Source organism: Vigna unguiculata, chromosome 8, assembly GCF_004118075.2.
Source record: "Vigna unguiculata cultivar IT97K-499-35 chromosome 8, ASM411807v1, whole genome shotgun sequence".
Classification (NCBI taxonomy): domain Eukaryota; kingdom Viridiplantae; phylum Streptophyta; class Magnoliopsida; order Fabales; family Fabaceae; genus Vigna; species Vigna unguiculata.
The window spans coordinates 38,130,618-38,256,810 of NC_040286.1; the positions used below are offsets into that span (position 1 = coordinate 38,130,618).

Sequence of the window (126,193 nt, forward strand, 5' to 3'; positions counted from 1 at the left end):
AAAAGTTGTCAAAGTGGAAAACAAAGCTTAAGTTCTAAAATAACTAGCTAGACTAAAAAATTTTCTCCCTTTTTCTGTATCGCCGTTAACAATTCTTTTCTTAACGGAACACACTTACCTGGAACGCTTTTCCAGGAAGACTTTCCATACTAGGACCATATTGCAAGTTCTTTATGTTAAAAGTTGTCAAAGTGGAAGGCAAAGCTTAAGTTCTAAAATAACTAGCTAGACTAAAAAATTTTCTACCATTTTCTGTACCGTCGTTAAGAATTCTATTCTTAACAGGACACGCTTACCTGGAACCCTTTCCAGGAAGACTTTCGATACTACCATATTGCAAGTTCTTTACGTTAAAAGTTGTCAAAGTGGAAGGCAAAGCTTAAGTTCTAAAATAACTAGCTAGACTAAAAAATTTTCTGTCCTTTTCTGTACCGCCGTTAAAAATTCTTTTCTTAACGAGACACGCTTACTTGGAACTCTTTCCAGGAAGACTTTCGATACTAGGACCAAATTGCAAGTTCTTTATGTTAAAAGTTGTCAAAGTGGAAGACAAAGCTTAAGTTCTAAAATAACTAGCTAGACTAAAAGATTTTTTGCCCTTTTTCTATACCGCCGTTAAGAATTATTTTCTTAACGGAACACGCTTACCTGGAACGCTTTTCCAGGAAGACTTTCGATACTAGGACCATATTGCAAGTTCTTTATATTAAAAGTTGTCAATGTGGAAGGCAAAGCTTAAGTTCTAAAATAACTAGCTAGACTAAGAAATTTTCTACCATTTTCTGTACCGCCGTTAAGAATTTTATTCTTAACAGGACACGCTTACCTGGAACCTTTTTCAGGAAGACTTTCGATACTAGGACCATATTGCAAGTTTTTTATGTTAAAAGTTGTCAATGTGGAAGGCAAAGCTTAAATTCTAAAAAAATTAAATTTGTTCTACATTTGGAGCACATGAAATTAAAATTATTTTAAAAAAATTTAGAACTGAAATCAAATCAAATTAACAAATATGAGGACCAAATTGAGATTCATACAATAATTTGACACGTGTCACCATATTAGATTGACATATGGCACACTACAAACTTGACACGTGGCATAAATATTTTTTAAAAAAATATAATTTTTAAAAAAAAAATAAAAATTTAAAAATAAATTTAAAAAAAATTCAAAAAATTCAAAAAGACGAGAAGCTGACACGTGTCACCTACTTAACAGTGTTAGTTCTCTACTAACGGAAAGGACCTAATCGATACTAATTTACAAAAATGAGGACCTAATTGAGACTGATAAAAATATGAGGACCAAATTGAGATTTTGCTACAAAAACGAGGACCAACGGAGTATTTTAACCTAAATTTAAACTATTTCATTTTTTTGTTTTATATTTAAATAATGAAATTTAAATTGTTACATTTTAATTTCTTAAATTTAAATATATTATTTTAATTATCATTTGATATCTATCTATATATGTATATAACAATGAAAGAGATTCTCTCTTTTGTCTTCACATTTTATAATATCAATTATATCCTTTACAATATCATTATTTATTAAATTTTTTAAAATTAATGGTTATATTTATTTATTTTCTATAAAACTGATTATCTTTTTCTTTTTTTTTATTTCTCAGCAATTAATTTTTTTATTCATTTCACTTTACTTTTAACATTTCACTTTATTTGTAATAAATATAAATTTATTTTATATATTAACTTAATAATGTTACACTATTATCACCTACTAAAATACTATCATTCATATTTAAAATATGCGTAGACTGCAATGATAGTGCACGTGTGTGTATGCTAGTATTAATAATATAACTAATTTCTTTTAAGTTAGTTGATATTGATTGATGTTATTTTTTTCTCAACGTTTTAAAATTATTTCTGTTAATTAGCATTGACAACGTATTTTATTGATTAGTGTTTGTTGAGATTGTTTTCAATTGATGTTTACATTGTTATTTAAGCTAAAATCAATTGATTTATTTCATCGCATTAGCTGAAATATTTTTCTATTACTATTAGACAAAAAAAATCACTGCACACATTGATAAAAAACAAATTTGATCTTGTAAAAAAAATTAATTTTACTTTTTTTACTTATCTTAATTTGATTTTTATTTTGAAAATTTTAATACAATTAAAGTCTTATCTATTTTTTAATGTTAATATTGTAGTAATAGTATTAGACAAAATTTCAAAAGTAAAAACTAAATTAAGACAAATAAAAAGATATATCAAATTAATATTTTTTTATAAAAATATAAATTGAAGACATAATTTAACCGAAAAACGACTACAACGTTGAAAAAAAAATCCACATTCGACAAAAATAACTTTTTCGACATTAGACAAAAAGTTTGCGAATGATATCGAACGAAAAATAATAATATTGGTCATGATTAACATTAGTTAGAAAATAATTACTACTATGGTAATTTGATAAAAGTTTTACATGTATTTAAATGTTATAATATACGTATAAACAATTAAATTTTAATTTACTTATTAAAATTAAATGTAAATACCTAAAAATACTAATGATTATAATTAAAATAATTTCACACAAGCATAATAGCTAAGTATTTCATTTCTTTGTATTTGAATTAAAATAAGAATGTTAAGAAAATTATTCATATTCTGTTAGATTAAAATTGAAAGTAGTTCTAGTGTCGTCACACAACTCCCCACCTATTTGCATATAAATTTTCACATTGTGTGACTCCTGCTGTCATATTTTGTTCCGTTAAGAGTGGTTCTAGTGTCGTCATCTTCAACTCAGAAAAAATCTAAATCCTAAATGATATCTACATCAACAACAACGATAGAATGAAGAAGCCCTACAACTCACCCACAAAACAATCAACCACAAACATTTCAATCACGTATGGTATTTGAACAAAAATGAATCATTGGCGATTGTGAGAGTGAAACAAAGAACAAAGTCAAAACGAACCACCACCCATCGCCGTTGAGAACCCAAACCTCAGACCTTACTTCTCTGTTCGATGACGTCGCGAGGCATTGCTTCTCTCTTCTCTCAAGTTGCAGTGCTCTCTTCAAAATGAGAAAACCATGGATTCTCTTTGTTGAACCTCTTCCCCATCTTCTTCCACACGTGTTTCAATTTTAAAAAAATAAAATAAAACAAATTTTTAAATAAGAAAATTGATTGACACGTCACTATGTCAAAAGTAAGTTCAAAATATATGTCTAAATATCATTTCCGAAAAAAAAAAAAGCCTATAGTTTCGCTAAAGCATTACTAAAAAAGGAAGTAGTTGATAGAAAAATTAACATATTATTCTTCTTTATACTCAAATTCATTCGAAGTATGATCAAAAGTTAGAATACGTTTGTAAGAAAAGCTTAATAAGGTTACACTTTTGTTTCAACAGAAGCCAAGTTGTAGACTTGCAAAAGAGAAGAACAGCACGTAGATTGCAAAGTTGGGAGAGCCTACATATGTCTTTTCTATTTAATTTATAGAAAATGATTTTTTGACTACTAAATTTTGACAACTTTCTCTTATAACCTTAGATGTCATCTTCTAATTGATTTCTATTTTTCCATTTTTTCATTCTCAATATTCTAAAACCACTTAAGAGATGACACCTCATGTTGTAAAAGAAAATTGTTAAAATTTAGTAGTCAAAATATCATTGTCCTTAATTTATAAGTCTATTTTCCTATAATTAACTATTGTTGATGAGAAAGAGATCAGTTAAAGTTAATTAAGTAGTTAAGAGTTAAACAAATATTCCAATATTAATACTTAACGTATGTGCAAGTTTTCAATATTTCATAATTAAAAAAATATGTAGGGAGTCTATTTTCAATATACTTTAACCAATAAATCTTTTCAAATGTTTTAATATTACTACTAATTAAAACTCGATGGCCTGTATGTTTAGGAAAATTATTCTTTGACACAAACATTTTGTTTTTACATTCATTTTGACATATAACACTTTAATAAAATATTATATTAATATAATAAAAATAAAAGTAAATGCAATATTATAATAAAATAATAATTTATAAGAAGTGTAAGTTGAATGTAAGAGAAAAATTTAGTGTCAAATATCAGCTACCATATTTTTAATATTTGGATGAAAAAGTAATTTAATATATTTAGTTGTCAAGTAAAACATTTGGGTGACCAATTTTTATTAGAGACTAAAATCAAGGTTTAAAAGTTAGAGAGACCAAACCTAAAATTTATTTTAATTGTTTTTTTTAATTCTATAATCATTGTTTAATTTTGTATTTAAAAATTATCTAATATTGTCCGCGTTAAATGATTTTAATGAATATATATTTCATTCAGTTGAATTTAAATAAATAAAATAATTGAGTGATTGAAAATGGTTATCCCTGCTTCTTACAACAAAATCAACATTTTATTCTTACAATCCATGTTCCTTTCCCCACTGCACCTCCATATTTGTTTTTCACAACTTATTTCAAGCCAACATGAACAAAATGGGAAACGAACTTTTTTATGTTTCTCCAAAATTTTGTAACGCCTCAATTTGTATTGTCCTCATAATAAAGCATTATCCAAATATAACTTTCAAGTATTTTTCTATATGGGAACCCACAAAATTACCAAAGTATCTCTAGTATCATTAAATATTTAATTAAAATATAGTCGAAAAAATTATGGAATATTTGTTTTCGATTATAATATTAACTTTGAACTAAATATAATTGTGAATTTTTCTGCAACGGAATCCATTTCAATTGAGAAAATTATTTTAAAGACTTTTTAAAAAATTATTTTGAGTATTTATTGTAGTAAGGTTGAGAATATGATGTATAAGCTTAATCAATATTTTCTAAAGATAAAATTATCTAACTCCCTTTAAACGTGATTCTCAAGAATATTCTAATAATGAAAACCATTCCGAGAAAATTGAACTTAGGGTTATTATCAGAATTGTTATGGGTATTTTGGTAATTTACATATCCTAACATTGTTTGAGAAAGACAATAGTCAATTATAGAACAATTTTACGTTGTTATCTAATTACAAATGACCGTCTATTTGAGTTTTAACATTATTAATATAAAAGTAGGCCAACTTATTTTGTGATGGAATGGTGTCAAACTATTACCAATGTATAGTACTTTTTCTCTATAAAATGTTCTCGGAATTATACCATATACACACACTATTGTAACTGAAGAACCTACCAATCATCAGAAATTAGCAGATGTTCCTCCGTGAACATGTCCAGATACATAAGCGATAAGCTTTTTCAATCCAAAAGTCAAAAGAAAAGATACTATTAATCCTTTTGTCAGAACACTTTTTCTGTTCATCGAACATGTGATCAGCGTAGTTAAAATCTAAGCTTTATCTAATTAGAGGCTCTGTTCTGATGAAGTGCAGAGGGCACCGTCATCTTCTAAATGACTGTATATCTCAACGGAGGACCAAACAAGCTCAATACCACCTGAAAAGAAGGGCAGGAAACGTTAGATGTTTCCTAATTAGTCACTGTACATATGCTACTCATTTAATCTTGTACTTGAACACATTTTACCTTTTAATCCTTATATTAAAAACTGTCTTAACTTTCATATATAATATTTTTAATCTTTATAAAAAAAATTAAAATTATAGGTGTAAGGATTAAAACGAATGATTTTTAAGTATAAAGATAAAAAAAGAATGTATATAATTATAAGAACTAAATGTGTGATAAATTTTACGCATATATATGTTTTTTGGGTACAGAAAGGTTTAGGGGGGAAGTTAGGCTATCCTAAGGTCAAAACATACCACAAGCCTCAGCCAGGGCTTACAGTGATGCTGAGTGCTAGCAGAGTGCCCAACAATGAGGATTGCTAGCAAGTAGTAATTGAACCAAAGCCGTAAAGGTAAAGTGCTCGATTACTACAGGCAACACTAATCCAAGTGGTGATTGTATGGATTAATGATAAAGCCAATTGTAAGGCATGTTGAACACATTGTGATATTGAATGCCAAGTGTGATCAAACGGAGTTAAATCTATTTCATGACGTCAATGAAAAGCTACAGTCATTTGTAGAGTAACACCCAAACACAAGACTTACTGGTAGAAACACAAGGCCGTGCAAGAAACCAATGATAACCAAGGCCAGGTACATCTGGAAGTAATACACCTGCGGAGAGAGACCCAAAAATTACTTCTAATGTTTTTTTATCAGAATATCAGGCATTGGAGCCAAGGGCGATATGCACATACCACAAAAATTTCAGATGTAGAGAAGCAAAGGACGATAACTCCGACTAATTTTGTAAGTGTGATTCCACTGCCAAACAAGGATAAATTACAGAAAGAAAAGCGTCAAACAAAATAATAGTGCAGACACGTCAATAATTCAACCATCATTCAAATGATTTTTGTAATTTAGTCATAAATTCTACATACCTGTACAAGTTCTCTGACAACAGAGTAAGAGTTATATCAAAAGTACAGAACTATATACTAACTCACAAACTTTTCATGAAGTTCAATGGATCAAAAGTTCGTTCATTGAACATGAAAGGAACGAATGACCACAAGCAATGTATTGAAATTGATAATAAGATATCACACACGAGTACAATAACTAAATGCACCTATTTATACCATCGAAAAGCCCAAGCATTAGTACTAGCCCACCTGCTAGCCGCTTAGCTTAGGTCTACTACTAATAACCCGAATTTCTTATAATGATCCCCCTCAAGCTGAAGCTTATTTTACAAGTTGATGCACAAATACAGTACGCACATGTGTATCTGGTAAAACCCAATAAAACAGTGAATTATTATTTGAATGTTCCCAAAACAAAGAGGTTTAGCAACACTCTCTTCCCATACAAGACCAGCCCAGGGTTCTGGTTTGTTCTCCCAAAAACCAGCCACCCCTCTCCAAGAAACCACCGTATCCCATATACCCCAGACCATCTCTCCTCCCCTCTTCACAGCCAGGTAAGCAATTCTGTTGCAACAGATTCGGTTGGCGTGTGTCTGTGGAGCCCAAGTAATAGGCTTCACTTTCTCCTCTCATACACCTTTTGGGCCTTCCTAATTTGCCCTTCTATTTCATTGTTTGTATCAACTCTCCTCCCTTAAAATTCACCTTGTCCTCAGGGTGGAGTTCAAGAAAGGCTTCCATCATTTTAGAGACCGATTCCCACGAATTTTCACACTCAGGCATATTCTTCTACTTCACCAACACTTCTAAAGATTGATCGTTTTCTCCACGCGCTGCGAACACCTTTTCTGGTTGGACTTGTAACTCCAATTCCTCCGTCACATATTCAGGTAAAGGTTGGATAACAACATCAGCTGTTAGGGTGGGCTTCAATAGAGATACGTGAAAAGACAGGGTGTACTCTGCTATCGTTGGTAATTTCAGCTTATAAGCCACTTCTCCCACCTTTTCAACAATTTCATACGAACCATAATACCTTGGACTAAGTTTCTGGTTAATTCTCTTAGCCAACTTCTTCAATTTATAAGGTTGTATCCTCAAATAAACCACATCTCTAACCTTATACTCCACCATTCTATTATGGGCCTACATCAGATGCTCTTTCAGCATGTCTAACATTTCATCTCTTTCCTTCATCATGAATGACACTTCATCTAGGGTTGTTGTTGTAACACCTCCTCTAATCACCGGAGGAGGATCTCGACCATACATGACTTTGAAAGGTATCATCTTCGTAGCCTCATGATAGTTGGTGTTATACCAATATTCAACCCAACTGAGCCATTTATGCCAATGTCTTTAGTATATGTCATACACCTCAAATGAGTCTCCAAGCATCGATTTACCACTCCTGTTTATCACTCCCGTTTACCCATCTGTACGTGGGTGATAAGCAGAATTGAATTTTAATTTAGTTTTAGCCATCTTAAATAACTTTGTCCAGAAGGAATACATAAATACTCTGTCCCTATCAAAAACTATGGATTCAGGAAATCCATGCAATTTCACCACCTCCTTCAAGAATAATTTTGCAACATCTTTGGCATTATAAGGGTGTGCAAAAGAAATAAAATGAGCATGTTTCGTGATAGGGCACTCCATTTCTAATTGTCGTAGAAATGTCATGGAAACAAAAGAGAATAGGTAGGTGGGAAAATTACAGTTGGTGGGATGTCAAAATATACAGGCTTTTATGTCTAAGGAAAACTATGATTTAGGTCAGGCCGTATCAAGGATGCTTCTTTTGATAAGGAAATTTTGGCTAAGAAGAGGGTCATGTTGTAGGAAAAAATGCTCCAGCTTAGCCCCCTGAGGTGCAAGCTAAACGTATGGGAGATGGTTTGGAAATTCCAGATTTGCATGCTAGAATTTCTTACATACCAACTTCTGCTTCAAAACACTCAACTGATTTTTTCTATGAAATTAACGAAAACTCAGTGTTGGATTTAGATTCATGGACTACCCTTGGAGTATTGGCAGCCTAAAGCTATTTTTACTATTGCTAGGGGTTTCAGAACTCCTCTATCTCTAGATGATTGCACTATGAATAAAACAAGAGGGTTTTATGCAAGAGTCTTGGTGGATGTAGATATGGCTAATGAATTACTGAACCAAATTTTGGTGGAAAGACCTGGGTTTGCTTTTGTTACTGACATTGAATATGAAAAGCTTTCTTCCTTTTGTTCGGTTTGTAAGTTGATAGGGTACTCCATTTCTGATTGTCGTAGAAATGTCATGGAAACAAAAGAGAAAAGGGAGGTGAGAAAATCACAGTTGGTGGGATCTCAAAATAGGCAGGTTGTCATGTCTACGGAAAACTCTGATTCAGGAGTAGCAAGGCTGTTTCTCATGGCCTGTTTTTTGTTCATGAGTGTTGGTTGGATTCCCCCATGAGTTTTTTGTATTTTTATTTTTGTTTTTAATGATATTTTCATGTCATGACAAATGATAGATGTTGTTAGATATTGTTTAGATATTGTTTGATATTATTAAGATATTGTTAGATAATATTAAACAATATCTTCTATTTGCTCTATTTATTTTCAGTTACTCTTTTTAATTGTACATCTCTTTATTATAAATAAATTATCCTATGTGTGATTTATACAGAAGGGAGATTAATCTCAAATCCTATTTTCTTTATTCTCAACAGATGTCCTTGGGAGTGTCAGCCTAGCTGAGATGCCAAGGATCAGATTGATGCCTAGCATGAGATTTTTGTTTAAAAAACACATAAATCTAAGCGCAGGATAGATGCCACTAGTGTAATACCATGTTAAAATTTTAAGCTTCCTTCTGATAACACAACACAGAGTAATTGATTCTGTTTTCTCTCTCTCTGTTTCCTTTCCTTACATTATATCAGATCTACTATCATGGATTCTGAAAATTCTTCTGCTACCCACAACTCTGAAACCACCACCATTACCTCCTCCTACCACCCTCAAACTTTCAACACACCTATCTCCCTCTGATATTGATACCAAAATGTTACAAAAAAATACAATAACCTAATGCATCTACTTATACTATTAATTAGCCAGGTCAATCACTAAGATATAATATAATATATAATGGGGGCATATCAGCTCAGGTTTGTTGTCATTTGTTATCATCACAACAAATTTTTACCATACAAGCATACATGAATGGTTAATAGATCCATATGTGATTTGTAGACAAAATTTGTCCTCAAGTATCAAACAACAGCAGTTATTACTAGATACTTTTGCTATACACATAGCTAGCTACACTCGTGTACAAGGATACATATATTACAATCCAAGGCATTTCCAAATGCAACAGTACATATAATCAACCTGAATACAGAAGCCCCCATGGTACACAATGCTGTCTTTGCTCGTTGGTTCCTATCTCCCAAGCTTACCTGTGAAAACATGTATACAAGATCAGAAAACGTGCATGGTCACCAATAGGCAGGTGGTTCAATTGCATAAAGTCTCTGAATTAATCAAACTATCAATATTCCCCTAGTGACAAAGCAGGTTGAATTTCACATGCTTTAGTAATCTTCATAACCTCTTTTCCGAACAATCAGGAAGTAAACAGATATCACTATTTCATTGAAAACCCTACAGAGGGAAGACCTGTGAATTTAAAAAAACAGAGGACCAGACTAACCGTAAAGGCATGGACTATATGCACACAAAATTCAACAGCAATTCCTATTGCCATAATAAGGTTTACAACAGACACTGCATTGAGTTGGATACCCAAAATTGCCATTACACCCTGCAGGAGTCACAAAGGTCGTTTGTTTGACTCTGTAACTAAAGAATTAAAAAGGATAGCAAAAGAAAGATGAAACAAAATTTGCAACAGTAAGATAAATGATACCATGAGGTCCAAAATTATCATGACAATAACAAGTAATACGATTGCTGAACTCCACAAGCTGCATTGAATAGAAAACACAAAAGAGATATACTTATACCTGTAGTGATGGAGAGAATACATTTGTAGTTTTAACTGTAAATATGCAAGACTTAGGTATACCTGGATGTGATGACCAAACAAACAACAAAAATAGCACCTGCGATATAACCTTAAGTTATTTAAAATGAATTTGATTAAGGAAACATAGACTTGATATGACATTTTCAGAAGTAATAGTTGAAGAATATATGTCAAGGAGAAAGGGGAAACAAAACATGGACAAAAGTGGGTAGGTAGACATGAATTAGATTTCACTTTCCAATTTTGGTCCAATCAGAAATGTTAAGACACATTCATATGACACATTTTCACACAAGTAATAATTGAAGAATATATGTCAGGGAGAAAGGGGAAACAAAACATGGACAAAAGTGGGTAGGTAGACATGAATTAGATTTTCAGTTTCCAACTTTGGTCCAATAAAAAATGTTAAGAGGACGGCATATAAGTATTACTCGAGGACATATAGTTTAAATCGCAATACTGAAATCTTTCATACGTAAAAAGCAACACACGTGCTATATATCCTTTCAAGAGGCAGAAATAAAGCGGTTTGGCATTGTTAAGATGACAAACTACTTCATCAAAGACCATATAGATAGAATTTAGAAGTTTGAAGCCAAGAACATGAGTATAAACCTTCTCAATAAAGGCAGAAATTTCAACATATAAAGTGCAAAGTGCAAACATAAAGGAAAAATGAAAGATCAAACCAGACCGTCCAGCTTACATAAGGTTGACACGTGACTATGTCATTCTGCATAGATATGCATTATTTAAATGGTTTTGGAACACCAACCTAGTGCTATGGTAATGTTGATCAGGGCTAGCTTCCATATTTCCAGGTATTGTTCAAAGAAGATATAAAACACTGAGTACGGAAAAATATCCATCTGCATGAGATAAACTTAGTCAACAAGAAGTGGAGATCCCCAAAAGAATAAAAAATGTTGCACACTGTACAGGTTTAGCCATTACAAAATGGTCCATAAGGATGAGAAAATGGAAACTAGATCCATAGTCATATGAAATGCTATTTTTCCAAACTTAATATAACCAAAAAGACATTCCAAGAAAAAGTGATGAGTTAACAATAGCAAAAAACATCAAAGGTCAAGAGAAAAAAGAACAATAATTCCAGGTAAAATATTAGATTGGTAAACGATAGAAATAACAACAACGACAACAACAACAACAACAACAACAACAATAATAATAATAATAATAATAATAAAAAGAATAACAATAACACTAAATCAGTCTTCGTTAGCATTAATATAATTTACCCTTCTCATGTCATTCAACTACAGTAATGTTCACTATTATTGAAAACTCATAATAGTCAACTGAATATAGTTTTTCTTCTATTACAAAATCATTTATGATTGTTGGCCTTTCTTGTCATCAAATTATTGGTCATTAGCGTCAATTTTAGTTCATGAATATTCGTTTTAAGAATATAATTAGATATTGTTTTTAGTCCTTATATCCTAAAAACATGTTTTTTTTTATTCTCTACATCTACATGCATAACTTTTTCATTGATGTCCTATGTTGATGTGACACTTTTGATGACTGATGTCAACATCTCTACTTCGGTCATTTTGCTAACATGACAGGTGATGACATCATCATGACTTATAATGTCATCACCATTAGGTTCAACGGAGGAATTTAACATCAAAAACCAAAAGTAAAAAACAAAAAAAGTTAAGAGGGATGAAAATCAAACAATAAAAGAATTAAGTCAAAATAGTTATAGAGTCAATCATATTCTTAAAACCCAAATGCTCATAAATGAGTCCTAATAAAAAAAAAATTACAAAGATAATAAAATATCGGAAGACCATATTACAAACTGTTTAGTATACTTTAAGCCTAACTCTACCCCACAAAACCGGCTTTTAAGGTGAGGTTTGCATCCATTGTCTTATCTCTAGTCGATGTGAGACGTCCAATACTCTCTCACGCCGAGGTATATACATCTCGAGCATGGAACTTGACATTAGTGGGTGGTCCGATAATGGTCAAATACCGGGTGAAACAACATGCCCAACAAACTTTTACTAGGATAAGTTCTAATAATGACTCTGATACCATGTTAAGAAGTGGACTTTAAACCTAACTTAACTACACAGAATCGACTTGTAAGGTGAAGTTTGCACCCGCTTATATACTCTAGATTTGGCCTTATCTTTAGTTAATATGAGACTTTCAACACAAACAATTCCTAGATCCTGAATACAAAAAAACAACTCAAGTAAAAATGAATAATGTCATTGCTGCTCACAAACCTTTAAAGAAGCAGAAATTCTTGCTGAAAAATCCCTTGCAGCTTGTATTGCATTAACATAGTCACCCTAACAAGATTTTCATTTGATCAAACACAGAAATGTGTGAAAAGTTTTTGCCAAAGCAAGGAAAATAAGATCATCATTTATCACTCTGCTTACTTGTCTATTAAGTGGTGTATGATAAGTTCGAAACTCAGAAGCTTGAATAACACCACTCTCATAACCTGAAAGCTCAGTTATAAGCAATATCTGTATATCAGATTTTAATGTTTAAGAATGATATAGCAAATACAAAGGGAACAGAATAAAAGGTTTGCTCTTTTAGAAAGGGGGAGTGAGTATTTTTTTAAACCATTCAGATCTACACTGTTGGTGTATGCTCCATGACCACCCTTTGCACAATCAGCTGATGGAAGTGCATCAAGAAACCAGGGAAGCTTCTCTGTGAACTGTGCCGTAGATGGACGATCATTAACCAAATCCGAGTGGCGGAAACACTAGGAATCAACCAGAAAGGTCAGTTGTTTTACCAATTCACCCTTTAGGTTTAAATTTGCAACTTTTGACCAATTATTATCCAATGTAATAAACAAGAAACTCAGGGGAGAAAGTATATTACCGTTGTGCAGTCATTGCACACTCCACCCAACCCACATGGTCCTTCATCTGGCAAACAGCAAGGTGGCTGAAAAATACAGATACTTACTATTACAAATAGAAAGATACACAAAGATATAACAAACAATATTTAATTAGTATAATCATTTAAACAATTAATTTAGAAACAAAAACAAAGCCGAAGAAATAATGGAACCACAATATCACAAAGCATATATACATTATGCATGAATATAAGTTCAAAATAATATATAGGAGAAAAGAGAAGTTGAACTCGCTGCATCCAAATTTTATCCAACATAAAAGAAGCACGTACCTGATCATCAGGTGGACAATAAGAGCCATTTGTGAATTTTCGACAGCAGCTAAAAGCTTCAGGTGACATCCATACAAGGAAATCATCAAGCCACGATGCAGCTGGTTTGGCTATGTAGCTTGATTTTGGCACTAATGAAGCTCTAGATATCTGCAATATTATAGAACCAAATGTACAGAATCCGTTCATATAGGCAAGAGTAGACTACATCACAAGGGTAGTTATGTACAAATTCTACAATTACAATTAACAGTCTATATATATATATATATATATATATATATATATATATATATATATATATATAAGTAAGTAGTAATCCTCCTTTTTAATAAGCTGAATATGAAATAAACTGTAATCACTCCCTTCAAATCTTTTACATTCATCAACTAGGTATCAGACTCTTGATCCAAAGGGGCCTTAACTGCAGCCTTCATTGCCACCTTGGCACCTTCATCATGCCCAGAAACTACGGCCATCAGCCAACAGTGCTGTTGCTGAAATATGTTTCCAGTGGGCTTTTCCAGCAAAGACCCCCTCAAAAAACCAGCTGATGCTGCTGCCCAGTACCCAAAGTTACAGCCCCATCAAATCTGCCAAACCCCTTCATATTTGCAAGTAGCTACACATACTAATTGTGTTCACCACATGCCACTGCCACCACAGAACAGGTCCTGGCCACTTTTTCTTATGTTTCAGGGGTTGATTTGTCCTAAACTCCCTCATTTACAGCTATTAGAAAGTCCTATCTTCTCATTCTTTTGGCTATGATTGCAGATCTGTTTTCACTTCTTTCCCCACCATGTCTGAAAAGACCATTTCTATTTAAGTTTGATATATATAAGGAAAGGGAGAGGGAGAAAGGAATTTTGTTGTGCAAAATGAATTCAAGCCAACTACAACTGAATTATATCACATTCTTATATCTCCAGATGGAAGTAATTGACAAACTATCGGTTGTAAGGATCTGTCTGAGTAACAATAAGTATCTGACAACTGTCAGTTGGTTAAATATGAATAAACTAATCTACTCATACAAAAAGGTGCAATAACAAGGAGTAAAATTATACTGCAATATTTATGACCATGACCATTGAATTACCTCATTTAAAAGAGAATTTGAATCACAGTGGCTAATGGAGCATAGCTGATTTGTGTGTTTGGATTCCAAACTGCGCACAATACTCACAGGAAATCAGTTCAAGAGTTCAAATAATGCACTTAAACGTACATCTAAGAGAATTTTCATGTGCCAGTACAGTGGAGGAAAATAATGATTTATATCATAATGTTCTTCCACTAATTCTATGTCCTATTTTATTCAACTGCATCTTGCATGCTTAATGCATCATTTCAGTTTGTAAATAATACAAACTTAGTTATCTTCTTAAAAGACAATTAATAACAGACAAGTACACTTAGAGCAATAAAATTAATCAACCTGTAGTTGTAATCCTTTACAACAAAATATAATGGTGGTCCAACTCTAAGGTACTCAGATATGTTACTGAAATAACCCTGAAAAGACCAAAAGAATGAACGTGAGTCTGGACAGTAAAAAATGGAACATGGGAAACAAATGAAAAACTAAACCTGAAGATAGGAATCTCGTGGAAGAGCAATCTGTTGCTCAAGACCAGGTTCAATCCTAGTGCTTAATGCCTGCCAAAATAAAATGAAATAAAAAAAAAAAAAAAACACAGAATGACAGTTCTCAAAAGGGTCTTAATGAAAGTTAATATTTTCCCATTTCCCAAGAAACTTACAATGCTTGCTAAGGTGAATCCAACAAAGATGGCTATGACCAAGATTTTAACTACCCGTAGTCCAAGAAATGGTGCATGAACCTCCTACAATCGCACAATAATAGAACATTTAATTTTAATCAGAAAAGTGAAAGGTACGTGATAAGTATCAAAATACCTGGGAAACACTCCCACAAAAGCTAGCTATTAAAAGGGGAGAATCAACCACTTAAATATTCAAATAATAACCTCATACTACTCGATGCGGGAATTAGACACCCCATAATACCCAAATCACTATTAGTAGGAAACAAGATGGGTATAAAGAAACAAGTGATTTTTTCTTGATTAACAAGAACTAATTCTCCTCGAAGGGCTTCCCCATCACAAAGGATATTTCCTTCCAAAGAAATCTTTTAATTCCTTGAATGCCCCTTCCATAGTCATTCTCCAAATTTATATGACCAATCCCCTCAAATGAACTGACTAATCCCAATAGAATAGTTATCCTAGTTATTGAATCATCGAATTCACAATTTGAATCAAGTAATTCAACTAGTCAGCAATTTGCATCATAAGTAACTCAACCTCTACATTCCAACCCTATTTGTCTGCATTGGAAGGTATCTCTTGAGTGGGTTCTTTATAGTAGTACTCGTCCTCCCAATTGATCCTGCTTCTGCACTCACTTCCCAGCATTTATATGATGTTGTAAACTCCCCCTACACCGTTCTTGATCTAGAAAAGGTGAGAACTGTATTTGTTGGTTACTTTGCTTCTAAAACTCCACTAAACTCACCAAAGCTTCAATCATGACTCATTTCAACCATTTGTTGATCTAGCGAGTTGAAACAGTTTGATAGGAATCCAAGATAAAAAAAATGATTTTATTTCCTCATTGCAACTAAGAATAATAAGGAAAAGTATTTCTCCTATAGTTTCCAGTTCAAAAAGGATTTATCTCACAAAATGCCTATTCCATCCTCATTCTCCCCTATTTATCTTGCTAACCCCTCAAACAAAGTACAAGATTACTGTATCTTAAGAAATTTCTACCTGTGATAATTAAATAGAATAAGAAAACAGCAAAACTGAATTCATAAAACATGGGTAATAAGATGAAATTTATTTAAGTTTACACATAATCAGCCCATGAACTAAGTATAACTTTACCTTCATATACCGCGTCAATAATCCATCTCTTTCCTGCCTGTTGCCTACACTTTCATAAGATATGCTTAGAACCATATATAAGCATGGAAAGAAAAAAGTGTGGCATGCAAAATACCAACAGAAGCTGAAAAGAGTTCATGATTATTCTTGAATGGAACTGCAAGATATGTAAACAATTATCGAGATCAATTTAAAGGTAAAAGTTTAATCCACGAGATTCACTACTTAAGAGTGTTTTGTAATCCTTAACAAGTTTGATGCTTCATTACATGAGGGCCCTTTCAAATTGAAGCGTTGACAAAGCACATAACAATCATGCCCCGTTCCATAATTAAATCTCACCAAGACTAAACCAGCAACAAAAGGATCAAATTTGTAACCATTACAAGAAGCCTTTGATATCATGTCGAGACCACTAGATGCAATAAGTTTATGGGTTAACCTATTAGTATTAGATAAATTAACAAGTGTGATTTGTAGGTCTAAATAAAACCCTCATTAGCACAAATGTTTTATTTAAATTGAGAGAAAGGAATCAGTACAATAAATAAAGGAGATCTGGTATCCTCTGATAACAAGCATATGATACAGGAATAAATAAAAAGTTCCTAATAATATAGTACATATATAATATACATATTTACGATTATAAAGGAGGATCAGCTCTTTATTTCTATAATTATAACAATGTTCCTGATTATAAAGTATAAACTCTTTATTTTCTATAATTATAACTGTACAAGATCAACTCCTATTGATAACATGATCATAAAGGATATACCATTTTGAAAACCATTCATACCCAAAAGCCTAAATTGTAAGATGCAAGCATAGCAGTAAACCAAAGTATTTGTGCCTGAACTTTATGCATGTACCTTCATTCTCCTCCACAGAGGACCGATTCAACTTTATGCATGGAAAACAGTCAATTCTGTTGTCCTTAGCTCTCACAAAGTCTAATGTAACCAAAGCTACAAAAGCGGTAATCTGCAGAAGGAAGTCCAGTAGAACCGCCAAAGCTATAGAAAAAAAAAAGTAGTAATCATTAGAGTTATGAAATCCTAAAATCACTTTTTAAAGTAGTTGCATTTTTTACCCTCCTTTATTTATGTATTGATGAAAATTTCCAGTTCAGTTTTCTGTTTGCCAAAAATAGAAGTTGAGAAGAGAAAATTCTTTAACCTGCAATCATAGAGAAAACACGGCATGCTGGCATAGAAACAAATGATCCTACAGCAAATGCCAAAATCTCTGATAAGCTTGCTAGAGTTATTGAAGGTCCAACTTCACCCAATGCATGGCTTATTTTTTCTTCAACTGGTAAATTTGAGGGTTGTCGCTTCACAGCATCTACGATTATACACATGTTATCAACACCAACCTGAACAAAAAATGAAAATCCAAAAGAAGTAAAATCTTACAAAACTTGCTGAAATGTAAGAACGTTGCAAAAGTTAATAACTTTCATTTACACAATGACCCAAATTTAGAGGAAGGGATCTGAATTAACTGAAGAAAATAGTAGTCAGCATATATCATATTTATATACATCCAAAGCATAAATTGTAAATACATCTATTTGTAAGATAATAACAATGAATTCAAGCAATTTCCTATGACAATATTGCTCGAAGGATGCATGAACTAAATATAAAACTTAATGTTTACTCTTCAACATTTTAATAATTATAATTAAAATTATACTAACATTACTCAATCACTCCTCTAAAGTTTTTGCATTGTAGTCATGCAACAAGCTGGTTCCAAACATAACTAACTCGAGGACCTCAAAGAATGATGGTCAAAATTTTAAGAGTTACTCACTAGAACAGGAATAAGTAACCAGGTGCAATTAGGGATAAATTTGTCAAATTTCAACTTAAAATAAATTGGCATTAAACAAAGTTGCCCAATAAATATATAATTTGTACTCCAAAAATTAAAATAGACGATGTGGAACTTCCCAATACCCTCCGTCCATAGATGCTTGTCAAATCAGGCAAGCCTACCAGGTTAGAGGACTCCAAAGATGAGCAATAGGCTCTGGTACTAAGACAAATTTCAACTTAAAACCAATAGGCTTATAGCAAATTGCTCAACAGATACATAAGTCACATCCAAAGGATTGAGGCAAGCCACATTGGAACTTCCCAACATGTCCCCCTCACAGATATTTGCCAAACTAGAAGACCCTACCAGCCAGAATAGACAATTACCAAGATGATTAATAGGATTTGGTACCAGGTCAAATTTCATTTTAAAACCAATAAACATTAAGCAAAGTAATTCATCAGATATAGAAGCTATACTCAAGAATTGAGGTAGGCAATGTGAAACTTCCCAACAAATTTCTTCTAGAAAGAATATTCTGCCTCACAAAATGAAAATCAACCTCAATGTGTTTTACTCTTTCATGAAACCTTGGATTTCAAACTACATGGAGAACTGCCTGATTACCACACGCAAACTTCAAGAATTGCTATCTACAAACTCATAACTCCTTAAGAACCTATTTTCGCAATACAAGTTCACACATTGCAACTGTTAATGCTTGATCCGGCTTTATATTTCCTAAGATATCATATTACCTCAAAAAATAATGCCCAATGGAGAACTTGGCGATCTATACGTGTAAACCTTATATTTTCATATAAACTTTATCCTCGTAGTCATAGAGTAACCATCTTCCTAGAGCAATTTTATGTATCTAATATCTGAACAATGACATTCTAGTATGGTCACATGGAGGATCAGAGAATTGACCAACACAATGCATTAAAAGATATACATGGCCTAGCTATTTAAAGAAAGTTCAGCTACCCAATCATTCTTCAATATTATTTCGGGTAAGGTAATGGCCTCCTCCATATTGACAAAAGCTTCCAAGGTTTACACTTTGTCGATGTCAACCTCCTCTAGAATATTCGGGCATATTCCCTCTAAGAAATAGAAATTCCATGTCCACATTGTGCAATTTCTATACCTCAAGAAAAGCTTGCCAAGATCCTTAATCTGAAAAGGCTTGACAAATTCTGGTTCAAGTTGTCAATAACATCCCAATCTTTCCTAACATCCCAATCTTTCCTGGCGATGACAATGTCGTGTTATTACTAGATTGAGGATGTCCAGACAGCAGATTATTTCATGAATGAGATAGATTATAAAAGCCACCTTGCTTGAAAACCTCAATATGCAATACGTAGCTCTACAGAGGTCTATCTAACTATGGTAACATAACTACAATTAGTAAAGCTAACTGTAAACCTAACAAATTGTAACTAATTGAGAGTTGGTTAGGCAGATCCTAAGTTAGTTATAAAGTTCCTAACTGAAATAAAAACAGTGGGCAGGTAGTGTATACTCCAATACACCTCCGGTACTTGTATCGACCAACAGTTTGGTATTGTTAAGAATGGAATGCGAAGAGTTGTCCTAGACAAAAATCCTACACAAAAAAGCCAAGATCTCATACACTCTTGATACCAAATTGAATATATTGAGAAAAGGACAACAAGAATTGTATTGTTGTATTACTGCATTACTGAATATTCAAAGATTACAAAAGATGCTAAGCTTTCAGTATACAAGGATTATATATAAACATCCTAGCAGCACACTACAGCCATGAAGTGACAGATGTTTCATTTATAAATATCATGATGACAGCTATAACTGCCTAGTCGGAGAATAACAGTCAACTAATAAAGCAGAAAATAAAGAAATTGGCGTCTGGATGTATTCTTTTTACAAGCATGGATATTATTGAATATAGTGAATATAGGTTTGAGATTAATCTCTCCTGTATAAAAAATACACATAGGGTATCATATTTATAATAAAGGAAATATGGGCTAAATCTAAAATACAAGTAAAGAAAAATAACAAAGAAACTGAAGATAAAAGATAGAGATATAAGATATATAACAATATATCTAACAGATACTATCCAATATGATTTTGGTACCCCCAACTTAATGTCAGTTTGGAGGCAACCAAACAGGCACTTCATGTCTCCTGCACTTAATCCAGTGAATGTGCACAATACTGATATAAGACAATATAATATCTCTGGTAATAATATATACAATACACTTGATAATGATAAAAACATAAAGACTTACTGCTAACACCAGAAAAGGTATAACTTCCATTATGATTAGTGTTGATTTTACTCCAATAGCACTGAAAAATCCAACTGATCCGAGGACAGAAAGCACAACAAGCAAAACCCCCAAAAGACCAAGCAATACCTGAATAACATAAAGTTGAAGAATGGAAGTATAAAATAATCAGAGTTTGAAGAAAGAAGATGAGAATATTTATATCAAGAATTAGCCAAGAATATTTATATCAAGAAGTACAATTTAGCACATATTGGCCCTTATGAATGTGCACAAACAATTCAATATCAGAATTATGCTAGAGGGACAATTGTAAGCTTCAAGAAAAGTATACCTTAGATGAGAGGAAGAAAGAAGATGGATGAGGTGTATCTCCCAAGGTCACCGATATATAAGCAAACATCACAATATAGCTCACCTAAAAATATGTTGGAGAAGAAATTTATTGTATGTTCAAATAAAGCATATAGATGAATCCACAATCAAACTACGCAGATCATTAGCTTACACACAACACAAATCATGTTTTTACATTCAGCAGAGAGAAACAAAAATTTCTTACAAGTATTGTTACTACATCTGCAGTGCTTTCTCTCTTTAATTCTTCCTCAATTGAACTTTCAGTCGAAAATGACAAGGTAAGATTGCTAGTTTGCACCAATGGCAGCAATTCCTCCTTCCAAATGTAAATTGGGTCAAAAAATGTGTAAGGACAAGGAAAGAGAAGAATAGACAAATATCCTACCTTGAAGCACGCTATATTCCGCAACATGAAAAAGCACACTTGCTCAAAAAATATGCAAAAACTACACATAAGTAGGTACCTAGAAAAGAAAAAACACTCGTGCCACTTTCCTTATTTCAAAAGTTGACAATGGAAGGATCAACATTATCTTTATAGCAATATATCGCCTACAATACAAAATAAGCTCAATCTATTTATTCATTTTTGAGACAATATTGATCTCTGGTAAAGTTTATTTAGGCATTGAAAAACTTCTTTAGAGCAATATTTACTGGAATTGTTGGGATTATAATCTGTCTTAATGCTAACTAGAAAGGTGAAAGTTGACATCAAGTTATGAACATCCACTATTGAACACATATTCTATGCTTTTAGACCTTATTTTCCTAAAAAGCTAAATAAATTAAGTTTTTAATAATTTATTTAGGAAAATAAATAATTGAGCATTCTGATGTGTTTTGTGAGTGTTTCCTTAGAGCCAAGTAATAAATTAAAGAATTTTGCCTAAGCTAGGCTTACTATTCCTTTAAGCAAGGAAAAACATAGACTTGCTAAAAGAAGGCTGCTTAAGTTAGGCCAACTACTCCTTCAATCTAGCAACTCACTTAAGCAAGGCCAATTGCTTGCTTATGCTTTTAGCTCACTTAAATTAGGCAAATTACTTGCTTAAGCTAAAAAGTCATTGAGGAAACATTTTATCATATTAAAGGCTTGCTCAAAAGAGATGTAGATTAGGGTCCAAAAAATTCTCTATAAATATCCCAGCAAACATGTGTTGACAGAAGTTTGGTGTTAGGAGAAAGATCTAGACACTTGGAAATAAATCTGAAAAACATTTCTCAAGTTTTTTGTGGGAAGAATGATGAGGTGAATAGGGTCATTTCCCTGTCATGATAGATAGTCATGCTATGCTGAGGATTCTGTGCATATAAGCTATACACAAGAATTAATAACTGCAATGAATATATTTTAGTAGTCATACCTTAGCTAATTGGATGAAAGCTTTTTCCCAAGCTATTGCCTTCCCATTCTCATCTCCAACTTTCATAATTGCATTATTCACAGGGTACGTGATAACAAATGCAGAAGCCTGGAATAGGATAATCATCATAGCAGAAAGTATTGGATAAAAAGGCATCTATACAAAATCCAAGATTCTTACCTCAGAATAATTGTTCCCGGAAAACCCTCCCAAGGCCACAGTTGGCTCAAGAGGAGCCTTAAATGCACTAAAGCATGTTTCTGTAGAAGTGTAATGCTGAGGATGACAATCATATAATTAGAGCCCACATATATCAGATACAGAGACAAATCACAACAACACTTTCAAGTCTTATTTCGTATAACCTACAAGAAGTAATTATGTATAGAAGAACCAAGGCAGCATTACACGTTCAATTGAATACATTTGACGTAAAAGGCTACACTACAAAGAAAAAAAAAATGAAAAAGCAGTAATCCATCCATACCTACACAAATACTTTAACTTGAATTAGTATACTTATTGGAATTTAGTGCCTCTTAAAACATTAATCCTTTTGCTTTAAAATTCTTATCTGCTCATAAAGTAAACTGCTTTAAATTAAAATCTTCTGAATAACAAGGGCAACTCATAATCAGATTATAGAAGTTTACCTGAAAACAGTACTCAGCATGTTCAACACCTCCATAGTCGTCATAATTGTCAGGGTCCATTTGAAAATACTAATGGAATAAAAATAATGACAAATAGGGAAATCAAATTAAGAATCCTAGGTAAGCCACACAAAAAAATAGTAAATTGCAATAGAACTGAATAGGAAAAGCCAGTTGGTTGTACAACTTACAGATAATAGAAGCCAAATAATTAATTATTTGCAATACACAATAAAAAGTACTACAGAAATAGTTTGGAAAGAAGTGGGTTAGACCTGCAAAATACTTTGAGTGGCACAATCTTCGCCTAAAGGCTTCAAGCAAATGTCACTCAGAGATACCAACGAACCAGAATAATTTGCTAGAATTCCATCAACCTGTTGGAATATTGAAACAATCAACGTATTTCTTTAATAAAAATGTCCCACCGAAAATAAAGTGGCTACATTTAAATTCTAGTAAGTGAAAAGAACTGAAATTTAAACACCTTTTCCTGTATTTGAAAAAGCAATTCAATATTTTCTTCTGTTATGATACTTGGAGGCTTGTCATGCTTGGATTCTGGGATTGTTGCTAATATGAGCTGAAATGTACACATTTTAAAATATGATTTACTACAGATAGAATAATCGTTGGAAATAAGAAAGAAATGTAATAAAAAAGTGAAGAGGAAACTATGGTTGATTTCATATTTAAAAAAACAATTACTTACTTAAAGGGTGAAATTAGAAAAAATTGTAGACACCAAAAGAGTAGTTAAAAAGGAAATCCCCTTTATTAATGTTATAAATTATAAATTATTGTTTACGTACACTATATATCTTATCATTTATTTGATATTTTCTTGAAACTAACATAAAACTAAGACTAAAACAGAAAACAAATCAAATTCAAACAGCTTTAAATGGAATTGGATTGGATTTAAATTTAAACTACACCAAATACATGATGAACTACAAAAACCAAAGCAATTGGTTTGGATTGGATATTTTATCTCTTCAAAAGTTCAAAACTTATCCAATTGAACCCGCAACCACTCTTACAAATGAGCAGACACGCTAGATAATACATTCACAATAAGAGGCAGCTTAATTTTGGTAACTAGATTGCATGCACCGAATTACAAGACCAAAAAGAAAAAGTAAAACAAATTATAAGCAAACCGAAACCTGTTCAATTCGATAGAATGGAGCAAGATGACTATCAAAAAAGTCTTTCTCTTCAGCTGCCTTACTCCCAGGACCAACCCATAACTGCAGCACAAAGAAGAAAGCAAGGCCAATACTCTTCAAGTTCAAGAAGAAAATAAGTTTCACGAGCATATATATTCATCTGAAACTTATCCGTAGCACCACTTTTTAAAACTTCTTACCTTTATATAGTGACTCTAGATTAAGCACTATAAAATATTTTGAAGTATGCTGAGGAGGAAGGACTAAAGAAAACCTATTCTTAAAGAGGCAGTGAGAGCAAGTAACACGTTCAGAAAATAAATGTCCTTCATCAATTAAAAGAACAAAAAAACAAGCACAAAATTTCAATGAAATATCACAAATTCTTAAAAATTCAGGAATTAAAGCCCAGATATTGACTGCTATGTTATCCATAAAGTGCAGGCAGAAAGAAAGGTTGTTTACATCACATCAACCTCTGGATGGTTTTTTTTTTTTTGTTTAGACCACTTTTTTGTTGTACTATAATCCTTTACAAAAATATTTTCCATCACATTATTTATCAGTAAAGGTTTGCAGAGTAAAACAATTTTAATTGGCTTAAGCTGTTATGCAAATGTGCTTAACAAAACAAACCAGAAACCAACACACCGGAATCTAATGGCAAGAATGCAACAATTAGAAGAAAGACGGTTATTTATGATACAGATGAATTACAGCAGAAAGATGATTCTACTGCTACTGACAATGTCCTACAGAAAGCTACTTAATTTCCTCCAAAATTACCTATTTAATAACTACCTACCCATCTTTCATTTCTCTCTCTGCCACCAAGTCATCCCCTCCAATTTCCCTTATATTACTCCTAGTTTAGACTCTCCGAATTTTATACCTATGCAAATTGCTGGACTATCTGCCTATTAGAACCCAAAATATGGTTTCAGGTCATAAACCTTAACATTTAACAATGTGTTCCAACAGGTCATCCAAACATGTATAGGGGGAGATTAGAAAATATCAAACCAAAATATTATTTGTCAGGCAGGAAATAGATAAACAATTTGTGCATATGGAAGTTACAGAAACAAATCCAAAATTGTAGACTGTATGCTACAGCTGTAAATATGGTACCTTCTCAGGCCGGGTCTCCACCTCAAAACGAAGCAGACCCAAACAAAGCAAAACAACAATTGCCAAAGAGGAACAAAGCACAATTGTGGGTTTTTTAGCAGCCCATCTTCCATATGTCCTGGATGCAAAACAAAACAAAGTTTATGTGATTATAAACCTAACAAGAACTACCAGAACCACTGACCTGTAAAAGCTAGATAGGCATCCTTGAACAAAAGAAAATTGCACCACATTCTGCCCTTGAGGATCTATCTGTTGCTCCTTTTATTTGCAAAGACAAAATCAACAATATCACAATGAGTAATGAGTAAAACTGCTCATTATAGAAGTGCAATAAATGATTTAACTCTTCACATGTAGAATTGGTGTGATTGTTATCAAAAACAATTCTTTACAAAACTCTTTGGATAACCACACAGTTTTCATTTTTCTTTCTCATATCAAGAGTCTTGGTGACTCTCTTTGTTAAATTGAAGATATTCAATCTCTTCTAAAGAACACTTTGATTCTATTCTTGGAGATCTTCCTCAAGATTCTATTACCATTAAAGAAGTTGAGGGTTTAATTCTTGCACAAGAATTCCTCATTATCTATGTTTCAATGTAAACCCAGTATGCTCTTGCATGAATTGATATCTAGACTGTTAAAGTATAAAAATCATTCTTTTCACTTCAATTAACAAATAGCTTTTACAACAGTTGGTTTCCGCAATAATAATAACAACAATTAAAATCTTCATTTCGAATTCCAAAATGGATGGGCCAATACCAAACAAGCTTTTGCACATACCTCTGCGTGATGATTTCCATCCTTTGGGAGGTGAGAAAAACTACTCCCTTCATCAACCCTGTCATTCAACAACGGTTCCACGCTAGATTCAGGTCTCCCCCTTCCTCTTCTCCTCTGCAGTAATGCCCACCCAAACAACACAAAAACCAATACAATGTACAAGATGGCCAATGAAAAATCCACACACCTGACCTGTAGGTATCATTATACAAAAACCAATTTCACAACATGCATCAAAGATAAACGACAGCTTTTCAGTAGACAACTAAATGTTGCACAAGATCAGTGAGGCAATAATTTGGAGAGAAAGAAAAGGCAGAACTTATTCAGTCATAAAGCAAGTGAAAATTAATCATAGAAAAGGTTATGCATCTACTGTTTCAACCTTTAAAGACCCAATTCTAATGGTGCAGGGATCTTTGCTGGGTGGAGAAGGTTCAGGATCCGCGCAAACAGATGAAGAAGGACAATCACCACAAGAGCAACCCAGTGAAGTGTCATTACATGAATATACAGATGCATTCATAGGTTTCATTGGAGATGGATCAAAAGTGGCTGTCTTAAAAAGTATAGAATAAGGAGAACCAGGAAATCCAGGAGGAACTTTCTGACCAAGAAATTCAAACCACTCTGGCAATGATAATCAGACACAATACACATTAGCAGAAGAAGAGCAAGTATAATACATTCCCAAATTGAGATAAAGGGAAAAGGAAATATTCAATGGTAACAAAAAAACAAAAATATCAGAAGCAGCAACAAAGTGCCAAAATATGAATAAGAAAAAAATGTCCACATCTACATGGGAGGATGTTTTGTGTGTTGGCTAAACCTGTATAACTCCAGTCTACCATGGTACTACAGACATGGCAAAAATATGTCTACATCTACATAGGATGATCTTTTGTGTATCTTTTTCATGGCTAAACCTGTATAACGGCAGTCTAACTCAGTACAACAGACATGGCAAAAATATGTCCACAACTAGATAGGATGATCCTTTGCTAACATAACTTCGATTTCCAATTTTCCCATTTATTGATGTGCAAAACTAAAGATCCATTCCCAAATTAAAGACACATTCACAATTAACATACGAATACAAGATGGGGGAGTTGTTCTAATTAGGACGGTAATACCACTTCATAACAGAGTTCATAAATTCCCTAAAATAAATCTCCCTATATTTTAATGGATCACCTTCAAAATTGCTAGCTCCAGCTCCAACAAAATCTATGGCCCTTGTATTCATTGTCCCAAACTTTACATCCTTACATGACTCATATAGACCTTCGCCAAAAGTTTCAGTTACATAGAAATCAATGCCATCCACAGTCATATTACCATTAACCTGAAATGAACACAGGATGGTCGATATCAATTTATAGTTTAGTGTAATTACAAGACTAAACCACAAAAAAAATCTATTACTATATAATATAACAAAATGTTGAGTCAAAAGAAAATATTTTGTCAGGTTAAAAGAAGATATAGTAACCCCAAATCCTGAATGACCCTGTTAGAGCACAAATTCTTGGCAAGGAAAGACTTCCCACTTCCCTCCCTTCTTGAAGTCTTCTATATTTTCCAAGGTGAGGTTTCTCATCGAATTGTCATGATGAATGACCTCCACTACAAGAGCTGTCATGTTCTTTGAAAAGGCTTCCAAACTGAGATCTCAAACCCTGGGAATACAACACTCAACTCAAAAGGGAAGGAGGAATGTTGTTGCTCTCATTGTAAGAAATTTGGTTAGACCAATGAGACTTGCTTCAAGTCACTTGGAAAGGAGAAAGTTCTAATTCATTTGGCAGAACTAAAAGGTACCCTCTTCAATTGAAAAAGGAATGTGTGCACTAGGTGTTGAAATTGAACCTCTAAAACTCACGGATTTTATCAGTAACCCATCTTCTAGTACTTGCTCTCTAACAATGATTGGTGAGAATCTCAATTCCTATTTTATTGTTTCTGAAATTGTATGTAAGGAATCTGTTGGCAAAAGCAAATACAAGTCTAAATGCTGAAGCAAGATTTTGATGATGATAAAAGAAGCTTGAAAGCCATCTGGAAGTCAATATGAAGAACATGCGTTGTTATGTTTAAAACTATTTTGTAAAGTATAATTAGAATAGTTAGAATCAATATGCAAAAAGCAAATTCTGGTATTTCTCGAAAAATCAAAGTGATAATCGATTATCACTTAGGATAATCGATTATCCTGAGCTGAGTTAATTTTTTCAGGAAAACACTGGAATAATCGATTATCACCTCTGATAATCGATTATCTGTTCAAAAATTTGTTTTTCAGAAAACACACTGCAATAATCGATTATCATTATCCTGGTCAGTTGGACGCGACTGTTCAGTTTTTGACCTAATTTCTGGAACCTCTATTTAAGGAACATCATAGTTACTTCTCACTTACCTTTTTGAGAAACTAGAGTGCCAGTGTTGTGACTGCAAAGAAAGTTCTCTGAGTGTTCTCAAAAGAAGCTTTGAAAAACTTAGTGTGGGTAGAGCGATAACTTTTTCTGAGAGGTGTTCTAGGAGATTGAGTGCTGCTGCTGTTACTAGGAAAGCTAAGGTCAAGGTTTTCTGTGTGATTCAGAGAAAGGTGTTCATCTCTTGTGTGTTCAAGAGAGGTGTTTTCTTTCCTTACTCTTTTTACTATCTGATTGTAAATCTGTTATTTGTTAGTGATTTAGTTAAATCTCGTTTTTGAGAGATTAATAACTGGACGTAGGGTTTTTTGATCCGAACCAGTATAAATACTTGTGTTCAATCTTCTTCTCTATCTCTTTATTTCATCTGTTATTGTGTTTAAAGAAATTAATATTTGATTTAATCGATAAATTTTGGAAAAATTTTAAAGTATTAATTTTATTACTTAAAACCAATTCACCCCCCTCTTGGTTTTTGTCCAAACGCTTAAACATTCCGCTGCGCGATACCAACAATTGGTATCAGAGCTTGCTTTGATAGTTATTCAAATTTTTTCAAAAATGGTGGGACAAAATCAAACTTTTGCTGAGAGTGCATCTATCAACAGACCTCCTTTATTTACTGGTGAAAATTATCCTTTCTGGAAAGTTAGGATGCAAATTTTTCTAGAATCTGTTGATAGAGGTATTTGGGATGTTGTGTTAAATGATCCATTTGTTCCTGTTGATATTGTAAATGATGTGCAGGAACCAAAGTCATTCTCGCAATGGACAACAGACGAAAATAGACGAGCCCAGTATGATGTAAAAGCTAGAAATATAATTTTATCTACTTTAACCCTAGATGAGTTTTACAGGATCTCAGTCTGCACCAGTGCACAAGATATGTGGGAAATATTGCGTGTGACCCATGAAGGAACAGACGATGTGAAAAGGGCACGCAAGAACTCCTTGATCCAAGAATACGAAATGTTTCGGATGCAACAAGGAGAAACTATCTACGATGTGCAGAAACGATTCACACACATCGTCAATCATCTCAGAGGTCTAGGTAAAACTTTTGACACTGGTGAATTAAATATAAAAAATCTTAAATCCTTGAACAGGACTTGGCAGCCGAAGGTGACAACCATCACGGAGTCACAAAATCTTGCAACAATGACGATGGCGGCCCTATTTGAAAAGCTGAGAGTGCATGAACTTGAACTGGGTACACTAAATGAAGAAGAAGATATTGGAAGAAAGAAGAACATTGCCTTCAAAACTGAAGTGGTTAAAGGCAAAATGCAAAAGGAATAAATTTCATCTGCTTCAAGGAGTTTTCCGCAATTTTGTTTGCCTCAGTGGTGTTATGAGATTGTTCATCAGAGACATTTACACCTTTGTACTCACAAATACGAGAGATTAGCAAGGAATACGAGAGTGGATATTGAGGCAATCTCTTGGCTTTGAGCATTGTGTCAAGAATGATGTTTGGCCAATGGATAGGAATGTGATTGAGCATAACATAGATGATCATGAGATCTGCTTCACTGCACTATTCGTGATTTGTACCACGTGGACATAAAATCCAGACAATAAGATAGTGAAGTAGACGCTCATCAACTTTGAGAGGTCCTGCTAGCAATTGTCGGCCTATTTCTTGATCTGGTCTTCGCATAAAGGATCTATAGGCGAATATTCTGTTGAATCGTTCAATGCCAGCAGTGAGGATTGAAGATGTGCCATCATGAACGAGAAATTGAGCAACATTTTCCCAAATATCATCATCCAGAATGATGTCGAAGCCTTTCACTTTTGTAAACCCACTCCATCTCTGAATTTGTAGTTGAAGTAGAAGGCTCGTACCAAATCGGGATAGTAGGTGCCTTGCATCTCTGTGAAGAATTTGACCCCTTGTTCAGCAAGAAAAGCAGGAATTGTGAAACATCAATTGACAAACCATTGAGATTTGATGAATTTCGGAGTGATAAGGGGCATGTCTTTCCACAATATGATGAATTCAGATCTTCTATCTTCATTTGAAATCCAACCTTCAATGGAGGCAGTCCTAGGTGCAGTTGAGGGTTGAGGAGCACGAGATGCAGTTCTTCTGCGGGTAGGAATCTTCCTACAAGAAGGTTCAGCCATTGTTGAAGTGAAGGAGAAGGAAACTTTGAGAGTTTTTTTTTTTTTTTGAGAAAATGAGTTTCTTTGAAGGTGAGAAAAGAGTGTACTAGCGACCAAAATGGCTGATATTTGATAATCGATTATTACATGTCGTTGGACCAAATAATTTCAAAAACTAGCCGTTGTAACGGCTAGATTTGCATTAAAATACATGTATATGGTCGTTGGAGACATTCCTCTATAAATATCAGCCATTTTGGTCGCTGGTACACTCTTTTCTCATCTTCAAAGAAACTCTCATTTTCTCAAAAAAAAAAAATCTCAAAGCTTCCTTCTCCTTCACTTCAACAATGGCTGAACCTTCTCGTAGGAAGATTCCTACCCGCAGAAGAACTGCATCTCGTGCTCCTCAACCCTCAACTGCACCTAGGACTGCCTCCATTGAAGGTTGGATTTCAGATGAAGATAGAAGATCTGAATTCATCACATTGTGGAAAGACAAGCCCCATCTCACTCCGAAATTCATCAAATCTCAATGGTTTGTCAATCGACGTTTCACAATTCCTGCTTTTCTTGCTGAACAAGGGGTCAAATTCTTCACAGAGATGCAAGGCACCTACTATCCCGATTTGGTACGAGCCTTCTACTTCAACTACAAATTCAGAGATGGAGTGGGTTTTACAAAAGTGAAAGGCTTCGACATCATTCTGGATGATGATATTTGGGAAAATGTTGCTCAATTTCCCATTCATGATGGCACATCTTCAATCCTCACTACTGGCATTGAACGATTCAACAGAATATTCGCCTATAGATCCTTTATGCGAAGACCGGATCAAGAAATAGGCCGACAATTGCTAGCAGGACCTCTCAAAGTTGATGAGCGGCTACTTCACTATCTTATTGTCTGGATTTTATGTCCACGTGGTACAAATCACGCACAGTGCAGTGAAGCAGATCTCATAATCATCTATTCTATGTTCAATCACATTCCTATCCATTGGCCAAGGATCATTCTTGACACAATGCTCAAAGCCAAGAGATTGCCTTAATATCCACTCCCGTATTCCTTGCTAATCTCTCGTATTTGTGAGTACAAAGGTGTAAATGTCTCTGATGAACAATCTCATAACACCACTGAGGCAAACAAAATTGCGGAAAACTCCTTGAAGCAGATGAAATTTATTCCTTTTGGGAATACTTACATTCACAAGGATGATATGCCTCCCTCAGACCATGAAGAAGAAGAAAATCCTCCCACTGCTCCTATTCCCCCTGTTGACACAAATATTGGAGCATCCAGTGGTGTTGGTGGCTCATCCTCTTCTTTAGAGGATCACATTTTAAACCTAAACCAAAGACTTGAAGAATTCTTTCTCCTCTCCACTCACCGACATGAAGAAGTCACTGGCATAATTAGAAGACTGGATTCTAGGATTTCTAATTTAGAACATTTTAAAGAAGTCACTGGCTTAATTCTAGGACTAAATTCACCCCCCTCTTGGTTTTTGTCCAAACGCTTAAACATTCCGCTGCGCGATACCAACAGAATCTTGGGCTTTAGATTCTTGTATGCAAATAAAATAATTTGGTTGGGTGGTATTATTACTAAAGCATGTTCATGAAATATTTGTTTCTCTCTTCTTTAAAAAATAAATAGCAAAAGTCTTAGCCCATTAGGTGAGATCCGCTAAATGGATCACACAATGCTATTCAGTTTGATTAAAGACCAAATCTTCATTGATATCATTGACCACTAGATCCCTTCCTCTAAATGACTTCCTCCAATGTCTTTAGCCTCCCTTCTCCCCATTATAAAACCATGCAATCCACTCTCCTCACTAATGTCTCCTATGGTCTTATTTCTTGTGCCCAAACCATTTGTTCCCAATTAAAAGATAAAAATATAACAACGTTGTACCTTATGCAAACAAGAAAGTTTTGGGTTAGTAAAAAGAAGGAAAATCACACCAGCAATACAATGGCAAATTATTGCGGTATTCAAAAATCATACACCTTTTTGTACATACCTAAAGACCAGCACAACCACGAAAGTGCACAAGTTAACATACTAGTTATTTATAAAACATTCTCGTAACCAAAAAAGTGCCATCCGAAAATATAAAATATCAAGAAAACAGTGTTACTGCAAAACAAGTTCGGAAAAGGAAAGCCTGACCTCTAAAATAGAAGTCACATTGATGAATAAACTCTGATTAGGAGAGCAAGAAAGTTCACAAAAAAGATTTAGGAAATTCCTCAAGCATGATGGACAGCCCACTAAAATTGGTACCGCCTGCAATATACAATACATTTATGTTACTGCATTATAAACACAAACAAAATTCAGATAAGGGTTGCTTGGTGAATATATCACGTCAGCGAGATGATTAATGAGAGTAGTAAGAGAATATTAATAAAGTAATTAGACATAAACTGTGCACATCCTCCCTCGTCTCCTCTATATTATCCCTGCATATTAGATAAGATTTTAAGATAAGCTGGACTAAATAAATAAAAGAAGCAATTTATCATAAGCGGAAAGAGCAGTTTCCGACACGAACAGGCGATATCACAACCTCATATTTAGCCAAGAGCAAGCTAACGTAACCGGCCACAGCCAAAATCACTAAGCACATGCATCTCTTGTATTTCACATTTAACCAAGAAAACGAGTTACACACATAAAACCAGAGGCTGCGATAGCAGAGAAAGATAACTTGCCTGTTGAACTTGGACTCTTAGTGTGTCAAACTGATCCGCCGTACAGCAAACATTTCCCGTAATAGTGGGACACAAACTTTGAATTTTGGCAGACAGCAGGTCGTCAGGCTGGAGTTAGAAACCAAAGCAGCAGAAAGCGGTTAAATCAAAGAATGGTGAAGGTGGTGGGGCATGGGCATCATCAAGAAGTAAATAACAGATGAACGAATTACCTTGACTGAAGGAGAACCATAGGGACAGTTGAGAGCCTTCCCATCACTGCGTTGACCGCATATATCATACATTGCGCAGTATTCTTCAGAATGTTTAGCCCTAAGAGAAATTAAATGATTATTACAAATTACTGGTTTGGAAAATGTGAAGATCATCTCCAAAAGTATATTTAGTCATACCTATACGTTTCATGCTGTGACGCTGCAGAGAGCGAAGGCGAAGATAGCAAGAATACCTACGTAGTTATGGCAGCGTGGTCAAAGTTCAAGTCAACGAAGCGATCGATGAAATAGAGAGAAATAAATTCTTGCCTGTAACAGAAAAGCAACGGAGAAGATGATATCCATTGTCGTTCAGTGGAGATTGCAAAGAAAGGTAACGCAGAAGAATATCACTCGATGATCCTCCCACTACTCAGTAATACTCACGCGCGGGACACGAGTCCTGCGTGCCTTCGTTTCTTAATGTCTTCTTTCTTGCCTCTTCCTCTAAACGGAACCTACAAGGCCAGTTATTCTATGTGGGCCCTTTTTTTCCACCAATATCTTTCTCAACAAAAATCGTCTTGTATTCTTTCTTTACAACTTCTTTTTTAACGTATTTTAATTTATTTTATTTATTACAGAATTATACAATAAATTTCGAATCATATATTTAAATATTTTTTTATATAAAAGTAAATTATCGCTAAACTCAATATAAAAAAGTTTAAAAGTTAAATTTGTTTCATTTTATTTACAATTGATTATAAATCCAAAAGCAATTTTTTATGCTGTGGAAAACAAAAACATAAAGAAGAATTTTTAACATAAGATTAATTATATAAAAGTTATCTAAAATCCAAAACTCAGTGTTTCAATGCATCACTAAACACAGTGTATTAATATTATTTTCTCCTTACTTTTCTTGTTTCTCAGTTTATTTCCTCCCTTTATCTAAAACTTGGGTGACATTTCTGTGGTATGTTCTGACTTCAATATAAAAAGAATTTCTTGAAGATATATAGGCATGTTAGAATATAATCAAGATATTATTTCTTGAATCTTTCTAAAATTTGTTACTTCTTTGAATTAAATAATGAATTTCTTGTAATTATTCTTTTAGTTGCAATCGAAACAGTATTCAAATACGAGAAAAAAAAAAAAAAAAAACTATGACTCGTACCTTGAGACGAAAACATAAGCAAATCATAACAAACCAAAATAAAATGTTGAAGTTTTACGTGGATGGTTACAGACAAACGCAAAAATTATAAATTCGACATGGTTAAGTATAATAGTTAAGTGTACTTAAAGAAAGTAAGTGTCAATTAGATTATTCTTGTTGGTGCGGGTTCTGCCTCCTCTCTTTGGTGAATAAGAACGTTGGAAGTTTCTTTAGGAGTTGGATGCAGTAGATAGAACATTGGCTTGAACAATTTGTTGTTCTTGAAAACGATGTTTCTGAAAACATTCTTCTTGGGCTAAAAGCAAAGCTTCTATCTCTTCAACAATGATCGATTCTGGAAGTAACAGCAATGATGAAACTATCATAATTTTCGCTGAGCCCATCAAGAATAGTGTCAGTGTGATCATCGGAAGAGAAAAGAAATATTGAAGGTATGTGTGGGAGAAAAGAAGAACGATCTTGAGTGGGTGTAGAATTGCCATTACCAGCGGTAAAAAAGATGAGGAAGAGGTAGGTCATGATGCCAAAAAAAAAATGACTCTGATACATATATGAATATAGAGAAAGAGAAGAAAAGGAGAGAAGCTGTAAGGCATGACTGATAACACCGTAAATGAGATATATATATAGAGAGAGAGAACAGATACCAGATAACAGTCAAGTTGTAGTAACTTTCAAGACAATTAATTGCCAACTAATACTATCCTTCAAAAAATTTCAATTAATACTATTGATTTTGCAATAGTTGAATTGAAACCATAAATTTGATACAAGAAAAGAAAATAAAGGGTTAATAATAAATGTAAAGATTTATATTTGTTACTAACTCGTGGTTTCCTTCCGTCACAAGTTTTGTTAATTAATACATATTAATTAAATCAACCATACCAAACCTTATTGAATAAAAATGTTGTGCATAGCTGACGCAATTAAAAAATATAATCTTAGATCATTATGAATAAAAGTTTGTTTTACAATAATTGCTCTACCAGATTCATAATTATTTTTAATTAGTTAATAGTTTAAATTTTGTACACTAATAATGTATAAAACATTAACTTTTAAAAACCTTCTAACAGTATCTCTTAAAAATTTACATTTTTTCAACTAGAAAACTACTATATGCATTACTTCTTCAACTAGAAAAGACTAGTCATCTGTTTAAACAATGATAGACATTGGAATCAAGAAAGACTAGTCAATTTTAATGCAGCCACTATTCTGATACTGTTGTCATGGACCTTGCCATCTGTTTAAACAGAACACAAACGATGATTTACACTTTACAGTACTAATATATGTTTGGTTTACCCGTACAAATCTCTGAGCCAAGAAATACATTAAAAATGAACAAGTGGCAAACTCTTGAATGGAGACAAAACAACACAACCAAAGGGATTAGTTTTCTCAAGAGAAACTAGTAACTACCGTCTTTAAGTGGAGAACGATGGTGCACAGCCTGGTGGGCTTGACGAGTATGATTAGATCGTAATTTAGGCTCCACAGGCTTTTCATTGGCAGCTTGAATTCGCTCCAAACTCTCCAAAACCTCCTTCATTGATGGCCGTTGTTTGGGTTCAGATGCAAGACATTTCAAAGAAAGCTGAGCTATACGGAATGCAGCTTTCGATGGAAACTTTCCTTCCAATCGAGAATCCATAATGCCCTTCAACTTTCTTCTGTCATGCAGGTATGGTTTCACCCACTCTGTTAGATTATGTTGCCCACTTGGACGGTTCGAATCAAGTGCTCGTAGCCCTGTTAGTATTTCCACCAAAACAACTCCAAACCCGTATACATCACTTTTCACATATAGATGCCCTGTATCATAAACAACAATTTCAAGAATCAATTTAAATTTTTAGCCCAATACGGTTGCATCAATAACATCAGACTACACAAAGAGTTTTGGAAAGAGAAAAAATGAAGTTTTACTTAATATGCACTAATATTAGAACAGAGTTATATTACCTGTGGCTACATATTCAGGAGCTGCATAACCGTATGTGCCCATCACCCTTGTTGTCACGTGAGATTGACTAGCTGAAGGACCCAACTTTGCCAAGCCAAAATCAGATATCTTCGCGTTATAAGACTGTAGCATGACAGAAACTAATTAAGTTGTGCACCCAATGGTACATACCGAACTAAAACGATTTCTGAAGAAAAAAAGGTGAAAAGCATTGATTGTGTCAATATGTGGTAACATGGGAGCAGTAAATATATGCGTGTGTTTAGACCAAGATCTCAGTAAATACTTTCTTAAATATACTTCTCTGGTAAATACTTTCTTAAATACACTTCTCTGGTAAATACTTTCTTAAATACACTTCTCTGGTAAATAATTGTAAGAAAGAAAAACAAGAAAAAAAAATTAAATAAACTTCTACACAAGCTAAAATCAGTTGATGTACAAGTTAAAAAGTAAACGTTTAAAGAAGCTAGAAGAGAGCTTCTACGAGTTGATTTATGCATGTGGTAAATTTAACTTACGGAATAATTAATTTTCAATTATATAAGCTTATTTTGCTAAGATTTGTCAGGGTGTTGCGAAGCTCACCCCATCAAGCAAGATATTTGAGGCTTTGAAATCTCTGTAAATTACTTTCTCGGATGTATGCAAGAATGCAAGACCACGAGCTGCTCCAATTGCTATCTTAAGCCTGATGTCCCAAGGAAGTGGTTGAACGGCAGAACCTCCTACAATTAAAATAATGTAGCTTTTAGCTGTAAAATATGCATTTATTTTTCCATTTTATTTCATACTTGAACTGATAAAATATACTTGCCAAGACAGTGGTATCTAATTAAGCACTCACTTCCAAATAGATGATTTTCCAAACTTCCTTTTTGCATGAACTCATACACCAGAAGAAGTTCCGTCTCCTCCAAACAGTATCCCAACAGTTTAACAAGATTAGGATGGGAAAGACGACCAAGAAAGTTTACTTCGGACTGCACCAAATGAATAAACCATTAGTCAATGATTAAATAGTTTGATGAAACAAGTAACAGAACAAGAGATTAATGCACCTATACGAATTTGAGATCTTAGACTTTTGTTTCGTAAAGCAGGTAATTGTCAAATAAGTAAGAAACAGTGTGCTGATTCTGCTACAATTAGCCTTTATCATAAAAGGGAAGGAAAATTGCATGGAATGATTCAGTTATTGTTTAATTAGCCTTAACATTTTTTTTTATTCTAGTTCCAAATACAGAGCATGTGTTTGCTTAAAATCTTTTGGGGCAAGCAGAAGATGCATAAAATTTCATAGAAATTACATAAGATAAATGATATGTCAGAGAAAGCAGGAGGAGAAAAGTAAAAGGCGTTTGGTACAGTTATCCACATCACATGAAGAATTACCCGCCACTCTTCAATTCCTTGTAAGCTTTCAGAGTTGAGTTTTTTGACGGCAATGACTGTTCCGCTTCCACCCTTTGACGCGCCCTTCTCTTCAAGCCAACCCTTGAAGACTTTTCCAAAACCTCCCTCTCCAAGAACCGTATCAGCCCTGAAATTCCTAGTTGCAGCTTTCAAGTCGGCAAAGGAGAAAATCCTCAAATTAGAGGTGGGTAAGATCTGTCCAGTTGGATAAGGTTGATCATCGCTTGACACTGAGAACTTGCTATTTACGGAGCTGTTCCCACTTCCAGAAGTAGTAGTAGTTGTGGTTGTGGTAGTAGTATAGCTGCCGCTGATGGTCTGAGATGTCGCCGGCGTGGCTAAACAGCGATGCGATGAATTAGCGAAGGGAAAAACATAAATGAAACGAAAACATGTGGGAAACAAAAGGAACTCAGAGGAAAAGGTAAAGAACAAACCTGTACTAAGGTTACCGGTGGTTGTTGGGGTTACCTCGCTGTGAGGCTGAGAACCCCAGCAGTTTCCCATTGAAACGGTGCCGAAAGAACAATTTTGTGGCTCCTTCGATCGGTGAAGACCAGACCTTGGTGCTGCCTCCTGGTCTTCGCTCTTTTGGGTCCAATAATTGAAATTAGCTTTGGCTGAACCTATGGGATGGAATGGACATGTATGTGTGCAGCAAAAGCAAAAGTAATGGACCATGGAATGCAAAGATTATTTATTAATTGTTACGGTCTTGACAAATTAAGTCACATGGACTCAGTCTCTGTTTAACGTGGGAAAGGGAAATTTGGATTTTCTGATATTTTTTCTACTGAAAATTTTATATAATTTTAAATATATTAAAAAAAATAAAATACCAACATCAATATATTTTATTTTTAATGCTCACAATACCAAAAAATCCAGAGTAAAAGGGAAAGAGCCTATGCTCCATCCTTATAGTCTTCAAGTCAACTCTCGTGACAATGAGATCCTTTATTTTGTTTCGTCAAATCAACCTAATCTGTTCAAACAAATCGGACACGCACACGCCTCCACTATCCTATTTCAATTTCTGACTTATATTTAAAATCAGCTTATAAAATAAATCATCTCTCACATTTCATGTACCAAACAAATGTTTGACTAAGAAACCCACGGCATCTGCGTTCCCTTCCGCGCTTTCGCGTTCGCTGTTTGGTTGCGTTGCGTCGTTACGGTGTGAAATCGTTTCACCAATTTCCAACACTGTTATGGCGCCGTTGAATATTCCCCGTACATATAGATTGCGATTGCAGATATTCCCCCTCAATTTTCTATAAATTTTTAGTTCACAACTTCTTTATGGTCTTCTTCTTACAATGCTAACACTTGAATCAAAACTATAAGTACCACGAACTATTTAATTGCATGTTTTAAAGATAGATAGGTTTGTTACTTTTATGCACGTTAATCCGTAAAACTTTGTGTCATGTATGCATCATAACATTTGAGATAACTAGTGTGGGAGATAGACATGATTCTACAGATACAGATTAATATGATATATGTTTATTATCTCACTCCATGTTTAATATATAAAAATCATAAAATACGTAATAATATTTATGTAATTAATTTCTCAAAATTTATGTCTTTTGTATAAGTGTTAGACGCAAACTTTATTACACAAAAAATTACGTCCGATTATGATTAGTGTTCTCTAAAAATATCTTATTAAAAGAAATAACTCTAGCTTTTCATATAATAATAATTACATATATAATAATCGAGGTATCAGGGTGTCGGAACATAAAAAAAAATCGTGAAGGTTAACCATAACTTCGGGTTTTGTTAAATACTTAAGAGTGTTCAAGTGTGAAATGATAATGTGGGCTGATATAACCTGTTTAAGTTTGTTCTGTGAGTTCAAAACATTGGTTAGTCTTGCGGGTTGGTTTGAGTAATTAAATGTTTTTATTTTATTTAGTAAATAAATATTGCATACATGAATTTGTGCTCAAAATTTAACTGTCAATCTCACACATATGCAGCATCATAAATGAAGTGTTAGTTTGAAATGAACAATTACATGTGGAACTTAAAAAAATATGCAAAAATCATGTATCAAATTACATGTGCAAAAAGTTATGCCGACCGGTTAATCATGTATCAAATTACATGTACAAAAAATTATGCCGGCTAGTTCTCCTCGTCCTATCTCATGTTTGCGTGGATTACAAGTAATGCAGACAAGAATTCAATTTGTTCAAAAATAATTTTCAAATATAAAAATATTTTTCTTCTTCTTCTATAAAATACAGAATTTGTTCAAAAATACTTTTCAAATATAAAAATATTTTTCTTCTTCTTTTTCTTCTTCTTCTATAAAATACAAAATTTGTTCAAAAATACTTTTCAAATATAAAAATATTTTTTAAATTGAATAGTCCGAAAAATGTTTTTAGTTCTGAAAATATTTTTGAAATATATAATTTTAAATATATTTGGATTGAATGCTCTGAAAAGTAATTTTAAAATCCAAAATCAGTATTGAAAAATTGAAAAATAAAAATGTAAAGTTTTTATTGTACTTGTAACGAGTGATGTTTTGGAAATTGCAGATTTTATAGGGTGTAGAAAGAAAAAAATGGAGTGCAGTACCAAATCACGACTACGAGCAAATCAACCACAACAATCACCTCCCCCTACCAAGCAATGCACAAATAGAATTGAGGGCATTTTTGTCTCTGCATATTGGACAACTTACTTTCTATTTAAATAATTAAAAAATATATTTTGATAAAGTTTCGTTTAACAAACTTTAATAAATAATTAAAATTTTATTATTTTATTTTTGTAATTTTTCGTAAAAAATAAAAATTATTTTATTTAATAATTTTATATCCTGATAAAGTTATTAAAAGGAATAATTTTTTATTTTTTTAATAAAGATTATAAATTTAAAATAATAAACTCTTAGGTTTTTTTTATCAAAAATAATTATTTGTCAAAAATTTTCAAAGAAAAATTTCTCAAATCATTTCCCATAATTTGGTGTTAGTCTTGGACAATACATCAACATATACAAAGAATAGAGATTTTAGTCGAAAACGATTCCAGTTTGGAGGGGTTGAAGAACCTCTTCTTAGAGCTCATCATTCACATAACTCTTTATATCATGAGAGAAACTTGATCTGAAGTTTAATTAGATATTTTAGTTTTTATATATTTTTTAATTTTAAATTTTCTACTTCTCATAAATTTAAATAGAAATAATTACAATATTAAATATTAAATATTACAAGTTAAATATTACAAGTATAAGAATTACAAAAAAAAAATATTATGGATAATAATCAAAATGATGATCTTCAAATATAGTCAATAAAAAATAAATCAACAAAACTAGTGATGATTTATTCACCAATAACTCAATTTAAGAATTTTAATTATAATATAATTCTAATTGTTAAGTTATAGATATAAATTATTATTACGAATTTTAATTTTATTAATATGATTTTATTTTATTTTCTATTTTAAATTTTGTAATTATTTTTTTAAACTCAATTAATTAGTATAATAAACAATTATCTGTAATGAAATTATAAAAGTAATTTATTAATACTTTTTACAAATTTAATAATATTTTTTATTTCTATAATTATGATAAAAACTAGTAAAAGAAAGGTGTGTACATGTATTTCCACATGTATAAATGAAATGGAAAGATGAGGGGTATTTTTGAAATTTGACAACCAGAGAGGATTAAAATTGTCCGTTGGAAAAAAATGAGAAAGGAGGGATGATCTGTAATTTTGTTGTTGGGTGAGTGTGTCGATTGGATTGGAGGCGGAGACAATCAAGGTGCAAACCAAGGGATTCATCAATTCTGTTCTTCAGATGGTTTGGTGAGTGAATCAATCACAGGTTAATTCTTTGTTAGTTACATGCTGTGATCTACAAAGCCAAAGACAAACTATAAAAGTGTGCAATCAATTCAAATCAGGCGGTGCTGTTGAATTCTGCAATGGCATCGGCAGCGCCTAATGTCGATCTATTCGATGCTTATTTTCGACGCGCCGATTTGGATCGCGACGGCCGTATCAGCGGTGCCGAGGCCGTCTCCTTCTTCCAAGGCTCCGGTTTGCCCAAGCAGGTCCTTGCGCAGGTCACTATCTCTCTTTCTCTCACACACACTCTTTATTCTCAATTTCTGCTTATGATTTCATTTACTCATTATCCTTCATGCCATTAAGCATTTCTTTGAGTTAATTAGGTACTGCTTCATAATTCCGTTCGTCTAAATGCTAAATACATCAGAGATCACACTGACCTTTCTTGTTGTGTACTCGGTATGCAGATTTGGGCATTTGCAAACCAAAGCCAAAGTGGCTTCCTTGGCCGGGCAGAGTTTTACAATGCCCTCAAACTTGTTACTGTGGCACAAAGTAAGCGGGAACTAACCCCTGAAATGGTAAAAGCAGCATTGTATGGCCCGGCTGCATCTAAGATTCCTGCTCCTCAAATTAATTTCAGTGCCACAGTTGCACCCCCTGTATCTGCACCTGCTCCTGCTCCTGCTCCACAGGCGGGTCCTGTTAATCCTTTGCCCCACCAAAATCTTGGACCAAGGGGGGCAGTTCCAAATCTCAGCGTTAACCAACAAAACCTTCCTTCTCTGGGTAATCAGTTATTGAGGCCTCCAGCTTCTAATCTACGACCTGGTGTTGTTGCCCCTCAAGGAATGGCTGTTGGTGGAGCACGCCCTGAAATCCTTAACGTATCAGGTTATGGGTCCGCTGGCAAGATGGGTGAAGCTCCAGAAGTAACTTCCTCTCCGATAGCAGTCAGAGGAATTAGTCTCCCAGCTACGCAGGAGGGGTTTGGGTTTGCAACTTCTGGATCAAATGCGGTACGGCCACCTGGCCAATATCCTGCCTCCAGCATAAAGCCGTCAGATCAAATCGTTAAGGATTCTAAACCAGTCAGTACTTCTGTTAATGGTAATGCCCCTGATTCATTTTTCGGAGGTGATTCATTCTCAGCCAGTTCATTTCAGCCCAAGCAAGTTATTTCTCCACAAGGATATTCTTCTGGCAGTTCAATGCTTTCTTCAGCTATTGTTCCTGTATCCGAAGGAAACCAGCCTTCTATTAGGACTACTACCCCTGATTCTTTGCAGGGCTCACTTGTAACCCATCCTGTTGGTGCTCAGCTTCAGAAAGCCCAGCCTATGAGTGGTCAGCATCAGCAAGCCCAGCCTGTTCGTGCTCAGCTTCAGCAAGCGCTGCCTGTTGGTGCTCAGCTTCAGCAAGCCCAGCCTGTTGGTTCTCAGCTTCAGCAAGCCCAGCCTGTGGTAAAACAGGACCAGCATGTTCCAGTCCAAACACGTAATATGATGAATTCATCTGGACTTCCTGGGAGATTGCAGGATTCTGCATCTAGTCAGCCACCGTCTCCATGGCCAAAGATGGCACAAACCGATGTTCAGAAATATATGAAAGTATTCATGGAAGTAGACACAGATAGAGATGGGAAAATCACTGGGGAACAAGCAAGGAACCTGTTTCTTAGTTGGAGGTTGCCAAGAGGTATATTTCTTCCTCCTGCCTTGCCTTTTTTTCTTGCACAGCTGGCTTAAAAGGCTATCTTTATTTTTCTAGTTGTATAGCTCCACAGACAACAGGAAATCAACTTAGATATGATTAATTATACAAATTGCAGGACTAGGTTGTGTTTGATAATATTTGCCTTTATGCATGTTTGTAGCGAAGGAGGGAGGGGGTGGGGTTTGTTCTGTTTAGTTTTGACATCCTACATGTGTGTTACTTGTCAATGGCTACCTAATTTCCTGAACATTATCTGTATGCCATGTTTTATATTTTTTTTCAGAGGTTTTAAAGCAGGTCTGGGACTTATCCGATCAAGATAATGATAGCATGCTTTCTCTCAGGGAGTTTTGTATTGCGTTGTACCTAATGGAGCGACACAGAGAAGGACGTGTTCTTCCAGCAGTACTTCCTAGTAATATCATGGTTGATTTACCACCTAGTGGTCAACCTGCTGCTCCCTACAGTGCTGTACCTTGGGGAAATCCGTCAGGTATGTGCCCAATAATTAGCAGCTTTTATTTTTACTGCTACCACTACCCCAGTACTACCATGATTGGACATTACTAATATAACCATTCTGATAAATGAAAATTTTATGCTTTTTGTGTCTCCACTATTTTATATATTGAAGGTTTTCAACAACAAGGGATGACTGGTTCTGGGGCTCGACAAGTGAATCCTGCTGCTGGTCGGCCGCCAAGGCCAGCTGCTGTCTCTCAGTCTGATGAAGCACCTCAGAACAAACCACAGAAATCTAGAATTCCAGTCTTGGAGAAGCACCTCATAAATCAGCTAAGTTCAGATGAGCAAAATTCAATTAATTCAAAGTTTCAAGAAGCAACAGAAGCTGATAAAAAGGTACCTCTTTTTTAGTTGTTTATTTCCTTGCATCTTTTCTGATGTTACACTTACTGTAGGGGCTAAAGTTAGTGCAGTCTACTCTTCTCACCGGTTCTTTCAACGATTTTCTATAAATATAAACCACCTTAACAATTTATATAATTTTTTCCCTGATAGGTATTACATTAAGACGTCCTTATAAAGAATAAATTCTCTCTTTTTTCTCTTGTTATCTCTTTAAAGCTCAATATCACCACCATAGAGTATAGTTATTAGTTAGTGATATATAGCAATAAGATAAAACATCTCTTTTGGCTTAGAAGTTTAAATCCAAATTGATTTCTACAATCCAAGTTCAATCACCTTTCCCTCTACTTTCAAGTGTGACATATATAAATTTTTTCCCTTTTAGAGTTTACAAAGTTATGAATATCTCTCTTTTTCTTAATGATAGGAACAAAGTAATCTACCTTCACTCATCTGACATCTTCTTTGATCTCAAACTCTCATTAAATAGCTCACCCATCCGCTCAAAAAGAGTTACTTTTCTTTAATCTGAATTCCACACCAAATGACGTCTTGGATTCCTAATCCTTTGATATAATATACAGGTCAATCATTGCCTGTCACTTAAAAACATACAAAAATAGTTCTCTCATCTCTCTTTGACCCCATCTTTTATAACCTAAATTTTTTTTCTCCATCCTTAATACTACTTACTCAGTCAATTAGTCCAAATCTCTTGATTTCCTTTCTCTAATTTTGGCAAGCATCGTAGTTTTTTGTTTTCCATTCTTTGTCCTTAGGTCTGAACAAAACTTCAACAGGGACTTGGGTATTATGGGATTCTTAAGTCCCCTATCGTATGCTATGACACGTTTGATGGAGTGTTTAAGTGTGTGGTTTTTTCCTCCCCCCTTAACATCTACCTTTTTCTGGTGGATTCCCCAAATGCCTATGTTCTTATCAAACTTCTTGAAAGTTTTGGATCAATCATCACGCTATAATGTTTTATAATTCCTACGTTTTTTTTTTGTCTTGTGCTTTATTTATAGCCTTATGATGCCTTCCCATTTTTTAGCATTATTGCATCAATCTTTTTTCGTACCCATGATGGTGTCCATATATTACATAAGACGAAGATAGTCTGTTTTCCCTAACCTATTTAGTTTTTCAAAGACACAATGTTAGTCCTTCTCTGAATCGTGGTGTCCACTACATCCAAAGACTTACCTATCAAAGTATCAACATGACAAATAGCAAACCTAATCTGGCACCCCTGAATTAGCATCTTTACCCACATTCATCAAAAGAGTGTGTCAACCCTTGCTCATTTAACTCTGTATCCACGTGCCAATGTGGCAACTCTAACTCATTTGATACTACTTTCTTGAGCCATACAACCCTTAAGTTTACATTAGGAAACATAATCTGTTGAATGATCTTTTTTGAAGTTTAGATAAGTTTAACAATGAATGATAGCATAGGCAGATTTGATGAATTTAATAGTGGAATGTTCAAAACTGGTTGTTTATGACACTAAATATTGTAGAAAAAAATGTCATTGATAGACACATTCATAGTTATGTACTGTTTTAAGAGGTTTGCTATGAATCAAGTGTTGTTCATATTCTTCTCTCTGGGAAAGGGAGTGTATCTTTTAAAATAAGAGAAGGAAGACTGAATTAAGCATCTCTCAAAAATGGGGAGTTTAATTTACTCTATTTTTTTCCTCACTAGCATAGCTGCAGATTATTGTTTTTATTTTGATTGAAATGTTTGCATATGTTTACCTGTCCTTTGTATATGCTGCTGTATTTTCTTGTATATCCATCACTTGCAGTGGCTTATTTTCATTGAATTTTTAGTTTAATGTTAAGCAACTCTTTATAGGGAATGTGTCCTCTATGGTAATCTTTTAAGGTCAATTAATTTGAGAATTCTTGAGATGACATTGTAAGCTATTTTTGGTTTAAACCTTGAAGTGTGCACACTGTTTTTGAAACTTATAGATACAAAAATTATTAGCTGTTACTGGTATATTTGAAAACAGCATGGAAAGATTATGATCTAGATTGTCATTTGGGTGAATCATATCATTTCTGCAGTCCATGTATACTTGATAAAATTCTTGTTTCAACTGAACACAGCAATGCTCATCTTTTCATTTGTTTTGTTAAATGCAGGTGGAAGAACTTGAAAAAGAAATTGCAGAGTCCAAAGAGAAAATAGATTTCTGCCGTGCAAAAATGCAAGAACTTGTTAGTGTTTTCCTTGCACTCTTCCTTTTTTATTTTATTAATGTCTGTCTATAGAAAGTAGTTATATGATGCATTTTTTTAGAGACTTCTTTCAGATTTACTGTTTTCTGCTTCTGGGAAAAAAGTTTTCCTTTTTCCAAAATATTATCTAATCATTATAAATTCTTTTAACATGTCATTTTAATTAAAAAACAATTTTTCTTTGATATAAAATGGCTTAAATAAAACAACTTTAAAACTCTAGTCTGTTTAATTGGAGTTTGTTTTTACTTTGTTTTAACTCTCTTTTCTGGATTAATATTGGATTTGTCTACATGTATACTGTATGTTGATTTGCAGGCTTAGCTATATACCATATATATGTACCTATTTAAGAAAACTAATAATTTTATACTTCTGCTGAACATATGCAAAATCACCTGTCTACTTCTTGGGTTTCCTCTCCTATTAATTTTATGGAAGTGAACAAGAGGCACTTGGACTTCGAAAGTTCTTTTTCTTGATTGTTACTCATTAGTAGATTAGTAGATGTTACACCACCTCTTTCTTCAGCTTTTGTCTGCTTCTGCAGACCTAGAAACTACTGGGAAAAGGTTCTAAAAAGCATATGAATCGGACATGTTCTGTTGTAATGCGTTTTGTACAAATTGTGTAGAAGAGTAAAGCATATAAAAGCTACCCTTCACGTTGTTATGGATAGTAGATTCATATTCTGTTTTTATATTTTTTACTTAATGCATAACACAATATTGTTTAATTTAATGTTATAAATAAAATAAACCATAATAACATATAATATATAGACCAAATTATAAGATTAATAAAATAAAACTAAATAAGACATATGATAAGTTCAAATTAGAGGTCATCCCAATACCTGCTATCTTGCTATAGCAGTTTTTGTAACTGGCTGCCCCATATTTTCTACCCAGGAATGTTAACTATGAGTATCATATTTATTTTTTCTTTTTGCTTTCACCTTTCTTAATGAATTTGTTATTTCTTTGTGCATAAATGTTTTTATGAAGTCAAATGTGAGAATTTTTTATAAAGGCATTTTTTTTTTTCACCTTTAATGTTCTTATGGTTAATAGTGTCATGTTAATATTTACTTTTCTGCTTATTTTCACCTTTTGTATGGTTAATAAGTGATAGAAAGGAGTGAAGCATATAAAAGCAGGCTTTATTCTTCTTTTTATGGTTACTAGTGTTATGTAATTTTTTTTTCTTTTACCTTTTTCAACAAATTTGTTGTTCTTTTTCTATAAAAGGTTCTATACAAAAGCAGATGTGACAATCGGCTTAATGAGGTCATAGAAAGAATATCAGCTGATAAACATGAGGTATCTTTCTTTAAAATTAAATGTGTTCTTTATTACCTCAGTAATCATAATATTTATTATTTGCTCAATATATTAATTTCAGGTTGAGATTCTAGCAAAGAAATATGAAGATAAATACAAGCAAGTAGGAGATTTATCATCCAAGTTAACTACTGAGGAAGCCACATTTCGTGACATACAGGTGCAATGAAATCTGACTTTTTCTTCAGTTGATCGGTTATGAGCATATATCCTAAATGGTTTGTTTTCTTTTGCCTGTTATGCTTCATTGCTGTCTATTAGAGATATTGATTCAAAACCATTTAGTTATTCAACTGGATGTTAGTGTTCTGTCTTTTGTATCTTGTACAGTTTAGAGCCTACATATACCAGGCTTGTATTCTCTGTTAGTCACGTGAAATAATATACTAGATCAGTCTATGTTTGTCTTTTTCTTATCTTCTCTTCATATCTTTTTCTGATATGGTATCAAGGGTTAGAATTTGATCCACAATGGTCAATTCAAGCTCCCACCCATCTGCTTCCAGTTTTTTCCGAATTCCATAGCAGAAAAACTTGATGATTCCAGTTACCTCCATTGGAAACAAGTTGAACTTAACATCAAGTCCCACCCATCATGCTCTGTGACAATCAAAGTGTTGTTGCCATAGCATATGATCCGTTTTTCCCTCCAGAAAGAAACACAGAGATTGACGTCTTTTTGTGTTTGTGAGATCAAGTCCTTCGAATCATTTTGAACTTCTTTGACACAAACTCAATGTAAAGGATTTTTCTTGTAAAAATCCCTCATCTTGAGTTTGAGGGGGTATTAGAGATATTGTTGTAAAAGCATTCAGTTATTCAACTGAATGTTAGTTTTCTGTTTTTTGTATCTTGTACAAAAGGCTTTAGAGCCTACATATATACTATATATACTAGGCTTGTATTCTCTGTTTTTAGTCAAGTGAAACAATATACAAGACCAGTTTTCGATTATCTTCTCATTTTTTCTTCATATTTTTTCTGATATTGTCAAAATTCGTTTGTGTGTAGGAGAAAAAAATTGAATTGTATCAAGCAATTGTAAAGATGGAACAGGATGAAAAAGGCGATGAAACTCTGCAGGTACATTTTAATATTACCAGGTTTGTGCATCCATCTTGACAAATTGTGATAAACTTCTATATCTCATTTATCACCTGAATTTTTAAGGCTCGTGTTGATCGTATTCAAACGGACCTTGATGAGCTGGTGAAATCTCTTAATGAGCGGTGCAAGAAGTATGGATTACGTGCTAAGCCCACAACATTACTGGAGCTACCCTTTGGTAAATTCAAATTTGTATTTGATTTTATTATTTTATTATATCCTTCTGGTTGTTCCCAAATCTTTGTCATGTCTATAACTTCATTTTATTGTGTTTAATGCATTTGTTTTGATATCAGCTTTTTTGCTTTTTAATTTGAAGAAGTGGCCTTCAGTTGCTGAACCATTGATTTTGAATTGGCAATAATTATTTGTGCTAGTGCAACTTGGTACAGGTTGCCTGATCAAGTGGCATTAATATATTCAGTTTATTCAGATTTTATGTGACCTTTTTAACTGATTTTGTTGCACAACTCTGTTTGGACAGATTATACAATAATTTATACCCCTGATGTCTCTTATCATGCATCTTTTCTCATGTGTAATTTTTTTTTTTTGAAATCAGTTTACAGTACAGTATTATGATACTTATATAATTATACGGTTCTTTGTAATAGCTACTACTGTTCTTGCCATCATATATCGGGTTAATATTGATTTTATGAAGAGGGAAACTTGAACTCTGATGTTTCTGACAACTGTATGCAAGATATACTATTCAGTTTCAAAACATTTGATTTGATTGATGTTGATGGCATCCTATAATTAAAGCTTATTTTTAGATTGTTCTGACAGAAAACTTTAGTTGTTCGTTTCTAGTATATGTATGATTGCATTTATCTACCATTATTTTAATGTAGCTCAGAAAAACTGTTTAAAGTTGGCTCTTCATTTTTGTTAACTTAAATTACTTCATTTTTTTCACTTTTACGTAAGTGTATTATTGGCTTCTTGATACAATTGTCTAGTTTTCTTGCTTGTGTCCTGTCATTTCTCTCTGGTTTGTGGTGCCCTGCCCATCAACCCCTCGTGTTCCTGTCTAATATATTTTTGTATTGAGTAATGTAGTAATTATACACGTTGAGTTTGATCTTGTATTCTGTGGCCTCACTCAATTTTATCCTGTAAGGCTGGCAACCCGGAATCCAAGAAGGAGCTGCTGACTGGGATGAAGATTGGGATAAGCTTGAAGATAAAGGTATTCAAAATAATCCTAACTTGATAGATAATCTGTTCACTGAATAAAAATAAAAATGCTTGTGTGTACCTCCCTTGTATCCATATGCTTTTACACTTGTTAGCGGATGAACTATACTTAGTTGTGGGACTATTTTCTCGGCATTGCTGTTAATCTAAATGTGAGCGGTTGATTTTGAACAGTTATGTATTTTAGGAGACAATATATTCCGAAAACGTAGCTGTAAATTTAAGAGATACTATGATATTTTTGAATTAAAATAATGGTTAGCTGCTCCTGTTCACTTTTAGATGATATTTTGGAAATGGCTACATAAATTGGTTATTCACTATGCTTGCAGAATATGTTTTTGTCAAAGAACTCACTCTTGATGTCCAAAACACTATAGCTCCTCCAAAGCAAAAGTTGCCAAAAGCTGTGAACACAGAAGCTGTTAACACAGAAGCTGCGAACACAGAAGCTGCAAACACAAAAGCTGTGAACACAGAAGCTGTGAACATTGACAGTCCTACATTTGCAGCTTCTCCTAGGAGTGATGACAAGTCAGAAAAGCCACAGACTACCAATGAACAAGTTGGCAATGGATCTGTTTATAATAAAAGTGAAGATGGGTCTGCAAAAAGTGCTCCCAGTAGTCCATTTGCAGGCAGTGCTATTGGAAGCCCACATGGGGACTTTTCTGATTCTGACTTTAGAAAAACTACTGGTGAAGATAGCTCACCCCGTGATCATACCATACAAGAACCCCAAAGGTTTGTTTTTAAGATATTTACTCCAGTTTCCCAAATGTTGTCCAATTGCCCATTTTACCATATAATTTATTATTATTATTATTATTATTATTTTTATCTGAAGGGATCAAGTTACTAAAGAAGTAACTCTTGGTAAAGTTACTCTTTTTGATAACTTTTTGGTCTATATTAAATTTGATTAATCCTACAGTTGAATATTTGGATATTAATTCAACAGCCATGAAAATCAAGTTTTTAATTAAATCGCACATTTTTACTTATGTAATCTAATACATAACGTTTTTTTAATCCATTATGCGTTAAATTAAATTTATTCAAAAAAGTATAAATAGTTTCACTTGCTATAGATCCTGTGATGATGCAACATAATTTAAATTTAATCTTGCATATGTAGTGATCGTGGTGGTGTCAAGTCTGTGTTTTCTGGAGACAAAAATTTTGATGAACCAAATTGGGGAACCTTTGACGCTAATGATGATATTGATTCAGTTTGGGGATTCAATGCCAATAGCACCACAAAGGAGGTATGCCAATTCTCTCACCTTAAAACTAGCTGGGTTATGATGCTGTAATATCTTTAAAAAATACCTTTGAATACTAATATTCCAGTAAGTACAAATGTTGTATAAGTACGTGATAAGACTCCTTACGCAATAATGGTCATCCTAATACTGTAGCACCTCCCTCTAGTGGAAGATGGGTATGCCCTCATCTTGTTAACAATCAACCCATTTAACACAATTGAAAAGCATAATAACTTCAAACTTAGACAGGCCAAAAACACACATTGTTAATAGGGTTCTGAAACACCGACTTTAATTGAATTTTGTCCAAAAGAGCATTAATAGGGAGACAACACATTGATTAGATGGTTGGAATGATGCACATCTGGATGCGTTAGTAAGATGTTGCGTAGCCTAAAAAAAATATATTGCTGAAAGGATGCATACCAGGAAGTTCTGATTGTCGAGAACAGTCAATGTAGTAGTTCTACTAAATCATTCGAGGTATGCATGTTTGGAGAGAATGAAGAGATTATTGACCCAAGCGTAGTAGACAGAAAGGCTCATACGCACAAAATTTCTTCTAATTTTATCTATTGTGAAATTTTAAATTGAATTAACCTCAAATATTGTTGAGAATCCAAATTTACTATATACACAGTCAATGTAGAGCTTATATGACCACTTGAACAATCCTAAATTCAAGAGATCGGTTTTGTGGTTAAGGTAGCTCTGACCCAATTGAAAACAGAATTTTGAGAGACCACCTTTATCATGTTTGGTGGTCTTCCTCCACAATTTAAGTTTACTGTATTTCTTTCTTTATTTCTCTCATCAACTTCGACTATGAGTTGTGGACGGTGTTTATTAATGTTGAATAGAAGAAAAAGCTGGAGACGTGATTGATCGAACTCATTAGAGTGCATTAGTATACACTCTGGGTAATAGTTAAACAGGAAATAGTTGTCTAATTACCAATAGTTGTCTCATTACTCAGAGTTTGTACAGGATTTTATGATTGTCATAAAACCAAAGGGATAAATATTGAAGCTAGTTTGCAAAGGATTGATGGGATTGGAGGAGGACGCATTATATAATCTTAATCAATGGTTATTTATACTGTAGCAGTCTACCAATTACTTTTGGAAAATTGTTTACAGGAGAGAGATTTTGAGGGAGCTGGAGACAACTATTTCTTTGATTCTGGCGAACTGGGCTTAAATCCCATCAAAACAGGTTCACCACGGGTTGGTGATCCCTTCCAGAGGAACAGTGGGTTCAGTTTTGATGATTCTGTTCCAAGCACGCCACTTTTCAACTCAAGTAGCTCTCCGCAAAGGCCAAAAGAGTGGTTGGAAAATGCTTTTGACTTCTCAAGATTTGATTCTTTCAGAACACATGATAGTGTATCTCTGCCTGCTCGGGGGGAGGCAACAGAACACTTTGATTCAGTACGCAACAGTGTGGATTTTGATCATGTTCATGGATTTCCAGCATTTGATGACTCCGATCCCTTCGGCTCTGGGCCGTTTAGGACTTCAACGGATAGTCAAACTCCCAGAAGAGAATCTGATAGTTGGAGTGCATTTTAGCTTAGCAATTTCACACAATGCATTATTTGTAGTTTTGGTGGAGTGGACCTGTTATAATGTGTAATGTATTTCTTTATTTTATCCTGTGTATTCCTTGTTCCTCACTTTTCTTTTTTTTGGGGGGAAGGGCGCGGCATTGTCTCCACTCCAGCAATCTCACTTCCCTTGATTGAAACTGAAGGCCTGTCTATATTTTTGGTTTGTTGGTTGATACTTTTCCATACTCCTCCTGCACAAGAGATTGTGGTATTGATGACTATCTCATTTGAGTGATGTTTACTCACCGGAATTTTATTATGATTCTTTTTTCATTTGTGAAGTATAACTGGAACCTAATTTGTCCAATTAAATTTAGAGAAATGTAAACAGAATACTTTATCACAATTTTTGTTGTTAACTGATATTTATGTAGAACCGCGTAATTATTTGTCTGAAATTTATTACTATTCCTCTTCAATCTAATTGCATCGGAACACCCGAGCTGGTCCTGGTTTTGCGCCAGGTGTTTATTATTGATTAGTTATCAAATTAGGTTGAGGTTGGGTGGAGAATTTTAAATTAATAAGAATGCAGTGAAATCGAATTGCTGTATGTTTGCATAGTTATTCTAAATTTGTCATTTTAAAATATCCTATAATAATTTGTTATAATGAAATAATGTTTCTAAAATAATTTAAAATATTTTTATAGCGTCAAATTTAAATTATTTGTGTAAGCTTTAGCGGAAAAGATTCTTAAAATATTTGAAATTAATCCTTTTCAGCTCATGACATTCCTTGACTATCATAATGTAATTAAAAACGATTCGGTTTGTCTCTTTTTCGTGTTCTGATGTGGTATGGGATGGGATGGATTGGGTTGCCAATTGTATAAAAACATATTTAATTATATCAATATATTTTTTATTTAATTAATATCTCTGATTGAATAAATTTAAATAATTATTTTATTTATATGTTAATTTACTTTATTATAATTAATAATTAGAATGTAATTTATAAGATATAATGATTTAAGTTACAATAATGCAATTTGACGTGCTAAACAAAATTAGTCAAAACAACATGAATGAAAACTCTAATCTAACTTATCAACTTTTAACAAGTTAACATGTCAACTCGTCGTGACTTATCTTATTACCCCTAAACATAATTATTATATAACAAACACAAAAACAAAATAATAAGTTTTTTATCGGCACTAAAAAATTAAGTAAAGACAAATGTAGTATTGATTTGACAACAACTTAATAGAGGTCATGTTCTAATGTCAAATTACTAATTAAGAAAAACAAATTCGACTGACTTTAGAACGCGTGATTATATTGTATTACCAAATGATGAATCAGTAAACTAAATAAAAACAAGTACAACGTAACCATGATGAATCAGTGATCCTAGATTGCATGGATATATTCTATATTTGCAATTTCACTTCATTATAATCACATGACCTATGAACACCCTAAATTCCTCTTGTCATGATGAACTTATATCCACTTTACAAGCCATGGTCCAAGGCATTGGCATGCGTGGTACAGACATGCCATTTGCGAAAGGTGTCCAGATAGGAAGGAGAGATATTGTTGTAGAGAAAAGCGTATAATTACACGAGTAGTGCGTTTGTTAATGAGCACTGCATCATAGATTAGACAGACAAGACAATGCCATACAATAAACTCTCACAATAGCACTTCAAAGTTGAAATTGCTATAGATGAAACGTCACAATCTGATGCGCACATTTCGCATTTTGAACTCATGTCAAAATGGCACTGTGCTCTCACTCCCACTTGCTACTAACTAAGCACACACACATACTATGGTGGTAGAGTGGTCCACCTCCACCTCCACCTCCGGTTTCTGCTTTCACTGTCTCCCGCTATAATTATAATAATGCATGTCTCTCTTCGCCATTTTCATCCCGTTAATCTCCCTTTCAACTGATTCTCTATCGTAGGTTCTTTATGAATCTGCTATTCCTTGCATTCACATTGATCCTATTACATGGATCATCAACAGCAAGAGAAGAAGCTTCCCGACATGACGACGATGATGTCGTCAATATCGGTGCCATATTCACATTGAAAACTATAAACGGCCAAGTTTCCAAAATTGCCATTCAAGCAGCTGAACAAGACGTAAACTCCGATCCCCGCATCCTGGGGGGACGTAAATTGTCCATAAACATCCACGATTCCAAGTTCAGTGGTTTTCTTGGAATCATTGGGGGTATGGTATCAGTGCCTATCACTTGCTTGTTTCATTGATATTCTTATTTAGATTGTTGGTTGGTGCTGACTGGTGCACTTGATGGCAGCCCTCAAGTTCTTGATGGCCGATACAGTGGCTATAATCGGTCCACAAACTTCAGGAATGGCCCATGTGCTTTCACATCTCGCCAATGAGGTCCATGTTCCCCTACTCTCCTTCACGGCTCTGGATCCCACCCTGACACCTCTCCAGTATCCTTATTTTGTCCAAACAGCGCCCAGCGATCAGTTCCAGATGACTGCAATTGCGGACATGATTAGTTATTATGGTTGGAGAGAAGTCGTAGCAATATTCAGTGATGATGATCCGGGTCGAAATGGGGTAACTATTTTGGGGGATAAACTTGCTGAAAGACGCTGTAAGTTGTCTTACAAAGCAGTACTTCCTCCCGATACAACCGCCACTCCAAGCTTTATTAACAGTCAGTTAGTGAAGATTAAGAGCATGGAGTCTCGAATAATCGTTTTGCACACCTTCGCCAAAACTGGTCTCTTGGTTTTTGACCTGGCTCAAAAACAAGAAATGATGGCCAAAGGATATGTCTGGATAGCTACTACTTGGTTATCGACTGTTTTAGATTCAGTTCCACTACCTTCAAACACTTCTAACTCAATTCTTGGAGTTCTTACCCTTCGCCCTCACACCCCTCAATCCTTAAAAAAACAGGCATTTATCTCAAGGTGGAAACATTTAAGTAATGGCTCAATTGGGTTAAATCCATACGGACTCTATGCGTATGATTCTGTGTGGACGATTGCTCAGGCACTGAAATTATTCTTTGATCAGAAAGGAAGGGTTTCATTTTCTAACAAAAATTTAACTAGTAAGGGGAAAGAGAATCTGGATCTGGGTGCTTTGAGCGTTTTTGATGGAGGGAAGCAACTACTTGATAACATATTGCGCATTAATATGACTGGTTTGACTGGACCTATTCAGTTTGGTTCAGATAGATCTCCTCCACATCCATCATATGAAATCATTAATGTAATTGCCACAGGTTTTCGGAGCATCGGTTACTGGTCTAATTACTCTGGCCTCTCAGTAATCACCCCTGAGAAACTTCAGTTGAAGCCTGCCAATCGTTCAATTTCAAACCAGCATCTGAAGCCTGTCATATGGCCTGGAAATACTATAGAAATGCCTCGTGGATGGGTTTTCCCTAATAATGGGAGGCAACTAAGAATTGGAGTTCCCAACAGAGTTAGTTATAGAGCCATTGTCTCACAAATAAATGCCTCCAGTGCAGTTCAAGGATATTGCATAGAGATATTCCGAGCTGCCATAAAACTTCTTCCATATGCAGTTCATTATAAGTTCGTTCTGTTTGGAGATGGAAAAAATAACCCAAGCTACTATGATCTTGTCAACATGATTAATCTTGATGTAATGTAACCAATACCCACAAAAATTACAATCCTTCTACTGCAGAGTACAAACATGCTAATTGTCTTGCTTTTATTGATCTTTTTTCGCTTTCATCTACAGGTTTTCGATGCTGCTGTAGGTGACATTGCTATTGTCACTGACCGAACAAAGATTGTGGATTTTACTCAACCATATATAGAGTCGGGGCTAGTTGTGGTTGCTCCGGTAAAAAGATTGAAGTCGCATGCTTGGGCTTTCTTGAGACCATTTACTCCAATGATGTGGGGTGTCACTGCATTTTTTTTCCTTTTTGTTGGAACAGTGGTGTGGATTCTTGAACATAGAACGAACGATGACTTTCGGGGGCCGCCAAAGGAACAGATAGTTACAGTTCTTTGGTAAGTACTAAGTAGTTTTCCTTACAGAATTTTACTTCCCTTCCGAATTGACTCCTGTAGCTTGTGTACATATCTTGACATAACTGATCATCTTCGTATGCTGTTGCAGGTTTACTTTCTCAACCATGTTCTTTGCGCACAGTAAGTCCATCCAATTTTGGCAGTTGATGTTGTATTCGAGAAACATGTTGTGGTGTATCCTTGTTGGTAGATATAAATAAGGTTCTTCATTATTTCAGGAGAAAACACAGTGAGTCCACTTGGTCGAATTGTGTTGATAATCTGGCTTTTTGTGGTTCTGATAATCAATTCAAGCTACACTGCAAGCTTGACATCAATTCTCACAGTGCAGCAACTGTCTTCACCCATAACAGGAATTGATAGCTTGATATCCAGCAGTGAACGTATAGGGTTCCAAGTAGGCTCGTTTGCTGCAAACTATCTAACCGAGCAACTCAACATCCCCAGACATAGACTTGTTCCTCTTGGCTCGCCTGAAGAATATGCCATTGCCCTTGAAAGAGGAACAGTTGCAGCAGTGGTGGATGAGCGCCCATATGTAGAACTATTCCTTTCAGACCACTGCAAATTCTCAATCAGGGGCCAAGACTTCACCAAAAGTGGATGGGGATTTGTGAGTATCTTTAGAACTGTTATAAAGTGGATTTTATTATGTTATCTTCATTAATTTATACCTGTAATAAGTTTCAAGGATTGATTGAGTCTTATCAATTTGTTGGGTGTGGTGACAGGCATTTCCGAGGGGCTCTCCTTTTGCAGTTGATATGTCAACAGCCATTTTAACTTTATCTGAGAATGGTGAACTTCAGAGGATCCATGAAAAGTGGCTTTCAGAAAAGGCTTGTGCTCATCGCAGTAGTGAGGATGAACAACTTCAGTTGAATAGCTTCCGGGGCCTGTTTCTAATATGTGGGATAACATGTTTCTTGGCGCTTCTAATATACTTTTTATCAATGCTACACCAATTCAGTAAAAAATCCCCTAAAAAACCTGGTCCTTCAAATCGTCATAGCTCGCGTTCTGCTCGCATTCAAACTTTTCTAGATTTTGTGGACGTGAAAGAAGACGTATCTCCCAGGAAATTAAAAAGAAAACTGGAACATCTTTCATCAAATCGTTTGAGGACCATATCAAAGAGCAGGAGTCAGAGAATAATTTCCTAATAAGCTGTCTCATTCTCATCATTTTCATCAACATGTCTTCCTATGTACATATACAAACTTACTTCAAACTTATTCTGCTCTAATTTACTTCTCTTAAGTCATCTCACCTCATAGTTCATTTTCTTCTAAAGCTTTTTTGCTCTAAACTTCACGCGGTTCACTTGCCAAATTGCACATACCTTAACATGAGAACTATAAAATTAAAACTTGGCCATTGAAAGAAACAAAAACAATATTAGAGTACTGGATGGGCTTCCCTACTTGGATTCAACACTTCAATCTCTAAGCAAATTCTTACTGCACTCCCTAATGTCATACTACATGTCCATAAACTTCAAATTTACTCTTTTGAACATCATTTTTTTTTTATCCTAGAAAGTATAATTCATAATACAAAACAAAAAATATATTTTAAAGTTTATATTTTAGACTATCAAATTTATATTTCGAAATATATAATTCAAAATATGAAATAAAATATACATTTTGTAATGTACATTTCCTAATATAAATTTTATATTCTGAAAAATAAAAAATTTATATTTCAAATTATATATTAAAGTATATAATATATTTTAAATTATTTAATTCTAATAAAATAATACATAAAAAGAGTAATTTTAACATTTCTTATGAAGGTACAAAAGGAAACCATAAAGGTGTAATAAGAAAGAGCCCAATTTCCAACATTTTGTCTCAAAAGTAAGACAAATATTAAGCAATACTGCTAGTACTGAATGTGTTTCATGATAAATAGGGAAAATTATTAAACCACAAACAAAGGTAAGGGCATGATTAATAAAATGATAATTAATGGATCCCATGATCACAAGAAAGTTTTTGTTTAATAAATTTTAAGTATTCAATACTTAAAATTGGCCTTTGAAATTAAAACTAAACAACCTATTATCATCTAACTAAACTAAACATTCAAATCGATTCAATAATAATCTTCGAAAGGTTCAGCCAAACTACCAACATTTTGTGTAATCCCAAATAGACGAGTATTTTGTTTTGATTTGTGAATGAAGAAAAAAAAGGAAAATCAAATTTAATTGAAAAACTACTATATTTATAATAATAACAATGATTATATAACTTCAATTTGAGAGAGAAAGAGAGATGAATTATTTATTATTAAATATAGGTTTGTAAGTGTGAAGAGTAGTGGGAAGAGGAAGTGGAAATGGCGACGGCGACGGCGACTTGCTTCCTGTGTCCGTCTCCGGGGAGTTTCAAAGGCAGTGAGATGCCGATAGCAAGATTCAGATGCTGCAGCAGCAGCAGCGGCAGCAGCAACAGCGTCTCGCTCAATACTCGAACGGAGCCCCGACCCGTAACCACCTTCGTCAAAGCGTTTGCTCCCGCCACCGTTGCCAATCTCGGTCCCGGCTTCGACTTCCTAGGCTGCGCCGTCGACGGAATCGGGGACATTGTCTCCGTCAGGGTCGACCCACAGGTTCACCCCGGCGAGATACGCATCTCCGACATCACTGGCCAGGCCCCCGACAAGCTCAGCAAAAACCCTCTATGGAACTGCGCTGGCATCGCCGCCATCGAAGTCATGAAAATGCTCTCCATTCGATCCGTCGGCCTCTCGCTCTCCCTGCAGAAGGGCCTGCCTCTGGGAAGCGGTCTGGGATCGAGCGCCGCCAGCGCCGCCGCTGCGGCCGTGGCGGTGAACGAGATGTTTGGGAAGAGATTGAGCGTGGAGGATCTTGTTGTGGCGTCGCTGAAATCTGAAGAGAAGGTTTCGGGGTATCACGCGGACAACGTGGCCCCGTCGATCATGGGGGGTTTCGTGCTGATTCAGAGCTACGAGCCGCTGCAGTTGATAGAGCTGAAGTTTCCTGCGGAGAAGGAGCTGTATTTCGTGCTGGTGAGTCCTGAATTCGAAGCCCCGACGAAGAAGATGCGCGCAGCGCTCCCCGGCGAGATTGGGATGGCGCACCACGTTTGGAATTGCAGCCAGGCTGGCGCTCTGGTGGCGTCGGTGTTGAAGGGTGACGTGGTTGGTCTGGGGAAGGCTTTGTCCTCTGACAAGATCGTTGAGCCCCGCCGTGCCCCCTTGATTCCCGGCATGGAGGCTGTTAAGAAGGCTGCCCTTCAGGCTGGGGCCTTTGGCTGCACCATCAGCGGCGCTGGCCCCACCGCCGTCGCCGTCATTGACAATGAGCCCACCGGACATGCCATTGCCCAACACATGATTGACGCCTTTCTCCACCACGGCAATTTGAAGGCTTCTGGAAAAGTCTTGCAACTCGATCGCCTTGGTGCCAGACGCATTCTAGATTGACTTCTATCTCAGTCTCTTCCTTTCCTATGGTACCTTCTCTTCCCTGCTCCACTCATTCATTTTTTATCATTGCTTCTATTACTCTCTAACACCACCATTTTACCATAATGCTTCTCACATCCTTTTTCGTTGTTGGACTAGTCTCTTGCTGAAACAGAGAAATTAAATTGGCCTAATAGAATTGAATGTAACAGTACCAATATAACAGTGCCAGTAATACCCAAAAAAACAGAATCAATTGCACAGCCTTTTTATTACTGAAAAAGTCATAGGGAAAATATCAATTAACAATGCATGTGATAACTCCTCGTGCAGCCAAAACAATTTCACTGGGAAAACTGTATCAGAAAAGATGGGAATCAACCGAGAGAAAGTGGAGAATTAATAGAGAAGAGTAATACCAACAGCCTGTCTTTTTCACTGCACAAAATTCTTTAAAAGCACATTCCATTTGCTGTGCCTAGTGTTTTTTCTCCCTTCATTACTTCTCATATCACCCTCCACGTGTCCCTTATTCTTAACAAACTTTTTCTCACCCACGTTTCTCACATTTGTATTTGTTACACTTGCACAAATTGTTCTGATGAATCACTCTACTCACTCTCTATGTCAAAGAAAAAACTGTTGCCATGTTTTTTATTAGCCTCATCCTCATCAAAAACATTAATGATATTATATAAAATGAAGACCTTTTTCAGATCAGATTATTGCTGATCTATTTTGCCTCTGAACATTCATATGCATCATTCATTGTGTCAGGTCAGGACAAGTCCACTCGCATTTTGTTCCCAACCCCACCGTTTCTGTACTAAGCTTCTTGAAATTGTTGTGATATTCTGATTAAATCTTGAGTTTAGAATTTTGAATTGCGTATCCTTTTTAAATGCATTCCATGGCAGAAATTCCATACAATCTGTCTCGGTTTTTGTTATTTGTAACCAGTGGTTGATCTAGCTCTGAATGAATTCTTACCTAACTTAATATGCTTACCAGAATCTTGAAGATTTAAAAAATTGGATTTCTTTCACTTCCCAGTGACACTACAAGTGGTGGCTCTGATAAAGGAAAAGCAGCAATCTGGTGTGGAGGTCTGAATAAAAAGAGAAACATAAACCAAGCTGGGAGCTGCATCTGGGTGGTGACAATTTAAATAGATGAATAATTAAGAAAGAACTAGATCAGGTAGGTAGGTTTTAGGCTTTCTCTGCTTGTGTTTTCTTTTTCTACTAGCTACTTCGGAACCTTCAACATGAAGTATTTTGTCTTTCTCGTCTTTCCCGGTTTCATTGTGTTAATCTTGCTTTTCAATAGCATGTTAAAATGTTTTTCATTGATTGTTCTGTAGCATTTCTATTTGTGATTTCAATGCCAATTTTTCCTTTTTCCTAGTTAAATCTAAGAAAGATGCGTTGAGACCTATATCACGGCTTTTACGAGCTAGGATGTATATGGTTCGAAGGATTGTTTTATGATGAGCTGAAGTTCCGTGCCTCTTTAACTTTTCTTATAAAAATCCAATCTTTAACTAATTTTACTTGTTATAAAATAAATTGTTAAACCCTCTAAGATCATCTTTTAAAGAATAAGTAGTAATTTCATGAATCATTTAAAATATTTTCCTGCTAAATTATACTTTACAAATTACAATATTATTGCTAGGGATGGGAATACGTCAGGTAAGGATTTGGGTATCCATTTCCATCTTTAAAATAGAAGTTCATTTTCATCTTTATATGTAATGAGTATAAAATTTGTTTCATTTTCATTGTCATGGGAAGTAGGTATACTAGTACTTGCACTTCGAATCTTTTAATTTAAATTATTAAATAAATATTCTGTTTTACAAAAATAAAAATCAGTCAATTTTTTTTATAATATATATATATATATATATATATATATATTCTTTTCTTGTCAAATATGAAATTATAATTATATAAATATAAAATAATTGGATAAAAAAAATCAAATAATTATAGAAAAAATATTAAATATATCTTAGTACATATTAATTTTTATTTTCATACTCAGATTATAAAAAATACTACTCATCTTTAATTGCTACATCCAAAAACAGCTATTAAATTTATTACATATAATTTTAAAATATAACTTTACTCGTTGATTACAAATTTTGTTGTCATTTTATTTTGATTTTTTTAAAATTATTTGAAAAATGAAAGAAGTAAAGGCAAGGTCACTCGAATTGTTTTAATTGTGAAACGTGAATCGGATAGGGTCATTGTTAGTAACTTTTCAATTTCGTCGCTGAATTATTTTTTAAACAATTTCAGACAACTCATTATTTAATATTTAATTATGATATATAATAATATTTGTTATTTATAGGGGAGAATTGTTCTGAAAGAACTCTAAGTAAACTCTCCTGATACTATGAATTAATTTTGTGACAAAAAGAAGGATGATCCATTCTGGAACCCATAACTACTAAAGGCTACAATACCATCATAAGTCCATTTTTAACATGCCCTAATTCATTTTGCCCTCCAAAGGCTAGACCCGTTTATGTATATATTCTTGTCTGTAGTCAAATCAGAAAAATTTAACTTTCAAAATAACCAGTCAAAAACAAAGTTTATTAAGATGACAATGACAATAATGTTAAAAAAAATAATATTGACAATATATTCAGCATTTTCGTCATCTTTAAAATACTAACATTCTCGGAACATTTATAGTACCCACGCCAAAAACCTTACATATATTTAACATTGGCTATTATTTCTATGGTAGACATTTCTTACCCAAAAAAATCCGATTCCTATTTTTATTATCCCCAAAATTCCTACTTTCACTAACATCCTTTCCGCAGAACACCATGTTTAAAATTGAAGACGTTGCTATGTACAAAGTACTCGATTTATTTCCTGAAACTAAAATTTTCACAATGTTTCACATTAATGCTGAGGACTAAGATAAGTAGTATTATTTTGCTTAAAAAAATAAACAAAAGTAAATAACATTATATAAATCACGAAATAAGGGTTATAAAATCAATTTCGAAAGAGATAGATTATAATCCCAAATCCCTTCCCACGATGAAGATTTTTAAGAAGTGGGGAGGGGTGCCTGAAATGATAATCATATATTGAAATCAATTTTATATTGAAAGAAAAGTTCCAATAATGTAGACTCAGCTACCAGTGACAGCTTCGGCTTGCTTTGCCCCGACAGAGAAGAACTCAGTTATCACTTCAAGTGGCATGCCTTTGGTTTCTGGAACTTTTAAGAAGACAAACACCCAAGCTATGATGCATACGATCGCATATATACCAAAAACACCACCAAGGCCCACAGAATTAAGCATAACTGGGAGCGTGTACGTGACGATGATGTCACATATCCAAAATGTAAGAGCACATATAGCTATGCATAGACCACGAACTCGAGTAGGGAAGATCTCTGAACAAAGGATATTAGGAATTGGCCCAAAACCCATGACGAAACAACAGAAGTACACAACCACACTCAAAGTTGAGATAAAAGCATTCACAGTACTGTTGAAATCTACAAGACTCCCTACTACTAATATCACAAGAGTCACTATCAAGACGGGGATTGTAGTCAGCAGCAAGGTCCTGCATCAAGAAGAAGACCAAAAAAAGGTAATGGGGAAGTATAAAGAATCAGTTAAAAAAAGAAAAACAGAATAACTACGCAAATATCATGTATTAAGGTAATAATCTCTATAATTATCTCAGATACTTTCACATAGGAACTTAAATGCAAAAGACAAAATACAAAACAAAACAGCACTTCCACCACAACAAAGCCTTATTCTCTAGGTTGAATCAATGTACATGATCTTTGAAGACCACTGAGCTCAATAAAAAACCAAAATTGAAACAAAAAATAGAGCAAATGTTTTAAAAAAATAAAAAAAATCTAATGTCTACTACTTATGTTTTCCTAAGTTTTACTGTCTTTTAATCAGAGCACTTCGATTTGAATAACTCTTCTCACTAGATCCTTCATCCATCTTCGAACAACCTAGTTTGAATGAGTTTCCATATATATGAATGCTAACTTCAACATTTTCCGGGATAAAAGCACTCCTGTTCTTATGCTTTCTTATATGCTAGATCATTCACCCCCGGCATTCTTATCATTAACACATTTAGCTTTCTCTCACGTTCAAACATCATTACCGAACATTTACTGCCGTGCTCGCTGTAACTTTGCCGAAGTTTCAGAGAACTTTGCAATAGTAGTAATTTCAAACGCAATTGTAACTGAAATACCACCATAAATTGCAAAATATTCTAGCAAATAACGTAATGCAATGGAAAGAGTTTATCCATGAAAAATCATCGCCAGGATACATTCACCAATTGAAACAAATCTTACCATTAACCAACAAGAAATTAGAAGAGAAAGATGCATACCTTCTGCCAGATATATCCATGAGCCTCATGGCCACAGCTATACAAGGTAACATCAACAAGGTTGTCACACAACTAATAAGAAAGGACGCAGAAGTAGAACCCAGGCCCAGGTTTGAAAGAAGATACCCAACACCTGCTTGCTCGAGAATTTGTGGTGTATAGTAGAGCACACCATTTATACCAGAGAACTGCAATGTTCGCAGAGTAGTTAGATCACAGTCAGCATAGCTTTTTAACGGTACAATTGGTTAAGATGATCAGTGATTGAATGATTAATCACCTACTCAAGGCGTTAAGAAATAAAAATATATCCTATGTCTATAGTTTCCTGCCTGATAATTTCAAAAATGACATTTTAATTGTCTATTTTAGGGAAACTAAAAACTGATTAGCATCTTCATGGGTCATTCCAATTAGCAGTCCTCCTTGACATAGGAGCTGCATATTCAGAGTCTTTTCCTCAAGTACTCAAATCTGCCTTTAGGAAGAGACTTCGTTACGATGTTGGCTTTCTCATGTTCTGTACTGCAACAAATAAGTTCCAGTTCTCCATCCCTATAAACTCTTAAAAAGAAAAACTTGATGTTGAAGTGTTTTGTTTTGGCATGGAACAATGGACGCTAGCAATTAAAATTGCAGCTTGGTTGTCCACAAATATTTATGTTCTTTGCGTTTGTTCCATGTGCAAGTCTATCATGAGCTTTTTATCCAAAGAGCTAGCAGCTATATACTCTACCTTTATTGTTGACTGGGCTATACCATTCTATTTTCCAGAGCACCATGAAAACAGACTAGAACAAAAGTGAAGCAATAACCTGAGGTGTTTCTGATGTCAGCAACACATCAAGCCAAGACATTAACAGAATAAGCCAAGTCCTGGGGTGCGTTTGTTCCATTGTTAATTGTGCCTTTAACATGTCTAAGAATTTTTTTGCTACTTGAGATAGATTGTCACTTCATCGATGAAAAGATTTCCTCTGGGGACATTACTAATCAGTTTGCTAACTTCAATTATAAGTTGGCAGATATCTTCATCAAATCACTGTGGGGTCCTATGATTTATTATATTTGTAACAAGCATGGGGATATTATTTTACTATATGGGCCTAGGCCCATCTCTATGCAATGGTATATATAATATTTTTCCTTTGTTGTGCTTGAGTTGAGACACATAAGAATTTTCATCGTATGACTCTATCATTTATCTCTACAATACTCCTCTACGGCTGCCCAAAGACCTGGAGCCTCCAAGCAAATTGGCTTGAACTATTTTCGGCTCTCTCATATTTTGAATTAAAAAGTTACTTGCCCTGACTGTACTTTAACCAAAATAATGTTACTCACATGATCACATCATTTTTCAGGTTGCATATCCTAGTTTACTATTTTGTTTAGTAATGCACTCTTCTATAATCATTACTGAATACGAGGGCATTAAACAAAACCTATAACTATGATGTAAACAAACTGCACAAATGTAGAGTCAATCTTGCGCTCACAAATTCATTTGTTTTCAATAAAGGGAACAAGATAAAAAATCATCAGAATCATGATGGGTTACAAAACAAGGCAATGCATGAATGTGAAAGCACGGGAGAGCAGTGTAAACGCATAGAAACAAAAATAAATAAAACCAGTGCATTGAAAACGCATGTAGACGCATTGAAAAGATTCATTACCTGTTGAAGAATTTGAATCCCCACCCCCACAATCAGGGCATGCTTCACTCCAGGCTCAAAAAGATCACTCCAACTTGGCCCTTTTGCAGCTGTTTCGGATGGATGGATCATAGCTGGTCCAACTGGCTGCTGACGCATAAGCTCCTTGTTATAAAGGGCTGACTGACTCACCAGGGCAGCAGCCTGAACAATCTCACCATCCGTTAGGTTCGGTGCATCACCACCTGGAAGGGAAATGAGAGACCCACGTCTAGATCCAGGACCACCTTCTTCATGTAAATATATTCTCTTGACAACACCATCTTTTTCAGACCATTTCCATGCCAGCTGCCATCCACCACCAATACCTGTGTTTCCAGCAGCTTCTCCTTGCACCAGACTACCTTGCCTCATGCTACCATGGGCGGGAGCAGCCATGTCCCTATCCACACTTGTTGCTTGTCGTGAGATCAATGGACTCTGCAAATTGTCATCAGAATCATCGGCAGCAGCATCAGAGACATAATCATCACCCTCCCTGGTAGCGCTTTCTTCATCCCAATCTTCATTCCTAAGTTGATTTCCCCCCACACTAAACATGCTTCCGAAGTGTGGAAAAAGTGCGCTTCCACGCATGCTTCCTGTTTCTGTGAGCTTCTCGTGGACACTACCAAAGAGCTTAACTAGAGGGTCCACCAGACCACTTGGATTTGCAATAATGCTTCCCTTCCGAGATAAAAGGCCAATGGAACTTTGTCCAGTGACAGGTTTAGCAATCCAGGATAGACCTTCTGCCGTCCCATACAATTTGATCTGCTCATTTTCGGCTGAAGGATCCTCTGCATTACTGAATTCATTGGCTGGACCAATTATGTACTCTTCTATTGCGGTATCACGCCCAACTCCGAGACCCTCGACAAGTAAAGCCATCTCACCTGATCATTATAACCAAAAGCAATCACCATCCAAGTCATGCATATAACAAATTAGTTGCCATAGTTGAATCAAAACCAAGCCAACAATAACTGGTAGAATCAAATAAATGCACCTACACTGAGGGAAGCTACCTGAAAAACAATGACAATAAACAATTGCACTATGGCTATTCAATTTAAGTTTTCAATATCATGATTTTCAACAAGTTTAAATGATGACAAATAACAAATGTTTTCATGCTCTCAATTTTAATGCTCAGTTACTTTAGTTTTGTTTTCCCCTTTTATGGGTGCATTAAGAACATTTTCTATACAGAGGTTTTAAATCTAAGACTCAGATGTTATAAGAAACTTTCGTTGAAATACACTGAGGTAGTATCTTGTATAAAATCCTGAGTCCTAAGAATAAAAAAACCAATATTCTAATAATTAAATTAATAAAAAATTATAAAAGATTTTGGGTTCTTATAAGACCTGACCGTTGAAACAAAACCTTTGAGAATATGATTTGAGTTGTTACAAAAACTGGATCACAAACTCTATAGGGAAGGAACTCTCAAATGGAAAAAATGAGAATTTTGTATAGAACTTGTAATGCACGAAAAAGTTTACTGATACAACCACTGGCACTTCGAGGGTCAAGGAACCACCCACTCACAATATTACTTTTTCCGTGTCCCCCCCAAGACCCAAAAACGCACATACATACACATAGCTTCCCCACACAACAGCTATATAACCACCAACAGATTTCTCAGCTCCATGAATTAAATCAATTAGCTGTATTTTTTTTTCTCCCTTATTTCTTCTTTCACTAATAAGTGGTCGTATCCTAACAAGTTGCTTAAAAATGATATAGCATAGTGCAAACCATTTAAAATAGAATAAGACTCTGTGAGTCTCTTATTAGACTCTTGCATTGTAGATACTCTAAGATTGAGTTAAGAACCACCAGGGCAACTTCAATCAAGAATGGTTCTATTATTTCTAAACCACTTTACTCAAAAAATTTAATCAGTGGCAAATTCAGACGCAGTACTGCAATAACAGTCTATGGTTCGGTAAAATTCTCGTTAACTAAGTCTCGATTTCTGTTTGCATAAACACAAATGAATGTAGCACATAGTTTTTGCTAAATGCGGCAGGATAGGCTCACAGAATACAGTCACTAACTACATAAAGTTCTGAAAAAGACCAACAGAACATCCCGCATCAGCTGGGTTGTGTTCAGAGATGTAGTGACCTCAAAACAATCCTAGAGACTTAGAATAAGGCAGCTAAATCTGAAATGAACTCCAAGGTAGTAAATCAAACAAATAGGGTTATTCGAGGGAATAAATAATTGTTAAAGAAAAAGGGCATAACATAACTAACCAGTGACATCTTCCCTGCCACGAAGCCGCTGCAAAACCTTCTTGGCCTCCAGCATCCGGCCTTTACTGACAAGCCATCTTGGTGATTCGGGCAAGAAGAATATTGTGAGTGCAAAATAAATAAGAGAGGGAATTGAAAGAACACCCAACATGAGTCTCCAGCTTGGAGCGTTGGTGAGGGACATAGCAAACACCATACAGTAGGAAAAAAACATTCCAGCAGAACCAGTAAACTGCGGAAGGGTATTTAGCAATCCTCTAATCTCAGTTGGAGCAGTCTCGGATATGTAAAGAGGTACCAAGGTCACTGCCAAACCAATGCCCAATCCATCTAAAAGCCTTGCAAAGAGGAGAATATAAACAGTTGGAGACCACAGCATAACGAGAGAGCTAAGAAAATAAAGCAGGGAGGAGATGATCAACATAGGTCGTCGGCCTAGCCAGTCTGACAGGGGCCCGGAGCACGTGGTAACCACAGTGGCTCCAATAAGTGACATAGCCACAATTAGACCTTCGATTGTGGGTTCACTTTCCAACTTGAACTCCCTCTTTATGTACAAAATAGATCCTGCTTGGCATGGCAGAACCCGGTGAATCAATCAAACACAGTTCAATAACAATGAAATTGAAGACCTTATGCTATTCATAGCCAAAAAAATACCTGCAATGGTAGCATTATCCCATCCTTGCAGAAAATTGCCAATAGCAGCAGCGAGGGCAACAAGAACGGCTCCACTCATTCTGCACAGCGCTTAGGATTGAGGTTTGGGTCGACGGAGATTGCGACGGAGCAGCGCAGATGAGATCCCTACTCTGTGAGGTAAAAAAAATCAGCTTGCAGGCTTGGAGTGAGTTTGAGTTGGATGTTTCAACTTTCCACTATTAAAATCAATTCGATATGCATAAAAAGACACGAAAATTTAATAATTAAGGAGGAAGGTTGGTGCCAGACCAGGTTAGGAGGGTGGGCTACCTCTTTCTTTCTCTTTCTCTTTTGGATGTATTCTGTAAATAAAATAATGAAGTGAAGCCACACTCATGCTCGTAGTGGGGGTAGCAACATTAGCGTATCATATTCATATAGTATCAGTACCTGCACTCTCTACTCGATTGAACAGAACCAAATCAATCTCTTCTTCCTCTCTTCCCTATTAGAATGTTCTAACCTTTCAAGCAATCCCTATCCACACACGAATTCTAAACTTCACACCTTTCAAACAATCCCTATTCACCACAATAATTCTAAAATTCACTTTGCTCTGTCTTTTCCATCATCACCACCTCTCCATCTTACAAAATACGAACCAGTAACGAAGTGCTTTTTAATATTTTACTGATTCTGTGCCAGATTTAAACTAACAAAATTGGCGGAATATTCACAATTTTTCTTCTCTTTTGCACCGCTCTTTGTGTTTTTACCAAGTAGGACAGGGGTCTTTCATCTTTGAAATTGAAATTCATCTCCATCTTAATAATATGAAATTCTTATTTTCTGTACCGGCATTCTATATATTAGTTTTATAAAATAAATAATGTTATTAAATATTTAATGTAGAATGATATATATATATATATATATATATATATATATATATATTTCTTTGACGTAGTATATTAAAAAATTATAACTATATAAATATTAAAAGAATATCAAATAACTAGGCAAAAGTTAAATAGTTATAAAAATAGTAAAAAAAAAGTTATACATGTATTTTATTAATATATTATAAAGTTAAGGACTAAAGAAAGGTTAATATAAAATCTTGAATTACTTAAAAATTAAAAGTGTTTTATAGTACGGAAACATAATGTGTTCTTATGAAAATGATTTTGAGAGACAGAATAAATGAATTTAAGTAAATTTAAAGATAAATATTTTATGTTTTTTAAGAGATTTTGAAGTGAAATCGATTATATGTTTGAGAATGAAATTTTGAAATATGTAATAGATGTTATAGAATAAAAATAATGTTTTACAATATTACTATTTTGCTCTTATAATTGGTATTATTGGTGTTATTATTATTATTATTTATTATTAGTTGTAGTGTTATTATTCATTATTATTATTATTATTATTATTATTATTATTCTTTCTAATTTATTATTACTGATATTTATATTTTTATATGTTATATTTTTCTATCCAACAATCTCAAGAGATAAATAAGTTAACCAGATTTTCATCTCTTTGAATAATATGATTAAACAAGTGTTATCTCCACGTCTCTGCCAATATTTCAATAAAAAATGTTTTTCTTTGTGCTACTCTTGCATTATTCATAGCCCAACACAAAAACAAGGTGAAAAACCATTTCTCACACGGAATCGGTTTCAGCAATAGAAAACCGATTCCCACATATGTTGGAATTGATTCCCTTCCCTTTGTTTCGTTACACAATTGGTTCTCTTTTCCTTTTGTTTTGTAACATCATTGGTTTAGCCACAGCATAACCAATTCCCATTGTGAAAACTCAAACCATGCATTCCCCAACCACCTTCCTCCATCACCATGGAAGTTCACAGCACCTTCTATAACATAGCATGCACGTAAAAATAACATGATTTAAACATTATTATTAGCCAAATTTCGTGTATCACCCTCAAATTGTCTTACCACAAACCTAATTGGATAAATTCATCATTTCTAATCCACCTTTTCTCTCGTCCTCAAATTTGCAAATACAAAAATATTATTCGCAAATTTATCGTTCATAATTACTCTCAAAAATAAATAATTAGAAATGAATACGTCATAAGAGGTTACACACTTATTTTCTTGTCGTACCTAATTAAAAAAATTTGGTAAATAATGTCTGAGTGATAATTTTTCATTATAATCATTTTTGTACTAAAATATACAAATTTAATGTTAAAATAAATAAGGATTAAATAAATGTCACTTATTTTAAGAGGTTTAAGTGAAAAGGATGAGAGAAAAAAAGAGAGAAGGAGATTTCTTGTGATTGAAATTTGAAGAAGAACATAATTTGTGATGGGATTGAATCTTTTATTTATTTGCCTTTATGAATCAACATAATTTACCATTACATGTACATAATCATAATCCTTCACGCATAACATAATTGATTATGTTGATTATGTGTGTCCATACATGCAACCATAATTTATTTACACCACATTTTTCGTAAAAAGTTCATGCACCTAAATTAATAATTTTATGATTTAAAGTTATCCAATGCCACACATTTAAAATTACACACACATATTCAATTTTCCTAAGTAAAACGATTTTTGAAAATTAAGTTGTAATATTACTTTCATAAAGAATTACAATTTTTTACTATAATTCATTACAACTTTTTACTATAATTCATTACAACGATATGCAGACACACATACATACATTTAAATATAAATATACATATTCAATTTAATTATTTTAAAATCAACATTAACTAAATAAACACAAGGACATTTCATTAAACGATTAAATTTTTTTTTTTTCACTGACAGCGATTACATTATCTAGGAACTTTTCATTCATTTTTCTCACATCTAAATAATCTCACTTTATACTCTCTTTTTTCCCCTTATTTCCTTCCACTTTTACTTCCACACCTCCCTCATTCATTGCATCCATTGACAAGAAAAAGAAGAAGAAGAAAAATGGAAAGATTGCTTTGAAAAAGATGTTCCAGAAAAGCTGATTATAGAAAGTATCATATTTTTCAAAAAGTTGTTTGGAAATGATATTTTAGAAAGCTTATTCCGAAAAGTACCGTATATGTTTAAGTTCCATAAAACTCTTCTCAAAATGTATTTCTTGTGTTATTGGGAAGTGTGTTATAGAAATCCTATTGTAAACATTTTGGAAAACTTATTTTGAAAATTTTTCATAACATACAATCCAGAAATAATTTCTACAAAAAGGTAAAATAGTTACTTTTGAATTCGTGGAAGTGCATAAAGAAAAAAACCATAAAAAAAAGAATGCAAATGGCATTTTTAGCTCTAACAACACATTTCATAATTCAGAAAGTACGTTTCCGAAATATATTAAAAAAATGATATAAAATGTGTATTCCAAAATATATTTTTGGATCTCAAAATATTTTTTAGAATATACATTTTAAAATGGATTTTTTAATATATTTGAAAATGTATATCTAAAAATGTATTTTTCATAAATTGCATATTTCTGAAGTAAATTTTTTAGGAGTTATATTTTATTTCCTAAATTTATAACGTGATTTTTAATTTTTTTTCCCAACTCAAACTTTGATGCTAATAGGTCCATATACTTAAAAAATATATAAATGTATTTCTTTTTGTCTAACCAATTTATAGTGTGACAAACGGTAAATTATACTGGATGAATAAATATGTTTTCATACTTTCTTAAAATTAAGAACTTAACTGGGTGAAAGTTTGAGATGAAGTTTAAAAATCACAAACATAGTTAACATTTTTTTTAAAAAAAAAATATATATATATATATATATATATATATATTATAGATTCGGTAATTAAGAAGATGGTTTTGAAAATATTTTTCAAATTGCACTACTTGGATTTATTAAAAAATAAAGGTACCGAGATAATTTTGTACCCTTATATTATAATTTTAATGAAGTGTAATTTGGAACTTAAAGGGGTGCAGGAATAAAAGAAAAAAGTGCAGGAAGAAAGACGAAGTGAATTGGGCTTTGGGCCCTTTGACCCAGATGCATTGAATTGAAGGAGGAAATGAAAAAGAAAGCCGCGTGATATTTAATTGAAAATTCTCAAGAGAGAAGTGGGCGTAGCTGGTCAGCACTGACCTCCGATGTTTCTCGGCAGGAACCAATACCATCACATCCTAAAATTAACAACAAAAGAAAATAGAAATATTTTCCTAAACTAATTTTGTGGAGATCTGTCGGAGCAGAAACAAAGAAGCGATTATCCTCTTTCCATTCGTTCGCTTTCTGGTTCCTTCTGGTACGCTCAATACTTCATCTCTTATTTATTTCGGTTACCGTCTTCTTCTGCTGTTAAAAGTTTCGACGATGCGATGTTATATGAAATGAATAATCGAAGGGAATGGGCTTTGACGTTTGATTCGTTCTTGTGCTGAGCGCAGCATAGCATAGCATAGCATAGCACAGCACAGGGCAAGACGGTGAGGGGAAGCTGATGAGAGATCGTTGGATGAATATACAATAATTGGTTTGTTTGATGGGCAACACATGCCGCGGATCTTTGAAAGGGAAATATATTCAGGAGGGCTACAGCCAGCCCGAAGACCACTCCAAGCGCACCACCCTTTCTGATCGCTCCGACTCCGAACACCCCTCCTCAACCAGACAAAATATCAATTCTGCAGAAAACAACAACAGCAACAGCACCAACGTCAACAACAACAACAACAACAATCCACCCTTCAACTCCAAGAAAGACTCCATCATGCGCCGCGGTCTTGACAACCAGGCATATTATGTCTTGGGCCATAAGACTCCCAACATTCGTGATCTATACACGCTTGGCCGCAAATTGGGACAGGGGCAATTTGGCACCACTTATTTATGCACCGAGAATTCTACTTCCAATGAATATGCCTGCAAATCCATCTCCAAAAGAAAGTTGATTTCTAAGGAGGACGTTGAGGATGTCAGGAGGGAAATTCAGATAATGCATCATTTGGCTGGTCACAAGAACATTGTCACCATTAAGGGTGCTTACGAGGATCCTCTCTATGTGCATATAGTCATGGAGCTTTGTTCTGGGGGTGAGTTGTTTGATCGCATCATCCAGAGGGGCCACTATACCGAGAGGAAGGCTGCAGAGTTGACCAAAATTATTGTTGGGGTTGTTGAGGCTTGTCATTCCCTTGGGGTCATGCATAGAGATCTCAAGCCAGAAAACTTTCTGTTGGTCAATAAAGATGATGATTTCTCTCTTAAAGCAATTGACTTTGGCCTCTCCGTTTTCTTCAAACCCGGTAACGCATATTCCTTATTCTGCTTTATCCCTCTATTTTTTTTTAGAACACCGTTCGTTACTTTTGTTTCATTGAATATATTTTTACGGCCTTTTCCATCTTTTTTTTTAATCTTTAATGCTTCTGAATTTGCGAAAGTCCCTGTCATCCAATTAGAATTTCCTTAACTTTAAAACTGTCATACCCTTTCAGGTTTTTTAGTATTTATTGTTTAGGGGACACATTTTAATACTTACTAATCAGTGTTTGTTCATTTAACCCATCTGCCTCAGGTCAAGTTTTCACTGATGTAGTCGGCAGCCCATACTATGTTGCTCCTGAGGTTCTCCTCAAGCATTATGGGCCTGAAGCAGACGTGTGGACAGCGGGTGTCATACTGTACATACTGCTTAGTGGTGTACCACCATTTTGGGCAGGTATATCTGAATGCCAACACTCTTTTTGATTTCCTGTCCATCGTCTGTCTAATCACTGAATGCTTTGTCCTTTTGGAGTCTAGAGACCCAACAGGGTATATTTGATGCAGTATTGAAGGGACATATAGATTTTGACTCAGATCCTTGGCCTCTAATATCTGACAGTGGAAAAGATCTGATCAGAAAGATGCTGTGTTCTCAGCCTTCAGAACGGTTGACTGCTCATCAAGTGTTATGTATGTTCATCATTTTCTCTACTGTATTTACTATAAGCAAGGATCATCCATACATCAAAAGAACTGTTATTTTTCCTTTTTGGAGTCGCTAACTTGCTATGGTTATCAGTGGATGCTATTTTAGTTGTAAATTGAGGGGGCTGGGCATTATAAAGTTGATTTCCCTGTGCTACTTAACTTTCGTAAGTTATCTTCGTTATAAAGATGCATTAGGTAATTAAAATTTCACTGCGTGGGCTTGCAACGTCCCTAGCAGACTCACCCAAGAGGAAAGAGTCCTCCTATCTAAACAGGTTACTTGGATGCTGATATTTCCCAAAAGCAAAGACCAGCTTAACTTCCTTAGGTTTTAAATTTTACAAATATTCAAAAGTTGTGTTTCAATGTGTTTGTCTGAAAATGTTACTTCATGTGCCTGTCTAGGTCATCCTTGGATATGTGAAAATGGAGTTGCACCTGACAGAGCAATAGACCCTGCTGTTCTTTCTCGTCTTAAACAGTTTTCTGCAATGAATAAGCTAAAGAAGATGGCATTGCGGGTAAGTGAAGCTGATCGATGAATGGATATTAGATTCTGTATGGATGTAGCTCATACACTATTATGAAATAGATAACTCATTCCATTGATGATATATGAAATGCTATTCCTGCCTTTGTGGAGTCAAGTTACTACTATGCACTTCTTGGATGCCAAATGAACCTCGGCTTATTAGGCTTCCACACTAACTCTGTTTTCACTTTTCCTTCATCTATTATCTTTTTGGTGCCTAAAACTAGGTAACTGTAATTATAGTTGCTTATCATAATATTTCTGTAGGTGATTGCTGAAAGTCTATCTGAAGAGGAGATTGCTGGTTTGAGAGAAATGTTTCAGGCTATGGATACCGATAACAGTGGTGCAATCACTTTTGATGAACTCAAAGCTGGTCTAAGAAGATATGGGTCCACCCTTAAAGATGTAGAAATACGTGATCTGATGGAAGCGGTAGGTTGTTGGTTTGGTTTGTGAGAAAAGTTCTCTTTTCGTATCAAGTTTTTGTGCATCCATTTTTATTTAGATATTCTTTTTGGAATATAATATTTTATATTTCCTTGTACTTTCTATGCTTGTATTGTATTTTTTGTCATCCACTCTGTTGCATGATTACACTCAAAGGACCAGACCATGGCTTGTAAAGAGGTTTAGAAGGTTTCAAAAATATCTACCTTCTTAAAAAATATTTTATAGTGTATAAAATAAATGAAAAACAAATAAATCATATCAATATATTATTGGTAAACTATATAATGGTTATTATTGTATGTTTAAATGACAAATATTGTACCAAATTTGGTGAAATGGTATTCTGAACGCATATAAGTGTTACCCAGTTCCTTGAATAGGTTTAAAGCCTTGTTTGATAAATAGCCTAGATGGCCACTAGGCCAAAGAGAGATTAAGTTGTAGACCCCTCAATGGCTGCTTGGTTTGTTCCTACCCCTGCTGGTTGCAATAAAAAGTTCCTGAACAAGCCCATCAGGAAATCCACAACCCCCTCATAAGACTATTTCCTTTGTCTTATCAGCAGTTATTAACAGGATTGATCCGCTACTGATTCATAGACCTCATTCATTCCCTTGATATAGGTTTCATCTGTATTTGAAGTGAGGAAATGCTTCGGGATCTAATTTTTTTTTCCAATATATTAACCTTTCTTTGCAGCAATCATTTTGAAATTTTTGAATAGCATTGGGTATGCCATTATGCTCGAAGATTTTTCTTATGGTTTAAAGTTTAGGCAAGAGTAAGGGCACGAGGCTGAAATGCCGTGGTACTGAGATTGTCTGTTCATTGTTCATTTTGCCTTGAGCTTAATGCACATAGACATCCCCTTGCCCTTAAAAACTTTCTTTGGAATGGGTAATGTTCTTGATTACTCTGTTGTGTTCTGCTTAAGATTTTTTTAAGCGTGTAGCCACATCTGGTATGCAAAAGTGTTCGTCTTCTTTAATGCATTCTTAACCTCCTTGTTATATTTGTTTACTTTATTTTTTGTTTAGTGTTTCTCAACTCTTGAGGAACCTCATCCTCACCCCTTCTGAATTTTTTCTCACCTATTTAATAAAAATAAAATTACAGACAGATACTATTGATCTTGTAAAAGATTTTTACTTCATTTTCTTTTGTGCTGCATCGCTTGTTCATGTAAAATAAATAATCTCTGATCATATTCCATCCAGTTAAAATGTTTGAGCTGTTTCAGGCTGATGTCGACAAAAGTGGGACCATAGATTATGGGGAGTTTATTGCTGCTACCGTTCATCTCAACAAACTAGAACGTGAAGAACATCTTATTGCAGCATTCCAATATTTTGACAAGGATGGAAGTGGTTATATTACGGTTGATGAACTTCAACAAGCTTGTGCAGAACATAACATGACTGATGCTTTTCTTGAAGATATTATTAGGGAAGTTGATCAAGATAATGTAAGTTGTTTTGACCCGTGCTATACATTCACATTGGAAATCTAAAAGTTACTGTCACAAGATCTTACTGTGTATATTATCAATATCCTCCTGCAAAAAATGCAATAATTTAATTTAGTCTTCAATTTTTCTATACTGCATTAAACTTAAATTGGTTTTAATTTTTAAATCTACGTTCTTTTTAGTGAAGAGTATTTACATTTTAACAATATTAATTTGCATGTAATTTGCCTTAACTAGAGTTTGATTTTAAAGCTACAATAATTTTGTTATCTATCTTAATAGTGCAAGAATCTTAGATCCTTCACTACTGAGTTCCAGTTGATCAATACGTGGTAGCATTTAAAAATTCTATATTTTAAAATTTTCCATACTTTTTTAGAGATATGATGTTATTATGTTATATGATTTGATTACACTAAATAGGAAGATATTATATGATTTGATAGGGAAATATTTTGCTAAATATTTTGCATTATTAGATATTAATTTTTTTTATTATTATTGTAACTTTTCTTCATTATAAATAAGAATACTCATGTGTGCACCCCAAACACATAATTTATTAGCTTCCTTCTTGGTTTCTCATATCTCAACATGGCATCTAGAACCTAACAAGAAGGGAACTCAAATTTGTGCTTTCCATGTGGACGCACTACTCATTGGAGTTCATTTTTTTTAAGAGCATGTAGTTTTCTGATTTCTGTTTGTTTTTTTGCTGCTGTCACTGTTCATGGTGGAGACATTCATGTGTCGTCACAGTTCACCATCATTGGTTTTCCGGGGAGCTTTTTCTTGTTGGCAACCATCACCACTTGTGCATAGCCTTGCTTTGTATTGACCATTTTTTCCCTTAAACAATTACTGTGCCCTTTGAGCATTTTTTGTTTTCCAACAGCTACTATACTCTCTGAGCATTTTGCTTTTTGGCAACTACTTCATCCTCTGAGCATTTTTTCTTTCAAGCAGCTTTGTGTTCAGTGAACATTTTTTGCTTTCTGGCAGCAGCTATGTCATTTACCTGTTTTTGCTCTCCCGTAGCTGTCGTGTTATCTGACCATTTATAACAAGCTTGACTCATGATCATATGTTTAAGCTTGAGAAAGGACAAAGTATATTGAAGATTGATTGTCATGACATAGAGAAAGTCGTCTCCGGGAATTATCTACTTGCTTTGTCATTATTTGCCTTGTAAACTTCGACAATTAACTAGCTAACATGTTTACTGTGTCTCTCAAAGGTTCTTGTGTAGACATTTTGTACCAAACTTCTCTCACGTGGTACATATGAGCCAACTTGAGGGGTAGTGTTAGAGATATGATTTAATTACATTAAATAGAGAGACATGATATGATTTGATAGGGAAATATCTTACCAAATATTTCCCACTTTCAAATTTTGATTTTGTTCCTTATTATTGTGTCTCTTCTTTACTATAAATAGAATACTCATGTTTGTACCCAACACACTAATTCACTATATTCTTTCAGTTTCTCTATTCTAGTATGATACTAGACTGGTACAATCCTCTGTGACTTGTTTTTGTCAATAATCCTTTCAATGTAAGTGAAGTTTGTATGTCTCTTTTCTAAATTGTGTTTTCAGAGTCCTAGGTAACATCAAAACAAAAAAAGGAGCAATTATAGTAATTAGTTTATATTCTAAACATCATGAATATGCTCAATGTTTTGATTATTTTGTTTGGACTATGATATTCTTGATATAGGCAGTGGACAGGGGAATTTTAGATGTTTTCCTTCAATATGTTTTGAGGTTCCTATTTTTCTGATAGGGTTTGACACCATGCAGATGTACTAGGCAGTTAGGACCTATGCTTGATCTATTCATTAAATGTTTTCTTATTGAAAATATTGTATTTATGAAAATCGTTCAATTAATCAAAACTAGATCATACCTCAAATACTCTTTAAATACCAAGTGCCTGACAATTTGACGTGTGTGACTCTTTGTTGCATATAAATGTTTAATTGAATTAAAGTTCTTCCATCCTTTTGTGTAATTATGCTTGATGATTATGTTTATATCTTTTTGTTTTAGGATGGAAGGATTGATTATGGTGAATTTGCTGCAATGATGCAAAAAGGCAATGCTGGAATTGGTAGGAGGACTATGCGCAATAGTCTGAATTTAAGCATGAGGGACGCATCAAGTGCTCAATAGCTTCAATTGTACTCATTATGTACAGGTACTTCTGTCTTTGGGTAAAATAGAGCTTTATCACCTTTATAAATTCACTAACATACTTATAATATTATGTGGTATACCTTCTCTAGTGGTTGGAATAGACATATAGGCAATAGATGCTAGTCTCTTGGTCTGTAGTTAGAGTTTTGACTTTTTGGTTGGTACAAAAATCATCATGAACTGATTGTTGTCGTTTCCACAATTGAATAGAGGAGTAGATTGTCAATCGTCTACAACATAAAAAGTTATCAGGAATTAAGTATAGATTGGGTTAATCAACCCAAAGTTATCTGTCAACAAAATCAATTAAAATTTGAATAAACCATAACTCAAAGACATATGCGGAAAGCATAAAATTAGAAAGAACAATAGAGTAGAGAGGGGTTGTGTTGTATACGTCATTAAAACAATGAGAATAAAACAATTAGAGAAAAAATTATTTCTCGTTAAATTCTTCATCATTTATCATATTACCATCATTCATTCAATTACCATCTAGAATTGAATTAATCAAACAAGCTACAATCCATTTGTTAGATATGTCATGCGACTCCAAGCATCTATCTTTGAGATTTCTATTCTTTTACCTCTTGACTTAAATAAACAAGAGATAGTTAAAATTAAGTAAACTAACAATAATTGAATTATCAACAAGCGTTCAAAAACAATCCTAAGAGCACAAATTAGAATTCAAAAAGAACAGGATATAAACTATGCTTACTGGATTCGAAGAAGAACACTTCAATTGCAAAAGACCTCATAATTTATTGTGAAATCATAAAAGAATCAACCTAGAAAGGTTAGCCTTCCACGTGGAAGACAATAAAAAGAATTACAAATAAGAAAATAGAAAAGTTGCAATGAATGGTGTAGAATGTGGTGGGATGAGCATTGGAGTGATTGATTACTTGTGTGCTTGTGTCCATCTCTATTTATAAATTTCTTTGGGTAATTGAATATGTTTCAGAGGCGTAAGCTTTGGCTCTGGCTAATTTGGTTCAAAGTAACAAATTATGTTGAAGAGGGTCCAACGCAGCAAATGATCCAATGGGGCCTTTAAGGATCAGACGGTCTATAGATCCACACATCAGGTGGTCTAGTCCACTGGACTTGTCATAAATCAAGTTATCCTATCAATCTTCAAAACACTATTTTTCTTCATTCAGCTCAAAATCCTAGTTTCCCAAAGTATGGAATTATAGCCATTATTAGAAAACCAATTGTTGATATTGTGACAGAATATCTTTACATGAATCACAATTATAAAGTTAAAATCTTAAATGTTTTTTTTCTATCAATGGTTATAAGTTAACCTTCTCTCTCTATATCATGCACTTTTTCCATTAGAGAAGTCAAATCCTAAGAATTTACTATCTTAGTATCTATTAATAAAAGAGCTACCACTCGTTTGTCCTATTAGAGATGAAAAACTAAACATCATTCTGTATTAGGAAGGCTCTGAAGTAGACCATGATAAAACAAAACGTACATTCTTATTCATTTCATTCTGGGTGAGGTTAGATGTGTTTGATATTTGAATTTGAAAATATATACAGTATTTTTTCTAGTGAAGAATGGGGTGGAGCTAAGATGCAGGTGCAAGCATGCTTAGTAGTCAATGTGCCTGTATGGAAAATAGAATGTCCAAGCATACATTTGGAGGTGTACGTGAGCCAAATGGCTAATGAACCTTAGCAATTCTATATATGGTAATAGTATTAGTAGCTATATAGAAAGATGTAGCCCCAAGGCCAAACTTTGGGGTGGGAGTGAAGCCCCCATGTAAGTACATATTTGTAAATAAATATCGTTCCAATCATAAATCTCGGTTTTGCTTCTTCTTAAAGGTCTTAAATCAGTTTGTGTTCTGTTGAATAATGCATCCAGAGTTGTCTCTAGATGTAAGCAGTCAGTAATTTTCAACATGGTGTGTCTTGCATGATAGTTTATATCTTGGCAATTTGCTGAAACAAGTATTAGCTGTATAGCTGTTCACTTTGTATTGGTCTAAATGTTAACGTCACTCTTGTATTCTGGTATACAAATTTGGCAGGTGATATGCAGCGAAGCCAGAAAGAGAAAAACAACGGTAAATCTTTACAAAAAAATTGTTCATATCCTGATGGCTGGTCAATCCATGAAGAACAATCAGGATTGTGGTTGCTCCACATGAGCATCCATCAAGTGTTACATTTATGTGCTTTATGAGTGCAAATTATTTCTCTTTGTAAACCTCGGTGTTGGGTGTTGCAGCTCTTTCAAGTTGGTCTTTTTTTCTTTGCTTTTTCATGTAGGGGCATTCTGTCTATAGTTTAAGTAGAAGGATTTTGACCTTTCAGGTTCTTAATTTCACGAATGTAAAGTTTCACACGCGTGACATGATGTATTGGGCAAACTAAGAAGCCTTTGTGGATTATGTCAGAGAACATGCATTATGTTAATGTTAAATTGACATTGGAAGTATTTTATTTTTCAGCTGGCTTCTCTTTTCCTAAACAAATAACCGCTAAGTTAAAAGGTTTAAGTAGAATTATTAAAAAGTCATGGAGAGTTTTTTTTTTTTTTTTCTGAAAGAAAGAAGGAATTATCTTTTAAAAGAGTTATTTGCATTAGTTTTTGAAGTTTAGTTGCATATTGTAGTTACTTTCGCATTCTCATGAACTAATTTGATAAGTAGAAATAAAATCACAACCAGAATAAATGAGTTTGATCGAACTTTTCAATTTAAAGTAAAAACAGGTAGAAAAGGTGGATCAATTATTTTGAATTTAATTTAACTTCGATGTAAAATATTTCATTAAATAACATTTAGTGAAATAAACAAATTGCACAATTTTAGTATCACCAAAGATAGATGTGATCATTTGCGATGTGGGTTTAAAACTTCTTTTGAACAGAAATAGTTGCATTAACAATAAAAGCTCATATTAATGGTTTAAGATCAATCTTAATTAAATAACATAATTCACATTTTATCCAAAAATTTAATATAAGTTTTCAAATATATTAGGACTAAAATTTCAATTTGAAGAAGAAAGTCATGTTTAATCTTAAAATAGAGGCATCGGCTCCTCTTTGTAAATTGTAATTTCGGTCTAATCTTTCACTTTGTAAATTAATGGCTTAAATACCTTTTTGGTCCTCATTTTCGTAGTGTTTGTTGCGGATGATCCTCATTTTGACAGAATGTTTAAAATGATCTTCATTTTCGCAATTTGTATTTTATTTGGTCTTTTTCTGTAACGTCGTTTAAATCATTAACGAAGCATTGTACAAGTGACACAACTTGTATTATGATGTGTTACGTGTACTGTACAAGTGTGGTAATTAGATATTTAGGGATAAATAAGTGAGCTATGGTTTTGGTAAGCAATGTTTGGGCAGTTGGTGAGTTTTGGCAATCTTGTTCCTCCATTCCCAATTGGTGTTGTTGCTGCAATCTTCTTCTTCCTGTAATCCCATTATATAAGTATGTTACGGTCCCAATCTTCTTCATTTACCTCTGGTTGTCATAGTTGGAGACAATCGTGTTGTATCACTTCGTGCACTGTTGGTGGTTCAACGAGAAATGGATTAACCCCGATTTGTAGTTGCGGAGAGATGACAACTTTGAAGATCGCAAGAACTCCAAAGAATATTGGTAGAAAATTTTGGGTACAATCTGTTTTTATTTTTGTGTTAATAATAAATTGGTTTTAATTTTTGGTATATTGATTTACAGAGTGGTGGTTCCAATACAGAATGGTGGTGTTGATGAAAAAAATGTCATCATCATGACACAAATGAGGCAGATTAATGATTTGGAGAAGTCATTGAAGGTTGTTGAGAAGAGAAAGCAATTAGTAATAGGGTTCACTTGTGTTGTTATTGTATTATTCGTATTGTTATTGTGTGTAATCTTTTAAAGTCCAATATATTTTGTACTATTGTTAGATGAAGAAATGAATTAGGTTGATTATGTTGATATTAGTTCCAACATGTTCAAAATGACATCTTAATCTGAGCATTGAAGTAAGTGATATTGATCAAAGTTTGGAAAAAATTAGATTGATCTAAGTTTGGAAGAAGTTAAATTCATAACATTAATTCATCATCGTCAAAATGCACTACATCAATGTTTGACAAAAGTGAAATTGAACGAAGTTTAAGGAAAGTCAAAATGCAGTACATCAATAATGAATTATACATCAGAAATTTCAAAAAATAACTAAGACGTTTGTAGCTGCTATGATGGCCTCATCCTAATCTGTAATTTCATCCTAAACTGCTGAGATGGTTCTTCTGGTGTTGGTAGTGATGTTGTTTGACTCTCCACTTCATTACTTGGTGGTTGAGTTGTTTGAGTTTCAACAATTGGTGCATTTCAGCAGTCTCAGCAGTTGGTGCATTTTCAGTAGTTTCAGCAGTTGGTGCATTCTCAACAGTTTAGTTTGGGCATCTGGTGCAGTCTCAGCAGGTGTTGCAGTCTACTCATCCACAGGCTTATCTGAGGCAATTGTTCCTGTTATATCCAATCTGACGGCATATGCTACATTTTTTCTATGACCTCCTTTGCTGATTTGTGTGTTATCCTTTCTCAACTCCCACTCTTCCAACTTCTTTTTTTTTTCTTGGGTCTTTCTGGTAAGATCCTCTTATGTGGTGGATGAACGTCATGGTAGGGAGTTCTTAACCATAAGACTTCACCATTGACTTGAAAGATGATGGATTGATATATTTCTTCGTGTGGATCTCCTGAAGCAGATTGGTATGAAGTCCTCAGCATTGACATTGATGAAATTCATTGTTATATGTACAGTACACGTAACATACCCTAATACAAATTGTGCCATCTGTACAATGCTTCGTTAATGATTTAAACGACGTTACAGAAAAGGACCAAATAGAACACGAATTGCGAAAATGAGGACCATTTTAAACATTTGTTCAAAATGATGACCATTTTAAACATTCTGTCAAAATGAGAACCATCCGCAACAAACACTACGGAAATGAGGATCAAAAAGGTATTTAAGCCTAAATTAATTAAGTCATTTTTTATGTACCTTATATTTTGACGTCTTTTTTTCTAAGTTTTCGATATCTTCGTAATCTTTCCAAGCAGTATCTCTAACACGTGATGTATTCTATATTAGGTACTTACAAAAGGATACATTTAGTATTTTTATGTTAGAAAATGTGATAAATGTGAAATTGAACATTGTGCTTACTTTTATCTTAATAGATTGTTATTGATAAAATTTGGATCGCGAATTTTGACAATTAGTTTGAAACTGCAATACTAGTTTTCAGACATAACCACTTCAAAAACACAATAATAGTTTGGATTATTATTGGTGCAAACAACTTTTATTAATAAACATGTTTTTTATAAGAAAAAAAGATTATACTCTAAGGCAAGATATTTTAAAAGTTATTTAGTTAATTATTAATAATTTTTTATTTTCAATTGAGTAGAATTACATAAAAATTGAATTTGATGAGACAATTATAATCTAAACACAAATTTAAAAATTCAGCTATTTTACGTGAATCGTACTCGTAACATGCTTTGTAAATATGAGTAACATGGAAAATACCGTAAATTAATAAACATGAGAAATTATTGAGAAAAAAAAAGATGGTATAGGTGGACAAAAGAGTTATAGATAATATAATGGTAATAGAAAGAAAATGCTATAAATAGCATAAGAAATCACATAGAAGAGAGGGAGAGTTATAGAGATTAAAGACGGTAAAAAAGTAGTATAGACAGTGGAAGAAACAATAAAAAAGACAAAGGGTTATAGACAATAAAAGAGGTAATAAAAAGGGAAAAAAATGTTATTGGCAGTATGAGAAATCATAAGAAAAAGTATAATAAATATAAAAGCTAAAAGTGAGTAATTATAAACAATTTTTCACAAAATCTTATAGTCGTATAGTTATAATGATAAACATTGCAGGTGTATAAGAGTTTTTGTATTTTTAGTTGTTTGAAGCTCTTTACAAATTGTCTTGTTTAGAAAATAACAATAAGAACACATAAGAAATTATTTGGGATAAGAGACGGAGAGTAAGTCAAAGTGTGAATTCAAATAAAGGAATCTCTCATGTTTATAGAGAATTGCCTAAAATACAAGGGAGAACAATGACACTTTGAAACCATTTTTTTCTTACATTCATTTGATATTATTTTTCATATTTTTTTACTTTTACAAATATGAAAGTTTATTATTATTAAAATCATTTTACCTTTATAATATACTAACAGAAACATAGGTGTGTCTGAAATTTTTAAAATTTAAGAAAAATAGATCGACAGTAATAATATGTTATGTCATCTCTATGAGTCATAAATATGAAAGTTTATTATTATTAAAATCAAGTCACAAATTCTGATGTTAGATAATCTCTATGACCAATATTATTATGGTGTTGCTTCATCTTCCAATTCTTGTTTCTCTACTCCTTATCCCATACATTCTTTCCTTTGTTATGCTAATTAATTGTTCTTTTGACCATGTTTCTTTTTGCCATAACATTTATGCTCAAGTTGATGATGTGCTTCTTACTAGAAACAATATCTTTGAGATTACTCTTGTCAAAACTGATCTTCATTCTAAGTTTCGTATTAAAGACCCATAAAGTATTTCTTGGGTCTTGAATTTATTCGTTCTCTTCATGGATTGGTTTTGAATAAAAGAAAATATTGTTTATATCTTACTAGAGAGGCAGGAATGCTCGGATGCACACCTTCTTCCACTCCATCCGACCCCTCTGTCAAACTCCATGCAAATGAGGGTGTTCTTTTGCCATACCCTTCTTCCTTTGGGCGTCTCATTGGTCGCTTGCTTTATTTGACTCACACCAAGCCGGATATCAGTTATGTTGTACAAAGACTAAGCCAGTTTGTTTCTTCGAGAGAGAGCCACATATGCAAGTTGCAACAAGCGATGTGAATCCTTCACTATTTGAAACACGCCCCTAGTTATGGTCTTTTTTATCACTCCAATATTCCTCTCAAAGTTCAGGCCTTCTCTGATTTTGAATAAGCAATTTGTCCTATTATTAGACGTTTAGTATATGGTTACTATATGTTTTTGAGCACTTCTTTAATATCCTGGAAGTTCAAGAAGTATACTACTATTTCAGAGTCCTCTAGGTTGAGTACCATGCCTTAGTCGCTTTAACTCGTGACAATGTTCTATGACAATAATTCTGCTATCTAGATTGCCAAAAATCCAACTTTTTACGAGATAACTAAGTATATTGAACTTGACTGTCACCTTGTTAGACAGAAAATTTCAGAGGGACACATTCATCTTCTTCATGTTCCATCCTCACACCAATTGACTTATGTTTTCACCAGGTTACTACATCCTACTGTTTTTTAGACTCTTATTTTCAAGTTAGACTTGTACAATCTCTATGTCCAACTTGAAAGGGGTGATAGAAATATATAGGTTTATATCTTCTGCATTATGTTTCATTTTTGTTGAGTTAATTGAGAAATTTGTTTGTTCTCTTGTATAGTCTCCTTTGTCTTTATAATAGGTCTATCTCTCTGTATACATAATTCTCACGAATAATAAAAGTTGTGTGTGGAAGTTCCCTTTGGATTGCCCTTTTCGTCAAACTCCTTTCGCATATTTCTATTTTTTTTATGACTTTCACATTACTCACAGTAGTGATAGACATGAGTAATAATTTAAAATAAAGAATATATTAATATATAAATCTTAAAAATAAAAAAGGTCAAAAGACAATACTCAACTTTTAACTTTTGGAGTACATAAAAGAATTCTACACCAAGTGTTTTTTAGAATCTTTGTTACTTTAGTATCTTGGTTGGTTTGAAGTTTCTTACCACGGCCAAGTTGAATCCATGGGGATACATAATATCTTACTTGGTGCTTCATTTTAATATTTGATAAATTTACATTTAGGTAAAAAGTAACAACCATGTCATTTTACAATGTGGTCATTGGTCAAATTTGAAAGCATAAATGATTGGTTTAGTCATGTCATTTCCTACCATACCACGTGTCTCTATGTTTTAGTGTTATTATTATTATTATAATATCTAAAAACAATACAATAATTCAGTTACCTATATTTATTTTCCTTATTATTTTCTTTACACCTTTCTCATCCTTACTACGGCCCAGAAGCATGCTAATAATATTATTGAGGATTTAGCTATATCTTTTATTTAGCAAAAAGTGTAAAGAGAAAATAAATATATATTTTTGATTTAAAAATAATTCTTTGACCATTTAGCATAAAGGTGAAATGATTTTAACAAAAAACAAAATTTTTGTATTTCTAACGAAGGTAATGTCTAGGTGAAAAAAATTCTAGTATATATCACCGTATCATACCATTGTCCTTTTTATTTAGCGAAATAGTGCACCGACACAAGAACGTAGCGATATATGTGGTTTTTGGTTGGTTGGGTGGTGTGGTGGTGGAACCGTGTGTCATTGAGTCATAACTGTCACATAAAACGGGAACCGCATCACACCGACAGGAGGAGGTAGATACAAATGGCGAAAAAATGAAAGGAAACAGCAACTTCCATCTCAGGAGATGCAAAACATTATGCATTATTTGGAAATCTCACTAAAATGAGTTTTACAATTCAAGAGCTTCTAGTGAGCAAACTGCAATTGCAGCTAAAAGCAAAAATACTCCATTAGGCAATTTTATATATAGCATAGGAAGCCAAGCCACAACATAGATACAATATTGTAGAATGGATATATAGCAATTATACATGCACGTAATTGCGTACAGTACAGGCTTAGTGTGAGATGGTCCATTGGGAGAAACAATAATGAAGAAACATGAACACTAAAATTGTACACAAGAAAGAACAAAGGAATAGCAATAGATCTGAAATACGTGGATGCGCACATGAAGCATTACGAGCGGGAATTCAAGAGGAGGTTTGAGGAAGTGTGGCGTGATCAGAAGAAGCGACGAATCTTCGGATCTCAGAGCGCATCTTATAGATAACATGTCTCAAAGTGCCTCTGTTGTGGGAGCCGAGGAGCTTCGTTTCCTGGTGGTTCATTTCGAGATCCGCCACAAAGATTGGCTTCCTGGAGAGGATCCAAGCCCAGCTCCAGTCCCACCATTTCCTGATAGAGGTGCCGGCATAGTCACTCATTGATGAGAGGGACTTGGATCTGGGAAACGACCAATAGGATGCGCCTCCGCCGCCGGCCACCGTGGAGCCTTGGATCTTGAGAGACAGAGAGGAAAGACGCCGGCGAAGGCCTCCTTCATTTAGGTTAGAGTTAGAGTCGGAACGTGACACCGGAAGCGATGCCTTTCCGGCGCCGAAGAAACTCCGGTTCTCACCTACACCCATGCTTTCAACCACTCTTTGGTTCCCAAGGAAAGCAGAATAAGAAGGTAGAGAGGTAAAATGGAACCTTCGCACCACACAGCTCTACCACAGCCTGTTTTATTCCTTTGGTGGGGTCGGTGAGCATTGGGTCATGTGTTGCTATTTTACTTCTTCTCTTCTTTCTTTCTTTCTTCACTTTCCAGTTGTCTCTTCTTATGAGGTGTTTTTATTTTCAAGTCAATACTCACTCACTGGATCCAGATCAGACCAGGGCGGTAAAAATGTTTCATCTCGTTATTATCTACATTTTATTTAGCTTAAAAGTTTTTAAAAAAATATATTATATATTTCATAAATTTTTTAAGATAAATTATATTATAATAGATTTCATATCTCTGTCTATATAAATAAATATTTAACACAAACCCATATTGTAAATATATAAATATGCTAGAAAAAGTTAATTATTTAAATTCCATAATAATAACATTAAATATTATATTAATACCTACCTTTATTTTTTTTACTCAACAAATTTATTTAATTCAACTAATTAAAAGATATCTCACTACTAAGTATATATTTTTTAAAAGTATTTTAAATTTGATTACGTTAGTGTATAATTTAATTTAATAGTTATAAAGTTCTCAATTCTTTGAGTTAAATTACACACCCTAATTTTGTTTTAAAATAAATACATGTTTCCCTTACTTAGAATAACACTTAGGTCACCTATCATTTTTAAATAAATTAGATACACAATAAACATTCGCTTAAATTAACGCAGACTTATGAATAGGGATGGCAACGGGGCGGGGCGGGGACGGGTTTCGCTATCCCATACCCATCCCCGCATAAAAAATTCATCCCCATCCCCATACCCAAACCCAACGGGTATCAAACTTTTTTTCCATCCCCATCCCCACCGGGTAACGGGTATAATCTCGTACCCATACCCGTACCCGTGTTCTAACTACTTCAATATTAATTTTTATAAAAGAAAAAAAATTACAGTAAAGAAAACATAATATTATGAAATATTCAATATTAGGAGGATTTTCTTCGATGCCAAATACCTTAAAATAAATTATAATTGTTTACATTTTATATTAGAACCAAATAAAATTTCATGTGAACCAAAACATTTGTTAAATTTACAAACTACAACATTGATGAACTTAGTTGATAAAATTAAAAAATATTTCAAAAAAATATAAAAGGAAAACAAATATTTAAATTAAAATATATTTTAAATGTTTGTTTACTTCAATTTTTTAAATTCTAATGAATATCTTTTTTATACACTAATAAAAGTTATAATATATCACTTGATCAAAATGACACAAAGAATAAATAATAAACATAATAATAAAAGGAAAACAAATATTCAAATTAAAATATATTTTAAAAGTTTGTTTACTTCAATTTTTTAAATTATAATGAATCTCTTTTTTATACACTAATAAAAGTTATAATACATCACTTGATCAAAATGACACAAAGAACAAATAATAAACATAATAATAAAATTTTGGCATAGATTTTGTATCTTTTGAACTTCAATATATGTTGGATAGTGACAAAAAAATATTCATAGCAATTACATTAAATTTTTATATTGTAGTAAATAAAAGTTATTTATACAATTAAAGTGGAAAAAATTACAGTATGATTAATAGTGAGTTATAAAATAACAAATAATTAGATAGAATATATCGAAATATTATTCTACATGATGAAAATAAACAATAAATAAAAATATTAAAAGACTAACAAATGTGTGTTTTAGAAATAATTTGAGAGACTATCGAAAGAAATCGCACAAAGGAAATCAAATGTATAATTAAGGTATGATAAAATGAAAAATACCTTACAGAACTAATTATTAAATTATGTTTGAAGTGGTTAAAATTAAATAGAAATATCATTAGTGACCAAAAAATTTGTCATTAAATTACATATAAATTAGTAATTAAATTGGTCACTAAATCAAGTACAGATTCGATCATTGAATCGGTCACTAATTTAGTCATTGATTCAGACAATAAATCAACTACTACCACCAATGACGAAAAATAGTGACTGATATGGGTTACTGACTAAATCAGTCACCATTTCATGTTTTTCTTGTAGTGAATTATCATATACTATTCCTAAATATCATTATATATATATATATATATATATATATATATATATATATATAATTTTAACCACTTCAAACAGAATTTAAAGTGAAAAAATTACATTATGATTAATAATGAGTTATAAAATAAAAAGTAATTAGATAGAATATATCGAAATATTATTCTACATGATGAAAATAAAAAAAATAAATAAAAATATTAAAAAACTAACAAATGTGTGTTTTAGAAATAATTTGAGAGACTATCGAAAAAAATCACACAAAGGAAATCAAATGTATAACTAAGGTATGATAAGACGAAAAATATCTTAGAGAATTAAGAAAACTTTTCAAATATTAACATATAATTAATGGTTGAAAAATAACGAAAATTATTTTAATGAAGTAAAAGAGTTCTTCAAATTAAACAAAAATTAATAATAATAATAAGTAAAGAATTTTTTTTATATTATCTTAAATTGAGAGTATAAACATTCTCATGTGAAAGAAAAATTTATAATAAATAAAAATATTAAAAAATAATATAAATATTCAAATGTGAGGCATAATTTTTTTTTTAATTAACATACATCATTTTAACATAATTACATAAAGGTTATGATAAGATAAAAAATATATTGGAGATGAGAATGAGTTTCATGACAAATGAAATAATTAAAAGAAAAAAAAAATAGAAAAAAAAAAATATATATATATATATATAGGGGTTACTTGATTAATTGTGAATATTTTAATAATTTAAACGAGAATGAAGATAGGGCGGGGACGGGTATTATGGCGGGTATATGTACATCCCCATACCCATCCCCATACCCAACTGAAAAAGTCGGGGATTCCCCATACCCATACCCAGTCAATGCGGGGATTCCCCGTCAAAACGGGGACGGGTTCGGGCAATACCCACGGGGACGGGTTTATTTGCCATCTCTACTTATGAAGTTTGATGAGTCATATTATAATAGGGAATATTAAGAATCATATAATTACAATATCAAAACTATTAGTGTCGATAATTCTTAGAGATTTTGAAAATATGAGAGATTCTCTTTGTTTATCGTCGAATCAGTTAAATCAAGCTAAGAGTGTGTTCTTCACCTTTCGTCGCATCCTACATAATGATCAATCGACAACTACATGTGAACGAATTGAAAATAGTTATCAAATGACTTTACGTGATTTTTTTTTTAAATACGGATTTAGACGGGATGCAGACTGAAATAAATGTGGATTTAAGCCAATGTTTACTGTAGTCTTTTTTATATTTTTTATCAACAACATTCGCCCTCATTGTATTTTTAATACTGTAACACGCGTATTTTATTTTAAATATCTTAGTGATGAAATTTTTGTAATGACTCACTTGGATTGGACAAATTTTTTTCTTGCAATGGAACACAATGAAAATAATTTATCATACTTTTAAAGAATACTAGCAATAAAACAAACATAAATTTAACGTAGTACAACACTTAATGGTTACATCTCATAAATACTAAAAAGAAAATATATGAATTTTCAGTTGTTATAAGAAGGTTTAAGTACTCAGATAATATCCACTTTAGATGAAATGTGTCAAATTAGTACACCGTGAAAAATAAGTGTCAATTTGGTTTTCAAATAACCAAATAAGTTTAAGTGCATCAATCAAGTCCATTTTTATTGACACTGTTAAAATCATTAACATTGACTTATTCATGTTGTTCATTGTTGATACGTGGTATTTAACTAATTGTTGCATACCAAATTTTGAAAATAATGAAATTGCATTATTCTTTTCGAAAGGGGGTGTTTTACAATTAGAAAATTAGTTGAGGTAGAGCAAAAAGCGAAGTGAGGAACTGGTAGAGCAGTGGATTTTGTATCAAAGGTGCGTTTATTCAAGCTTAGCCACATTTGTGATTGATTGTGTTCATGTGATGGTTTTAGGGTTTTTGTTTTGTATGTGTTTTTTTTATTGCTTTGATGGTATTGTTTAAGGTTCTTGTTTTATATGCATTTGTAGTTTCAATGTGACACTTTTTGTAATGTTGTGCAGACGGTGTTTGTTTAATGAATTTAACACATTTCACTCAATGTGATATTATCCTAATAATTAAATCTTACGAAAAAATTTATATATTAAATAACAATATGCTTTTTTAGTAATTTGTGGATGGAGGCCTCAAAATACTAAAATACAATAAACAATAATTTATATTGTGTTTTTATTTGTGTTCTTACTAGAGTGTCTTTTGAATTCATTTTCATGTATTTCTTTAAAATTATTTTAAATATTATTTTTTCACTTGAAAAGAAGAATAATCAAACTTAAATAATCATCTTGAATCTTTTGAAATTATTGTATTAATATATATATATATATATATATATATATTATATAATTCTACTAAACATTTAAAATATTCTTTAAATTCTATGATTTCATATCTAATAAATTTTTTAAATTATATAAAATCTCAATCAGAAAAGCATTTTAAGAAAATATTTAATTAATTATTATATATAATAATTATCAAGGAATTGAATTTTGTAATTTTTTTGACATTATTCTTTTCATCTCTTTTACTCTTTATATATTTATATTTATCGCATACAAAAATTGAAAGTGTTTTTATTGTATATATTATAATTATCATCTTTTTAAAATAAAAGCTAAAATATTTTATAGCTATTTTTATTATAATTATAGTTTTTTATTTTAATAAAATATATGAGTCTTTTTATAATACAATTTGAATATTATAAACATAAAAAATAAAATATCTTTTAATTAATTTTGCCATAATAATGAATTTCTTAATTGTACTTTTATTTTTATTATCATAAGAAAAAGAATGAGAGGACTCTCTCATAAAGTTTTAAAAATTTACATAAATTTATTCCATGTAATAAAGTCTTGTTCCAAATTCAATACACTTCTTGAATTAGAATTTTTTGTGTGGCAAAGAGAGAGAAGAAACCGAGCACTTGGGGCAATTAAACCTTGGTGAGCAGTGGAGACAGATCTGTTGGCTTGGCTGGCATTGGGTTGCATCCAGGATTCGGAAAGTAAGAGTTTAGAATTTGAACTCTGTTTTTCCAATGCACATGAGAGTAAAGCATAAATCTCTGTGATATAGGGAAAAAAATGGAGTACAGGAAAATCAAAGACGAGGTAAGGTGATTGCTTTCATGAGAATTTAGTTAGCATATTTCTTCTGAGAACCCATTGGTCTTCAATAATGGTGATTTTGAATTGGTGTGTTGTTGTAGGATGAAATTAGGGACGGGGCCCTTGAAGACGTTGAAAAATCATTTTTGCTTTCAGGTACCTAGTGTCGCTCCTCTGATGTAGAATCCATTTCGGGTTTTCACTTTTGATATAAACACCTTTTCTCAACCTCCAGTGCCAGATAGCAGTTTGAGTTCCGGCGGAGAAACCAAGATTGACATCCACAAGACCAAGGCAAAGTGGAAGCGCAAGTATGACAATTGACATATAATAAGTGAATACTTGTTTGAGTTCTTAATTAATCATTACCCCTTTTGGTATAGGTCCGTTGTTACACTTGCACTGACTATTCTTACTAGTTCACAAGCCATTCTAATAGTTTGGTCCAAGAGAGCTGGGAAGTATGAGTACAGTGTCACTACTGCTAACTTTATGGTGAGGAGATACAACATCCTCATACCCCAAAGGCTTATTCTGTTAATTCTCTTTTTCTTGTTTCTACTTTTATTATCTTTCTTACAGTGATAATATTTGGAACTTTTTAATTTATTTTTATTTGATTACTCTTTTGGTTATAGGTTGAGACTTTAAAATGTGCTATATCCCTGATGGCCCTGGGAAGAATATGGAAAAAAGATGGTGTCAATGAGGACAACAGGTGTTCTTTGATCGGAAGTTTTTTTATTTACTTTTGTTTAGTTCTTAAATACTTCTATGCCCAAACTAGTATGCAATAATGAGGAGAAGTCAGGGAGTATATTAACAGTTAACAGAGCATTGTCTCTTAATTATGTTTGTGAAGATTTTTAATCCATTATTTTGGACACTTTTTGAACTGGATGAATTTGACTGTTAATTGCATTTGTAAACTCTGGGACTTCTTTATTTCCTGAATAAATAACCTTTGGATGTCTAATTCATAGGAAGAAAAAAGTAGCTGTGTATTCCTTTTGATTCTGATTGACATTTTAATACTTCACCATATAAATTAAGCACAATTACACTAGGTAATTGAAACATATGGCTATACTATATGATCTCAAAAAGGTCAATTTTGAAGCCACAACTGTCTTAATGGGAATTTGAGCTGTATTCCCCATGACTACTCCATCACTATTTTTTGATACTTTAATTTTGAAAACAGACAAAATTCTTTTATATGTTTTATTTAATTTTGGGGGGAGGTTCTGAACAGTGTTCTTTTGTAGAAGTGTTTAGGCATTTGCAGCTTCATCTTTTCACCAAAGCATTATCTTTTTCCCTTGGTGTTTTATATAAAATGAATTTAAATAACTTGATGTGTATTTTTCCTTGGACCCAGGTTGACTACGACCCTGGATGAAGTTATAGTGTATCCTATACCAGCCGTACTTTATCTTGTCAAAAATTTGCTTCAGGTCGGTGATGGATGGTTATGTTTGTTATGGTGGCAATGAGAATGTTCTAAAACTTTGTTATTGCAACTGATTCGTTAATTCTTTCTGAAATGTGAATGTACTTTCTCTTCAATTTTATTGCAGTATTACATCTTTGCATATGTAGATGCTCCAGGCTATCAAATATTAAAGAACTTTAATATTATCAGTACAGGTGTCCTATACAGAATTATACTTAAGAAGAGGTAAGTCTTTTGTTTTCTGTTCTTAAAATGCACACAAAGAAAAAAAGAAAAATGTTGTCAATTCTCCTTTCATCACGAGAATTGTAGTGAAGGATCAATGCAAGTCATATCCTCTGTATGCCAAACTTTTGTCTGGACAAAAAGGAGCTGGAAAAGCACTCTCCTTCCATCTTAATTTTGCTTGTTTTATGGGTCAATGTGTAATGAAATGTTCTACAAACATACTTCTGTTATTCTTTGTTTGGATATTTTATTATTTTAAGCCTAATGATTTATGAATGTTATCTAGTCGATTTGATTACATCACCAAAATTCAGGTTTCCTAAATCTGTTTGGTATTGTCTTATAACATTTCAGGTTAAGTGAAATTCAGTGGGCTGCTTTTGTTCTACTCACTGCTGGGTGCACTACTGCTCAGTTGAATTCAAAGTAAGAATAATTCAAGCCTGACATGTGGCCTTCACTTGGGTGTTTGTATGTTCCCATAAATGTTGTATAGATGTTCTCTAGTAATAAACATTCTCGTAAAGTTTTTATTTACAAGTTATGATGTAATGAACAAATGAATCGTAAATAATAGGTTAGTAATTTAACAAGTGTGACTGCTAAAAAATGTGAGCTATTACTGTTACTGCTCCTTGCTTGTATCAATATGAAGCTTAAATAGTAGGGATTCAAGCATACTCTTGGTTTTTAGTTTATATATTTTTTCAAGAAGTTTATGTGGTTCATGGCATTTGGTTTTAAGAAGATGGTTGGATAGGGGCATTCTCTTTTTGGGAGACATCCCCCTTGTTTCTATCATTTCATAGTGGAATGCAGTAAAAAGGTGAGGTTCGAATGTCTCACCGGGAAGGGTGTCTTTGTTCTATAATAGACTCTTAAGAAGTGGACTGTAAGCTTAAATTAACCTTACAAAACCGACTTATAAGATGAGGTTTGCACTTACTCATATATTGTAAATTTGCTTTATCTCTAGGTAGGATCTCCAACACACTTCCTCATGTTAGACTAGAGATTAATGTGGTGCGATAGCGGGTAACATGATGGATTTAACAAACAACAAATATTGTTAGGATAGACTTTGGATGACTTTAGTACCATCTAAGAAGTGAACTTTAAGCCTAATTTCGCCTTAGGTACATGTTTAGGAACATTGTCTTGCTCTTAAGGATTTTAACTTCCCATTAGTAATTATTGAAAAAAAATCAAGTTCCACATGAACTAAAGATAATGCAACATATAAGTAGAGATAACTCTGACTTTACAAGTCAGTTTTGTAGTGTTCAGTTAGATTTAAACAAATTTGTAAAAATAATTATTTGTTCCCGTAGTTATTAGTGTTGTTGTAGTACATAACCTAATTCTTACTATAACTTAAAATATTGCTTCGTCTTTTGTATCATATCATGATAAATCAAGTGAGTCAGTCTTCTTTTAGTCCAGGTTTCTTTTCCCTCCTCTTCTGCTATCTTAAATCCTATAATTTGAACACTTCTTGGAAAAAAAAGTATTGCAAAAGTTTTACATTTTATTGATAATTATGCTATATTTATCTGAAGAAAAATTGTAATGTGTTTTCAGTTCTGATCGTGTTCTTCAAACTCCATTTCAAGGTTGGGTGATGGCAATCGTGAGTTGTTAAGATTTGTTGTGCTCTAATGTTAAATATAAGCTGAATTTATGGCTTGAAACTGATCATGAGTTTTTTCCTTTTAGGTCATGGCTCTTTTGAGTGGTTTTGCAGGAGTATACACTGAGGTAATTTCAATTTGGTGCAGTTAGATTAATACCCTAGAGGTTTCACGAAATGACACTCCACACAGTGTATTGCCAAAGTTATACTCTGTACTGTTGACTGCTACTGACTGGTTGAATATGCTGCTTAAAAATTGTTTAACATCCATACCAATTTGGATTAGGTTCAAATTATTTAATCAGTCCATCTGAATTTATTAATGCTTGAGCTAAATTTCATTAGACTTTCTGGATCTGCCTGTCTGCTTAAAGTAAGATTTATGAGCTCTATTACTTTATCATTTAGTAAGGTTTCTTAGCAATCAATTCGTGGCTTAGAAATTTTTATATTTAATTTTTTGCAGGCTATTATTAAAAAGCGTCCTTCACGGAACATAAATGTTCAGAACTTCTGGTTGTATATCTTTGGCATGTGCTTCAATTGTGTTGCAATGTTGGTTCAAGACTTTGATGCGGTGATGAACAAGTAATTTGAGCTTTTCTTTCGGATTTTGATTTTACTGTCAGCTTGTTTTGATCATTGCTCACTATTTTACTACTATTTTCTTGTGATCATATACAAAGAAAGTCTTGTCATCAAATGGGTAACACGTAATATATGTTGTTTGATGATTTGATCTTATGTCAGCACCGACCACTGAAAAACCATATGTTTATTCTCAATGTAGTTATAAGGCCTAAATTGTCAAATGATTAATATATACTTATGCCTTATGTTGTCTTTGTTCAGGGGGTTCTTCCATGGATATTCATTCATTACTGTTCTCATGATTTTCAACCATGCACTCAGGTAATGGCGACATAAAATTTGTTAAGGGCTGGAAGTTTTTTCCTAGTTACCATTCTTGTGTAGCTAGTTGTTAGTTGGGACGGAGCCATTTGTTTTATGAGAGGCCCCGACCCAAAAAAATAACTTTTTGTGAGAAAAAAAATTTCAATATGCATAACGTGTAACTTTAATACATGTAACTGATATTTTTTGAGTGAAAGGAATACGTAACTGGCTCGAGTACTTGAGATATTGACTATACCATGCGAGTATATCACCATTTAAATTTACCATTGTTTTTCACTTTCTCTATTACGTCAAAGTTTTTAAACCTATTGGTACAATTTGTTTGTGGGTTCACAACATTTTTCTTGATTTTATTCATTTGGAATTTACTTCTATTTTGGTATTCTTTCCTCAAATCTTAAAAGGATGGAATTATGGTGTTTACTTTGGATTTTATTCACTTAAATGAAAAGAAACTCATTGCTGATAAAAGTAAAATAAAATGAAAAGAAACTCTATAATCACTAACAAATGATAAAGTTATAATTTAGTAGCACGAGATTCATACCTTAGGAATATAGAGGAATCGAGATTTGATTGCAATTTGAGAGTGAAGAAAAATGGCAGGAACTGTGACACAATTGAACTGTCAGAGAAGAAAATCAAGTGGAGGTAGAGTAGGGTATCGTGTCTAAGAAGAAGCAGAATAACTAATAGGATTGAAAAGTTTGTTTTCCTTTTACTATGTAGATTGCTAGAGGGACCAAAATAAGTTTATTTAACAACATAATATATATACTGTAAAAGTTTGAATAGGATTGAAAAGTTTGGTTTTCTTATACTATGCAGATTGCTAGAGGGACCAAAATAAGTTTATTTAACAACATAGTATACTGTAAAAGTTTGAAGTCACAATGATCCCTTGGGTCATCCCTCTATTCCGCCACTGGTTTTTGGGATTTAATCTGTTGAGATCTCACATAAACTATAGTTATAGATAAAACACAGTTTAGAAAGGCTTGGACAATTTCTCACTCCATAATACTAGTTTTTGAGGTTGTATTAGGATTTTAGTTCAAATTCAAGACGAATAGGAAGATGTTATGCTGAGTTGGCTAATCAGTTACACTAGACCAGGTATTACTTTTGCTGTGGTCTAGTCAGTCAATTTATGCATCAACCAAAAGGAAGCACATTTACTTGCTGCTCTTACAATTGTCCTATATTTGAAAGGGACACCAGGAAGAAGAAATTTGTCCAAAAGAAACAAGAATGCTAGTCTTGAGACATATACTAATGCTAATTATGCAAGTTTAGTTATAGATAGGAGGTCAACTACTCCTCACAACCCAATACAACATGATAGAACTAAACACATTGAAGTGGACAGACATTTTATGAAAAAAAAAGCTTGACAATGACTTGATTTGTACTCCATATGTGTCTACTCAAGGACAACTTGTAAAATACTCACCAAGGGTCTAAACAACCATAACTTTGAGAGAAATATCCAAACCGGGAATGGAGAACACTTATTCACCAACCTCAAGGGGAGTGTCCCAAATGTTTTAGGAAGTTTTAGATTTTATTCTGTCGAGAGATAATGTAGGAAGTTTCGGATGCTATTCTTGTTGGTTTTAATTCTATATACTTGCTGTATCTTGGTTTAATTCTATATAATCGCTGTATTTTAATTCTATATATATGAGAGAAGTTGTATGTATCAGACTGAAGAAGACAGAAGTTGTTTTCTTCTAATTTTTGGACCAATTGAATTAAACAGGCCTTATTTCCATTTTATCTTTGGTGATTTCTATTTTCAACTATTGCCACTTTTAAGCCATTTTCTTTTTAGTCATCAAGTCCTCTCCTTTTCTGTCTCTACCTGTTTACCTCTTAAACTGCACAAAAAATTGTCAATATCTCTTTCCAAGTGAATACACGCAGAAGTTTTCAGTTTCTTGTTGATGTAATGAGTTTACATGGTTGTTTCTTTTTGCAGTGGAATTGCTGTATCAATGGTAATGAAGTATGCCGACAACATTGTCAAAGTAAGACTTGGGTTTAAGACTATTTTATGATACTTCTGCCACTTAGTTGCATCAATATAATTCTAAACATTTACAAGTTTAATTAAGCTATAAGATCTTTTTTTTTTATAAATGGAGTTGTTCATATGATTAAACATGCTACATCCAGAATGAGCTTTTATTATTGTTTGTTCGTAGGATAAACTTTTTGTTGTTTGTGTCTGGATTTATGGTCACATACTGAATATAAAAATGGTGAAATGGCTAAAATTGTGCAAGAATGTTAGACTAGAATTACACGTTCTTGCGGTATCCCTTGTTGCTTAGAGTGTATGATAATGTTACTTACTGCAGATCCCCGCTATTCTTTAAATACAAAACTTCAGCGATGTTCTTTAGACGATTGTGTAAGAAAGGAAGAAAAGGAGAGAGGAATAGATGCAAACTGTATTGAAGAATTATAAAACTGTCTTACAATAGAAGAGGGAGAACATAAATATATAGGAAAAGAAGAGTAACTGATAAAACAGAATTATTTACTTTTGTGATGTATTATCACCCCCCTTAAACATAAGGTGGGACTTTTGAACAACTTCTGTTTATATCTAAATCTATTGAAGGAAGAGGCAGAGGTAGGCTTGGTCAATATGTCCGTTACTTGAAAACGTCCAGGAAGATGTAGGAGACGAACTAGCTTCTGCTAAACTAAAACACGGACAAAATGTAGATCAAGTTTAAAATGCTTGCTTCGAGAATGCATGATAGGATTTGAGAAGAGGAGAACAGCACCTAAGTTGTCAGAGTAGATAGTTGGGACAGTTGTGGTAAAACAGAGTTCTTGAAGTAAGGAAGAAATCCATAAGATTTCAGTCAAAGTGGCAGCAGTGCTACAATATTCCGCTTCTGTGCTGCTACCGGAGACAACTCTCTTTGTGATCTCCAAGAAACTAGATTGTGGCCAAGACAAACACAAAAACCTGTTCTAGACTTTCTATCATCTAGGTCTGAACCCCAATCTGCATCACTGTGAAACCAACAACAAAAAAGTTAGAAGAAGAATGAAAGCACACATAACATGTGAAAGCATGAAATTTTAGAGCTCACTAAGTTAACTGCACACAGGTTTTATTCTGTACCTACTGTTTTGAATTAGAGCTGCATTATGATGATTGATGATGCTTTAATCATATGTGATCTATATGTGTACTTCTGATTGTTTATTCGAGTGTTCCGACGCCTTTTATTTTCTCAAGCACAAACTTTTGAAGTGGAATTCAAGTTTATTGTTAACTTTCCCATTGAGACAGGTGTATTCTACTTCAGTTGCAATGCTTCTTACAGCAGTTGTTTCTGTGTTCCTTTTTGGCTTCCAGCTCTCCCTTGCTTTCTTCCTGGGCACAGTGTAAGTTACTTTTTATTATATCATGAATGTGCTTGCCATGTCTATCGTGTTTTTCTTCCCGTGACCAAGTATTGCACTTAAACGAATACGTCATATTGTACCAGCAACTGAAATTAAAATCTTGAATAATTTTTAGTGTTTTTTTGGCTTTGGCACTTAATAATAACTTATGTTACATTTTGAAATGCTTCATTTTGATGTGCATGCCACGGGTTAATCACATTTAATGCTACATTGTGTAGTGTCACATAAATTGTTCTCTACCCTTTTCCTTCACTTTAATACGAGTGTTAACATATGTTTACAGTGTTGTCTCTGTTGCAATTTATCTGCACTCTGTTGGGAAGATGCAAAGATAATAACCGTGACTGCCACCTCTGGATTTTTTTATTCGTTGCTGTTCAGCCTCGAACACGTGAATACATGTTGAACCTATTAGTTCGTTGTAACAGTTTATACAATGAACTATTTATTTTCGTATGTATCTCAACGCGGAAGTGACCTGGCTTAGTTTCAGTTGTCTTCATTGTGCTTCTTGATGCGTTAGATGTTCCTATCCTCCACAGGGAAGAAAAAACCATGGCAATTGCATTCGGAATCATGAAAATAACCTCTTAAAATCCCAACATGTTCTGAAAAATATTCTTTCCAGTGTAATAAAAAGCTTTTGGATTACGCATTACAGAAAAATTGAGTGTGGAATGAGGAATAAAGACTCAAACACCCTTACTATACCACACTATTATTGTCATTGCTACTCTTACTACTTCCATCACTAGTGCTATTGTAGAGGAAGAAGAAAGGGAAAACCTTGCAGAAAAGAAGAAAGAAAATGTGAAAAAAAAAAAAATTCATTTGGCTTTCCGAAACATATTTCATGTATTCTAGAATAGATTTCATATAAGAATGTTTCGGAAAACTTATTTTAGAATATATTATATGCGTTTTAAAAAGCTTTTTCTAAAAATCTCAACAATTCATGTGTTCCGAAAATTTTATTCTGAAAATTTTGTATGATGTGACTTTTAGGAGAGACAATATGATCATTTAAAAAATTTAAGAGGATGAAAAAAAATTGTGAAAGTGTGGAAATAAAAACCGAAAACGTAATAAGTTAATTTTAATATAATGGTTAGTTTTTTAGTATAGTTGTAATTATAATTTCTATAATAATAAAATAAAAATATTAAAATCATAAATAAAATAAAATTTATTAATTGAAATTTTGATATATAATGTAAGAAATAATTGTATATATGAATATAAAGAAGAATTATATATTTATAAATATGTTTTACTATTATAATGAAATGAATAATTAAAATAAAATTAATCAATTTAAATAAAATAGATAAAAATATCAATGAAATCATTCTAAAAGTTTTATAAATTTTGTTTTTGTTAAGCATTTTGTTTTCCTCTCAATATAAAGAATCCTATTTTCCACTCTTTCTTCATTTGTTGTGTATTGTTTATCCATTCCATTGAGTCTTGACACCTGTATATTTAATTTATTTTCAATTAGAGAGGGAAAATGAGTTATTAGTTAGTGGGGCGGGAGGAAGTCGGAATATCAGAGAAATGGTTGGCATAGGATGCATAGCGGGCGTAGGAGTTTATCATCCCAGCTGGCACCATCATCGAATTCGAATTCTCACTTCTAAATCTGAAGAAACAGTTAAAGTAACACGGTGGTGGTCGTTGTTCTCAGCTTCTGCATACGAGACTCGTCATCGGTGCAGGCCCAGGCCCAGGCGTCCTTGTTGTGTGCCTAAGGATATAGACGCTGAGGAGGAGGGACCCTCTACTTCGGAGCGACTAGAGTTAGAGTGGAAGCTCCTCAGCAGAAGGATTGGAGATTCTGGCATAATTTCTTCGTGTTTGGTCGGTCTCCTCACCGGCGTCGCTGTCGTGGTCTTCAATTATGCTGTAAGTTAACTCGCCGAATGCGATAGATACTTGATTCCTACTATGCTCTTCAATTATATTCCTATTTTCATGTAAGGTCCATGAAATTCGTGATTTGTTCTGGGATGGGATTCCCAATCGTGGCGCCTCATGGTTGAGAGAAGCGCCTATTGAGACAACATGGGCACGGGTAGTACTAGTTCCGGCGTTTGGAGGCGCTGCCGTGTCTGTGCTAAACCTCCTCCGTTCACGTTTTGATTCCTCTCTGCAACAAGATCCTTTCCTCCGAACACCTTCTGCCTATCTCAAGTCTGCTTCCCGCCCTTTGCTAAAAGCCGTGGCAGCTTCTGTTACTTTAGGCACAGGCAATTCCTTGGGTCCAGAGGGTCCCAGCGTCGACATTGGCACTTCCATTGCCAAAGGCCTCGCTCCTTTCTTTCACAATGGAAAGACTTCCGGCAGAATGCTCTCCCTTCTCGCTGCTGGATCTGCTGCTGGCCTCGCTGCCGGTATCTATTTTGCATGTTATGCTGTTGCTTTTACCAATGTCATCACTTTTCTGGGAGTCACATTATTCTCATTTGTAATTTATATTTCTTATCAGGTTTTAATGCTGCTGTTGCCGGTTGCTTTTTTGCTGTCGAGTCTGTCTTGTGGCCATCGCCTGCAGACGCATCTTTACCACTTACAAATAATACTTCCATGGTCATACTCAGTGCTGTCATAGCTTCTGTAGTTTCTGAGATTGGCCTTGGCTCTCAACCAGCCTTTAAAGTTCCAGACTACGACTTCCGGTCTCCCGGTGGTAAGTCATCAAGGGATTTTTCTTTGAGATGATTTATGATTTCACACGATTACTGTTTTCACTGCTTCAATATGTCGCACTTGCTCATGGCTATCTTCCTTCTGCCCTGCCATATATTACCAAAGTATTTCAATACGTGGAGTTGGTCCATTTTTAATGTCATGTTTGATTTTTAGGAGAGAATAAGATGAAATGGAAATAAAGAACAAATAAGTTGAAAAAACAAAAATAGGTAAAAAGTAAAATTAGATGTTTAGTTGTTTGGTAGAGTAGAAATAATTGAGAAATGAAGACGAAGATTTTAAAGTTGCGTAATTTAATTGTTTTGGTAGGAAATATGAAGAGAGATAGAAAGATGAATAGAAACAAGTGAGAAATAATACAGCGGGTCCCGCCATTTTTTTAAATTATTTCTCTCCTCTTTCTCTCGGCCAACATTCTATTTTATTTCCATCTTCATCCATCCTCTTCCATCTCCACAACCAAACAAAGGCATTAATGTGTAATATGTTTATTGAATTGGTTTGTGGAAGCACTTTTGAATTAACTGACTAAGCCTCATTGTCTCCTTATATCACAAATGAGTTTGAGTTATGGTTCATACAGAAAAGGTGCTAGTTGTGAGAGGAGAGGGTGATCAATCATTAGAAGTGCTAGTGAAATATAAGGGTATGCCAGAGTGCGAATTCCTGGGAATCCATGAGTAAGATGATAGAAATCATTCCTGATCTTCACCTTGAGGACAAGGTGAAATTTGAGGAAGGTGTTGATACAATAAAAGAAAGGGCAGGGCAATTTAGGAATGTCCTAAATGTTTATTAGAGGAGAAAGTGGAAACCCATTGCTTGGGGCCCACACATAAACGCACCATGATTCTGTTGTAACAAAATCATAGATGTGTCTACAGAGGAGAGAGGAGGAGAATATAGGAGGAAGGGTCAATCCTGAGAAGGGGGATTTGGAAAGGTTTTGGGCAGGGACAAACTAGAGGATAGTCTGGGTTTTGTTAGGAAGGAGATTTTCTCAAGCTGCCTAGTTTTCTGATATTTGAATAATACACTATCTTCTATTCTTTATCTTAGTGTTACATTATTCTTATCACAACCTAACGTGATTCAAGAATAATTTCAATCGTCTAAGCCAAGGGTAAGTACTCCTTCTATTGATTCCCTTGAAAACCTTTGGAAAATTCTTTGAATAGTAACGGTCAAATTGACCTTGATGACCTACCCTTTGCTTTGAGAAAAGGAACTCGGTCTTGTACCAAGTATCCTATTTCCCATTTTGTAACCACTAAACACCTTTATGTGCAACACCAAGGTTTTCTCTTTGCCATTGATGCAATTAAAGTCTCTTCATCAGTTCAAGAAGCATTGAAAGATGAGAATTGCATTCACGATTTTTTAGTCTAAACTATAAATCTGATAGTACATTAGAAGGTTACAAAGCAAGTTTAGTTGCCAAAGGGTATACTTAGACTTATGGTGTTGATTATGAGGAAACATTTGTTCCGATGACAAGGAATCATTCTCTCGTTGGCAGCTTATTTTGGTTGGGAATTGCAACAATTTGTTGTGAAAAATGCTTTCCTGCATGGACATTTAGAGGAAGAAGTATACATGGAAATTCCTCCAGGTTTTAGATCTACTAGAGGGAGGAATAAAGTGTGTAGGTTGAAGACAGCTTTGTGTGGGCTCAAACAATCACCTCGTGCTTGGTTTTGTCGACTCACTCAGGCTATGATCTCCATGGGGTATCGATAAAGTCAAGGTGGCCATACGCTTTTCATCAAACATTGCCGAAAATGTAAACTTACACTACTCTTGGTCTATGTTGATGATATGATTGTTGCAAGAGATGATGAACATGAGAAAAAAATATTGAAAGAAAAGCTTGTTGCCCAGTTTGAAATGAAGGATCTAGGAAATTTGAAATATTTTCTTGGGATAGAAGTAGCTTACTTGAAGAAAGGCATCTTTATCTTCCAAAGTCAAGGTGACCATACGCTGTTCATCAAACATTCCCCAGAAGGTAAACTTACACTACTCTTGGTCTATGTTGATGATATAATTGTTGCAAGAGATGATGAACATGAGAAACAAATCTTGAAAGAAAAGCTTGTTGTCCTGTTTGTAATGAAGGATCTAGGAATTTTGAAGTACTTTCTTCGGATATAAGTAGCTTACTCGAAGAAAGGAATCTTTATCTCCCAAAGTATGTTATTGATCTTCTTAAAGAAACATGTATGATTAATTGCAGTTCCTATAGAACAAAACCATAGAATTAGGAGTGATGAAGACAATTCTATTGCAAATAAAGGCCAATATCAAAGACTTGTTGGGAAGCTCATCTATTTAGCTCACACTAGACCAAACATAGCCTATGCTGTGAGTGTTGTTAGTCAGTTCATGCATGATCCTAAGGAGAGACATTTACAAGCTATAAACAAGATCCTTCAATATTTGAAGACAAGTCCAGGAAGGGGATTACTATTTAAGAGGAATGAAAAATTAAAAGTGGAAGTGTATACTGATGCAAATTATGCAGGGTCTGTCATAGATATGAAATCCACTTCAGGATATTGCATGTTCTTAGGTGGAAATTTGGTGACTTGGAAAAGTAAGAAACAAAATGTTCTTGGGTGTGAATTGTTATGTTTGAGAATTATCCTAAATGATCTTAAAGTGACATGTGAAGAACCTATGATCCTCTATTGTGATAATAATTCAGCTATTAACATTGATCATAATCCAATTCAACATGATAGGACCAAACACATAGAGATAGATCAACATTTTATTAAAGAGAAACTGGATAGTGGCCTTATCACTATTTCCTACATTCCTTCTGGACTTCAATTATTCATGAAAGATCTTTCCATTGAGTGATTTCATGATCTCACATGCAATTTGAGAATGATAGATATCCATTTACCAGCTTGAGGGGGAATATGCATTATTAAAAGTTGTTGGTAGAATATTAAATGTTTACTAGAAGTTTTTAGAAGATTCTAGATATCTCTTGTAATTATTACTTTAGGGTTTGAGTTCTCTATATATAGAAGATGCACTGTTTCAAATGAATTAACAAAATATGAATCTTCTTTCTTTCAAATTATTCCTTTCAAGTCATAGATATAAGATTGCGGTACCTGGTTGTTTCCGTACAAACTTGGTTAAATCCAGTTAAGTGTAATACTAATAATAAGCGGAAGCCTGTAGGAAAGTTGTCTTTTTCTCCTACAATGCTAATTTATACAACCAAATACAAGAAAATTATCCTTTTAGGGTGTCATATTGGATTATTGAACATCTTTTGGGCATAAATTCCTTAGAATGACAATGCTCGTCATCAATTGATGGCCTCTGACTATGCTCATCTTGTCACTATGGTCATTGTTGTTGACAATTCTTCTGGCAGGTAAGCCAATATCAATGCTTCTTTAGGGTTCCTCCATTTTGTCTGCTGAAAAATTTATTTTATTACCAACACTGCTACTATTTTTGTTCTATTTTGTTCAATGTTTGTACTACTGGAAATAAAAATCTATGACTGCTTCTAAATCTACAAGAGTCACAGGTGAGGTGCGTCTCATCCTCCTGAATCTCCTAGTTCGGCAATCAAAATTTTGGAAGCATATCAATATATTAATGGAATTACCTTTGTCCTTCCTACTTTTGCAAGATTTTAATGTTCAAAATGAAAACAAGGTTACTAGTTTAGTTCAATGTGATTTCATTTGTAAATTACTGCTTATAGAAATTCATGTTTGGCATTGTATATTCTTTAGTGATATTTAAGTCTCTTTGAAAAGGAAACTGAGTAATATATTCTATTGAACTATTTATTTTAAAACTCAAGAAAGCAAAATTCTCTGAACATTTCTTGCTATTCTCAATCTGATGGGTAAGATTTAAAGTGAGAGTATTGAACTTGATTTCAGAGCTCCCGCTGTATCTATTGCTGGGTATTTTATGTGGCCTGGTGTCATTGGCCCTATCTAGGTGTACGTCATATATGTTGACTATTGTTGACAATCTGCACAAGGCCACTGGCATTCCAAGAGCTTCATTCCCTGTATTGGGAGGCTTATCGGTTGGGTTGATAGCATTGATATATCCTGAAATCCTCTACTGGGGTTTTGAGAATGTTGACATTTTATTAGAATCTCGGCCATTTGTTAAAGGCCTTTCCACTGATCTATTGCTTCAGCTAATAGCCGTCAAGATAGTTGCAACTTCTCTGTGCAGGGCTTCTGGATTAGTGGGGGGGTATTATGCCCCATCTCTTTTTATTGGTGGTGCAACTGGGATGGCTTATGGAAAATTAATTAGTTTGGCTGTTGCTGAGTCTAATCCCATGATTAACCTCTCTGTGTTGGAAGTGGCATCACCGCAAGCTTATGGCCTGGTACTGTTCTTTTCTTTTTGGCTATATGTTTTGTATCATTTAGTATTTTATGATTGCCATGTTCATTTTATGAAAGAAATGTATCTTTCCAATATGGTTTCCATGGCTGTATAAACGAGCCGTTTCCCAGTCAATTTTATTTTGATACAAGGACTTCAAGGTTTAAATTAGTCTTTTCCTCTTTGCCATCAACATTCGACCAACAAATTTGCAAACCAACAACAATTTCCGACATCTCTTTCTTCACTCCTTCAGTAACATCCTTGCAAGCTCCAACATCCATTTGAGCACCAACCAAGTGATGCTTAAATCAATAAACTCCCCATGTTATTCCCTTTTGGCAGTATTTGCATGGAAGTTTCCTGGTATCCCAGACAACGGAAATACAATGCCTCCAAGCTATATCATTCGTATTTCTTGGAGCATTTTTGGGAGCCATGGGTATAGAAGAGTTTGAAGCCATTTTAATGAGTGGGAATGCAAATTGGACTTCAGTTTGGGTGTAGGTAAGTTCGGGGTACTAGGCAGTTTAGGTGGACAGAGTGGTGTGGTGATGCAGTGGGAAAAATAAAGGGAGAAAGATGGATTGGACTGAAGTGTGGGGGCAGGGCAGGTTTGGTTAAATAGAGTGATGTGGTAGTGCTGTGAAAAAAGCAAAGGTAGAAAGATGGATTGGATTGGAATCCGACTAAATGGAGTTTGGAAGTTGAATTAAATAGCTGAAAAAAGAGTGGAAATTTGTGTATTTTGGAGATGGAAGAGTGGCAGTCTGGATACATTTTAATAAAGGGAGAACGGCACCTGTTTCATCCATGGAATAGGTATGCGTGGGTTTTACTTGTGGGAAGAGAGGGAGTGACGTTGTGGGAAGAGCGGCAATTGTTTAATTTATTGCGTAAAAATGAATAATGCATAATTTTGGCTGATCAGGCTTACTGCAAAGATGATCATATTGAAGTTCTTTTTGTAGGTTGGAATGGCTGCAACTCTTGCAGGGGTTTGTCAAGTACCACTTACTGCAGTTTTGCTTCTGTTTGAATTAACACAGGACTATAGGATTGTTCTACCGCTGCTTGGAGCTGTAGGGTTGTCTTCGTGGATTTCATCTGTACAGACAAAAAGAGATGACAGAGTGGCAAAAAAGATCAAATCAGAAAATTCAAATTCTACATCACTTTCCAAAATATCTTCTCCTAGTTCAATTGAGTCATCTGCTGGCAATACCTTTGCTGAAGCTGCCCCATATATGAGTAATTTGTGTCAAGTGGAAAGTTCACTTTGTATAGAGGATGATAATGTTGAAACAACATATATTGTAAGGAGAACATTTGTTTCAGAAGCCATGAAGACGAGATACGTGACGGTTTCAATGTGCACACTGCTTACAGAAGTAATAGATCTCATGATTGCAGAGAAACAGTCTTGTGCTGTAATTGTTGATACTGATGATACATTAATCGGTTTCTTGACACTTAGAGACATTCAAGAGTATGGTAAATTTGCTAAAGCAAGAAGCAAAAAAGACAAGGTACAAGAATCCAAGTTTAATCTTATTTGGATGTGAAGTCTATATTTCTTTCAAATTGAAGCAATCTAGACTATTTTCAGTCTAAATATGCAATGAGGAAAAAGAATAGTCTCAAAAACTTTATTGGATCTATAGATCCCGTGATAAGGGGTGATGAATATGCTATTGAAATTGTATCTTAATCTTAAGCTTGCAATTCTATACTATCAATTGTAGTTGATTAACACTTACATTATACGTTAGCGGAGAACTAATTTCTATTCCCACAAATTTAACCAATCACTGATAAAAATCAGCATTCATTACACAACTGTAGAGATAACAAATATAGGTTCTCTATGCTTGTAAGTTTTAGAAGTTTAATTTGTACATAATTGGTAGCACAAGTAAATATTAACGGGGGAGAATAATGACGACCTATCTGAGCTCCATAAAGTATGAAATTTTACCATTTTACGACTGGTTGGTCCAAGCTAAACCAGTCGGTGAATTGCTTACAGTAGAATTTAATGTTATCTTTTCAAAATTCAATAGATACTGCTAAAGCAAAGTGCTGAACTAAACTTTGTTGTTGCTTCACAAATCTGATTATTTGATTCTTCCTTATACAGGAGCTTTTAGTTTCTGAATTATGCCTTTTAGATGGACAAATATGCAGCGTGCCATGGACAGCTACACCTGATATGGAACTTCGTTATGCTCAAATGATAATGAAGGAGCGCGGATTCAATCAAGTTCCAGTCGTGAGGAATATCTACGAAAGAACGTATCCAGTTGGCATTATAGACCCTGAGAGTATCAGGCTAACATGCAGGTTCTATTACTTTCTCGAATAGTAAATTTCACTAAGGATAGTAAATTTCCCTAAGGACTTATATCTATAGACGTATTGATGAATTAAAAGAAAAAAAAATGAAATCAGTTCTTTTATAAGTTAAAATTAGTAATGCATGAACTAAATTTGCAAAAGCTTATTTCCTATTAGCTTTTCCAAAATCTGATTTCTGACTCGTACATGAACTAATTTTATTTCATCATTTTTATTCAAATAGGTCCGAACTATTCTTGAAATTGAGAAATTACATAAACATTTTCTATTTCTTCGCTAGTCTCTCGATTGTTTGAAAAGCATTATTCTGTCATTCCTTACTGATATAGCCTTGGGCAGGCAGTTTCTTCATGCACCTTCATATATTTCTTCCTGAACTCTCTCATAAGAAAATCCCCATTTTGCCCTTTTTGGATTGTACGTTCTAGAAACTAGTTTTTTCCTTAAAAAAAAAGATTCAGATTGTACGATCCGAAAATTAAAAAATGACTTCCGAATTACAAAATTTCCAGATTACAAAATTTGGAAGTCAAAATATGACTTCTAGATTATACATTCTGGAATCCAAATGACTTTTTGAGTGTGCAATCGAGAAGCCAAATGACATCCGGATTGTGCAATGTGAAAGGTAGTCAGTTTTGACTTCCGGACCGCATAATCCAAAAAGGATAGAAATAATTAATTTCAAAACAAGTTGGGTTAAAAGATACGTTAAATTATTATTTTGGTCATTATTTTTGTCAAGAAGTTTTAAATTGATCTTTTAGTTTCTTTTTTTGTCTTAATCTAATCTTGATTTTTTTTAGAAATGATTTAATTAATTTTTTTGGTTAGTTTAACTAAATGGTATTAAAGTCAATGGCATTTGATAAATTAACAAAAAAAAAATTACAAATTAACATGTGAACCGTTTGGTTAAACTAATTAAAATGACAAAATTGAATTATTTTTAAAAAAATTAAAATAAAAGAAAAATATCAAAGGACCAAATTAGATAAAAGAAACACGGAAGGATCAATTTGAAATGTTTTGACAAAAGTAAGGACAAAAGAATTATAATTTAACCTAAAATATATTATGTATCTTGCTTTTTGATTTTGTTATATCTTTTACTAATTAATTGTTTTTGTCGAGTGCAGTGCTTTGGCAACCAGAGAAACCCTCAGCTAATATTAATTACATTTGGGAGGCTGAAGACTCATTTGATATTTCTTGGTTTTGAATTATGAACCATTTTCGGTAATTCGATTGATTTTGGTTTTGAATTGTGCCACGTCGGTTCTGTGTTTATACCTAAAAAGAAGGGCTCAATTGAGTTGTGTTTAGTTATTGCTGGATGAAATATAGGTAGATCCGTATGAAAGAACTCTTGTAAACTGATAAAGCTTCTTATATTGTTCGATATTTGATTTGCAGGGATCGATTTGGTACGTCAACATACCCCTTTACTTTGCAATTTTAATGCTAAACATATTTTTCTATTACTTTTTAACAGAAATCCAGTAGTTTTTCATTCAAGTCAATATTTTCTGATCAGCGTTGTAACCATTTTTTTCATAAAATTATTCTCATAAGCATGTGAATATCTTTACTTTATTAAGGAAAATATTTAACAATCTAAAAATATAATTCCCTGTTAGTTATTCAAAATCATTATATGAACTCAAGTTTTTTATTAAATGTCATAAATAACAAAATTTAAGAAGAATAAATATTTTATTTTGATTTTAAAAATATTATATTTATTTAAAAAGTTTTTAATAATTTAAAAAGGCCTAGACATCAATTAACAAATCATTAAAAGTATTATTGCAGAATATCCAAGAAACATTTTAGTAAATCATTAAAAAGTGTCTAAATTAGAGACAATGAAAAATTTAGTGATGTTCAAAGTTAAATAAAAAATATTAGGAATGGTATCTATATATTTATAACTTTAAAGCGGATAAAATATGCTTTGGTCTCTGCCAAAATTCAATTCTAGTCCTACTAAGAAGTTTAATGTTGTTCGTTCTTATATTTTAATAAAACACGTTTGGTATCTGATTTGGCATTAAAATCGCATTATTAATTTTTTTATAAATGTAGGAGCTGAAATTATTAAGAGACTATGATATATATATATATGATCATTTTAAAACTTATGAAAAATATTTTTACAGCTAAAAGTATGCAAATATATAAATTGATTAAATTACTTTTTAAAGTTCATATTCAGGTACAAGAAAATGTTATAGTAAATAATTTATAAATATTACTTCTACATTTTTTTTGTAATATATTCACATAAATAACTTAGATTGAATTACAATAATTTAGTAAAAAATGAAAATAAAATTTATCTTAGTTGAATCAAAAAAGTTGATTGTTATGCTCTTAATTAATTTTTCACATCAAAATAAGGCTTTTAGTAATACTTTTTAATCCATTTCTTTGTGGGTTATTGCGGAAATCTTATTTTAGAATGCTTGGAACATGGCAATTTATCACTTCTAAAATAAAACAGATGACTTTCATTGGCATTTTCATAAAATTATTATAGCGACTAAATATTCATGTGAATCTTACCTACAAGGAAACGTGCATAAATATTATCATGGGTGTCTATGATTAACTCAGATTTTAGTTATCCCGATAAATCATGATTGACAAGATCCATGACTCTGATCACGAATCTTGAAATTTATGATTTTCAGCTATCATGATTATTGGTATATAAAAAATTATCCTTTATCAAATACCTCCTTTGGTTAAAGTTACAGCTCATGGTCAACGTTAATTCTCCAGTCTTAGATACCATCTTTCATGCTTATTTTGATATTTTCCACCTTAACAGACAGCTCTAGCTTGTGATCCTCAACAGCTTTCAAAACTGAAAGCAGGTTGGACCGATAAATTTCGCACTTCCGATTTGCAGACTCAAGCTCATTCAGAAGCTTTCTAATATTTGTATCCAAATCATCCTGCAGGACATAAAGAATTGGAATTATAATAAACAAAGCATGCTTGAGCGTGAATGGATATTTAAACCAATACACTATACAATATCCCACCTCTCCCACCCCCAAGAAAGAATATAACATCTGAAGGAAATAAGAGAAAGTAAAGCAGTAACGAAGTGTTTTAGTCTCTTTCAACAACATAAATATTATTTTTAACCTTCCTCGATCAAATGCATGCATGCGAGAACAAAATAGGTTTATGGACTTGAGATCACACTTTTGACAAATTTAACAAGGACATAAATAAGCACATGCTTCTGTACCAAAAATAGTAGAAGTTTACAAAAAGTTAAGTTAAAGTGGATATCAGACAATATCCATCCAATAGCTGCGTAATTATGTGATCTAAAAAAATGCATCCAGCAATAACCATATGATATGAAGGTTATTAAACAAGTCTAAATCCAATTTCATCACAGCATGAAAGGACGACATTCCACAGATCATGTAATTTTATAAATGTCTAATTTGGCTTAATAAACTACAAATGTTTATTTCAAATATCTGTTTAGATGATATGTTGAATTCATGAGGATTAGCGTTCTCCAGTTTTTATTGACTTCATAACACACAAAAAGTAAATCCTGTATTACCAACCATAACCTCATATTACAAAAATTAAAAATCTGTACATCTGTGCTCCTCATAACATCATAATACCAACATTCACAATGTACATTATCCACAGACCAATGTAATCAACATTAATTGCTTAAAACACACAACTAAGACCACATACCATATCTTAATTTATTGAAGATTCTAAGCAAAACCAAGACGAAATCTGAAAGTAGTGAAAGTACTTTTCATATCAGCATTGAGAATAAAAAAGTATAACAGACCAAAACTAGGTTTGACACAAATATGCATACCTGATTAATTCAGAAATCTAATTAAGAAAATTCTTAAATAAGGGAAAAAGTAATGCACATCAGACAATTGACGGAGCAGTAATATGGCTGGCAAAATACCAATCCCAGAGGAACAAGGAAAACTGATGAATAGGTTATTCATATGTGCACTGAGTTTTGCAAGCATACACCAAACCGTAAAGAGCTTGGATAGATGAGAGACCAAACAAGAAAAAGTAATGTTCTTAAGATATTACCTTTCTTGTCTAAATATACTAAACTACCAATTTACTTCTTAAAAAATGTGTTATAAGAATTTAGTCATATTTAACACAATAAGTCATAATTAATGTAGGCCCAATCTCGGAAGACTAAATTTTCTTCATAGTAGCCAATTGATGTAAATATTTTACGGAAAGTAAGTTTGTAGCAAATAATTTGTTCAGTTCAGACATAAAATTGGCAGCTTAGAGCAGAAATCTACCACAACTATTTAACTTCTCTATCGTATAAATAACTAAGATGCTCATCATTTAGAAAATAAATTAAAAGTGTTTCAATGGTTTTATTCAAGTTGAAGTTTTATAAAGCTTATTTAAGTTATATCTCTACTAAGTGTGTAGGACCGAATGACCATCCTTAAAGATGCAATTAAGCCAACCTTCAAAGTGGTGTTGGAAATAAGAGTATTTAATGTTTATTAACTTTCCATTTAGTTTAGTTAGTGTTTAGCTCAGTCCAATGTACTCTAGGAAGTTATGATATTTTAATTTTTAGCAGTGATGTTAATTATTATCTTTGTAACCATTCTTGTAATAAATAGATAAATTTAAATTGAAGGGAAAAAACACTCAATCAAATTTAGAAAATCTCCTTGCTCTTCTTCTCACATGCTATCAGAGCTATCGATCTAAGAAGGGTCTATTTTTGAAAAATAGTTCTTAGCAAGCTTGACCGGACTCTTGTAGCTATTAAACTGTTCTCGTGACTGACAGATTTCCAGGCAGCTATCAGAATTCCAATTACTTTTCCAGTGACTTTCCATGTTCAGAAATTTCCCTTCTCATTTTCCCACAGTTGGACTAGGTAATGACCGCAATCAAGGCAACTTTCCAACACTCTCCCTAAGGTCTACCTACAGCTACCCGCGCAAAACATTACAAATGTAGGTTGCTCAACAATGGATCTAGGATAGACCCTAAAGACCAATTTCTAAGATGGTTTCATAGCGTTCCCTTTTCAACTCATTTCAACAGCTTGTATACTACAAAATGAAAAAGAGTATCAGTATCATAACCTGTGTCGTACCATACTACCCTAATACACATAGATATGTATGCTAAAAGTATCTGATTTTTTTATATTTTTTAAAAATTTACAGGATACCATGTATGGCTTGGATATGACAAATTTACAAGGGACCTGGCTTGATGCTTGTTGGGATACGGCTTGAGCCATTTTCTATATTTTAAAATTTTGATATTTTAAGTTCAAAAAAGATAAAAATGTGTAACAAAGACGCTATCTCCTTTGTGGTTATGTCACATAGTCTTCTTCCCTCATCATGCTTTTCTTCCTCTCCCTTCCAATTTACTTTGGCCTCTAAACTTCGTCCACTGTAAAAACCTGCATATATCCATATATCTTTTATTAACTTATCCTAAACATTTGTATCCCTAATTTCCAAAAAAATTGTCCTATTCTCGCATCCATGTCATGTCGTACGTGTATCATATCCCTTATCTGGGCTTTATTGGTCAACAAAGAGAAGATTCCAGTACCAAAATCACAGACGTGTAGAGGGACACAAATGATAATTGTTGGAGTCTGATTTGGAAACAGTAATCAACCTAAATTGATTAATACTATCTAATTATTCTTAGAAAGTGAAATTTAAACCTAACTCAATCATACACAACTAGCTTACAAAGTAAGGTTTGCACTCATTTATTTATTATAATTTCATTATATCTTTAATCGATCTAAGATCTTCAGCACACTCCCTTATACTGAAAATTGAACATCTCAAGCTTGGGAATAATATATATATATGTATGGGTGGCCCAATAGCAACCAATAGCAAGTGACACGATAGGTTCAACAATCCTCGTTAGACAGGTTCCGATACCATCTTAGAAAGTAAACTTAACCTTGCTCAACCTTACAAAATTGGCTTGCAAAATAAAATTTGCAGTCACTTGTATACTATAATTTAGTCATGTCTCAATTCATTATGGGATCTCCATTAGTAATATATTTCTAAACTCATCACACCAATTACTTAGGGCTTGAGTGTTGTGACATGGCTAATGCACACCACAAGTTTTTCTATCTTGTGATGTAATTGAACTTTATTAATAGAATGAGAGTGGCAGGGATCAAACTCCTAACCACTTGGTCATAGAAACTTTGGAACCATTTCAACATACAAGATTAGTTAGATTAAGATTTATATCATAGTACCTTAATATTAGGTGAAGGTTCTAGAATGGTTTCATATGAGGGTGGATAAAATAGTAAAACATACTCAATACATTCGCCATTAAAGAGGTTAAATAATATTTATCAAACGGAAATCTGACCTTAGATGTATGTTGGCTCAAGCATTCTTCCTGGCATGCACTTGTGTAATTAGCATGACTTTCATCATTCATCACATGACTCCTTAATTTTCCATTACTGATAGGAATTCTTCCCTCATTTTGCATTACCTGAGAAACTCTTTTTGCAGCTTCTTGTAAAGCATCCATGGCAACATCGTAAGTTTCAGCAGACTGTGCACCTTCATCAACAAATTTAAAGGCCTCGTGTCGAAGGGTGTTATATCTAACTGTATGTGATTCCAAATAGTAAGTATATACATCACAAGAATGTTCTTCTAGTACTACATTGCTCTTTGCATTTCTTGTCCAACGTTTCAATATATAGGGAGATGGGAGAGTAAGCACATTGGTAACTCTAAAGACTGCCAAAACATGTCTGCAAAGAAGGCCTGAAAACTCAAACATTTGGCAACTACAAGTTGCTTTCATCTCCAAGACATTAAATTTAACGTAGTACCCTTTATGTTCCTCTCCAAATTTAGCTACATTATATGTAATGACGTCCCCATTATCATCAGCTTTGGATGCCATGAATGTTAGTGTACCGACTAACTCCTCCTGGAACCTCATGAAAATTTTTCTCGTGTAAAACTCAGATGCTTGCTTCTCCATTGGAGATGGGGTCCTCAATACTGGCAAAGTATTCATTGTGTCATAATCAGCTCTCACTTCCTTCTCATTGCGACTTTCAAGTGCTTTCTCATAAAGCTTAAAGAACTGATTTAAATTGGTTGAAGCATTTATATACCCATCAAAGTAAGAGTTCATGCTATCACTTCGCTGAGTGATTGACATTTCTGCAAAGAATGTGTCTCGCAAATATACAGGTACCCACTGCCTGCAAGAAGAATATATTGCTTGAAGCCATTCATGATCCCTGAGATCATATTTATCTACCAGTGTTGACCAGCAAGACTCAAATTCCTCAATTGACTCAGTCAAGTTAACACATTTGTGAAATTCAGCTTCAAAATTTGGATATTTGAGGAAAATATGGGATAATTTTTCCTGGCATTTTTTAAAGATGTGCCACTTGCAGAAGCGGTGCCGGGTCTCGGGGAAGACTTGTATTATGGCTGATCGAATTACAGAATCATGATCAGTTGTTATTGACACTGGTGGACGTCCAGACATGGCCATAAGCCATGTCTTGAAAAGCCACACAAATGATGCTTCAGATTCATTAATTAGGAAGGCGCAGCCAAAAAGAACAGGCTGTCCATGATGGTTTACACCAGTAAAGGGAGCAAATGGTAAGCGATACCTATTAGATCGGTATGTAGTATCAAAAGTTACAGTATCACCAAAAAATGTATAATTCATCCTTGCCTTGGGGTCGGCCCAGAAAACATTGTTTATGGACTGATCTTCATCCCCTTGCACAGCATAGAAAAAATTAGGGTTTTCGGCGTGCATTTGTCTCAAATAATCGAGAACAAGTTGAATGTCCCCTTCTAAACTTCTCTGCCTATTATTCCTCATGTAATTCCTACAGTCGACCTCTGTGAAGCCGACTTTGCTAATCCCACCATACTCTTTAATCAGTGCTGACATAATTCTACGAGGACCCATCCCAGCAGCCTGCAAAGTATCAATGAGAGTCTTGGCAGCTCCCGATATTTGCCTGTGAGAGCGAAGGCAATGCACCTGGTCAGGGGGAACCAGTTCGTGATTATGTTCTCTAACAAATCCAGACACCACCCACTTCCCAGAGTCTTGCATTTTCACAGACAAAGATGCCTTACATCCGACTCTGGTAATTGTTCGGGGACGCTTGATCTCTCTATCCTTCGTGCGCTTCTCATTCAAGTTGCGGAAACCCTCCTTTGCGCAAACAAATTGCCTCTGTATGATAGCTCCATCGCGCCTCGAACGACGGGATGAGCTGACACGTGTACTAAACCCAACACGACGAGCATAGGAATTGTAGAAGGCCTTAGCAGCCTCTTCAGACTCGAATTCCATGCCCTCGCAGGGTTCCAGATCTGAGAGGTCCCCTCCGGAAGGTATATTCCGGCGGCTACACCACTACCACCACCACCTCCACTGCTATCGCCCAATTCCTCCTCATCCATTGGGTGTTCGATGTCCCCTCCATCATCGTCATATTCTCCTTCGCCTCCTCCGCCCAACCCAATATCAAATTCTAACACCTCATTATCCATCATCAATTCAATTTCCCAAATACTACTACTTACTAGTGCGATCAGGAATCACTCTATTACATGGATTTCATTCATATGCAGCGAAATCAGAGCGACTACAAATTTAGCATACCATCGAAACCAAACATATATACATATATAGAAAACAACTCACCGTCGACTCTAATCACAGACACTGAGAAAAGCTCCACCAGTGGAGTGGAGAATATTCTAACCACGAATTATACACTACGACTGCAAAATCAGGAAATGCTTTCTTTCCCACAATGATCATATTTAACAGAAACTTCTAATTGTATATATAAAACAATTTATTGGAATCACCTGTAAATTATGTCTTATTTTCGTAAATTTGTTTTTAACTTTAAAACTTTTAGCATTTTTTAGTGTTTTTTCACTCTTATCACTATTTATAGTTAATATAATACAAAAATATAAATTGTTACTTAATTAATGCAGTATAAAATTAATTAATACATTTAATATTTTTATAAAAAACATTAAATATAATCTATCAGAAAATAAATTATTTTGAAGTCATTTAAACTTATAATATCCAAATAAACTGTAAGTGTATGAGTAAATTGTTTTTAACAAACATATAATTTTAAAAGAAAAATATTAGTTAAAACATAAAATGCATATGTATAATTATCTTATTTATATTTAATAAAATAAAATGTATTACTTAATCAACTTATATACCTAAAAATCATAATTATTTTAACTTTGAAATATTATATATTACCTTAAATATATTAATTAATATTCCCATTTGTATATTAAACTGACCATACTTAAAGATAAAGATAAAGAAAAAAAAAAAAAACAGAATGGATGAAAAATATGAGAGATTTAAAATTGACGGTCATAGAGATTAAAAAATGTTTAAACCAAAAATAACATATATCAAAATAGAAAAGTATTCATTACATTTTAATTATATTGTACTTTACTTTATTATTTAACCGTCTAGGTAACTTCTTTTTATATATATATATATATATATATATATATATATATATATATATATATATATTAAATTTTAGAATTTGAAGAGTTTGATGGAAGTGCAACCACTCCTTTACATATGCAATTATTTATATTTTAATATTTAACTTACAATGCTTTAGACTAGTAAGTTAAACTAGCACATCGGAATATGTTTTTTTTTTCAAATTAAAAATCTCAATTATAATCTTTGATATTTATCATCTGTCATTAAATAAAAATATCATTAAAAAATAAAAAAGAAAGATACAAAAAACTTATGTGAGGATCCGGTCAATACCCATTAACAAAAAAAGTCAATTATAAAGCTATACACTAGATAAGAATAAGAGAAAGAACCATATTAGGATAAAAGTCCAAATTAAGTTGGCATAACCGTATATCATTTAAACACTCTTCTAAAAGACAAGCCTAAACTTGTCAGCTTATTTGCACAATGATTTTCTTATCGAAAAATATGTGACACTTTAAATTAAATATCTCTATAAAAGTTAAAGCATTTCCTCCAACGAACTCTACAATAAATCATGATACAATCTTTTGGTGAAAGAAAGCTTTGCAAACCAAGGTTAAATCACATTCCAACCAGAGTATTCTAAATCTGGCTCTTCTAGCATACTCGATGGCATGAATGGCTTCCATGCAGTGACGAATCTTGACCAACATTGTTGGGGAGCCAAAATAATACGTCCAAAATTTATACATTTAATTATTGTCACTAATACAATAAAAATGAATACATAATTAGTATAACGATAACTAAAAAAGAAATAAGACTAAAATGAATATATGGAAGAGTTGAATTTGTCTTGTTTTCATCTTCACAGGTAGTTTTCCTTTTATCACTTTCAAAAAATGAATTTATTATTTTATTCTTCATCAATATACTTGTTTATACAAAAAGACTAAAAAATAATTTGTCAGAATCTAATAAAAAACTAAGAGACGTAAATACTAAAAGAAAATTTGATGATAATCAAACTGTAAGACCCTATTATTTTATAACCCTTAATAAAAAGGGCTGCCCCAAAATCTGATGGGCCAAAGAGCTGGCCCAAGGGATAAAGCTGGTCCGTAGTTGCCCTAACGCTTCCACCCTTTCATTCTCACAGATCCAGCCGTCAACCCTTTCTCCCTCTCACGAAGAGCTCTGCTAGGGTTAGGTTTCTGCCATCTTCAAGCTAGCTCGAAGTTGTTCTCTACTCCATGTAAGTACTGTGCTAGCCATTCTCGTCTCCATTGTTCCTTTTCATTTCTTTCCATTAGGGCTTCCAGGTAACTCGTCTCGTGCTTCTGTTTCAGTATCCTTTCAGCTCCTTTGTTCGTCCTTGAGCTGCTGTGTTCGCACGCTTGGTTACCGAAGTCTCTTATTTTCCTTCCAGGTAAGGGAAGCTAGAACCATTTGGTGAGGTGTATTTTAGCTTGTATTGTCGTGGTCGGTGAATTCCTTGAGATTGTGCATTGCTATGAATGTCTGGATTGTTTGGAACCTCTGTTGGGTGCTCTGTGCAGGTGCGAACAGTGGCGAACCCTGATAGACTCGCCCAGGCGAGCTTGACTCGCCCAGGCGAGATGTGTAGAGGCTCGCCCAGAGCTTTCTGCTCGAGTGGTCGCCCAGGCGACTAGAGTGTGTTTTGAGCGAGCACACAACTCATCCAGGCGAGAGGGGTCTCACCTAAGCGAGATCCCGCGTTGCTTTCTTGTTCTTTTTGAGCCCTCGCCTAGGCGAAGGGGGACTCGCCTGGGCGAGACTGTCTTGCCTGAGCAAGACCCCTCAGCCTGAGCGAGGTGCTGGGCGAGACCGTGCTGTGTTTGGATGTCTGTTGGTTCCTGAATGATCTGTTGGTTCCTGAATGATCTGTTTTGGTTGAGTATGATTGTATGATGAGTGATATGTATATAATGGAGCATGAAGTATATTTGGCCTGATTCATGAATTGTAGATGATGGGTTGGTATGAGAATTGGCATGTGAATTAAATGAGACGGATAATATGAAGGTGGCATGATAACATGATTAGTGGGATCTTATTTACATGGATAAACTATGAGGTGTTGGAATGAGTGGGGCCTGGATCATGAAGGGCGTTGGCTTCAAAGGTTGGTATGAGTGATGTATATCTATGTGTGGTAATTATTATTTTGGTTATGTGAATGAGGTCGATCTGTGTCAGTGCATAATTCCATGGGGTCTCTAGGTAAAACTTTCAGGGTTGCGCTTCAGTGGTCGGGACGTAATCCCATGGCCCCTGTTAGTGGGTGTCCATGGTGGTGCCCCATATGTATAACTAGGTAAGGATTCAAGGTAAGGACTGCATCCTGACACTCTAAGGGGCCAGTTAGTCTTACTTAGAGCGGACTGACTCCTGTGGTGAGAGTAGCAGGAGGCCTGAAATTCATTAAGGGCTAACCTTGTGGTGAGGGAGATTTGATTCATCGTAACACTTGTAACACATAGCTCGGAGATGAGCAGCTCAGGGTCGAGCAGGGGTATCCACCACAAGTGCAAGCATCCGCTGAATCCGACCAAGTTATACGTATCCGGATGAGTCGAGTCGAGTCGTAGTGTATTGAATGAAGAGTCATAACATGCTTGGTTGTTATATGGATATTGGATGATGAAATATGATTGACTATATGATGATTATGTTATTGGCTCTAGCTTACCCTGTGTATTGTATGATTGTCTTGTATGTGGTTCTTCTTTCTTGCGATGATCATCAATTTAATTGATGGGAGCAGATGGGCGAGGTTCCAAAAGTCAGCAAGGAAGTGGAGATTCTGCTGCATAGTCCGTGTGGACTAGTTGTTATTTCTGCATGAGTTCATTTAGGGTTGCGACCCATGTATCTGTTCGTCCTTAGTTTTATGCACTCTGGTTAACTTTTCATCTAGTTTCTTTTGGGCATCGTGGTGTGCCATGAGTTGTATGGAGTTGATCCCAAACCGCGTTTTTAGATTATCTTTATTGTGACATTCCTTTAATTTCACGTACTTAATTAAATGTGGTGTTACACAAACCACACTTAAAATCTAATTATAAAAAACACACAGTACAATATTTTTTCTTTTATGTTCATAACATAAAAAATTAATATACAAGCTCATTAAATAAATTATTAAACTAATATTTCACTATAATGTGATACAAGAGAGAATTACCTTCTTTATTTCTTCGAGAATGGAAGAAAACAACTGAGATATGAGAGCAAACATAATAGATTTTTTCTCTTTAAAAACAAAAGAAAATAGGTGAGAATGAGAGATGAGAACAATTCGTGAGAAACTCAAGTCATATAATGAAACCACAATTAAATTTCGGTTATAAAAAAATACACAGTACAATACTTTTACTTCTATATTCATAAATTATTAAACTAATATTTCACTATCAAGTGAGATGGAAAAATTACCTCATTTTTTACCTCCTCGAGAATGAAAGAGAACGAAGAGAAATAAGAGCAAAAAAATATATATTTTTCTCTTCAAAAACAAAAGAAATATGTAAGAATGAGAAATGAAAATAATTTATAAAAACTCGAACCATAATAAAAAATAATAATAAAAACATCTTAATAAATCTTTTTACTTTTTATTATGTTTGATTTTATATTTTAATTTATTAATATTAATTATTATGTTTATAAAAGAAATAAAATATTAGATTTAATCATCATTAATTTATATTATATTACCTAATATCTATAATGTAAAAAAAATTCAAAATACCTAAAATATAAAAAGAAATTCAAATTTTTTGGGGGCTACTACCACAAACATCCGCCACTGCTTCCATGAACTTGGCAAAAGGGTCATTCATTCCGAACTCTAAGAAACGCAAAGAAACTCCCACTATATTATTCCCTACTTCCCCTAAAGATACCTCCATAAGCAGATAAACCTGGACTTTTCTTAGCACTTCCATCATCAATGTTAACTTTAATCCAGGAAACCTGAGGCAATTGCCAAAAACTTATGTAGGTTTGCATGGCCTAGTTCTAATGCCAAAAACTTTCAAAACCTGCAAATCAACGATCGTGTTGTGCATAGAAAGCTTTGAGTTCTAAGCAGATCTTTTCAAAACATCAATAATGATTCGAACAGCCCATTAAAAATCGATGCTCTCTTGAAATCTAACATGTTCCTCATACACCAAAACATCCGGACAATCTTAACCACAACCTGACAAACAACCTAATTATAGGACTACACTGTTTTTTGAGAAAAAACAATAACTAAATAGAAGTAATT

General features: G+C 33.8%; 11 protein-coding genes across 18 annotated transcripts; 6 read left to right on the forward strand and 5 right to left on the reverse strand.

The window, feature by feature from the left end:
• Positions 1-5,117: 5,117 nt before the first annotated feature.
• LOC114195318 (NPC intracellular cholesterol transporter 1) lies at positions 5,118-34,164 on the reverse strand. The gene is made up of 39 exons (XM_028085738.1): positions 33,980-34,164; positions 33,848-33,903; positions 33,668-33,767; positions 33,456-33,563; positions 32,911-33,027; positions 27,382-27,532; positions 26,567-26,811; positions 26,182-26,373; positions 25,577-25,653; positions 25,393-25,510; positions 24,259-24,342; positions 23,577-23,672; positions 23,365-23,466; positions 23,090-23,158; positions 22,617-22,712; positions 22,437-22,544; positions 21,272-21,385; positions 21,044-21,127; positions 20,710-20,838; positions 17,771-17,969; positions 17,464-17,607; positions 16,589-16,632; positions 15,437-15,520; positions 15,264-15,332; positions 15,112-15,188; positions 14,773-14,842; positions 13,671-13,820; positions 13,356-13,421; positions 13,089-13,233; positions 12,896-12,960; positions 12,737-12,802; positions 11,242-11,335; positions 10,503-10,539; positions 10,344-10,401; positions 10,128-10,238; positions 9,806-9,873; positions 6,252-6,318; positions 6,100-6,168; positions 5,118-5,476 (listed from the first exon to the last, which is right to left on the reverse strand). Exons 1-39 carry the CDS (start codon positions 34,013-34,015, stop codon positions 5,429-5,431), a joined length of 3,813 nt encoding a protein of 1,270 aa, XP_027941539.1. The 5' UTR covers positions 34,016-34,164; the 3' UTR covers positions 5,118-5,428.
• A 1,811-nt stretch (positions 34,165-35,975) lies between these two features.
• Positions 35,976-38,958, reverse strand: LOC114194495 (probable serine/threonine-protein kinase PIX13). The gene is made up of 6 exons (XM_028084757.1): positions 38,661-38,958; positions 38,203-38,561; positions 37,655-37,790; positions 37,396-37,535; positions 36,807-36,930; positions 35,976-36,656 (listed from the first exon to the last, which is right to left on the reverse strand). The coding sequence occupies exons 1-6, from the start codon at positions 38,902-38,904 to the stop codon at positions 36,253-36,255; spliced, it is 1,407 nt and encodes a 468-aa protein (XP_027940558.1). The 5' UTR covers positions 38,905-38,958; the 3' UTR covers positions 35,976-36,252.
• A 2,990-nt stretch (positions 38,959-41,948) lies between these two features.
• Positions 41,949-53,779, forward strand: LOC114193270 (epidermal growth factor receptor substrate 15-like 1). The gene is made up of 14 exons (XM_028082998.1): positions 41,949-42,077; positions 42,176-42,337; positions 42,530-43,760; positions 44,062-44,271; positions 44,413-44,639; positions 46,808-46,882; positions 48,154-48,225; positions 48,308-48,406; positions 49,258-49,329; positions 49,417-49,531; positions 50,480-50,548; positions 50,889-51,300; positions 51,695-51,824; positions 52,964-53,779. Exons 2-14 carry the CDS (start codon positions 42,197-42,199, stop codon positions 53,393-53,395), a joined length of 3,285 nt encoding a protein of 1,094 aa, XP_027938799.1. The 5' UTR covers positions 41,949-42,077; positions 42,176-42,196; the 3' UTR covers positions 53,396-53,779.
• A 1,470-nt stretch (positions 53,780-55,249) lies between these two features.
• Positions 55,250-58,715, forward strand: LOC114193604 (glutamate receptor 3.2-like). Its single transcript, XM_028083474.1, has 6 exons — positions 55,250-55,625; positions 55,714-57,050; positions 57,153-57,430; positions 57,540-57,571; positions 57,670-58,064; positions 58,183-58,715. The coding sequence occupies exons 1-6, from the start codon at positions 55,361-55,363 to the stop codon at positions 58,612-58,614; spliced, it is 2,739 nt and encodes a 912-aa protein (XP_027939275.1). The 5' UTR covers positions 55,250-55,360; the 3' UTR covers positions 58,615-58,715.
• Positions 58,716-59,727: 1,012 nt separating this feature from the next.
• Positions 59,728-62,298, forward strand: LOC114195214 (homoserine kinase-like). Of its 3 annotated transcripts, none has more exons than XM_028085606.1 (2): positions 59,728-60,939; positions 61,226-61,880. In XM_028085606.1, the coding sequence occupies exon 1, from the start codon at positions 59,801-59,803 to the stop codon at positions 60,908-60,910; it is 1,110 nt and encodes a 369-aa protein (XP_027941407.1). In that variant the 5' UTR covers positions 59,728-59,800; the 3' UTR covers positions 60,911-60,939; positions 61,226-61,880. The 3 variants fall into 3 exon arrangements, with proteins under 3 accessions (XP_027941407.1, XP_027941405.1, XP_027941406.1); XM_028085604.1 differs by lacking the exon at positions 61,226-61,880 and adding an exon at positions 61,904-62,298 and having other exon boundaries at positions 59,729-60,939; XM_028085605.1 differs by lacking the exon at positions 61,226-61,880 and adding an exon at positions 61,946-62,298 and having other exon boundaries at positions 59,729-60,939.
• Positions 62,299-63,874: 1,576 nt separating this feature from the next.
• Positions 63,875-70,656, reverse strand: LOC114194291 (monosaccharide-sensing protein 2-like). 3 transcript variants are annotated; one of them, XM_028084420.1, is made up of 7 exons: positions 70,376-70,656; positions 70,235-70,287; positions 69,944-70,095; positions 69,284-69,850; positions 66,996-67,909; positions 65,317-65,504; positions 63,875-64,509 (listed from the first exon to the last, which is right to left on the reverse strand). In XM_028084420.1, the coding sequence occupies exons 3-7, from the start codon at positions 70,020-70,022 to the stop codon at positions 64,065-64,067; spliced, it is 2,193 nt and encodes a 730-aa protein (XP_027940221.1). In that variant the 5' UTR covers positions 70,023-70,095; positions 70,235-70,287; positions 70,376-70,656; the 3' UTR covers positions 63,875-64,064. The 3 variants fall into 3 exon arrangements, with proteins under 3 accessions (XP_027940221.1, XP_027940220.1, XP_027940219.1); XM_028084419.1 differs by having other exon boundaries at positions 70,256-70,656; XM_028084418.1 differs by having other exon boundaries at positions 70,235-70,656.
• A 3,366-nt stretch (positions 70,657-74,022) lies between these two features.
• On the forward strand, positions 74,023-83,026 carry LOC114194712 (calcium-dependent protein kinase 26). The gene is made up of 9 exons (XM_028085086.1): positions 74,023-74,226; positions 74,369-75,226; positions 75,499-75,642; positions 75,726-75,878; positions 76,302-76,417; positions 76,696-76,863; positions 78,122-78,346; positions 80,405-80,552; positions 82,605-83,026. Exons 2-8 carry the CDS (start codon positions 74,464-74,466, stop codon positions 80,525-80,527), a joined length of 1,692 nt encoding a protein of 563 aa, XP_027940887.1. The 5' UTR covers positions 74,023-74,226; positions 74,369-74,463; the 3' UTR covers positions 80,528-80,552; positions 82,605-83,026.
• Positions 83,027-89,091: 6,065 nt separating this feature from the next.
• Positions 89,092-90,055, reverse strand: LOC114193495. Its single transcript, XM_028083323.1, has one exon. It carries the CDS (start codon positions 89,907-89,909, stop codon positions 89,472-89,474), a length of 438 nt encoding a protein of 145 aa, XP_027939124.1. The 5' UTR covers positions 89,910-90,055; the 3' UTR covers positions 89,092-89,471.
• Positions 90,056-94,933: 4,878 nt separating this feature from the next.
• Positions 94,934-103,513, forward strand: LOC114195418 (CMP-sialic acid transporter 2-like). 2 transcript variants are annotated; one of them, XM_028085885.1, is made up of 16 exons: positions 94,934-95,082; positions 95,154-95,188; positions 95,287-95,341; positions 95,421-95,496; positions 95,569-95,680; positions 95,824-95,903; positions 96,567-96,642; positions 96,766-96,866; positions 97,224-97,295; positions 98,451-98,499; positions 98,586-98,627; positions 98,969-99,090; positions 99,355-99,414; positions 101,402-101,450; positions 102,737-102,831; positions 103,139-103,377. In XM_028085885.1, the coding sequence occupies exons 2-16, from the start codon at positions 95,162-95,164 to the stop codon at positions 103,188-103,190; spliced, it is 1,068 nt and encodes a 355-aa protein (XP_027941686.1). In that variant the 5' UTR covers positions 94,934-95,082; positions 95,154-95,161; the 3' UTR covers positions 103,191-103,377. The 2 variants fall into 2 exon arrangements, with proteins under 2 accessions (XP_027941686.1, XP_027941685.1); XM_028085884.1 differs by having other exon boundaries at positions 94,934-95,188; positions 103,139-103,513.
• An 836-nt stretch (positions 103,514-104,349) lies between these two features.
• LOC114194089 (chloride channel protein CLC-e) lies at positions 104,350-113,747 on the forward strand. Of its 3 annotated transcripts, none has more exons than XM_028084141.1 (7): positions 104,351-104,760; positions 104,837-105,248; positions 105,344-105,544; positions 109,488-109,954; positions 111,003-111,482; positions 112,094-112,296; positions 113,451-113,747. In XM_028084141.1, exons 1-7 carry the CDS (start codon positions 104,413-104,415, stop codon positions 113,479-113,481), a joined length of 2,142 nt encoding a protein of 713 aa, XP_027939942.1. In that variant the 5' UTR covers positions 104,351-104,412; the 3' UTR covers positions 113,482-113,747. The 3 variants fall into 3 exon arrangements, with proteins under 3 accessions (XP_027939943.1, XP_027939942.1, XP_027939941.1); XM_028084140.1 differs by having other exon boundaries at positions 104,352-104,760; positions 110,925-111,482; XM_028084142.1 differs by lacking the exon at positions 111,003-111,482 and having other exon boundaries at positions 104,350-104,760.
• A 1,184-nt stretch (positions 113,748-114,931) lies between these two features.
• Positions 114,932-121,189, reverse strand: LOC114194446 (protein FAR1-RELATED SEQUENCE 5-like). Its single transcript, XM_028084661.1, is given in 3 exon segments — positions 114,932-115,274; positions 118,747-120,767; positions 120,770-121,189. Coding segments are annotated over 3 exon segments (2,361 nt in total). The 5' UTR covers positions 120,936-121,189; the 3' UTR covers positions 114,932-115,100.
• Positions 121,190-126,193: the final 5,004 nt, after the last annotated feature.

Excerpts from the sequence above, each read along its gene's own strand:
- LOC114195318 (XM_028085738.1), bottom strand. The coding sequence starts at position 34,015 with ATGGATATCATCTTCTCCGTTGCTTTTCTGTTACAG. Across the intron at positions 17,970-20,709 it reads TACCTTTTCTGGTGTTAGCA|GTTGGTGTTGATAACATGTG; the intron begins GTAAGTCTTTAT and ends TTTTTTGTTCAG. Across the intron at positions 14,843-15,111 it reads GTAAAGGATTACAACTACAG|TTTGGAATCCAAACACACAA; the intron begins GTTGATTAATTT and ends TATTGTGCGCAG.
- LOC114194495 (XM_028084757.1), bottom strand. The coding sequence starts at position 38,904 with ATGGTCCATTACTTTTGCTTTTGCTGCACACATACATGTCCATTCCAT. Across the intron at positions 37,791-38,202 it reads AAGGAATTGAAGAGTGGCGG|TCCGAAGTAAACTTTCTTGG; the intron begins GTAATTCTTCAT and ends CATTTGGTGCAG. Across the intron at positions 37,536-37,654 it reads GGAAAATCATCTATTTGGAA|GAGGTTCTGCCGTTCAACCA; the intron begins GTGAGTGCTTAA and ends TTTTAATTGTAG.
- LOC114193270 (XM_028082998.1), top strand. The coding sequence starts at position 42,197 with ATGGCATCGGCAGCGCCTAATGTCGATCTATTCGATGCTTATTTTCGA. Across the intron at positions 46,883-48,153 it reads GTGCAAAAATGCAAGAACTT|GTTCTATACAAAAGCAGATG; the intron begins GTTAGTGTTTTC and ends TTTCTATAAAAG. Across the intron at positions 51,301-51,694 it reads ACCATACAAGAACCCCAAAG|TGATCGTGGTGGTGTCAAGT; the intron begins GTTTGTTTTTAA and ends TTGCATATGTAG.
- LOC114193604 (XM_028083474.1), top strand. The coding sequence starts at position 55,361 with ATGAATCTGCTATTCCTTGCATTCACATTGATCCTATTACATGGATCA. Across the intron at positions 57,431-57,539 it reads CAGATAGTTACAGTTCTTTG|GTTTACTTTCTCAACCATGT; the intron begins GTAAGTACTAAG and ends ATGCTGTTGCAG. Across the intron at positions 57,572-57,669 it reads AACCATGTTCTTTGCGCACA|GAGAAAACACAGTGAGTCCA; the intron begins GTAAGTCCATCC and ends TCATTATTTCAG.
- LOC114195214 (XM_028085606.1), top strand. The coding sequence starts at position 59,801 with ATGGCGACGGCGACGGCGACTTGCTTCCTGTGTCCGTCTCCGGGGAGT.
- LOC114194291 (XM_028084420.1), bottom strand. The coding sequence starts at position 70,022 with ATGAGTGGAGCCGTTCTTGTTGCCCTCGCTGCTGCTATTGGCAATTTT. Across the intron at positions 67,910-69,283 it reads TGGCAGGGAAGATGTCACTG|GTGAGATGGCTTTACTTGTC; the intron begins GTTAGTTATGTT and ends TATAATGATCAG. Across the intron at positions 64,510-65,316 it reads ATGGATATATCTGGCAGAAG|GACCTTGCTGCTGACTACAA; the intron begins GTATGCATCTTT and ends TTCTTGATGCAG.
- LOC114194712 (XM_028085086.1), top strand. The coding sequence starts at position 74,464 with ATGGGCAACACATGCCGCGGATCTTTGAAAGGGAAATATATTCAGGAG. Across the intron at positions 75,879-76,301 it reads GACTGCTCATCAAGTGTTAT|GTCATCCTTGGATATGTGAA; the intron begins GTATGTTCATCA and ends GTGCCTGTCTAG. Across the intron at positions 76,418-76,695 it reads TAAAGAAGATGGCATTGCGG|GTGATTGCTGAAAGTCTATC; the intron begins GTAAGTGAAGCT and ends ATATTTCTGTAG.
- LOC114193495 (XM_028083323.1), bottom strand. The coding sequence starts at position 89,909 with ATGGGTGTAGGTGAGAACCGGAGTTTCTTCGGCGCCGGAAAGGCATCG.
- LOC114195418 (XM_028085884.1), top strand. The coding sequence starts at position 95,162 with ATGGAGTACAGGAAAATCAAAGACGAG. Across the intron at positions 95,497-95,568 it reads AAGGCAAAGTGGAAGCGCAA|GTCCGTTGTTACACTTGCAC; the intron begins GTATGACAATTG and ends CTTTTGGTATAG. Across the intron at positions 95,904-96,566 it reads GGTGTCAATGAGGACAACAG|GTTGACTACGACCCTGGATG; the intron begins GTGTTCTTTGAT and ends CCTTGGACCCAG.
- LOC114194089 (XM_028084140.1), top strand. The coding sequence starts at position 104,413 with ATGGTTGGCATAGGATGCATAGCGGGCGTAGGAGTTTATCATCCCAGC. Across the intron at positions 104,761-104,836 it reads TCGTGGTCTTCAATTATGCT|GTCCATGAAATTCGTGATTT; the intron begins GTAAGTTAACTC and ends TTTTCATGTAAG. Across the intron at positions 112,297-113,450 it reads AGTATCAGGCTAACATGCAG|TGCTTTGGCAACCAGAGAAA; the intron begins GTTCTATTACTT and ends TGTCGAGTGCAG.